The sequence below is a fragment of the Erinaceus europaeus genome, chromosome 2 (assembly GCF_950295315.1).
Source record: "Erinaceus europaeus chromosome 2, mEriEur2.1, whole genome shotgun sequence".
In the NCBI taxonomy this organism is placed as follows: Eukaryota; Metazoa; Chordata; class Mammalia; order Eulipotyphla; family Erinaceidae; genus Erinaceus; species Erinaceus europaeus.
In genome coordinates this window covers 140905349-141018025 of record NC_080163.1, presented here as the reverse complement: position 1 = coordinate 141018025, position 112677 = coordinate 140905349, and the positions used below count along the sequence as shown (strand labels likewise).

Genomic DNA, 112677 nt, shown 5'->3' with positions numbered 1-112677 from the left:
GAACCTGGGGATCTCAGAACCATGCTGTCTGTCTCTCCCCAAGCTCAGCTGCTGGAACATCTCTCTTTTCTCTCCAGGATCCTGTCCTTACCCTGAGATATGACCTCTAAAGGCATCCACCCAACTTCTGGGACAGTCTATAGATATGTTTCTTTTAAATTTTATTTTTAAATATTTATTTGTTTATTTATGAGATAGATTATCAGCATCAATCTAGCATATATGATGCTGGGATTTTAATTCTGTACCTCATATTTCACACCTGTGCTTTACCCATTCAGTCACTTCCCCAGCTCTTAAGACTGACTACTTGGGGAGTCAGGCGGTAGCATAGCAGGTTAAGCACACGTGGCTTGAAGCACAAGGACCGGCTCCCCACCTGCAGGGGAGTCGCTTCACAGGCAGTGAAGCAGGTCTGCAGGTATCTATCTTTCTCTCCCTCTCTCTGTCTTCCCCTCCTCTCTCCATTTCTCTCTGTCCTATCCAACAATGATGACATCAATAACAACAACAATAATAACTACAACAACAATAAAAAGACAACAAGGGCAACAAAAGGGAAAAATAAATAAATAAATAAATAAATAAATGACTACTTGATGGATGGACTGGTTAATTGGTTGATTGGTATGGGAGAGGACCAAAGCTTTACTGTTGCATATTTGATAGCAGGGATCAGACCTGGGACTTCAGGTTTCTATGTCCAACACTTCAAGCACTGTACCATGCCCTCGGCCACCAGTCTACACATTTCTTATGCCAAATAGTAGACCAAATGGATTCTTTTTAAAAAAATTTTTTTTTCAATTTATTTATTTTCCCATTTGTTGCCCTTGTTTTTTATTGTTGTTGTAGTTAGTATTGCTGTTGTTATTAATGTCGTTGTTGTTACATAGGACAGAGAGAAATGGAGAGAGGAGGGGAAGACAGAGAGGGGGAGAAAAAGAGAGACACCTGCAGACCTGCTTCACCACCTGTGAATCGACTCCCCTGCAGGTGGGGAGCCGGGTGCTTGAATCGGGATCCTTACACCAGTCCTTGCACTTTGCTTCACCTGTGCTTACTCGCTGCACTACTACCCGACTCCCACCAAATGGATTCTTAATGGCCTCCTCCTTACCACCACTACCTCCTAGGGAAAAATAATAATTACAATAATGATTCAGCAGAGAAGAAACTACACATCAGAATCTCAGATTCTCCAGCCTAAGAAAATACGACAAAACAGCCACCAAACTAGCCCAGTTACTTAATATCTCCTGTGGCCCATGTGAGCACTCTTGGGGCATACATGAGTCCTAGGCACCTCACTGAGAGCTGGTCTGACACAACTGCTTTCACAGGAACCAGGTGAAGGGTTCTTTCTTTCCTGGGGAGAGATGACAGGAGTGGAGACAGCTGTTGGCCGACCATTCCTTAAGGCCCACGCAGACCTGCCTAAGTGGCTGCACAGAGTGAGTCTACATGTGACCAGTTAACTGGAGGTGGACTCAGTGCTGTCTGCCTTCTCCACCCCCTTCCCTTGTTTTCCACCTAACACTCTGCTTGTCCCTTGCATCAGTGACACATGTTTAATTCATACAGCTAAACCAATGTAGTCAGAACATGGGCAACAAAAACTGGCAACTCTGTCATCTCCTCCAGTCTGGGCTTCTGCTAATATAGTCACACACAGCTCACAGGGGAGACCAGCAGAGTGAGATAAGGGGCATCAGAATATGTTCCAGAGAGAGGAATGTTTTCCATGCCAGATGGTAGACAGCCTCTACTTCCCTGATCCTGCCTACCCTGTTATACCCATGCCTGTTCCCTCATAAGCCCCACAAAGATAGTGAATTCTCTACTAATGTCCATTAAAGAAAATATGGAAATACATAAAATACAGAAAAGATAAAGTAGATAGAAACAAAAAATCAATGCCACTGATGACATTGAACTAGAGCCAACCACAGATACCGTTTTTGGCATGAATCCTTCCTGTCTACTATTTAGCAACTTTGCGGTTATTTGGTATATACTTTCCATGATTCATCTTTGTTATAGTATATATAGATGATCAATAATATGTAATTTCAATTCTGTCTTTTACAAGTTATTCAACCACATCAGACTTTTCTCAAGTATTTGTAAAAATAGTTGACACAATGGGCCCTTCCTTTCTGTAAGGGCTTCACCAGCTTGTTTCATCCTTACTGCACCCCTAGGAAATAAATACACATTCATGCTGGTTTTAAAGAGGGTGAGACTGAGGTTTAGAGAAACTAAGTTATTTTCTCAAGGTTCTGAGTTCTCAAAAGAGACAGGACTAGGATTCCAAACCAGCAACCTAGCTCAGAACACTCACACTAAGCAATCTGCTTCTCTGGAGAATTTCAAAATGTGATCATCAGTTATGTATATTCTATAGACAGAGGGCACCTTCTTTACCCACCCAGTCTGCTAGTGTTGGGGTAAGACTGTTGTTGTTAAGAAGAATATATAGGTCACTCATTGTGTAAGGTGTGTGTGTGTGTATGTTTAATGTAGAGCTGGGAATAAAGCCAGGACCTCATGCATGCGCAGTGCCACTGTTGAGCAGCCTCCCTGGTCAAGCTATACTCTATTTCCTTCATTTTCTTCTAAAAATTTATTTTATTTATTAAATAGAGTATTTTTACTCATGTTCATTTTTATTTTTACTCTAGAGTCAGAGTATTTCACATGTGACTGAAAGAGATTAGAGCACCACTCTAATATATGTAGTGCTGGGGATCAAATAGGGAACCTCATGCATGTATGTTTGAAGTTCAATCAGTTGAGATATTTCCCCTGCTGCAAAAACTCAATTTTTTTAAAGCCAGAGTACTGCTCAGCTCTGGCTTTGGTGGTGTCAGGGGTTAAACCTGTGACTTCCAAGTTTCAGGCATACAAGTCTTGTTTAAACTGTTTTGTTTTCTCCCCAGCCCCTCTAATCTATTTCTGAAAGAGTGGGGCTGGGAGTAAGAAAAGAGAGACACCCCATTCCTGACCACTGCTTAGCTCTGAACTCTCTCAAGTGCCCTTCTAGACCCCCACATCATGGTTATTTTAAGGTTTGGCTGCTACAAGAGAAACAGAAGTCTTTGAATGTAATGACCATGTAGCTATCTACTGCTTTCCTCCAATTCCTTATACCTGCTATAGGATCTGCCTCTCCATGGTGAATCTAGATGTATGAGAAAAAGGAAAAGAATTTCTATAAAAGAGACAGGACATCCCCCCCAAAACACAAACATACCTATGGTCAACCAAGTTTTGACAAGGGAGTCCAAAACATCAGATGGTAAAAAGACAGCCTATTCAACAAATGGTGTTGGGAAAATTGGGTTGAAAATGCAGAAGAATGAAACCACATTTCATTACACAAAAACAAAAGTTAACTCTAAGTGGATCAAAGATTTAGAAGTTAGGCTAGAAACTATCAAATACTTATAGGAAAACATAGGCAGAACTCTTTTCCAAAAAAATTTTTGCAATATCTTCACCAATTCAAATCTAATTGCAAGGAAAACAAAAGCAAAAATAGAACAATGGGCCTACATCAAACTGCAAAACTTCTGCACAGCAAAGGGAATCACCACCATACCAAGGAGACCCCCATAGAGCGGGAGAACATCTTCACATGTCATACACTGAACAGAGGACTGATAACCAAAATGCACAAAGAACTCACCAAACTCAAAAAAAAAAAAAAAAAAGACAAACAACCCCACTGGAAAAAAATGAAGATATGACCAGAATCTCAAAAGAAGAGATCCAAAGGGCAACAGACAAGTGAAAAAAAATGCTCAGTCACTGGTGATCAGGGAAATGCAAATAAAAATGGTGAAATACCACTTTACACCTGTGAGAATATCATATATTAGAAAAGACAGAGCTCTCTCTTTGGCTGATGCTGCTTCTCCTGGGAACTGAACACGTGTGACTTGCTAGCCGGTAGACTTTTAGACCCCTCTATAGCCATGAACAACCTTTACCAGAGCTGGAAATTGCTTATCTTTATTTTTTTTATATTTTTAAATTTTTATGTTTATTTATTTTCCCTTTTGTTGTCCTTGTTCTTTTTCATTGTTGTTGTAGTTATTATTGATGTCATCATTGTTAGATAGGACAGAGAGAAATGGAAAGAGGCAGGGAAGACAGAGAGGGGGAGAGAAAGAGAAACACCTGCAGAGGTGTTTCACCACTTGTGAAGCAACTCCCCTGCAGGTGAGGAGCCAGGGGCTCGAACTGGGATTCTTATGCAGGTCCTTGTGCTTCGCACCATGTGCGCTTAGCCAGCTGCGCTACCGCCTGACTCCCGATAATTGTTTATCTTATGGGACTAAGCTTTTGATAACTAAATTCAGACTTTATGGACCTAGCATACTCTTAACCCTTGATGATTAATGCTTATTTTGCCTTTTACCTGTTTCACCCTAATAAGCCCCCCCGCCAAAAAAAAAAAGAAAAGAGAAAAGAAAACACAAGTTGAACCTGAAATGGAATTGGAGTACTGCACCAAAGTAAAAGACTCTGGGGTGGGTGGGGAGAATACAGGTCCATGAAAAATGATGAATGAAATAGTGGGGGTTGTATTGTTAAATGGGAATCTGGGGAATGTTATGCATGTACAAACTATTGTATTTACTATTGAATGTAAAACATTAATTCCAAAATAAAGAAATAAATTATTAAAAAAATTAAAAAAATTAAAAAAAAGAAAAGAAAAGACAGAAACACCATCTGCTGAAGAGGCTTTGGGGGAAAAGGGACTCTCCTACATTGCTGGTGGAAATGTAAATGGTCCAACCCCTATGAAAAACAGTCTGGATATTTGTCAGAACTAAGTGAACTTATCTTATGATCCAGCAACCCCTCTCCTATTTGAAATACCCATCAAAAATATCTATGTGCATTAATGTAATAGCCCAAACTTTGAAGCAATCCAGATGCCCAGCAACAGATGAATGACTAAGAAAACTGTGATACATTTACACAATGGGTTACTATGCAGCTATTAAAAATATCAGGATTGGGATTCAGGTGGTAGCACAGGTGACACAAAATGCAAGGACCATCGTTAGGAGCACTGTTCGAGCCCCTAGCTCCCCACCTGCAAGGGAATTGCTTCACAGGTGGTGAAGCAAGTCTGCAGGTGTCTCTCTTTCTCTCCCCTGTCTGTCTTCCCCTCCTCTCTCCATTTCTCTCTGTCCTATCCAACAACGACATCAATAACAACAACAATAAAAAACAACAAGGGCAACAAAAGGGAAAATAAATATGTAAATAAATTAAAAAATTGAAAATATATATCAAGGTCTTCAGAGGGAAGATAGCATAATGGTTATGCAAAGAGACTCTCATGCCTGGGCTCCATACTCCTAGGTTCAGTCCCCTGCACCACACCACCATAAGCCAGAGTTGAACAGTGCTCTGGTTAATATATATCAAGGTCATCTCCTTTGCAATATCAGAATCAGAACATGAAGGCATCATGCTGAGTAAGACAAACCAGATAGAGAAAGACCAATATCTAATGATCTCACTTATAAGTGGAATTGTAAAATAAAAATCAGTAAGGAAAAACAAATGGGAAAACTTTGACTGCACTAAAGCAAAGGGCTCTGAAGAAGAAGGAGAAGGGCCAGAATGAAGGGACATTAGAGTCCTATTGTGTCCCCTCAATAACAACCAAAGGGAGGCTGTGTCTATGTGTTAAAGACTAAACTGTAAACCATTAAAGTCCTACAATAAAATAGAGAGAGAGAGAGAGAACAGAACAGGGGGAGAATGGATACCTGGGGTACTTAAATCCACAGGAAGGAAACCTGATAGTTGATGGTTCAAGTACCTAAGGATTCTTAGCACCTAAGTACTTCAATCTTGGCACATACTATGTGCTCAGAGATGGACTCGCTGATTCAACTTTGAGTGAGTGCACAGATGAACAAACTGGCTAGGGACTGCTGGCTGGTCAGTCTTTGAAGAAGCAAGCCCATCTAGTGTGACCTGTCACCTCAAAGCATAGACAAGGCTGTGGGCTGGTCATGATTTCTCCCGCCCCAAACATCTGCTGATAATGATTGAGGGAAGATAAAAGTAGGACTGTCCCATGCTCACAAGCTTGTGAAGCTGCTACCACCTGATATCCATAGTGTGGACATCACTACAGCCTGTGACAGGAGCTGGCCTGTTGGAACATGAGTTGGAGTCTATGCCTGAGCTTCACCCTCTGCCTGCTGGTGCAGACATCCCTGGGTAAGTCCCCACTCCCTGCAAAGGTATCAAGCAAGATGAACAGAAGAACAGAAAGGACTCAGTATGGGCCCTGTCCTCCTGGGATCAGCAGGGCAGGGGCATTTATATGAGGTCTGAGTCGATTTGGGGGGAGGGGAGACTATTTCTGGGCTTGAATTCACACAGCAGTTAGGTATCTGAACAATTATATTTTCTTTTTTTTTAAATTTTTTGTATTATCTTTATTTATTTATTGGCTAGAGGACAGTCAGAAATCAAGAGAGAAGGGGGTAATCAAGAGGGAGAGAGACAGAGAGACACCTGCAATACTACTTCACCACTTGCAAAGCTTTCCCCCTGCAGGTGGGAACTGGGGGCTCAGACCCAGGTCCTTGTGTATTATAACATGTGCACTCAACCAGGTACACCACCACCAGGCCCCAACAGTTATATTTTCTTATAAAATACATTCTAAGGAATCAAGAGATAGCTCATCTGGCAGAGTGCACACTTTACTATGCTTAAGGACCCAGTTTCAAGTCCAGGCTCAAGGGAGCACAGTGTATGACAAGGGCTGTGGTGTCTCTCTTTCCTCTCTGTCTCTATGTTAAATGTAAGAACAAGAAATAAAGAATCCACATAGGTATGAAGTTCCAGAACACCAACATATATTTAAATATACATGCCTATTTTATTTATATTATTTATTATAAAATATTACATTGAATTATCCTTATATGTCTACAGCCATACCACCCTGAACACTCCCAATCTCGTCTGAATTATCATATACACATATATGTATCTGTATATTAATCTAGAACATTTCTAACTCCCCAAATAACCTCTTGCAGTTAATATTCTCAAAGTAACACTATTGTGACCTATACCATAAATTAGTTTTTTAAAATATTTTTTAATATTTATTTATTCCCTTTTGTTGCCCTTGTTGTTTTATTATTGTAGTTATTATTGTTGTTGTTATTGATGTCATTGTTGTTAGATAGGACAGAGAGAAATAGAGAGAGGAGGGGAAGACAGAGAGGAGGAGAGAAAGATAGACACCTGTAGACCTGCTTCACTGCTTGTGAAGCGACTCCCCTGCAGGTGGGGAGCCAGGGGCTCGAACTGGAATCCTTAATCCGGTCCTTGCGCTTTGTGCCACATGTGCTTAACCCGATGTGCTACAGCCCGACTCCCCATAAATTAGTTTTGTATACATGAAAAATTTTGATGATTTGAGTGAAATGTTGCTAAAATTATTCACAATATATTGGTACATTTCCTTAGTTTTTCTTAAGCATAGGCAAAACACACACACACACACACACAAAAAAAACATATGAACAATTGTGATATTAGCTTATGTACATTTTATTTATTTATTTTATTTTATTATTATTATTATTATTTTAATATTTTATTTATTTTTATTTTTATTTATTCCCTTTTGCTGCCCTTGTTGTTTTATTGTTGTAGTTATTATTGTTGTTGTTGTTGTTGGATAGGACAGAGAGAAACGGAGAGAGGAGGGGAAGACAGAGAGGGGGAGATAAAGATAGACACCTGCAGACCTGCTTCACCGCCTGTGAAGCGACTCCCCTGCAGGTGGGGAGCCGGGGTTTGAACCGGGATCCTTATGCCGGTCCTTGTGCTTTGGGCCACCTGCGCTTAACCCGCTGCGCTACAGCCCGACTCCCTATTATTATTTTTTAACCAGAGCACTGCTCAGTTCTGGCTTGCAGTGGTGCAGGGGATTGAACCTGGGACTTTGGAGCCTCAGGCATGAGAGCCTGTTTGCATAACTATTATGCTATCTACCCCTGCCTTCTTATGTACAATTTTATGCTCTTTTTTTTCCACTTAAAATTTCACCACTTGTGTTTATAGTGATACCTACTTTGCAAGGTTCCTGGGTATAAATTGTAATCCTAGTACTCATGCTACATAAAACCGGTTCATGAAGGCCTTATTTATTTTTTTTAATGTATTCCCGACTCTTATAAGTGTTGGCTTTGAATTTTCGGGGCCGGGTGGTGGCGCATCTAGTTGAGCACACATATTACAGTGCTCAAGGACCCGGGTTTGAGCCCCTGGTCCCCAACTGCAGGGGGAAAGCTTTGCGAGTGGTGAAGCAGGGCTGCAGTTGTCTCTCTGTCTTTCTCCTCTATCACCCTCTTGATTTCTGGCTGTCTCTATCCAATAAATAAAGATAATTTTAAAAAGTTAAAAAATGAAAGTGAAATTTCTTTTAAAAATATTTTTATTATCTTTATTTATTAGATAGAGACAGCCAGAAATCAAGAGGGAAGGGTGTGTGTGTGTGTGTGTGTGTGAGAGAGAGAGAGAGAGAGAGAGAGAGAGAGAGGTTGAGAGACAGAGAGACCTGCAACACTGCTTCAACTCTTGTGAAGCTTTCCCCTGCAGGTGGGGACCAGGGGCTCAAACCTGGTTCTTTGTGCACTGTAACATGTGCATTCAACCAGGTGCATCACCACCCCACCCTGGAAGTGAAATTTCTAAGTCGAAGCATGTAATATGACTCACACATCCTAACAAACTATTTTCCCAAGATGTATCAGTCCTGGTTTTAATGATCACTTTAGGACTACTAAAAAGGTAGAATATCATTTCTATAAGAACTTACATATTGGGAGTTGGCCGGTAGCGCAGTGGGTTAAGTGCAGGTGGTGCCAAGCACAAGAACTGACCTAAGGATCCCGGTTCAAACCCTCAGCTCCTCACCTGCAGGGGAGTCACTTCACAAGCCGTGAAGCAGGTCTGCAGGTGTCTATCTTTCTCTCCCCCTCTCTGTCTTCCCCTCTTCTCTCCATTTCTCTTTGTCCTACCCAACGACAATGACAACAATAATAACTACAACAATAAAACAGGGCAACAAAAAGGGAATAAATGAAATAAATATTGAAAAAAAAAAGAAAAAATTTTTAAAAAAACACCTTACATATTGCCTTTGAGTAGCAGAGTTGGGATTGAGTCCACTCCACAGCAACTCTTGTTCAGGAGTATAGAGCACTCTGCCACATGGTTAAGTGTCCCCCACCAACCCAGTCTGGGTAAGGGCGATAAAATTGCATGGTTGAGAGCAGAGTTCTGATGTCATGCTATGCCTGGGTGAGACTGAGGAAGTTACATGACCCCTTCCTCTGATATATATATATATATATATATATATATATATATATATATATTCATACCATCTACCTTCTATGGCTTTCAAGAGAATGAGGTGAGAGAACACATATAAAGTGTTTAATAGGGGGTCAGGCGGTAGCACAATGGGTTAAGCCATGTGGTGTGAAGCGCAAGGACTGGTGTAAGGATTCCAGTTCAGCCCTGGCTCCCTGCAGGGAGTTGCTTCACAAGCGGTGAAGCAAGTCTGCAGGTGTTTATCTTTCTCTTCCCCTCTCTGTCTTCCCCTCCTCTCTCCATTTCTCTCTGTCCTATCCAACAACAATGACATCAACATCAATAATAACTACAACAATAAAAAAAAAAAAGGTTGTGTCCCGGAAGGTGGCGCAGTGGATAAAGCATCAGACTCTCAAGCATGAGGTCCTGAGTTCAATCCCCAGCAGCACATGTGCCAGAGTGATGTCTGGCTCTTTCTCTCTCCTCCTATGTTTATCATTAATAAATAAATAAAATCTTTAAAAAAAAACAAGGTTAACAAAAGGGAAAATAAATAATAAAAAATAAATAAAGTGTTTAACACATGACAAGCTATAAAAAAGTAAATCAAGGTTGTTGTCAAATCGAAGTCTTGTGATGGCCCTTTGCCTTCTTGCTCTGTTGCATAAGACCTCAATCTGATCACTGGTCCTCTCTGGGTCTCTAGGCCTCCCTCAGAACCCATAAGGACCAATGAGAAATCCTTGTGGGACAGTGAGAAAGGGTTTTGTAAACTGCAAAGGACCGAACACAGAGCTAAGGTTTGAGGTGACTTCTTGCCGCTACTGGCCTGCCTCCATGCCTGCAGGGCCACTATTACAGTCATTCCTCTGTCCCCAGAGATTACTAAAGTAAAATCTAACAGACCTGGAAATGTGGGCAGAAAGTTATTCTTGGCACCTACAGCTGAAGGTGTGAGGATGTGCACTATTACACTGATTCCAAAGGCTATACCCCAAACCAATTGCATCAAAATTTCTGAAGGAGGTATGCAAATCTGATGTCCTGATGCAACCTTGAGACTCTTATTCAAAGGTTGTGGAATGTACCTACAAGTCTGTATTTTCTCACACACACACACACACACACACACACACACACACTGATTCTGATGCACAATCTGGTTCAATAATAACTTGAATCAGATTTGCAAAGTGAGTGCCATGAGACTAGGACACAAAGCAATTCAGATTTCATAAAGGAGGAAGAGAAGAAACGACATAGTTACTTCAAGAAGGAGGAAGAGTTATGAGGCCTAAGCAACAATTGACAACTGTAGTGGGACAGGATAAGAAGTGTCCATAGAGGGGTCAGGCAGTAGTGCAGTGGGTTAAGTGCACATGGCACCAAGTGCAAGAACCAGTGTAAGGATCCCAGTTCAAGCCCCCAGCTCCCCACCTGCAGGGGAGGTGGTGAAGCAGGTCTGCAGATACCTATCTTTCTCTCCCCCTCTCTGTCTTCTCCTTCTCTCTCCATTTCTCTCTGTCCTATCCAACAATGATGATATCAATAACAACAACAATAATAACTACAACAACAATAAAACAACAAAGGCAACAATAGGCAAAAAAAGCAACAAAAAAAAGTGTCTATAGGCATAAATTAAAACTCAGCCTACAACAAAAATACGGGGTTGGTTTGTTTCTTACATATGACTTGTCTCAGGTCATTCTGAATGACATAACTCTTTAAAATCAATTTCACCTATAAAATAAAATTAAAGGGTCAGAGAGATAGTTTGCCAGGTAGGGTGCATATGCATTCATGTGCATTGCTCAAATTTGAGCCTACTGTGTCTCTTTCCCTATTTGAATGAAAACAGGATCCCAGTAGTGGTGAAATTGAATATGTGTGAGGTCCCAGTTCCATAAATAAATGAACTATCAAACGTTAAAAAGTAAATTCAATTTGGTCTAGCTCGTATCTATTCCAAGAACTGATTATGGTCTATTTGTAGTGTGTGTGTGTGTGTGTGTGTGTGTGTATACAGTGTGTAAAAATATGCTATACATGGATGCATTATAACCCACCTATAACTGTAGTTCTATGAATTATGCACATAACATGAATTTGACTTCTTGCATGTTTATTTTAAATGAGTTATACTCATATTAGCTATATTCTCATAAATTCACATGCTAATGTGTGTGAACAATTGAAGAAGCAAACAACTGAGGAAGTAAACAATTTAGGAAGAAGTATATATGCAGATGGTTTCTTCCCAGAAATATGCCAGACAAATTTTAGCATCAAGGAAGAGGCATAGTCATATTAATACCTGACAAGTAAAATAAAGAGCACATTTGTAGACATAAAGTGATACATTAAATACTTGTCTACACATAGGTAAGTAACTCAAATGATTGATTAAAATAAAATCTTGTATGTACATACTAACACAGCTTTAAAAATCCATTTTCCCTCTTGTGGTGTCAGGGCCTCCTGTATGCACAATTTTATCACTCCCAGGCCTACTTTTTCACTCTGAGAGAGAGAGAGAGAGAGAGAGAGAGACACCATGGAACCAGAGCTTCCTATGTGGTGCTAAGGCTTGAACCCTGGTTGAGCACATGGCAAAGCACACACTATTACCAGGTGAGCTGTCTTCTAGCCCCACAGCTTTGAAATCTTACATCAAATGAGAAAGGACTAAGCAAAGAGCATCACAGGAAAAGTAAGCAAAGCCGCAATTGCTGTGAAGGACTTCACACTGCTACTGACAAGCCCAAGACAGATGAAGCAGGGTCATTTCAGTGGCCAGGGTGACCTTTCTCCTCTCTTTCCAGGTAACCTGCACACCAAAAAGCCTTTAGTGGTTACCACACATGGGATCCTCCAAGGAAAACAGATGCATGTGGGGAAGGTATCCATCAATGTCTTCCTAGGAATCCCCTATTCCAAGCCTCCTGTTGGTGCCCGCAGGTTTGCTGCTCCCGAGCCCCCAGAGCCCTGGAAAGGAATCAGAACTGCTACCACTCACCCCTCTGCGTAAGAGCCCAAGGGACTATCAGCAAAAAGTGGGCAGACCCTGAGAAGGGTGGTAGATGAGTACTTGCATTTCAACAACTCAGTGGAAAAATCACATTGTGTGACCACAGGCAGCCCTGAAGCCCATTCTAGGCCTCAGTTGTCAAAGCTTTACAATGAAGTGGTTGGTTCAGATGATGTTTAAGGCACTGATAATGCTATTCTTGGCTCTCTTAAGGGAGAGCTCCAGGCAAGGGGGAGGTAAACATTGACTGAGTCCCCAAGATTTGCTAAGGAGTTGAGTTTTCCCTAAAAGTGTGTGAGAGGCAGTGTTTGTACCTGCATGGAGAGAGAGAGAGAGAGAGAGAGAGAGACCTCTTCCCTCTCCTTAGTTCTTGAGAACAAAAATGAACCCAAAGGGTACTACCAATTCTTCCCAGTAGGAAGAGCTTCAAGATGAGTTGGGACTGAATTTCCATTTTAATGTCCCAAGATCTTAATGCAATCAATCTCTAGCCAGGTCCAAGTTCTAAGTCACATAAACATGTTAGGACAATAATGCCCTTTGAAATCACTGGGCTTGGCAGATTATACAGAGCAAGTGAATTTACAGTTTACTCACACTACTGAGTAGCTTACTATCCAGAACATTCTGTAATAGTTAATAACAATTACATAAAGCACTAGGTTAAAAAAAAAACCTACTGTGAGATCTTGAGCGTCAATTAAAAAACTATAACCACCACCATGGTATTATTATTATTATTATTATTATTTATTCCAGTGTTATTGCTGAGGCTCAGTACCTGAACTAGGAATCTACCATTCCTGGCAATCATTTTCCCTTTATTTTCTTTCTTTTTTTTTTCTATTTTATTCGATAGGACAGAAATTAAGAGGAGAGGGGGAGATAGAGAGGGAGAGAGAAAGAAGACAACTAAAGACTTGCTTCACTGCTTGTGTAATAACCTTGCTCCAAGTGGGGAGTGGGGGCTTGAACCCAGGCTCTTGAATGGGTCCTTGAACATAGTATTATATGTGTTTAACCAGGTAGGCCATGGATCTTATGAATAAAGCATCTGCCATTAGAACATGAATAATTGGGAGTCGGTCTGTAGCGCAGCGGGTTAAGCGCAGGTGGCGCAAAGCACAAGGACTGGCATAAGGATCCCGGTTCGAGCCCCGGCTCCCCACCTGCAGGGGAGTCACTTCACAGGCGGTGAAGCAGGTCTGCAGGTGTCTGTCTTTCTCTCCTCCTCTCTGTCTTCCCCTCCTCTCTCCATGTCTCTCTGTCCTATCCAACAATGACGACAACAACAATAATAGTAACTACAACAATAAAACAACAAGGGCAACAAAAGGGAATAAATAAAATTAAATTAAATTTAAATTTAAAAAAAGAACATGAATAATTGCTACTGGAATACCATAGTGTTACCCATTGGTACACTGTTCATCACTGAGAGAAGCCCAGGCATTCTGAGTATTGTCATTTTTATTTAGAGTTCATAAATCAAGTGTGCTTAACTTGGGATTATCATTGTTAGAGCCTCAGAGATCATAGATTTAGATACTGAGAAGTCCACTAATAGAAATCCAGGTGTTAGTTGTTGGAAGACTGGCCACAAGCTGTAAGACAGTAACTGTGCCAAGTGTTAAGAACCATGGATGACTTAGACCAGACTGTTTGGGTGGTGGTTAAGGGGAAAGCAGAGTGAGAGGAAGCTGTTGCAGAGATGGTGGCTTCCACCAAGGTAATTGTAGTGGTGGTAGTGGGAGTGTTCAGACTCCAGACTTATTTTGACCGTACACTGGACAGGATTGGCTGGAGAATTAAATCTAATCCAAAAGGAAAGAGGAGTAATCAAGAGTAATGACTAGTTTGGGGCCAGAGCAGGAAGGAGACTAGGGGAACCCTTTACCAAATGGAGAAGACTGGGGCAAGAACAGGTTTGGACAGAACAAGAACTCATTTTAAGGCGTGCTAAGTTTTCATGTCTAACAGATATTCTTGTGGAAATGTGGATAGGTAGTTTAAATAAAGAATGAGGCTTAAGGTGGGCTGATCATCAGCGTATCAAAGATGTGAAGCCTAGACCTGGAGGAGAATAAGTTGGGGGAGAGGATAATCAAAATGGAAACAGAAACAAGGCTTGAGATCTGGGCACACTCACGCTTGGACTTGGGAGCAGAAGAGAACTCACCAATGGGATGGCAGGGAAATCAGGAGAGTGAGGTGTCACAGGAGCCCAGAGGAAAAAATAGATGTTCAAGAAAGGAAGTGTGATTAGTCATTCAGAGGGTTGTCTGAAAGAGTAAGACAAAAATAGGGAGATATAGCAAAACAGAGGCCATGGTAATCTTGGTGGGAATAGTTTTGGTGATGAGTTGGTGACAATGCTTCAGATATTACTGATCTCAGTTCTTTGCTTTTTTTCAAAGTATTTATTTATTTATTTATTTCCTTTTGTTGCCCTTGTTTTTATTGTTGTAGTTATTATTGTTATTGATGCCATTGTTGTTGGATAGGACAGAGAGAAATGAAGAGAGGGGGAGAGAAAGATAGATACCTGCAGACCTGCTTCACGGCTTGTGAAGCGACTCCCCTGCAAATGGGGAGCCGGGGGCTCGAACTGAGATCCTAACGCCAGTTCTTGTGCTTTGCACCATGTGCACTTAACCCACTGCGCTACCACCCGACTCCCAGTTCTTTGCTTTTAGGACTCATAGCTTTCCTGGCAGGGATACTGGATATGGTTCATTAGACAACAACCTAACACCAATATTAGCTGCTATGGAGAATCCAAGCAAAGAAGACCAAAACGATCAGTAGAAATTAAGACGAATTCCCTCCTGGTGACCTTGGCGAGGTTAGTGGGTATAGAAGGAAAGGCAACCTTTTGAAATGTTTAACCTTGAAGGGAAGAAGAAACAGTATCGTTTGGGCTGGCAAAATAGTTCACTTGGAGAGTATGCTGCTTTGTCATGTACATGACTCAGATTTGAACCTGGTCCCTACCTTTTTTTTTTTGGCCTCTGGAGTTACCACTGCACTATAAATCCACTACTCTTGGAGTCCATTTTCCCCATTTTTGTTGCCCTTGTTATTGCTATTATTGGATAGGACAGTGAGAAATAGAAAGAGGAGGGGAGACAGAGAGGGGGAGAGAAAGACATCTGCAGGCCTACTTCACCACTTATGAATCGACCTCCCTGCAGATGGGGAGCTGGGGACTCGAACCAGATCCTTGAACCAGTCCTTCCGCTTTGTGCCATGTGCACTTAACCTGGAGTGCTACCACTGGCCCACTGGTTTCTAAAAGTAAGCTTTGGTGCTATAATTTTTTTAAAGATTTATTTTTTCTGGTATTCCCCCCAACTTTTTAAAAAATTCTTTATTGGGGAATTAATGTTTTACATTCAACAGTAGATACAATAGTTTGCACATGCATAACATTTCTCAGTTTTCCATATTACAATGCAACACCCACTAGGTCCTCTGTCATCCTTTTTGGACCTGTATTCTCCCCGCCCCCCCACAACCCAGAATCTTTTACTTTGGTACAACATGCCAATTCCAGTTCAGGTTCTTGTGTTTGCTCGATTTGTTTATTTATTAACTAATATAAAAGAGGGAAAGAAAGGAAGAAAGAGATAGAGAGAACCAGAGCATCACTCTGAAACATACAATGCCAGGAATCAAACTCAAGACCTCATGCTTGAAACTCAAGTGCTTTATACAATGCATTACCTCAGGGCCACAGTGCTGTGATTTCTTTCCCTCTCTCTGTCTCTATCTCTCTCTTAATCTATCCAAACAAGTCACCTGGAGTGATGAAGTTCCAGGGGTGATCAGAGAGAGGGGTAGAGAATGAGGGAGGAAGAGAAAGAGGTTTCCAGAAAGGGTGGGTGGTAGAGGATAGGTTTGGACAAATATATGTAAAAACACTGTTGGGAAGGACTAAAAGAAAGCCAGTAATGCTCTAGGGCTCACACACTATAGACAGGTTGGCAAAAGAGAAAAAGGGAACAGGGACCGAGTGGTGGCACACCCAGTTGAGTGTATATATTACAGTGCTCAAGGACCCAGGTTTGAGCCCCAGGTCCCCACCTTCAGTGGTGAAGCAGTGCTACAGGTGTTTCTGGTTCTCTCACTATCTCCCCTACCCTCTTGATTTTTGGTTGTTTCTATCCAATGAATAAAGATAATAATGATAATAGGAACAGAGAATTAGACAGACAGGGTTTCCTGCATCCAGTCAGAAGAGCCCAGGCCCAATCATCAGGAGAGCGGCCACCCTGGGGATGGATCAGTAGTAAGAAAAGACAAGGCAGTCTGAGAACCGAAGCTCCAGAAGTGTACCACATATACACACAGTCAAAGGCACTAAACAGGATGTCAGGACCTAAGTAAGTCCACCTCTATCTATGCTTTTGGGGAGTACAAGGTCTCTTGAGGAACAAAACAACCAATCAAAATAACTCCAACCAGTACTACATAGTTAAGATGGCTAGAGCTTTAAAGACTGCAAAGGAGGATGTTCCCAGCAGAGGAGGCACCACTTGAGCTGAGACTTTAATATAAGCAGGAGTTAGCCAGGTAGAGGTAAAAGCATTTGGCAGAAAAGATTGAGACACAGGGGTATGCAGGCAAAATTCACAGAGGTTTGAAGATGGGAGGCATCGGGCCATGGAGATCTGGAGCAAAGGGAAGGAGAGCACTGCGTGGAAAGAAAGACCTGCCTCAGTGTGGGTGAATCTGGTCTTTATCTTCAGGATAGGGGATCCCCAGGGAAGATTTTAAACAAGGGAGTGACATGGCCAGATTTGACTTAATGTTTTCTATTAGAATGTGAAGACTGTGTTGGAAGGGATTTCAAGTGACTAGGCAGTGTCCTGGCTAGAGGTGGCAACTGTCTTCAGAGGGTGGCAGTGGCTTTCAAGAGCTATTCAAGGCAGATCAGAGAAAGAGGAGAAGGCAAAACATGAAAAACAGAGATGAGCATGGCATTCAGGTTTCTGGCCTGACAACATCAACAGGTGTTCCCATGGGAGTAGGAAACCTCTCTCGGGCAAGGCATAAGGAGATGGGGGTGGGGGCCTGGAAGAAGCCAACCTACTTTCCGTCCCTGCACCATAACAGGAGTGGAGGACACAGACATAGGCACGCACGCACACGCACACAGGTTGCCTAGATGTTGCTCTCTGTAGAACCTGAATTAAAAACCATTATTTCAATCACAACAATGTTAAACAACAAGGGCAACAAAGGGAAAATAAATAAAATAAAAAAACAACAACATTATTTCGGGGGTGGAGCAGTAGCGCAGCCGGTTAAGCACAGGTGGTGCCAAACGCAAGGACCCTGGTTCAAGTCCCCCGCTCCCCACCTGCAGGGGAATCGCTTCACAGACGGTGAAGCAGGTCTGCAGGTGTCTTTCTCTCCCCCTCTCTGTCGTCCCCTCTTCTCTCCATTTCTCTCTCCTATCTAACAACGACAGCATCAATAACAACAACAATAATAACTACAACAATAAAACAACTAGGGCAACAAAAGGATAAATAAGTAAATAAATAATAAATAAGTAAGTAAATAAATAAATAAGTAAGCATCAAAAATTTTTTAAAAATAATTTTAAAAACACATTATTTCGGGGCCAGGTGGTAGCGCACTGGGTTAAGTGTACATAGTGCGAAGCGCAATGACTGGTGCAAGGATCCCGGTTCCAGCCCCCGGGTCTGCAGGTGTCTTTCTCTCCCCTTCTCTGTCTTTCCCTCCTCTCTGTCCTATTCGACAACAACAATAGAACAATGGAAAAGAGACAGCCACAGGAGCAGTGGATTCGCAGGCACCGAGCACCAACGATAACACTGGATGCAAAAAAAAAAAAAAAAAAAAACTTGGGGGTGGGAGCAGATAGCATAATGGTTAGGCAAAGAGACTCTTATGCCTGAGGCTTCGAAGTCCCAGGTTCAATCCCTCACACCACCATAAACCAGAGTTGAGCAGTGCTCTGGTAAAAAGGGAGAGAGAAAGAAAAGAAAAAGAAAGAAAAGGAAAGGAAAGGAAAGGAAAGGAAAGGGGAAAAAGATAGAAATACTGGGGGCTGGGCTGTAGCACACAAGGTTATGCGTACATAGTACAAAGTGCAAGGATCCCAGTTCAAGGCCCCAGCTCCCCACCAGCATGGGGGTCGCTTCACAAGTGGTGAAGCATGTCTGCAGGTATTTATCTTTCCTATCCAAAAACAGCAGCAACAATAAAATAACAGCAATAAGAATAATGGGGGAGATAAAAGGTGGCCGTCAGGATTAATGGATTCTTAGTGCAGGCACCAAGCCCCAGCAATAACCCTGGAGGCAGAAAGAAAGAAAGAAAGGGGGGAGTCTGGGCGGTAGCGCAGCAGGTTAAGCGCAAGTGGCACAAAGTGCAAGGACCAAGCGCAAGGACCCGCATAAGGATCCCGGTTCTAGCCCCCAGCTATCCACCTAGAGGAGAGTCGTTTCACAAGCGGTGAAGCAGGTCTGTGGGTGTCTTATCTTTCTCTCCCCCTCTCCGTCTTCCCCTCGTCTCTCCATTTCTCTCTGCCCTATCCAACAACGACAACAATAATAACTATAACAATAAAACAACAAAGGCAACAAAAGGGAATAAATAAATAAATATTTTTTAAAAGGAAGAGAGAGAAAGAAAGAAAGAAAGAGAGAGAGAGAGAGGAAGGAAGGAAGCCTAAAAACCATTCTTCCCACTATCATTCTCGAGCTGGCATGCCCACAGGTGCCTTCAAGAATCCTGGGGACAGATCACCTCCATGTACTTTAACACGTGGAAGACATACAGTTGGCTGCGCTTCAGTGAGGACTGTCTGTACTTGAACGTGTACACACCACTGCGTGTCCATGAGGATCCCCTGCTGCCGGTGGGTACTCCATCTTCCACCTGGCCATCCCAGTAAGCCCGCCTATGGCCAAGCTCAGACCTCAGCCTCCCCTGTCCAGGTGATGGTCTGGTTCCCAGGAGGAGCCTTCCTCGTGGGCTCCGCTTCCACCTACGACGGCTCGCAGCTGGCGGCCCGGGAGAAAGTGGTAATTGTGGTTTTGCAGCATAGACTTGGCATCCTGGGATTGCTGAGGTGAGTGTGCCTTCTCGGACCCGGGCTGAGGAAGGAGGAGTCAAGGATTGGGTGGAAGGAGAACGGGGTGTGTGTTGGGGGGGGGGGGGAGGTGACAGAGGGGCGGGGGAGTCTCTGGGCGTGGTTACGATGGGGGCGGGGACTCTCTTTAAAGTGGGAAATGCAGTGGGAAGACCCGGGTCTCTGACCCTGACAAGGCGGGGCAAAGCCAAACCCTGCTGAGCACCCAGGCTTTCGGGCTCTGAAGCCTGATCTTTAGCCCCGCGCGCCCAGCACGGGCGACGGCCAGGCCCGTGGAAACTGGGCACTGCTGGACCAGGTTTTGGCTCTGCACTGGGTTCAGAAGAACATCAGAGCCTTTGGCGGAGACCCAGACTGCGTGACGCTGTTCGGCCAGTCAGCAGGGGCCATGTGCATCTCGGGACTGGTGAGTGAGTGCCCAGGCAGGCCCAGTACAGACTTAAGGCCTTCGTGTTCCCACCAGTGCATCCGCCACTGCGTGGATACAAATGTAGAGTTGTAATGACCAGAGTACAAGGAACAGGTGGTGCAAAGACCTGCGCTCACCCCTATGGTGATAACTGTCCCTCACAGCCAAGGGTATCAGATTCATTCTTGAGTACCACTGATGAGAAATCCAAGCTAGCCCCAGGAAGGGTAGTGCTAAGAGTAAGGATACTCAGACAGTCAGTGATGGGCCAGAAAAGTCACCCAGCACACCCTACATCCCTATCTTCCCTCTCACTCCATCCCGCACACCCCCAACTCTAGTCCCTGAATAGAGCCCCACCTTCTGACTTCTAGGCAGGACTGGAGCTACAAGGCAGGACTTGGAGTCGTGAATTAGAGACTGGGTTTTGTCCCCAACTCCTGCAGAACCATTGAACTGAAGATGTCCTGTGAGGGACATGACTGGAAAGTAAGCAAGGACATTACACAAGGCTTCTGGGAAACGGTAATAATACTCAATGAGTATTTTCCGTGCACTAGAGACTGTTCTAGGTACCTTATGTGCATTCATTTGATTCCCTGAAGAAAAAAAAAGTGTACTCTTTCTACTACACTCTATGAAAAGCCTGAGACTTAGAAAACTTCAACAACTTTATTCAAGATGCACTGGAAGCACTGGAAAGTGGAGGTGGGGGAATTTTTTTAATATTTATTTTTTTTATTCCCTTTTGTTGCCCTTGTTGTTTTTGGGAATTTTAAAAAGGAAAATGACATGACACAATCATGTCATTCATTAGAGGGAGATAGCTCAGCCAGCTGGAACTGAAATTATAAAGAAGCAGGATCTAAAATATGCCTACTTAGCTATCTACAAAATGAAGGACACCCCCCCCCCAACACTTCATCTGCACTATTCCAGCCTTTATGTCCATGATTGTTCAACAATTTGTTTGGCTTTGTATGTTAACTCTCTTTTCAGCCACCAGGTTCCAGATGCTAGCAGGATGCGACTAGACTTCCCTGGACAGACAACCCCACCAATGTGCCTTGTAGCTCTGCTTCCACAGAGCTCCTCCCCACTACAGAAAGAGAGAGACAGGCTGGGAGTATGGAACCTGTCAACACCCGTGTTCAGCGGGGAAGCAATTACACAAGCCAGACCTTCCACCTTCTGCATCCCACAATGATCTTGGGTCCATATCCCAGAGGGTTAAAGAATAGAACTATCAGGGGAGGGAATGGGATACAGAGTTCTGGTGGTGGGAACTGTGTGAAGTTGTACCCCTATTATCCTATGGTTTTGTCAATGTTTCCTTTTTATAAATAAAAAATTTTTAAAAAATAAAGAAGCAAGAATAGAGTCTTGGAAAGCAGCGAGGGGAGAGAATGTATATCCCAGAGGAAATAGTGGGAACTGGTTTGTTTGTTCATTGTTTTTTTGAGATTACAACTCTAGAAATATCTTCATTATTTTCGTCTTGTGTATGTGTGGAGTCAGGCCCTTGTACAAATACAGTTTCATCACCCTGGGCCAATTTTTCCACTCAGAGAAAGAAAGAGAGTATGAGAAAACATAGCACCTCCTGTGAGGCGCCAGGGTTGGAACCTGCCTGGCAAGGCATGTACCCTACCAGTCAGCTGGCTCTCTCATCCTATTTTCACTTTTTTTTTTAGTTTTTTTTATTAATTGATAGATTTAATAATGATTGACAAGACCATAGGATAAGAGGGGTACAATTCCATACAATTCCCACCACCTGAGTTCCATATCCCATTCTCTCCATTGAAAGCTTTCCTATTCTTTATCCCTCTGGGAGCATGGATCCAGGATTATTATGGGGTGCATAAGGTGGAAGGCCTGGCTTCTATAATTGCTTCTCCATTGTACATGGGCATTAGCAGGTCAATCCATACTCCCAGATGTCCCTATCTTTCCCTAGTGGGGCAGGGCTCAGGAGAGGGGGGGGTTCCAAGTCACATTGATGAGGTCAGGTCATTTGCCCAGGGAAGTAAGGTTGGCCTCATGGTAGCATCTCCAACTTGGTCGCTGGAAAGCATTAAGATATAAAGTAGAACAAATTGTTTAATAGAACAAATTGTTTAATAATCAGGAACCTAAAGGCAAAAATATAGCAGATGAGATTTGGGGTCTTCATTATGGTAAAAGCTAGTAGGTCTATTTTAGGTATATTCCAAGGATCCCATGACTTAGTGTTTGCCTGAGCCTGACAGCTCAGGTGGACCAAAGGTATTGTCTGGGGAGACGGTGTCAGAGTTGGAAATGGGACTAGAAAGATGGATAAGAGGGAGTCAGGCGGTAGCATAGCGGGTTAAGCACAGGTGGCGCAAAGTGCAAGGACCAGTGTAAGGATCCCAGTTCGAGCCCCCAGCTCTCCACCTGCAAGGGAGTCGCTTCACAAGTGGTGAAGCAAGTCTGCAGGTGTCTATCTTTCTCTCCTCCTCTCTGTCTTCCCCTCCTCTTTCCATTTCTCTCTGTCCTATCCAACAATGACAATAATAGCTACAACAACAACAACAAAAAAGATGGATAAGAGAAGACAGTAGCTCCCAAATAAGGTAAAAGAATATAAATATTGTTGGGAGTCAAGCAGTAGCGCAGAGGGTTAAGTGCATGTGGCACAAAACGCAAGGACTGGCCTAAAGACCGAGGTTTGAACCCCCGGCTCCCCCTGCAGGGGAGTTGCTTCACAAGCGGTGAAGCAGGTCTGCAGGTGTCTATCTTTCTCTCCCCCTGTCTTCCCCTCCTCTTTCCATTTCTCTCTGTCCTATCCAACACAACGACATCAATAACAAAAAATAATAATAATAAAATAAATAAAACAAGGGCAACAAAGGGGAATAAATAAATAAATATTTAAAAATAATATAAATATTGTTAACTGTAAACCCTATTGATTTGATCTGGGGCCCGTATTCAGCATAGTAGCCTGTGTAATCTCTGCATCCCTGTAGGTCTCAACTTGCATTCTGTGTTCATAGCTAGGAATATTATAGGCTACACTCGTTGCAGGACCTGTCTTCCTCAAGAGGCAGAGTATGTTGACCCAACCTCCCTAGGAGAATGGAACAGTCCCTACTATTGTCGATCCACATTGAAGGCAAAGTCCTGTAGAGGCCCACAAGAGGGTCCACTATGTTGTTCCTGATGGAGATGATCAGTGATAGTGAAGAGAGAAATCTATTAGAGTTCTAGGACCAACATGTTTGTGTGGGAATCCCAGGATTCCCTGACTAGAGCCCCAGATGATGGAGTGGCCTAGTAGTGACCAAAAGAGCCATCTTTAAAGTATGCTGGTCTCTTGCCCTTATCCAGTGGGGACTGGTTCTAACACAGAGATAGGAAGACTAGGGAGTAGATGATGCAAGAGATCAATATGATGGGGGGGAGGGGCTGTTGGGGTGTGGGAATGAACAGAAGAGATAAGAAAGGTCCCTGGGACTGGGTGGATGGTTCAGCTAAGGAACACATCCAGGTGGTGACTAGCTGGAATGAGTATGGCAGTACTTGAAGCCTTAGGTACTCAAGAGACAGGATAGAATGTAGGGCTTAGACTTAGAGAAAGGCTGTCAACACAAGTAACTTTTAGGCCAGGAACAGAAGAAGGCCTTTTCCTAAACCAGCAAAAAAATCCTGCTACAACCTCACATCCTGAAACCCTATCGTACAGAACAAGATGTAAAGGCCCAGAGGTAGAAAAGCACTGCTCTAGGTCTAGTACTCCAGTCCAGACTCCTCAGATACCTGCTTTCTCAAAATCCCTTCAAACTGACACAGCCATGGCCAGACAGGCACCCCAGACTGCCCAAGTAGCCCCCTCTGGTATACCTACTTCACTGATGTCATACTCCCACCTTTGCAGATGTTATCACCCCTAGCTCAAGGTCTCTTCCATCGAGCCATTTCCCAGAGTGGCACTGTAGCCATCAATAGCTTCATCACTCCTGAGCCACTGAAGTTGGCCAAAGTAGGTATCTCATTTCCCCCAGGAGTCAGAAAAGTGGGCCAAATGAGGGGGCACCACTGAGTACCTCTTCTCTTTGCAGAAGATTGCCAGCCTAGCAGGCTGTGACCACAACAGCACACAGGTTCTGGTAGACTGCCTGAGGAACCAATCCATCCAGAATTTAATGCATGTGTCTAAGAAGATGGTAGGGAGAACTCCTTTCCAGCTCCCTGACTTGGCTGCTAACCTAACCAGGGGCCCTGTCTCAGATGCACACTGGGGAGACTTCCTTTAACATGAGCCCCTTCATCTCCTCCACAGAATTTCTTCCATCTCAAATCCCAAGAAAAATCTCAGGACGTAAGTCATCCCATTCTGTAATTCTAGCACTTGTTAAATACCACAATGTGCCAGACACTGAAGGTAACAGATAAACTGTGTAGACCAAAATCTCTTCCTTAGTGGGGCCAATGTTCCTGAGAGAAGAAGAGATAATAAATGCTATAAATAAATAACCTTTTTAAAAGGTAATAAGGAGAGGGTCAGACGGTGGCATACTCAACTGTGTGCACATTTCACCATGTTCAAGAACCTGCAGGGGACAAAAGCATCACTAAGCAGTATAGCAGTGCAGCAGGTGTCTCTCTTCTCTCCCTCTTCCTTCTCAATCATTCTATCCTAGCAAATAAAAAGAATAAAGAAGGGGTAAAGGTAATTGGCAGCTGGAAGTGGTAGATTTGTTGTGCAGGTACCAACTCCCAGAGATAACCCTGGCAATAAAATATGTAAATAAGGTAATAAGGAAATCACAACAAATAAAGCAAATTGAAGAGGTCAGACATTGTTGGGAATGGTGGGTCTTTAAATAGAAGAGATAGAGGTTTCCTGGAGAGGATGACATTTGACAAAGATTTTTAAGGGGGAATGGGCTAGGTGGACAGGTGAAGGGGAGCATCTGAGTTACCTGATCCTACTTCTTGTTGCTCCTTACACACTTGTTGTCCCAAGTTTTTCCAGCCAAAGGGTTTATGACTAAAGCAGTCTGTGGAAGGCTGGGTACCTGAGTACCCTTGGCTGCAGGAACCCTGGAAGTATATTAGGTGGTCTGGCTAGAAACACCTCTTGTCTTACAGGCTTTGTGGTTCATAAGTCCTGTGGTGGATGGAGTGGTGTTCCCAAAGAATCCTGTGGTGCTCTTGGCACAGGGGCAGATTGCCCCTGTCCCATACCTTTTGGGGGTCAACAATCTGGAATTCAATTGGCTTTTGCCTTATGTAAGTGAATAGGAGGGGTGTCCACCACATTGGGGCAGAAAGGGTGCCTCTTTGGCACCAGGTCAGGTCCCTGTGATTCCCCAGGATACTCATATGTTTGGGAACATCTTCGAGTTCCTATGCAATGACAGCTGGCCTATGATGATGGGGTAGAGATGGGAGTAGGGGAGGATCAGGACCTCAGCTCATTCAGTCATCTTGCCTGCTCCCTAGCTTTCAGGCAGCTGCAGTGCTGGTGCCCCCTGGGTCAGTGTAGAGACCATCTAAGAGGGACCTTTCCAGACCTTGCTTCAGCTCCCACCCTGGAGCTACCCAAGGAGGCAGTGATGAACAGGTTGGGAGCAGGAAAGCAGGAAAGGGTCATGGGCCCTTCCTGGGTTATGTGCTGTGTCTGAAAACTCACTATTTAGATAGTAAAGAGCCTTTAGTTCTGCTGTAACTCTAGCTGGAGCCCCTGATATTTGGACCTGGTCTGCATCTGGGTCCTTGTCTTGTGGGCAGATCTTGAAGTTGCCATTAAACCAGATCTCACTGAATAAAGAAGCCATCACCAAGATGATCTTCAAGACCAGGAACATATTGGTAAGAGATGGTACTGCCAGCAGTGCTCACTTTGGTTGAGCAAAGCTGCCTCTTTTTTTATTTTCCCCACCAAAGCACTGCTCAGCTCCTGGGTCATAGTCATCCAAGCCTCAGGCATGGAAGTCTTTTTACATAACCACTATGCTATCTCCTCAGGCCTAAGACCCACCCCCATCTGAACACTGTTCAGCTCTGGCTTATGGTGGTGCTAAGAACTGAACCTGGGAGCTTGCATAAGTTGTTTGCATAATCATTATGCTATCTCCCCAGTCCGGGGGGCTTGGGGTTTGGCATGGGAACAGGTGACTCTGGTGGTCAAAGACACATGGGGATCCTCAGGGAGATGGCAAGAAGTTCTTATGCAGCACACACAGGGGTAAAAAGCTGCAAAGAGGAAGATCTTCCCAGGAAGTTCTTTCTTTCCTCTGCCCCAAACTGATACCTTCTAGGGGTGCTTGTTGAGTTTGAGTCCACCTTACTGTGTACTCACTTCTGGCCCAGCTGGCACACAGACCTTAGGATGGATATGGCCTCCCCACCCAGAATGTCACCAAGGAGCAGATACCCCTGGTGATAGAAGAGTACCTGGGTGAGATTGATGACCACAACTGGAAGATGTTACAAAACAGGATGTTGGAGCTAGCTGCAGATGCTGTCTTTGTGTACTCCACACTTCAGGCTGCCCGCTACCACCGCAGTACATAGGGTCGCCAAAAGTGGCCACACCCCTCATGCTGTTTACTAACAGCCCACCCAACCCCTCTGTACATCTGAACTGGCGTAGCATTTCAGGATGCCACAAGTGTGCTGCCAGCTATGAAGGAACCCTTAGGGATAAAGGCAGCCAGGTAGAGGAGACATCTTAGGGTAGATGGGAAAGCTTCCTGGCTGAGAGGACAGACTAAGAGGTACCTTGGAGACCCTTCCCAGGTCTACTGCAACTTGAGAAGCACGTGGATGGGAGATCAAAGGTGGAATTGAAAAGGTGGACTCCAAAGAACCTTAAATGTCAAACTGAGAGAGGGAAAGTTCAGAGAGGGGGAAGAGGAATGCTTTCACAGTCTTTATCACAATCCCATAAAGTATATTGTAGTTTGCAGATGTGGCACTGCCACTCAAACAGAGAGAGAAGTCAAGTGACTAAGGATTTACATATGTTCCCCTGATTTTCAAGCCCCGCTCAATACAGCTGGGATAAATGCATGGGATGGATGAGAAGCCCAAGCAAGACTTTTCCTGCAGCCTGTCTCAGTTTCCCTATTTATAGATGCTGGATTACCTGTCTACCTGTATGAATTTGAATGCCATGCTCCTGCTCCCTTCATTATCAAACCCCGAACTGATGGGGCAGACCATGGAGATGAGATCCACTTCATCTTTGGGAGACCCTTTTTCAAAGGTGCTCAAGCCTTCCCAACCCTACCCCTGCTTTTGATGTCTTATCACCCCACTTTGGCCTTCATTGGCTAACCACAGGAATCTAGCCCCTTCCTAATGTGGAATGTTCTCCCAACTGCAAGCCTCACAGCATGGAAACAGTGGTGGCAGGAGCAAGGTGGGGATGGCAACCCCATCCAAAAACCATATCCCATTCTGCCCCCAGCCCTTTCCACAGCTGAAGAGAAGTTGTTGAGCCACCAGATGATGAAATATTGGGCCAACTTTGCTCGCACAGGGTGAGTCTGGTCTCAAGACATATCTGGACATTTTCCTGTTGAATACTAAGTTTAATGTCAAAATGTCCCATCTCAGGGGGATAAGCAGTAGCACAGCAGGTTAAATACACATAGTGAAAAGCACAAAGACTGGGGCAAAGATCCCAGTTTGAGCCCCTGGCTCCCCACCTGCAGGGGGTCACAAGTGATGAAGCCGGTCTGCAAGTATCTATCTTTCTGTCCCCCTCTCTATCTTCCCCTCCTCTCTCAATTTTTCTCTGTCCTATCAAACAGTAATAACAACAACAAGGGCAATAAAACTGGGGGAAATGGCCTCCAGGAGCAGTGGATTCGTAGTGCAGGCACTGAGTCCCAGTGATAAGCTTGGAAGCAAAAAAAAAAAAAAAAAGTCCCATTTCCCTCACCTTTCCCCAATCAGTCACCAGACTCGTAAATGTCCCTAAAATGTGTCCTTCTTTGCCCTCATGGCCATGCTATCCCTTCATTCAAACATCCAGTAGTCATGCTAGTGCTTTCTTTTGTACCTAGTCCCAACCAAGGATATCAGACATGACCCCATCCTCCAGCAGCTCATTCATGTTTAACAAAAACATTGAACAGGGGTCAGGCAGTAGCGCAGAGGGTTACATGCATGTGGCACAAAGCGCAAGTATCTCAGTTTGAGCTCCCGCTCCCCACCTGCAGGGGAGTTGCTTCACAGGCGATGAAGCAGGTCTGCAGGTGTCTATCTTTCTCTACCCCTCTCTGTCTTCCCCTCCTCTCTCCATTTCTCTCTGTCCTATCCAACAAAGAATGAAATCAACAATAACAATAATAACCACAACAAGGTTACAACAACAAGGGCAACAAAGGGGGAGATGGCCTCCAGGAGCAGTGGATTCATGGTGCAGGCACTTCTTCTAGCGTTTGCCCTTCTTCCGTAGCCAGTCAACAGCGTCAGGTTGAGCCTGATGTAAAGTTTCGAGACCTCCTTTGAATCTGGAGAGGTGGCAGTCGTTGACTATGTGGGTCATAGTCTGTCTGTAGCCGCAGGGGTAGTTCGGGTCGTCTCTGGCTCCCCAGTGATGGAACATAGCGGCGCACCGGCCATGGCCTGTTCGATAGCGATTGAGGAGGGCCCAATCATAACAAGCTAGGTCAAAGCCAAGTTGACGCTTGCAGGGTCACTGAGCCCCAGCAATAATCCTGGAGGCAAAAAAAAAAAAACATTGAACAACAGCCTGGCCCAATTAAAGCACTTTGAGAGCATAGAGGAGGTGTCCAACCAAGCTAAGGTGGCAGATGTGACATCTGAGCTGTGTTTTAGCCTTGTGACTAATTTCCCATTTCCATTCACTCTTATTTGCCCATCCTCCTAAGGGCATTCAAAGGGTCTTTCTGAAATGTCATTTGACTGAGTCACTCAGTTGCCTAAAATGCATGGTTTCTCTCTTTTAACAGGATAAAGTCTCAAGCCCTTAGCCTGGCACAAAAACCTTCAGAATCTTTCCGTTGTGAAGATTATATCACCCTCTTCATACAGTCTGTGTTTTTTTTATGAAACCCTACTGCTTCCTCCCAAAACCCTGGTTTTTCATACCTCTAATCCTTTGTACATATGTTACTTCTGCCTGGTCCCTCTGCCTAGAAGTTCCTCTCTATCATATTTTCCCACTCTTCCTTAAACAACTGTTTAAATGGCATCTCTGCAAAGCTTAGTGACCTCCAATTCACAAAGGGAAGGTAAATGAGGGAAGGATAAGAGAAGGAGACATGATAAAGACATGCATGACTAATCCTCCTCTCTCCTTCCTCCCCTGGGCAGAAACCCCAATGGTGAGAAACTGCCCTCCTGGCCACGATACAACAAGGATGAGAAATACCTGCAACTGGATATTACCATGAGAGTGGGTGTGAAGCTCAAGGAGAAGAAAATGGCCTTTTGGATGAGACTGCATAAACACTGAGGACCTGAGAGACAGAGGCAGTACTGAAGGTGGCTATTCAGGAGAAGGCTAAGAGATTGTCTCACTACCCAGGGTTTGAGAAGATTCCCCCTGGACATGTCTAGGTCAGGTCCCAAGTTTAGGACCTAGAGTGGTTCCCTCCCTATTGTCCTAAGTCAGAAACAGAGCTGTAACCTGTTGTTTGGGGTCCTGCACCATCCTATTTAGCTTGCCATCCCAAAATGCCCACCTATCTCATTGACTTTGTGAGGTTAAGCCTGGCCCTTTCACTATCATTATGTCCACAGCCTCAAAAAGGACAACCCCCTTCTCCCCCTTCTCCAAACCCTCCTACCCTTCAAGGTCTACTTGAAGCTACTTGTAGGAAATCCACCCTGACTGCTTCTGACCCTATCATGGCATATAGCTCCTCAGTTACCAATCATCTTCCTCAACCTTATGACAGTTCACATTTGGCTAAGACCTTGGACAGGTTATTTGTTACATGGGGTGAAGCTTTGACTGTTTGGGATCTCCTCCTAAACTTGTCTCTTCAGGGTCCCTTCAAAGCTTGGAGACAGAGTTGGTTCTCAATAAAAACATGTTGGCTGAACCCTGGATTTCTGTGGAATGGCTGTGCCAATGTCTTGATCTGAGCTTCTGGGGAAAGGAAGGAAAGAAGAAAGGGAGGAAAGGAGGGAGTGGTATTTCTTGCTTTTTGTTTGGATTGGAGGAGATGGGAGTGGGGGGACTTCTCTAAACACATACCCACCCAAGAGGTGGTGCCCCTCTTCCAAATCAGAAGGGGTGCAGCTGAACAGAGGCCAGACTTGATAGGGCCTAGGTAAACCTCTGCAGAAGTGAGTCTCAGAAAGGACTCTTAGGGAAACAAAAGGTCCTTCTTTAGGAGTGCAAGCCTTCTAGAACCCCAGTGGAGAGCCCTGCTGCCCATAACTTCTGTCCCATACCTTCCCCAGGTGTACTTGGCACCTAACAGCCATCCCCAGTGTACTTATTTAGGTCTTTCCTAAATACTCTGATAGGCCCCAATCTTCAGGAAGCAATTCTCAGAACTCACTGGCCTTTGGTAAAGGCCCAGGCAGGACACTTCTGCTGCTTTTCCCAGAGTTTACCGGGGTTCTCCATGCCCCCTCCGCAGGACTAAGGTTCAGGGATGCTAATGTGGTGTGGGAACAGCGAGCACATGCATCTGCCTCACCTCTCCAGTGGCCTGGGTGTGAGCCTGCTCTGCCTGCTCCCGAAGCGGAGCCCCTTCCTCTGCTGCTGCACCCCGACCCCAGCCCCCAGTCCTCCGAAGTAGTCATTACCAGCCCAGGCAGCGGGGGGAAGGGCAAATTAGTGCGGGAGATGTGGCCCCTCAGCGGAGCCCTGCGCTGACCGCCGCCCGCAGCGCCTGGCCGCAGCCCTCCCTCCGCTCCCCGCTGACAGCCCAGCCGCAGCTGCCTGGGGCCTGGGGGACGCGTCTGGGTCCGGCCTCCAGCCAACTGCAGTGATGGATCCCGCCGCCTGGCGTGGGGCCAGGCCTGGGCGGACTAGAGGGCGCCGGGAGCTGCAGTTCACAACCACTGGGTAGTGGAGAGCAAAGGGATGGGTGGGGTGGGGGTCCCTCTCTGTGGAGTCTCCTGCACTGATCCCCTCTCATGGCCTCTATCCAGGCGCCGCTATCAGTCGCCTGGCTGGCGCTGGGAGCAAGCAGTTGATGTAGTGGGAGCAGGGATGGGGACCCCAGTCTCAGGCTGCACACTGAGGGATGCATTCCAAACATGAACAGGCTCTGCCCAAGCCTTCTAGGAGTTTTGAGATATTCCCCACTTCAAGAGTGGTCCAGGGCTGGCCCGGTGAAGGCCAGGCAAGTTTTTCACTGCAGCCATAAAAATGCCTGCCAATACGAACCCTCGGTGGCAGGGGGGGGGGTGTAAAGATTAAAGAAAAAGAAAAAGAAGCCCTTCGCAGTGTGGGCTGTAGTATCCCAGGGCAGGGAGTGAACGGTAGGGTGGGGTGGGCCGTGCATGGTGATTTGGCTTCTCCAGCTCAGGCTTCTCCCACAGGGTAGATTCAGGACCCCAGTCCATAAGGCTGGTAACCTCACCACAAAAGTTGGTGACTTAAGTGGATCTCCTACTGTGAAGGTGGAAGAAAAGCCTTTCAGGAAGCCTACTGGAAGGAAAATTTATCAAAAGTCTGCAGGCTTCAAGAGGGCTGCAGGTAGCCCAGTGGGTTAAGTGCAGGTGGTGAACAGCGCAAGGACCGGCGTAAGGATCCCTGTTCCAGCCACCGGCTCCCCACCTGAGGGGGAGTCGCTTCACAGGCGGTGAAGCAGGTCTGCAGATGTCTCTCTTTCTCTTCCCCCTCTGTCTTCCCCTCCTCTCTCCATTTCTCTCTGTCCTATCTAACAATGACAACATCAATAACAACACAATAATAACTATAACAACAAAAAACAACAAGGGTAAGAAAAGGGGAAAATATATATATATATATATATATATATATATATATATATATATGCTACAAAGACTGTCCAGTATAGATGCTTTGGGCTAGAGGATGATCAAGAAATTGTCCCATCAGTTTACTGTGAGCTATGTGTGATCTGAGTGTGTGGGTGTCCAGAAGAGGTAGGGCATGGAGCTCAGGTTACTGCTCAAGTTTACACAGTAAACCAGTGTGGGCTGGACAAGTCACCAAGAGTTTAAGAAGTGCCTTCAAGAAGATTGGGTTCAGTTTCCAGGGCAGTCATTGATGGAAGGATGCTGTAGATAGCCATTCTGCTCAGCACAACTGAGAATGAATTTAAGAAGTCTCTGAATGCATGCTTAATACAAGAGCATGGATAATATCTGACTGAGAAATGGGAGAGATGCAGCTAGATTGAGGGAGTTAATCAGTGTTGGAGCCATCTGAAGCTAAATTCCTTGCTAATTCATGCAGCAGTGTCATGTAGAAGCAGAGAACTATTCAGTCTGATTACTGATTTTCCCTCTTCTATTCCTAGAGGGAAGGGAGGCCTGGTAGGCAGCTGTGGGCTAATGATTCCTCCTTTCTACTTACAAAGGCCTATTGCAGTATGATGGGAAGCTCTGCCTGCCAGCATGGCTTAAAGCTTGGGGAGTTTGGGGAAGAATCCAAGAACAGGGCATGTGTCGAGGTATCGCCAGCAGGGAGACAAAAGGAGAGAAGGTAAAATAGGATGCATTTGGATTCAAGAGTCGATAAATGAGCCAGGAGTGTTGAATTATTCAACCACCTTTATTGATCCATTGATCTCTATCTGCAAGCCTTGGTTTATTCTTGGCTGGCATTTCCTGTGTCCAAGACACTGAGAAGAGAAATAGGGGAAAGAGAAAACAGACTTGTAAGATTCAAAGAGAGAAGAGAGACAAGGCCAAGGGAAAATTTGGCAACCAGTATCAGGAACCTTAAAATGCCCATGCCTTTTGACATAGTGGTTCTACTTCTGGAAATTGATCCTAAAAACATTATGCTGAACTTTTCAGAAAAAAAACCTTAAGGATTATGGTGTTCACAAAAGCCTTATTTTAGAAAAAGCAAATGATGTGAAGCAATCTATATAAATGTCTAACAGAAGCCAGAGAGATGGCTCATCAGGTAGGGCTTGTGTCTTGCCATGTGCATGGCCCGGGTTTGCACCCTAGAACCACGTGGGAGACATTATGGCACCGAGGAAGCTAAAATGCTGTTATCTTTCCCTCTATCTCTCTATCTGAATGAAAGAGCAGCCCATAGTGGTGAAATTGTGCATGTGTGAGGCCCCAGCTCCACATAATAAATAGAAATAAGTAAATGTTCATGGTTGGCAAAATAGCTCACTTGGATAGTGTGCTGCTTTGTCATGTGAGCAACCAGGTCCAAACCCAGTCCCCACCTCATTGAAGGAAGCTTCCACGCTATAGTATCTTTCATTCTCTCTGTATCTCTCTGTCTCTGTCTCTCTATCTCTCTCTCAATTATCTTTTATTTATTTAGTGGATAGAGACAGCCAGACATTAAGAGAGAAGCGAGAGTGTGGTCTAGGAGGTGGTTAAGTGCTGAACTCTCCTGAGTTCAATCCCTGGCAGCAAATGTACCAGAGTAATATCTGGTTCTTTCTCTCTCCTCTTACCCCTCTCATTAGTAAATAAATAAAAAAATCTTTTAAAAATAAAAAATATGTAAAAAGAGGGGAGGGGTGATAGAGAGAGAAAGAGACACCTGCAGTCCTGCTTCATCACTTGCAAAGACCAGGGGGGGAGTCGGGCGGTAGCACAGTGGGTTAAGCGCATGTAGCACAAAGCACAAGGACCAGAGTAAGGATCTCGGTTCAAGCTCCCAGCTCCCCACCTATAGGGGAGTCACTTCACAAGCTGTGAAGCAAGTCTGCAGGTGTCTATAGAGTCTTCCCCTCTTCTCTCTATTTCTCTCTGTGCTATCTAACAACAATGATATCAATAACAACAATAATAGCTACAACAATAAAACAAGGGCAACAAAAGGGAATAAAAAAAAAAGTATGAGTTTTCCCAGCAGACAAAAAGGAAGAAGATGGGGGGCCAGGTGGTAGCACAATGGGTTAAGTGCACATGGCACAAGGCACAAGCACTGGCGTAAGAATCTAGGTTCGAGCCCCTGGCTCCCCACCTGAAGAGGGATTACTTCACAAGTGGTGAAGCTGGTCTGCAGGTGTCTCTCTCTCCCCCTCTCTCTGTCTTCCCCTCCTCGATTTCTCTGTGTCCTATCCAAGAACAATGACAGCAATAACAACAACAACAACAACGATAAACAACAAGGGCAATAAAAAGGAAAAAAACAGCCTTCAGGAGCAGTGGACTCATAGTGCAGGCACTGAGCCTCAGTGATAACCCTGGAGGGGAAAAAAAAAAAAAAAGAAGAAGACGGGCTCAGTGAGGAGAACGACAAGAACTCTTAAGACACATGGAAAATGCAGAGCAGGGCTGCAGGGTGATACAGGTGATACAGGAAATAACAGGAGGTGGGAGTCGGGCGGTAGCACAGCGGGTTAAGCGCACGCAGCGCAAAGTGCAAGGACCCGCAAAGTGCAAGGACCAGCGTAAGAATCCTGGTTCAAGCCCCCGGCTCCCCACCTGCAGGGGAGTCGCTTCACAGGCAGTGAAGCAGGTCTGTAGGTGTCTGTCTTTCTCTCCCCGTCTTCCCCTTCTCTCTCCATTTCTCTCTGTCCTATCCAACAATGATGAGATCAATAATAACTACAACAATAATAAAACAACAAGGACAACAAAAGGGAATAAATAAATAAATATAAAATTTTTTTAAAAAGGGAAAAAATACGTTTTAAAAAAAAAGAAATAACAGGAGGCAAGATTGGAAAGGAAAGTAATATTTATCAGGGTGTCATGAGTGCTGGGCTGTGGGTCTTTGCCTGGCTGAAAATGGGAAACATGGGGAAGGGGGCTAACCGGGAGGACCTGTGGTTTGAACTCCTTCTATTATTCTCTAGTCTTGTAGTCTGAGCTGTTTCCCATCACCCTACAGAAACTTGGAGAGCTGGGAAGGGGAGCGGCTCTGCAGTCCTTGCAGCCGGTCCTTCTGACCCCAGTTTGGCCCTCATCCCACCACATCAGACTCAGTCCCCATACCCGGGCACCCAGACAAACCCCTCTGCCTTCCATAACAAAGAGGCTCATTTTGGAGCCTGGGCAAGATTTGCAAACGTCAAACTTATAATTATGAGGATGAAATCATCTGGTTCCTTTTAAGCAAACGGGTTTATTGATCCCAACACTGAAGAATTGCTATTCTGGGGAAAACTTGCTCCTCTCTGCTTTCTTCTCCCTCTGGGATAACTGAATTGGTGGGGTTGTTGGCAAAGGAGCCTAGAAGGGGGAGAAAATCTTGAGAGGAAAAAAATCTTCAGGGCCTAAAATTATATATTTAATGTATATAATATTGTTTTAAAAATAAGGCTAGGGAAACTGTTTCATTTAGACAGATACCACCCTTACCCTGGTCCATCTCCATCCCCAGAGTAGAAGCTGTGTGAAGCTGGGATGCCAGGCACTGTGCCAGCCACTAATTTCCCTTCTCTTCTACTCCCCTCAAGTCTCATTTGTGGATTCGGTTTCTATTTCAACTTCAGGATGGTACAGTATTTCCTCAGTAACTGAAAAGAAGACGATTCCTAAGGGGGAAAATGCACTAGTGGCCCAAGTTGCTGGGAGAAGAGGACCTTGTGCCTGTTTGAAGAAAGACAGACATGGGTGACTATTGGCACCAGACCTGAAGAAAACTGTCCTTTCTGCTGGACCTGAAAAAACATTTTTAGTGTTGACTGTCTAAGATTAGGAAGGATAATAGTTGGCAGGGCTTGGGGGTGAGCAGTATTTCAAGCCCTGCATCCTGTCCACAAGCCCACAATAGGACTCTTTCATTCAACCTGTAGGGGCCTCTTTAGAATCATGGTAGGGTGATCCAGTCAGTTTTCTACAAGCTAACTTCTTGCAGCTCTACCCACAGAGAGACCTAAAAGTGGAATGATGTGTCTACAAGTGTCTACAAGTGGGAGTTGTCTATGTCAAGGTCAGAGAACTAGGATCTAACTGGGCAGTCAGCACTGTCTGGGGTCTCGGGCTATATCTAACATTTGGGGTAAGACTTGAAGATAATGTGTGCAGCTGAAGATAATATGGTTCACACACTTTGGTCTGGACACTAGCAAGCTTGGCTTTATTCAGAGATTCAACAAGAATATCTGAATGGTTGCCTGGATAAATAATTTAGCTGGCAGAGTATGAGGTACTTAATCTCTGGGCTGAGGATTAGAAATAGAGTTGGAAGGGGGAGTGAGGAAGAAGACTAAGCTTTTAGGGGCCAGGCAGTGGCACATCAGATAGAGCGCAAATTATCACTATGTACAAGGACCCGGGTTCAGGACTCTAGGAGGGAAGCAGTGCTGCAGGTATCTCTCTTTCTTTCCTCTTCCCTCAATTTCTTTGTTTCTAAAATAAATAAATAAATAAATAAATAAATAAATGGCCTCAGCACTATCCCATGATCACTTATTTACCTTTTTTAGAGTCTATTTCTTCATCTGTCAGATGGAAATAAGACCTGTCTTAAAAGGATGACAGAGTGGTCCAGGAGGTGGCACAGTGGATAAAGCATTGAACTCGCAAGAATGAGGTCCTGAGTTCAATCCCAGGCAGTACATGTACCAGAGTGATGTCTGGCTCTTTCTGTCTCCTCCTGTGTTTTTCATTAATAAATAAATAAAATCTTTTTTTTTTTTTAAAAAAAGGATGACAGAGGACCTAGTGGGGGTTGTATTGTTATATGGAAAATTGAGAAATGTTATGCATGTACAAACTATTGTATTTGCTGTCATCTGTAAAACATTAATCTCCTGATAAAGAAATTACTATATATATATATGTATATATATATATATATATATATATATATATATATATATATATATATACACACACACAGAAAAAAGAAGAAGGAGAAGAAGAAGTAGACCTTAGATGACAATTGTGTGAAATGAGTAAGTTATGGGGCACAGAAGCATCCAACTTCATAATTTGGCCCCATCACTGAAGGTTCTAGGTCCCTGTTCAGTGTCACTACATTATCTGCCCACTTGGAAAGATAAGAAGAGGGACCAGGTGGTGGCACACCTGGTTGAGTGCACATATTACAGTGCACAAGGACCGAGGCTCGAGCCCCCAGTCCCCACCTGCAGAAGGAAAGCTTTACGACTGGTAAAGCATGGCTGCAGGTTTCTCTCTGTCTCTCCCACTCTATCTCCGCCTCCCCTCTCAATTTCTGGCTGTCTCTAGCCAATGAAAATAAAGATAATAAAATTTTTTAAAAATTTTAAAAAGATAAGAGACCTCGAGCTGGCCAAATCCTTATGAAAGAAGGTCTTCAAGCAGCAAGGTTTGACAGCGTTCATCCAGATTTTGAGGATGAGGAGCAGTGTCTCAGGTTTCCATCTGTGGACCCTACTAAAGCCATCTCTTAATAAACCCCTTTGAGTAGTGGTATCTGGACCACTCCATACCCAGATGGACAGAAGCAGAAAGTGAAATATACCTGATATGGCATAATCTTTATTCATTTCCTTTAATTCATTTTTTTTTCCCCACTGCTTCCAAGGTTATCGCTGGGGCTCAGTGCCTGCACTACGAATCCACTGCTCCTAGAGGCTATCCCCCTCCATTTTCTTGTTTCCCTTGTTGTTTATCATTGTTGCTATGATTGTTATTGTTGTTGTTGTTGTTGGATAGGACAGAGAGAAATGGAGAGAGGAGGGGAAGACAGAGAGGGGGAGAGAAAGATAGACACCTGCAGACCTGCTTCACCGCCTGTAAAGCAACTCCCCTGCAGGTGGGAAGCTGGGGGCTCGAACTGGAATCCTTACACTGGTCCTTGCACTTTGTGCCATGTGTGCTTAACCCACTGGGTTACCGCCCAACACCCGTTTAATTCATTTTTTAAATGTTATTTATTTTTTATTTATTTAATTTTATTTATAAAATGGAAATATTGAAAAGACTGTAGGATAAGAGGGTTACATTTCCACACAATGCCCACCACCAGCACTCCATATCCAATCCCTCCCCTTGATAGTTTCCCTATTCTTTATCCCTCTGGGAGTATGGACCCAGGATCATTATGGGATGAAGAAGGTGGAAGGTCTGGCTTCTGTAATTGCTTCCCTGCTAGACATGGGCATTGGCAGGTCGATCCATACTCCCAGCCTGTCTTTCTTTCCCTAGTGGGGCGGGGCTCTGGGGAGGTGGGCCTCCAGGACACATGGTGGGGTCATCTACCCAGGGAAGTCAGGTTGGCATCATGGTATCAACTGGAACCTGGTGGCTGGGCATACAGAGGTCAGCCTAGGAAATGCTCTCCCACAGCCTTCCCTTTCCTGGTAGCCCTAGCCCAGTGACCACCAAACAGTGTGAATGTGGCTTACCCTGTAGCCTGCAGCTGCCAAAGGCAATCTGTGGTCCTGCTGATCTGGGTCTTTCTGGCAGCCTTTCCCATCCCTTTCTCTCAGGACATCATTTCTCACTCCCAGAAGAGACAATTAGAATACTCTGCCCTGCTCTGTACTTCCACCCCTTACCAGCCAACTCCATTGAACCTAAAAAGGGATTTGTCTAGACCCTGACCTTTTCTAACCTTGACTAAGCTCTTGATGTCTGGATGAGTATCCCATTCTACTGATATTTAAACTTTTATTTATTTCCCATTTCTCATTGCAGTAATAATTATTGTTAGAGTTCAAAGACCAGCCTGGTGAAATAGTTCACTTGGATAGTGCATTGTTTTGCCATGTGCATGACCCAGGTTTGAGCCTGGCCCCCACTGCACTGAAGGATACTCTGATGCTGTGGTATCACTCTATGCTTCACTGTCTCTGTCTTTATCTGAAAAGGTCATCCAAGAGTAGTGAAACTCTGGGGATGATAGATAAACAGAAATTTCAAAGACCAACATAAGCTGCAGCTAACTTTCCTGGACCCATTATAGAGTAGGTGTTTCCTGGTAGAACTTTTTGTTGTTGTGAACATATTTCTGAACTGACTTTTTCATGTGGAAAGAGATTGAGATAGACAGAGAGGGAGAGAAACCAGAGCACAGAAATGTCCTCCAGTGCTATTCCAATAGTAACCCCCCCACTCACCCCATGTAGTATACTGGGGGGATCAAATCTGGGTTGTTTACAAAGCAGGCATGTTTCCAGGTGAGTTATCTTACTGGCCTGCCTTATGGATAATTTTTTTAGAGGCAAAAGTGGGAAGTTTTATACAAATACTGACCTAAATAGAACAGGGTGGTGCTGAATGTTATCACATAGAATATCCTTTATCCTATATAGAGGCCAACAGCAGAAACTCTCCCTTGACCGTTGACTGTTAAACCCTTCTTGTGGGCTCATAGCAAAGCCATCATCTTCTGCTCATTTCAACAATGATTGTGTTGTTCTGTTGGCCAAAGATGATACTTCTTAACTGGACTGTAAAGATTTAATGGATGGCAGCATTAAAAAGAAAGAAAGAAAGAAAGAAAGAATGGAAGAAAGGAAGAAAGGAAGATTTGAGGGAGAGGCAACAGATGCATGAAAGATGCTATTCTCTCTGGTACATGTGCTGCCAGGAGTTGAACTCAGGACCTCATGCTTGAGAGTCCAACCCTTTACCCACTGCACCACTTCCCTGACCACAGATTCTATTCCTTTTGAGTGACTTAGTTCTGGGTTAGTTCAATTTAAGTTTCAGAGGTCTTAAGGCTGGTTCTGTCTGCACTTTTGTGCTGATGTATTTTCCCCTTCCACTTTCACCAGAACCTTTAGACAATCAAAATAAAAATGACATTTCTGCTTGATGTAACTGATACAGATTGTGCAGTGGACCCTCCATGCACTTTCCTTCCTTTTCATTTTCTCCCTCCCCCCTCCACCAAAGCATTGCTTAACTCTGGCTTGCACGGTGCTGGGGATTGAACCTGGGGCTTTGGAGCCTCAAGCATCAGTCTTGTGCTATCTCCATGTCCCCTGTCACTCCTAGCTTTTTTTTTTTCTTCTTCTTTTTTGTTTTTTCACTCCTAGCTTTTGGGAAAACTGTTCTTCGCATATTTCAACCATCAGGTTCTTTATTATTATTATTATTTGTTATTGGATAGAGACAGAGAGAAATTGAGAGAGAAGGGGGAGATAGAGAGGAAGAGAGACAGAGAGACACCTGTAGACCTGCTTCACCGCCTGTGGAGTGACTCCCCTACAAGTGGGGAGCTGGGGGCTCGAACTGGGATCCTAACGGGTCCTTGTACTTTGCGCCACGTGCGCTTAACCCGCTGCTACCACCCGACTCCCCCATCAGGTTCTTTCTAAGGCTACCAAGCCTAGCTCCCCAAGCCCTAATGGGAAAGCATGTGACAATAAGCTGATTATTGTCTTCATATTTACCTGTGCATTTGACAGATGATTTGACAGATTTGATTGGGTCAATCAAAATCCTTCTGAGGAATTTTATGACTTGCAGAAATGGTTGCTACCATCCTTTGCCAGGAAATGAATGCCACCAAAGAGAGGCTGGAAGAATCAGGCAGTGTAAAGAAATGGAGGTAGGAGAGAGAGAGAGAGAGATGGGGGGGGAGAGCACTCTGTGGTTTGCTTAGCCTAAAACAGGATGCCTTTATTAGTTTTAACTTTGTTTGAATTGAATTTCTGTTACTTGCAATTGAAAGACACCTGCAGGGAAGATTCAGAGAGAGTTGAAGACTCTGTAAGTGCTAGAACTGCAATAAAGGCTCTCACACTATCACCTCGAGCTTGTGAGTGTCTGCACTTCAGAAATAAGCAAATTGAGGCTTAGCGGTCCAATGCTTGCATGAGTCCCCAGTCAGCAGAAGGGGCGGGCAGCGCTGCGCGAGATCCCATTTAAAGCCGGGACCCAACAGACTCCAGCTGCTCCAATCTTTCCACCATGATGTGAATTTGGTTGGATTCCTTGGTCTTTTTCACACATTTAACCGTTTTAGTGCTCACTGCATACACCCACTCCTTCCAGTCGGTTTTGCAACGCAAAATCCTCAAGGACTTGAGTTTCCTCGAGTTCAGGTGGCAATCTGAGGTTACTCCGTAGAGGAAGGGAGCAAAAGTTCCAAACTGTCGGGGAAAAAAAAAAAAAAAAGACCCGTGCGGATCGCACTGCAGGTCTTCGAGGCTCAGGCAAATCCCTGAACGCGGTTCTGCAGCGAGCAGCCCGCTGGCTGCACTGGGGGAGGCGCTCTCGCTCCCCGGAGCCCCGGGACCCCGCCAGCCAACCGATGGCGCATGCGCGGCGCGGGTCGCAGAGTTGTGAATGGTGCGTTTTGTTTGCCGGAGTTTGGGGCGGGCGGGCGCGCGAGGCGGAGGGTGGGGCCGACGGGGGCGGAGCGGGCGGGCAAGCGAGGTGGGCGGCGAGAGGAAGTGGCGACGGCGGCGGCAGCGGAGGCCGCGGGGGGGGGGGGGGCGGCGAGTACTGGGTCCGCGCGGGCGGTAGGCAACGGCCGAGGCGGCGGCGGCGGCGGCGACACCACCGTGGGCTGGCTCGAGCGGGCGGGGCGCCTCAGACTCCCGGGAGCCGGAGCCCACGCGGGCGGGCGCCTGAAACAAAGAGAGGCGAGAGTCGGCGCCGCGGGTGGGCGGCCAGCGGGTGCCCGCGCGAGCCCGGAGAGGGGCCGGCCGGCGCGGCCTCAGGGCGGGAAGATGCCGCGCGTCGTCCCCGACCAGAGGAGCAAGTTCGAGAACGAGGAGTTCTTCAGGAAGCTGAGCCGCGAATGTGAGGTGAGGCGGGCGGGCGGCGCGGAGGCCGCGGCGCGCCCCGAGTGGGCCCCGGGGCGGAGAAAAGTTTGGGCGGCGCGGCCCCCGGGGCTCCCGGGCCCCCTTCCCGACGCGCCGGCCGAGGGCCAATCTGGCGGTGCCCGCGGGCTCTGACTGCCCCTTATCGGCGCGGGGCGGGCGGCGCCGCGGATTTAGCTCCTGATTTCGGGCCGTCTCCGCCTTGCAGATTAAGTACACGGGCTTCAGGGACCGGCCCCACGAGGAGCGCCAGGCTCGCTTCCAGAATGCCTGCCGCGACGGCCGCTCGGAAATCGTAAGTCGGTGGTGGCTGGGCGCGCGGGGCACTTGTTGCGCGGGGGCTGCGGCGGCCCAGGCCGGTTCCGGACGGCGCGGCGGCTCCCGGAACTGAGCGGCGCCGTCTCACTTCCTACTCGGGATTCAAACTGCGAAACCCGGGGCGGGCGGGACACACACACGCTGGGCTGAGCGCCACACACACCATCACACACAAACGCCGCAGCCGCGCGGAGAGAAGCGGCTGGGAGGCTCGGACCCGGACCATCGTGGCGGAGACGCTGAATTTTCAGTCTTGACTGCAGCGCTGACTGCCAGTGCAGCTGAGAAGAAATCCCGTTTGGAGGAGTGGGGGGAAAGGACTTAAAAAAATAAATAAACAAACTGGGCCATCTTTTCTTAGAACTTGAAGCCTCAAGAGAATCAGTGACTTGTGGTTTTTTGTTTTTTTTTTTGCTTATTCCCATCCTAAGAAGTGAACTCTGTCTACTGCTGCTGCTGTAGGTCTCAGAAAGGATTGCATGGATTTTGCAAAACCCACCGTTGATCTATCTCGAGGTGGTTTGTTTGTTTGCTGATGGGGGGGCGATTAGATCTTAGGTTTACTGCTTTCTTTGCCTCCCTCCACCCAACTCTTCTCCCCCCCCCACCCCCGCGTTGAAGAAAACAAATTCAAGTGTCCCACTTCCCCTCATCTCCTTTTATTTTGTCCTGTTGGAGTGTTTAGGAAAAGGAAATCATGAGGCCAAAAAGTGGATAGGAAGAAACTGAAGAGGCTGATTATTTTTAGAACCCTAAAGCACTGTATAACGGCATTCTAGATATCTAGTCTACAGCATTGCACTTGCAGAGACTTGAAGTAAAGGTGAAGTTTGAGTTTGAGTTATAAAAAAGGAAGACTTGGAACATTTATTTCTCCCACCCACTTATAGAGAAAGGGAATGGTTATTGAGATAAGGCTTTATCCATATCACAAGAGTTCCCCGTTTTAATCACCTAAGTCAGTTTTGTCTAAAGAATATTTTGACATATACATTGAAGACTTGTAACAATGCTATTGCGGGTGAGAACTGACTAAAATCTGTGGACTTGCATGTTATAAAAGGAAATCTCCAGCTTTTAGTGCACTTCCAAGTTTGTTTAGTAGTTATACTGTGTGATTCAAATGTATATGGTAAATACTTTTAGTTTTGCACTGAGTACTAAAAGAATCATTTATTATTGGTCCAGTGATTATATCACCCTTTGATTGCGTTGCATTTTTCAAAAAGTGGTTAGTGGTATACTTGATGAATTTCCCGGAGGTAATTGATCTAAATTAAAAGATAAGAGAGATAAAGTACTGTCACAATATTTTATAATGGAGATTTTTTTAAATATTTATTTTATTTATTCCCTTTTGTTGCCCTTGCTGTTTTTTTCTTTATTGTTGTAGTTATTATTGTTGTCGTCGTTATTGGATAGGACAGAGAGAAATGGAGAGAGGAGGGGAAGACAGAGAGGAGGAGAGAAAGATAGACACCTGCAGACCTGCTTCACCGCCTGTGAAGCGACTCCCCTGCAGGTGGGGAACCGGGGCCCGAACCGGGATCCTTATGCCGGGGTCCTTGTGCTTTGCGCCACCTGCGCTTAACCCGCTGCGCTACAGCCCGACTCCCTATAATGGGGATTTTAAAAATTTTATTTATTTATGAGAATGATAAGAGGAGAGAGAAAGAACCAGACATCATTCTGGCACATGTGCTGCTGAAGATCGAACTTAGGACCTCGTGCTTGAGAGTCCAAAGCTTTACCACTGCGCTACCTCCCCGGCCACAAGTGATTTTTAAATTTAACCTAGTGTGAAGCATGTTCTTAGATTGTTTATGTCATAACAGATTTTGCTACGTTTATTTAAGAACTGGGACTAATTTAACCCATGGTATAGATGTGTTACTGTATTACTGCATTATTACTGTCATGTAGCAATTTTATAGAATGCTTGTATTTGTCATAAATTTCTCTACAGGTGGTGGCGCACCCGGTTAAGCGCACACATTACAGTGCACAGGGACACAGGTTCAAGCCCCTGGTCTCCACCTGTAACAGGAAAGCTTCACAAGTGGTGAAGCAGGGCTGTAGGTGCCTCTCTGTTTCTCTCCCTCTCTCCTTCCCCCTCCCCTCTCAATTTCTCTGTCTCTATCCAATAATAAATAAAATAAAAAGATTTTTTAAAAATTTAAAATAATTTAAAATAATTTCTCTACAGGGATAAATCAGACATTGAGCCCTCCCTTTCTTGCAGACATCAGATCCTACAGTTGTTGTATAATTGTTTCTGAGAAGGAATTTCATATTTCCCTCTCATTCTGATTTCTGCCCTTTAATTCAGTATTAACCACATTTAAATTTGTAGGAGTTTAATTCCAAGAAGGAAAGCACTATATTCTACATACTCCATCCTTTGCAGATTTTATACAATGCCTTTTCCATACCAAGTACTTGATTATTAGAATTTACTTGTCAGATTTTATAATTTGAAAGTTGGCTGCAGGTTTTATGTATCTTGCTGTGGGAAAAGGTATGGAAGGAATATTATTTTTGCCTCTGTCTTGAGGTAAAAATGTATGTGTGCCAGTAAAAAATACAGTGAAAATATATGTACACTTCTTTCTTTTTTTTTTAATTTGTTCATTTTTGCCTCCAGGGTTATTGCTGGGGCTCACTGTTGGCACTATGAATCCACTGCTGGTTTCAGTTTTTTTCCATTTTATTGGATAGGACAGAGAAGTTGAGAGAGAAGGGGAAGATAAAGGAAGGAGAGAAATATAGACACACCTGCAGGCTGCTTCACTTGTAAAGCAAGCCCCGCCCCCACGAAGGTGGGGAGCTGGGGGCTTGAACCACCATCCTTGCCTGGGTCCTTGTGCTTAATACTGCTAATGGTGCACTACCGTCCAGTCCCTATTCATTTTTTTTTTTTTAACATAATAGACATCTTAAAATTTTCAACATTTTTATTTTTAACATATTAGCATATGGATGAGATCAATTAATATATTTGTATCTAGTTATGAAGCAGTGTAAAGGCTATGGTAATCTTCTCTTCTAAGCTATAAAATTACCCATGCTCTTATTGTAGCATGAAATAAAAACTACGGGTAAAGGGTAGAATCTATTTGTTTAAATTTAACATTTTTTCTTTTTAAGATTTTATTTATTTATTAATGAGAAAGAACCAGATATCACTCTGGCACATTTGCTGCTGGGGATCGAACTCAGGACCTCCTGCTTGAGAGTTCAAAGCTTTACCACTGCACCACATCCCGGACCACAAATTTAACATTTCTTATTTAAGCTCTTACTAAGAGTGTTAGAGATGTCTTCAACACTAATTGATTGATTTAAAAAGTGATTATGAGAAGTATTGTAACTACTATGGGAACAGCAAAACCTAGATATTTATGCTCAAAGAGGGAAGGATAAAAAATGTTTTATTGACACAAATTTTAGTTTATGAAACTGACAACTTATAGTCTGGACATTAGGAAGTCTTGCTTATAGACAGTTATCCTAGTGTAGCATTTTAATGCTTTGAAAAAGTTTTCCTGACTTTCATCTTATTATGTAGGTAGTACCCCATTTAAAAAAAGCAAAAAGAATTCTATGGTGAAATAAATTTGGGAAATACTGTTCTAGAATGACCCTGTTCTTGCCACTTTCTTGGAGAAAGGGTTTTTATTTATTTATATTTATTTTCCCTCTTGTTGCCCTGGTTTTTCATGGTTGTTGTAGTTATTGTTGTTATTGATGTCATTCTTAGGTAGGACAGAGAGAAATGGAGAGAGATGGGGAAGACAGAGAGGAGGAGAGAAAGACAGACACCTGCAGACCTGCTTCACCGCCTATGAAGTGACCTCCTTGCAGGTGGGGAGCTGGGGGCTCTAACCGGGATTCTTTCGCTGGTCCTTGCGCTTTGCGCCATGTGCACTTAACCTGCTGCACAACCGCCTGACTCCTGGAGAAAGGGTTTTTTCTTTCTGAATGATGTCAATATTAATCTTAATAATAATTCCCTATTATTAGTATGAGTTTAGAGAACAAGTGAACCAAGAATAGATAAATTGGAGAAGCAGACTTCTAATGGCTTAGACTCTTTATGCCCCTCATCGCACTGAAAAGTGCGATGAGGGGCATAAAGAAATGAAGCAGGAAATCTCTTCCAAGGTTGGCCTTTGGATAGGAGGAGGTAAGATAGTCAAATTTTAGCACAGAGTTGATTTGGGGTATATTATTAGTGGAAGGATTTGTTGCTAGTTGAATACTGAAGAAATGGGTGTGAGATACTGACCCTGGTTTCATTCATGGACGTACTGGGTCTGTTATCTGCCACCATTGTGCTTTTGAGAGTTTCGTTATCTGAAATTGAAAAGGTTGACTGTCTTATCCAGCTCAAAAGCATCTTTCCCATTTTGTTACATATACATAGTGGGTTTACTTGGTACTGTACTAAGCACAGGTATTGGAAACTGACAAAGGGTAAAGTTATTTGCTTCAGGTCATGCAGTCTAAGCCATTAGAAGTCTGCTTCTCCAATTTATCTATTCTTGGTTCACTTGTTCTCTAAACTCATACTAATAATAGGGAATTATTATTAAGATTAATATTGACATCATTCAGTTTTCCACAAGAAAGGATAGCACTATTTGAGTAAGGAGTTAGCAGTAAGGTTGGCAGTTACAATTCTGGCACCAATAATAGAAATAGGAAGCTTAATTTTTACTTCTAAAGAATATAAGTGGGAGTCGGGCTGTAGCGCAGCGGGTTAAGCGCAGGTGGCGCAAAGCACAAGGACCGGCATAAGGATCCCGGTTCCAACCCTGGCTCCCCACCTGCAGGGGAGTCGTTTCACAGGCGGTGAAGCAGGTCTGCAGGTGTCTATCTTTCTCTCCTCCTCTCTGTCTTCCCCTCCTCTCTCCATTCTCTCTGTCCTATCCAACAACGACAACAACAATAACTACAACAATAAAACAACAAGGGCAACAAAAGGGAATAAATAAATAAATATTTTTTTAAAAAAAGAATATAAGTGAAACAGTCAGTGTTTCGACAAATTGCTCAGAATATAAACTTCTTGCTTTTAGATGAAGACTCAGTGCTTGGTAATGAATTATTCTTTAGAGCTTTACTTAGTGGGGTCAGCCAGGTGTTGGCACACCTGGTTAAACATACACCACGCTTAAGTACTCAGGTTCAAGCCTTCAGTCCCCACCTACAGAGAGGAAGCTTGATGGGTGGTGAAGTAGTATTGCAGGTCCCATCTCCATCTTCTGCTCCCTATCCCTGTCTGTCACTCCTTCCCTCTCAATTTCTCTTGTCTCTATCCACAATAATTTAAAAAAATTTAAGTTACTAAAACATAACACATTCTAGATTTTGACAGTTTGGTTAGATAATATATGTTGGTTTTCAAAATGTGTTTTACTTTGTGAATTTCCTAGGATTGGAGACAGTGTTCTTTCAGTTTTTTGCTTGGGGGAAATAATAGTTAAATTGCTCAGGGGCTACACAGAATACCACTTTGTTGAAATGATGTTAGACTGTTTTATCTGTTGACTTATGGCATCCAAGTCTTTTATAAATATTAGATGAATAAGCTTTGTTATAGTTAGACCCAGTCCTCCTAAAGTCATATTTTAGAAAACATTTTCTAAATCATCAAAGATTTTAGAGATGTCACATAACTTGCTGATGTATTGCATAGCAGAGAAAAGTCCCAGGTGCATTTTTAACATGGGCTCTAAAGTGTACTTTCCTTGAACACAGAAAAATGAAATGAAAATGTCTTATACAGCTTTAAATTGTGGCATGCTTTAAAATTCAAGATGTTTCGGTCTTAAGTGATTTTCACATTTTAAAATACACATTTTTAAATTCAAGGATGGTGGCTTCTGGTTAGACATTAGTGATGCACAGTACTAACGTCAGCAAAAAAATAACCTGAAAGAAAATATTGATTCCACGTCAGATTTTATATTTAAGCAGCCAATGGCAAATGCTCTCAAAATGGAATCAGATGTTTGTAACATAATACTAAAGAAAAATGATGAGTGCATGTTTTTTACTTTTAAGTATTCTCGGTGCTGCCTGGCTTAAGACAGAAACTGATGTAAAAATAAATGACTGCCTGCATAATTTATGTAATGTCCTGCTCCTGATCCTGTTTGTATTGATTTTTCTAAAAGGCTTTTGTGGCCACAGGAACCAATCTGTCTCTGCAGTTTTTTCCGGCCAGCTGGCAGGGAGAACAACGACAAACACCTAGCCGGGAGTATGTGGACTTAGAAAGAGAAGCAGGCAAGGTAGGAAATCTTCTTTTGCAATTTGAAATACTGTGAGCTGTTTAATTATTAGAGATTATCTGATGGTTTACACAAGGAGGTATGATTATACTGGTTTGTGATTGAATTTGTTTTCATTCCATGTTATAAAGGTGCTATACATTTTTTAATTACTGTTAAATTTTATTTCATTTTACTGTGTATATAACATGTATAATGTAGATAACATTCACTGTAGAAAGTTCTATCCCTTAAAGTGAGTAATGTTCTTTCCTATGCTCAAAACTTAGTTCCTTTAAAAGTGTTGACAAAAAACTTTTTGTTTAAAAAAATTTTTTTTTTGGCTTTACTGAAGTGTAGGTGACTACAATGTTAAGTAGAAATTGGGCCAGCAAAATAGCTCACATGGATAGTGCACTGCTTTGCCTTGTGCATAACTCAAGTATGAGCTTGGCTCCCGCCACGTTTAAGGGACTTTTGGTGATGTGTATTCTTTCCCTCTCTCTTCCTCTCTGCCTTGCTCTTTCTTTCTGAAGAAAGACAGCCTGGGGCTATGAAGCCCCAGAGACTACCCAGAAAAACAAGAAATTGAGAGAAAAATGGGAAAAGTCTCTGTAGGCTTAAATTTAATAATGTTTAGAAATAATTCATTGGTAACAACTTACTTACGTTAATATAGCAAATTTAATTTTGAGGGGAAACAATGTGGGAACTTCAGCTTGAAAATACTCTTTTTGTTTGTTTGTTTTTGTCTTGAGGAAAAACTTCTGAAAAAGCAAATGCCTTAACCTTTTCGTGTTGGAAGTTTAGGCTGAAGAGATAAAAAATGTTGGCAGGAATATATAAACTAAAAGCCTTATTACAATCTTTGTTGAGTGTACTTTGTGAAATTTTGGTGAAATTTTGATGAACATATCTATGATTGGCTCATTTCTTATTTATTTAATGTCATTGTTTTTGGTGGACAGACTGAGAGAGATACAGAGGGGGGGTTCCACACTGAACCTCGTTGCCATAGCTCCTCCTGTGTGGTATCAGGGTTTTCACCATGGTCAGGTGCCCAGCAGTGTGGGGATTCTGCCTGGTGAGCTGTCTCTAGTTCTGGTTCATTTTTGCTTCTTTTTCTTTTTTAAGGTTTCTTTATTTATTTGTAAGAGAGAGGAGAGAGAGAACCAGAACATCACTCTTGGCACATGTGATGCTGGGAATTGAACCAGGGACCTCATGCCTGAGTCCCAACACTTTACCTACTGTGCCACCTGTTAGGCCACCTGATTCATCTTCTAATAAGCTAACTTCTACTAGAAATAAAATATTTCAAGAAAAAATAATTTGACTTGATGTTACTCAATATCCTATTTTACTTGCCTGTTGATTTTATTACCTGTTTCTCAGTCGGCTTACTAAATTAATTTCTTTGGTGTTATAATGAATAGTATAACTGACTATTTGCAGAATATAGAAACATCTAACTTTCCCACAGCGTGAAACATTTAACTTTCCCACAGCATAACAAAGGTTTTTGTTTCAGACTGCATTAAGTATAGGATTTGTCTTTTTTTTTTTTTTTCTGCCTCCAGGGTTACGGCTGGAGCTTGGTGCCTGCACTACAAATCCAGTGCTCCTGTGACCATTTTTTTGATAGGACAAAGAGAAATTGAAAGGGGGAGGGGAAGATAGAGAGGGGAGAGAAAGACACCTTCAGACCTGCTTCACCACTTGTGAAGCGACCCCCCTGCAGGTGGGGAGCCGGGGGCTTGAACCAGGATCCTTGTGCTTGAACTGTCGGCACTTGACCTGGTGCACCTCTCCCTGGCACCCATAGGATTTATCTTTTTTATATACAGTTAAGTTTTTTGTTTTCTTTGATTTTTGTGAAATATGGTTTAGTGTTTTACGGGTAATGAATCACCTAACCTTTGTATTGGGAGAGGAAAGATAGATTACAAAATTTTAAAAATGAGTAATAAGTATTTTTGCTTTCTGTATATTGGTTGCTTGAAAATTATAAGCTGATGTTCTTTTATTTTTATTTTTTATTTATAAAAAGGAAACATTTGACTAAACCATAGGATAAGAGGGGTATAACTCCACACAATTCCCACCATCAGAACTCTGTATCCCATCCCCTCCCCTGATTGCTTTCCTATTCTTTTTTTTTTTTAAGATTTCATTTATTTATGATAAAGATAGGAGAGAGAAAGAACCAGACATCACTCTGGCACATGTACTGCTGGGGATTGAACTCAGGACCTCATGCTTGAGAGCCCAAAGCCTTACCACTGTGCCACCTCCCGGACCATAGCTTTCCTATTCTTTAACCCTCTGGGAGTAGGGACCCAAGGTCATTGTGGGATGCAGAAGGTGGAAGGTCTGGCTTCTGTAATTGCTTCCCCGATGAACATGGGTGTTGACAGGTCAATCCACACTCCCAGCTTGTCTCTCTCTCTCTTTCCCTAGTGGGGAAGGGATTGGGGAAGCGGAGCACCAGGACACATTGGTGGGGTTGTCTGTCCAGGGAAGGCTGGTTGGCATCATGCTAGCATCTGGAACCTCGTGGTTGAAAAGAGAGTTAACATACAAAGCCAAACAAATTGTTGACCAATCATGGACCTAAAGGCTGGAATAGTGCAGATGAAGAGTTGGGGGATGGTCTCCGTTTTTTAGATAGCTAGTAGGCATATTTTAGTTATATTCCAAAGGGCCTGTGGCTATAGTTTTTTTGTTTGTTTGTTTGTTTATTTGTTTTTGCCTGAGCCTGAAATCTGATATGCCGGTGGATCCTAATTATTGTCCGGGGAGATGATGTCATGGCTGGCAGAAGGATCAAAAAGCTGAATCAGGGAAGAGTAGCTCCCAAATATGGGAAAGGTGTATAAATACTGTTGATTGTAAACCCCATCAATTTGATGTGATCTGGGGCCCATATTCAGCTTGGGAGCCTATGTGACCTCTGCATCCCTGTAGATCTGAGCTCACATTCTGTGGTCATGAGTAGGAATATTACAAGCTGCCCCAATATCAGGTCCCATCTTCCTCAGGTGTAGCATAGAGTATATTGTCCAGCCTCCCTTTGGAGGATGGAACATTCTCTACCATTGTTGATCCAAGTTGAGGGCAAGGTCCTATGGGGGCCCACAGAGGGGTCTATTGTGTTGTTCCTAATAGAAATGACCAGTAACAATAGAAAGAGGGTCTAGGCCCATCATGTCTGTTTGGGAATCTTAGGACTCCCCGATTATGGCCCCAGCTGATAGGGTGGCCTGATAGTGAGTAAAGAGTCATCCTTAAAGTATGCCAGTCTCTTGCCCTTATTCAGCTTTTGCAGGCCTTGCTTTGATGAGGTTAGCTTTGGAGTGAGTGAGAGAACTGGAATAGGAAGTAGGTGAGGAGGATATCTAAGTCTAATTAGACACTATTTCATTATGAACTTTATACTGACTCACTACAGACTATTATGTATTTTTGCTTTGTATATATATTTTGCCCTAGTTTATGGATACATGTGAACATATACTCTGTCTTATGGGACCTGGTCTATATCTAGGTTTTGGGACTTTGTTAGGAAATGAACTGCCGGGAATGGAATTAGAGAATCCTATGAAAGCAAAGGTCTCACCCAAGTAATGACGATGAAGGGTTGACATCCCATGCCTGACATCTCTGGACACAGTCTGAAGTGAAGCATGCTGAGGTGGTACTCATTGTATTGATTAGGTTGGGATCAGCGGATGCAATGTCATTTGGTATGAATTGAGAGAAGCATGCAGGAAAGTGAGCCCCACCCTAGAGGTTCCAGGACTGGGGCAAATAATAGGCTCTATAGAGGAAATAGGAAATTCCTGCTGTCTTAGGGTTTAAGAAGACAATAGATAGTTATTGCTGTAATCACATTATTTGGTAATTGGGTTAACTTTGAAATATCCCTTTGTTAGGATTTGCTGTATCACACACAACATCACCATAATTTATGTCCTTTGACATTATTTGTTTATAGCTGTGCCACTGGTTGCTTCTGTTCTCCCTGGTCTAGGCTTTTAAGAGAGTCAAAATATCCAAGACTCAGCCTATGTATTAAAAAGACTCAGTCGGTGCTTTAAAAAGTTTGAGACATTCAATCAATTTTTCCCTTCTCATATTAATTAGTGATTTATATGACTACAGATTGATAGGAGTATACATAAACACCATTCCCACCACCAAAAGACTGTGTCCCATCCCACCCACCTCCCCAACCCCAGAGTTTTTACTTTGGTGCCCTACTCCAAATTCAGTCAAAGCCTGTATTGAGTTTTCTTTTCTGTTCTTCTTTCTCAACTTCTGTTTATAAGTGGGACCATCCCATACTTATCTTTCTGACTTAGCTCACTTAACATAATTCCTTCTAGCTCCATCCAAGATGGGTCAGAGAAGGTGGGTTCATTGTTCTTAATAGCTGTGTAGTATTCCATTGTGTATATATACCACAACTTTCTCAGCCACTCATCTGTTGTTGGGCACTTGGATTGCTTCCAGGTTTTAGCTATTACGAATTGTGCTACTATGAACATAGGTGTACACATTTCTTTTTGGTTGGGTGTTATGGAGTCCTTGGGGTATATTCCTCAGAGAGGGATTACTGGGTCATATGGGAAGTCCATGTCTAGCCTTGTGAGAGTTCTGCAGACTGCTCTCCACAGAAGCTGGACCAATTTACATTCCCACCAGCAGTGCAGAAGCGTTCCTCTGTCCCCACAGCCTCTCCAACATTTGTTGCTGCTGTCCTTTTAGATGTATGTGATTCTCACAGGGGTGAGGTGATATCTCAATGTTGTCTTTATTTGCATTTCTCTGACAATCAGCTGCTACCTGGAGCAGTTTTTCACATGTGTTTGTTAGCTGCTTGGATCTCTTCTCTAGTGAATGTTCTGTTTATATCCTCTGCCCATTTTTGGATGGGGTCATTTGCTTTTTTGTTGCTAAGTTTGCTGAGCTCTTTGTATATTTTTGTTATTAGTCTCTTGTCTGATGTCTGGCCTGTGAAGATCTTCTCCCATTCTTTGTTTGTGTGATAGTTTCTTTGGCTGTGCAGAAGCTTTTCAATTTGATGTAGTCCTATTGGTTTGTTTCTGCTTTAGTCTTCCTTGCAATTGGGTTTGTTTCATCAAAGATGTCCTTGAGGTTTAGGTGGGAAGGTGTTCCGCCAATGTTTTCCTCTAAGTATTTGATAGTTTCTGGTCTAATATCCATGTCCTTGATCCATTTGGGGTTGATTTTGTTTCTGGTGGGATAAGTTGGTTCAGTTTCATTCTTCTGCATGTTTCAACCCAGTTTTCCCATAAACTGATGAACTAGATACTACACCTTAGTAGAAAGAATTGGGAAGTCATTATGGGCAGCTCAGATACTAAAGACATAAAGCAAAAACAAATTTTATTTTATTTACTTTCAAATTCAATGCTAAACTATATTACAACTTTAAGATTACATGTCATATGCTACTCGAGTCTTACAGTATTTAATAACTATTAAATGGATGTTATTTTTATTTTAAAAGTACGTTTTTTGAATAAATTTAATGACATGTTTGCTAGATTGAAAATCACATTGTCCTTGAATTTAAGCCATCAAGATTTTTTTTGGTTGTATGATCTGCAATAACAGAAATGTTGTGTAGCCTAGAAGTTAAAGGATATGTTGTCAGTTTCTCAGGAAAAATGGTAGAATTGATGCAACCTAGCTACCAAGAAATTTATATCTTGTTACTATTTGTTTAATAATTGTTTTCTGCAAAGGCTATATAGTAAATATTTAGGTTTTTTGTGCCAGTGGTGTGTTGCAAGTGCACAGCTCTGCTGTTACAATATGAAGGGGGGCAATGGACAGTATGCGCCTGACTGTGGTCTAAGAATAATACTGGCAGAAATCAGTATATTTCCCTCAGATTTAAATCTATAAATGTTTATGGGAGCCAGGCGGTAGCGCAGCGGGTTAAGTGCGCATGGCGTGAAGTACGAGGACCGGTGTGGGGATTCGGGTTTGAGCCACCAGCTCCCTACCTGCAGGGGAGTCGCTTCACAAGGGGGGAAGCAGGTCTGCAGGTGTCTATCTTTCTCCCGCCCCCCATCTTCCCCTCCTCTCTCCATTTCTCTCTGTCCTGTCCTACAACGATGACATCAATAACAACAACAATAATAATAAAAAACAAGGGCAACAAAAGGAAAAATAAATATAAAATAAATAATGAATCTATAAATGTTTATATAGAAGGGCTGGGCAGTGGCACACCTGGTTGAGCACACACATTACAGTGCACAAGGGCCCATATTCAAGCCCCTAGTCCCTACCTGCAGGGGTGGAGCTTCATGAGTGGTGAAATAGTGCTGTAGGTCTGTCTGTCTCTTTCTCCCTATTTCCCCCTTCCCTCTTAATTTCTGTCTCTATCCAAAATAAACAAACCAAAAAAAGTTTATGTAGATAGACCATGTATTTCTGAAATACAGTGTTATCAATAATTGCAATACAAATAGGAGCTAGAAAGAAACACAAAAGTACTTTAAGGCAAAAACGAGGAAACCCAGCTAGTATATTGCTTTATACCACTAGGATGAAAGTATGCCAGTGAATTTAGACAATAAATAGTGACTCAAGCTTTTTTATCCTTAGAGCTTAGGCTATAAAGTCAGTCTCCCACCCCCACTCCACCCTTTTCCTCCTTTTTTTTTTTTTTTTTTTTGACCATAGCACTGTTCAGCTCTGGCTTTTGGTGGTGGTATTGGTAATGGGGGGAATTGAACCTGGGACTTAGGAACCTCAGGCATAAGAGTCTGTTTGCATAACCATTATGCTATCTATCCTTTGCCCTTTCCTCTCCTTTTGTATGTTTTCTGATAACCATTTGTTTTCCTGTCCCCATAGGATTAGAGCTAAAAGCAATGAAAATTGGAGTCCCCAGTCCCCCCTACCCCATATTAACTTTGCCTTTACTCCTTTTATTGGATTCCTAGTCAATGTTTCTTCTGTATATACTGAACTTCATTCCCTCTTGAAGCAGTTTCTCTTCCCATTTACACTCAGATTTGGAAATATATATATAGAAAAGGTCATACTTGAACAGATGCCTGAAGGAGGTTAGGAAGTGATAAGTCATGATGGTATCTGGGGAAAGGAGGTGCTAAATAGAGTAGACATGGGTTTTTTTTTATTCTGAGTGAAACGGAATAGTTGTTTTTTTTTTTTAACATTTCTTTTAAACATAGTAGTTAGAAAGTCTGCCTTGGGTTTTGAAAAAAATCACTGTAGTTACTGGATTAACAGGTTTAGAGGATAACACCCAGTAGCAGAGAGAACACTAAGGGTATTACCATATCTTCACAGTACTTCAGTGTAGTGGTAGTGGATAGAGATGGTGAGAAATGGCCATATTTGAATGTATTTTGAAATAGAGTTAGCTGGCATTGTTTATATATTGGATGGGGAGGGTATAAGACTTAAGAGAACCTTCAAATTTTTTTAGTATATGTGCTGCCGAAGCGAGCACGCACCTTCAAATTTTTTGACAAAAGAACTGAGAGTATGAGATTGCTGTCATAAAGAGATGAGATAGCATGTAGGTAGAACAATTTTGAGGAACAGTTTTTTTTTTTAATTTCTTTATTGGGGAATTAATGTTTCACATTCAACAGTAAATACAGTAGTTTGTACATGCATAACAAACCCAGTTTCCCATATAACAATCCAACCCCCACTAGGTCCTCTGTCATCCTTCTTGGACCTGTGTTCTTCCCACCCATCCACCCCAGAGTCTTTTACTTTGGTGTGATATGCCAATTCCGTTTCAGGTTCTTCTTGTGTTTTTTTTTTTTTTTCTGATCTTGTTTTTCAACTTCTGCCTGAGAGTGAGATCATCCCATATTCATCCTTCTGTTTCTGACTTATTGCACTTAACATGAATTTTTCAAGGTCCATCCAAGATTGGCTGAAAATGGCGAAGTCACCATTTTTTACAGCTGAGTAGTATTCCATTGTGTATATAGACCACAACTTGCTCAGCCACTCATCTGTTGTTGGACACCTGGGTTGCTTCCAGGTTTTGGCTATTACAAATTGTGCTGCCAAGAACATATGTGTACACAGATCTTTTTGGATGGATATGTTGGGTTCCTTAGGCTATATCCCCAGGAGAGGAATTGCAGGATCATAGGGTAGGTCCATTTCTAGCCTTCTGAGAGTTCTCCAGACTGTTCTCCACAGAGGTTGGACCAATTTACAATCCCACCAGCAGTGTAGGAGGGTTCCTTTGACCCCACACCCTCTCCAGCATTTGTTGCTGTTACCTTTTCTGATGTATGACATTCTCACAGGAGTGAAGTGATATCTCATTGTTGTCTTTATTTGCATTTCTCTGACAATCAGATACTTGGAGCATTTTTTTCATGTGTTTCTCGGCCTTTTGGATCTCTTCTGTGGTGAATATTCTGTCCATGTCCTCCCCCCATTTTTGGATGGGGTTATTTGTTGTCTTGTTGAATTTGGCAAGCTCTTTATATATGTTGGTTATTAAACTCTTGTCTGATGTATGGCATGTAAAGATCTTCTCCCATTCTGTGAGGGGTCTCTTGGTTTGGGTAGTGGTTTCTTTTGCTGTATAGAAGCTTTTTAATTTGATGTAGTCCCATAGGTTTATATTTGCCTTAGTCTTCTTTGTAATTGGATTCGTTTCATTGAAGATGTCTTTAAAATTTATGCGGAAAAGAGCTCTGCCAATATTTTCCTCTAAGTATCTGATAGTTTGTGGTCTAACATCCAATTCCTTGATCCACTTGGAATTTACTTTTGTATTTGGTGAAATACAGTGGTCCAGTTTCATTCTTCTGCATGTTTCAACCCATTGTTTCCAACATCATTTGTTGAAGAGACTCTGCTTTCCCCATTTAATAGTCTGGGCCCCTTTGTCAAAGATTAGATGTCCATAGGTGTGGGGGGAGGAACAGTTTGATATGAGCTTGTGGTGATGGCTTACTACTGCAGCTTCTTCTGTTTTTCTCATTTCATTTAATTTTTTTTTCACTGCAGTGTTGGAAAATAAAGCCAAGGTCTATTACCTCTAAGATACTGCTAAGTGCCCCCCCAGCCCAATTTTTTATCCTTTGCTTTTATAGGAGGAGAGGAGATACCACAGCAGCACCACTCCACCATCCATGAAGAGGCCCCCTGCCCCTGCTGAGTGCTCCCATGTGGTACTGCAGCTTGAACTCAGGGCCTAATGTTGAATAGAGTAAAATATCTTGGTTCATTGGTGGATTTTTTTTTAAGATTTTTAAAAATATTCCTTTTTTTCTTTTGCCCTTGTTTTTATTGTTGTAGTTATTGTTTTTGTTGATGTTGTTGTTGTTGGATAGGACAGAGAGAAATGGAGAGAGATGTGGAAGACAGAGAGGGGGAGAGAAAGATAGACACCTGCAGACCTGCTTCACCACTTGTGAACGACTTCCCTGCAGGTGGAGAGCCGAGCCGGGATCCTTGTGCCGGTCCTTGCATTTTGCGCCACATGCACTTAACCTGCTGCGCTACCACCCAGCTCCCACAATTTAAGTTTTAACAAATATGTACATGCTCATGTAAATACCACCTACCATCCAAATAATGTTTTAGTCACTGCCAAAAGTTTCTTTGCACTCTGACGGCACAAGAATGGCTTGGCTAGTTGGCTATGAGATAACAATGATGCTGTTGTTAACTGAATCTGTGTAGTCTAAAGATTAGATTGGAGCTGAAAGGTCCACTTCCAAACTCACTCATAATAGATGACTTCAGTTCCATAGAGAGAAAGAGTGACGTCACCATGCTTTTTATGACTTACTCTAATCATTTGTGTCTTACTCTGCTTATTAGAAAACAGTAGCTAAGTCTAACCCACACTCGATGGGGGAAGGGGTTGTTATTCACTAACATTTGTGTGAATACCAGGAGACTGGCATTATTGGGACCATTTTGGAGACTGACTGCTATAGTAATCACTTAAATTTAATGCATTGGGGAGGGGGAGCTAGAATGTTAACGGGAAACAGAAGATCCATAATTCTCTTTGATTTGAAAGATGCCTTCTTGATTTATGAAAATGTGCTCAATGAAATCAGTTATATTATTCTTTCGGTGTTTGTGAAGATATTTTCAAACAAAGGGTCTTCAAATAATCAGTAACTGGGTATAAATGGATACTTTATGTATGTTTAAGCCAGAGCACAAAATTGTATAAACTTTTTTTTATTTCTTTATTGGGGAATTAATGTTTTACATTCAACAGTAAATACAATAGTTTGTACATGCATAACATTCCCCAGTTTCCCATATAACAATCCAACCCCCACTAGGTCCTCTGTCATTTTTCTTGGACCTGTATTCTCTCCACCCACCCACCCCAGAGTCTTTTACTTTGGTGTAATACACCAATTCCATTTCAGGTTCTACTTGTGTTTTCTTTTCTGATCTTGTTTTTCAACTTCTGCCTGAGAGTGAGATCATCCCATACTCATCCTTCTGTTTCTGACTTATTTCACTTAACATGAATTTTTCAAGGTGCATCCAAGATTGGCTGAAAAGGGTGACGTCACCATTTTTTACAGCTGAGTAATATTCATATATACCACAACTTGCTCAGCCACTCATCTGTTGTTGGACACCTGGGTTGCTTCCAGGTTTTGGCTTTTACAAATTATGCTGCCAAGAACATATGTGTACGCAGATCTTTTTGGATGGGTGTGTTGGTTTCCTTAGGATATATCCCCAGGAGAGGAATTGCAGGGTCATAGGGTAGGTCCATTTCTAGCCTTCTGAGAGTTCTCCAGACTGTTCTCCACAGAGTTTGGACCAATTTATAATCCCACCAGCAGTGTAGGAGGGTTCCTTTGACCCCACACCCTCTCCAGCATTTGTTGCTGTTACCTTTTCTGATGTATGACATTCTCACAGGAGTGAAGTGGTATCTCATTGTTGTCTTTATTTGCATTTCTCTGACAATCAGAGACTTGGAGCATTTTTTTCATGTGTTTCTCGGCCTTTTGGATCTCTTCTGTGGTGAATATTCTGTCCATGTCCTCCCCCCATTTTTGGATGGGGTTATTTGTTGTCTTGTTGAATTTGGCAAGCTCTTTATATATGTTGGTTATTAAACTCTTGTCTGATGTATGGCATGTAAAGATCTTCTCCCATTCTGTGAGGGGTCTCTTGGTTTAGGTAGTAGTTTCTTTAGCTGTGCATGTATAAACTTTTTAAAACTTGCACCTAGGTTTTTAGTGAGTTGTTTATATTGACTTAAGTCTTTCTCAAATAAAGCTTAACGTACAGCATTGTAATGGGAAGAACTCTAGATTAATTCAAAAGACAAGTCTAGACATGTAAATAGGAATTAGGATGTCTGCCCTATTTATGAATTTTATGTGAGAACTAAGTGAGGTAAAGCCCTATCTGAAGTTAGACTATGATTTTTTTTAGGGTGAGAGTATAGATTGGGTCCAGTGTTGGAATACTACATCCTCCCAGGTGGTTCATCTTAGTATATCTTAGTATTTTATAAATCCTGACACATCTTATTTTTCCCTAGTTTAAACTGCTTTTCTCTAAGCCAGCTGTCAAAAAAAAAAAAAAAAAAAAAAAACAAGGAAAGGAGCAGATAAGAATTTGAAGCAATCTTAACTTAAAATTCTTCTTTGTGTTTGTTTTTAAAATTTTTTTATTATTTATTTTCCCTTGTTTCCCTTGTTATAGTCATTGTTGTTGATGATGATGTCGTCGTTGTTGGATAGGACAGAGAGAAATAGAGAGACGGGGATAGAAGGACACCTGCAGACCTGCTTCACTGCTTGTGAAGTGACTTCCCTGCAAGTGGGGAGCTGGGGGCTCGAACTGAACTGGGATCCTTACGCTGGTCCTTAACCTGCTGCACTACCACCTGACTCCCTATTTGTTTTTAAGCTGTATTTATTAACGAAAGAGACTCAGCATCATCTGGCACATGCAGTGTAGGGGAACTTTGGAATCTTAATACTTTATCCACTGCACCATCTCCTGGGCCTCCTTAAGCCAACTTTTTGTAAATCTGCAATTCTATTTATTTCCTTCTTTTTTTGTTTGTGTTGTATTGTTTTTGTTTTATCACCAGGATTGTTGCTGGGGGTTAGTGTAGGTACTATGACTCCACTGCTCCTGGTGACCATTTTCTTTCCTTTTCTCTTTTTCTTTCTTCCTATTTTATTTGATAGAACAGAGAAAAATTGAGAGAGAGACACCTACAGACCTTTTTCACTTCTCATGGAGTATCCCCTCTGCAGGTGGGGAGCAGGGGTTCCTTAAACCTGCGTCCTTTCACATGGTGTCGTCTATTTCCTTACATCATTCTTAAGACCAGTTTCCAGGGGTGGGGGAGATAGTATAATAGTTATGCAAAGAGACTCTCATGCCTGAGGCTCTAAAGTCCCAGGTTCAATCCCCCACACCACCATAAGCCAGAGCTGAGCAGTGCTCTGTGGTGTTTCTTTCTCTCTCTCTCTCTCTCTCTCTCTCTCTCTGCCCCTCTCCATCTTGCTCAAAGATTAAAAAAGCAGTTTCCAGTTACTTTTTATTTCAAATACAAATTCCTATGGTTGACCATAAATTATTAGTCTTGCATGATCACATTGATGTTTTTTATATGTATTCTGTTTCATAAAGCCTCATTAGAATTTTTATTTTATTTTTACTAGTAGAATTTTGAGTTGATGATTGCATACACTTACTACATGATCGTATCTTGTATAAATAGTATGAAGATTCAAAGTATAAACAATGATTTACAAACTGAAAAACAGACTTCTATATTACTACTGTTTGCAGTTTTTCCTATAGAAGTCTAATATACTACCTGGTTTTACAACATCTTCTGGAGCATTTTGCTTACTACTTACTTCCAAAAATTAGAGATTAAACTTTTGTTTACACTTGTTGCATTCCTGGTCATAATGTATGTTTTTATTGGTAGTCTAATACTAATAGTGAACATTGAGAAGTAGCTATAAAGTATATATCCTTAGCACTTATATTTTAGATAAATTACATATATTTTTTCTTTCTGAACTTTTATCTTTAAAGCAAACGCTTTAAATTTTTATTTTATTTATTTTTACCAGAGCACAACTCAGCTCTGGCTTATGGTTTGGTACAGAGTATTGAACCTGGGACTGTGGAGCCTTAGATATTTAAGTCTGTTTGTATAGATGTTGTGCTATTTCTTCTGCCTTGTCATTCATTTCACAAGCAGAATAGTAAAGCAAAATCTAACAGCTTTTGACTTGTTTTATACCAGAGCACTGCTCAGTATGGTGGTACAAGGATTGAACCTGGGACCTAGGAGTCTGAGGCATGCATAACCATTAGGCTATCTCTCCACACCTTTAGCAACATTTGGTTTTAGTGAATGAAGAAAAACTCTTGTTTTTAAATTAGTTCTTAAAAGGTTTATGACTCTGCATCTTCTGGAGCATTTTGCTTATTACTTACTTGGAGCTTAGTCCCAAAATAAATATAGTGTCTGTTTATATACCATCCACAATTTGGCAGAGTTTAGAGGATTCCTTGATGTTAGCATTGAGAAATTCCTATTCAAGCTCAACAAGTTCTTTCTCCATAGACAGTTCAGTCACTCCAAATAAAAGATATCTGTTGTAAAATTTTGGAATGTGATTTTCCCCCCAGAGAAATTGGGACAACTTAAACTAGCTTTTCAGATCTAGACTTAAGTATTTTCATTTCAGCTAAACTATAAAATTTATTTTCTAGTATTTATTTATAAAGCTCAGCACACTGATATAACAAATCTGTTTTTATAAGTATTTTAAGTATGTAATATTTTAATAGCAGAATCATAATGTTTAGAACTAAAACCTTTATATTTTGAAAGTAAAAGTTTTATTTCAACTTCATTTATTTTACCATAGAACTGCTCAGCTGAGGGGATTGAGCCTGGGACCTCAGATTTCTCAGGCAGTTGCACTATTGATGATCTTCCCCAGCCTTCGATTAGTTTAAATTCCCAGGAGAGCTAATTGACTATGCATCAGTAAATATTTAGGACTTGGGAGGTAGCATTGCCAGTTGTGTGACACTTTTTTAATTGAGGGGACTAATGCTTTACAAGTGTAGTCATTGACATGTGGGTACAATTTGATTATGACCAGGACCCCAAATTTCTCTTCTACCCCTCCCTTGTTCTTCTTCTCTAGAGTCCTTTGTTTTGATGCAATATACCATGCCCAGGCCATGCTTCACTTCATATTCTCCCTCTCTGTCTCTCTTTATCAAGTTCTGCTTATAAATGAGATCATTTGGTATGTATCCTTTGTCTTATCTCACTTAAAATGATGTCTTCAAGTTTCATCCAAGATGCTGTAAAGGAGATGGCTTCATCTTTTTATTATTATTATTTATTATTATTATTATTGCCACCAGGTTTATCACTGGGGCTCAGTGCCAGCACAAGTTTACTGCTTCCAGTGACCATTTTTTTCTTTTTTTCTTTTGCCTCCAGGGTTATCTCTGAAGCTCAGTGCCTGAATTACAAATCCACTACTCCTAGTGGCCATTTTTTCAGATTTTTTTGGAAAGGGCAGAGAGAAATTGAGAGGGAAGGGAAAAGTAGAGAGGGAGAGAGAAGGATAAGATAGACCTGAGAACCTGCTTCACAACATGTGAAATGACCCCTCTGTAGGTGGGGAGCCAAGGGCTTGAACCAGGATCCTTGCACAGGTCCTTGAGCTTTGTACTATGTGTGCTTAAGCTGGTATGCCACCGCCTGGCCCCTGCTATTTTTTCCTTTTTTATTTTTTCTTTTCCTTTCTATTTGTATTAGGACAGATAGAAATTGAGAGGGGGAAAAAAAAAGAAATTGAGAGGGGAGATGTAGCAGGGCTACATCTGTAGATTGCTTCACTGCTCATGATATGCCTCCCCCCCACCGTAGGTGGGGAGCTGGAAAAAAACTCAAGTTTTTGTGCATGCTAATGCATGCATTTAACCAGGTATGCCAACACTCGGACCCCTGCTTCATCTATGAAAAAAGAAAATGCTATTAAAGGAACATCCATGTTACACTACTTAAGTTCAGGTGTATTGTTATAATTTCTCCTGTTTTAGTTTCATAAATTTGACTGCTAGAGAATTTACCCTTGTGACTTGCATTTGTGGTTTGCATTATATATAGTGATGTCTAAGAAATCTCCACAGTCCTGTGGCCAGAGAGGTTTCAGTGTTAAGAGCACAGGATTTGCATTGTCTAAGACCCTGGGTACAGTCCTTATACCACAAACCCAAGAACTACACAGTGCTCTGGTTTCTTACTCTTTTCTTATTAAATTAGTCTATTTGTTTTTAATTCCACAGTCCATCCAATTCCTCCACACACATAAAACCACTATCCAAATTGAATTAGCTCCTTGCTTTTCTTTTTATATTGTATCTCCTATGCACTGTTTTGTTTTGAAGAAATTATATATGGAGGAGTCGGGCAGTAGTGCGGTGGGTTAAGCACACGTGGTGCAAAGCGCAAGGACCAGCACAAGTATCCCGGTTCAAGCCTCTGGTTTCCCACCTACAGGGGATTTGCTTCATGTGTGGTGAAGCAGACTACAGGTGTTTGTCTGTCTTCCCCATCTCTCTTGATTTTCCTCTGTCCTATCTAAAAGGAAAAAAAAGAAGAAATTACATATAGCAAGCACTAACTTTATGACAGTGTAAATAAATGAAATAACTGCCAGGAAATAAACTAAACTGAATCTCAGAGTCAAGTTGGTTCAGACACCCTAAAATATTTTAAGAACCCATTTGGGAAATTTTGTGATTGAGCCATTAGTGGATGTGGAAAACCAAAGGCTCATACTGGGGTTGGGGTACCTGGCACATTTTGAACCAATGTTGATAGTACACTGCAGATCTGGAGGAAAATGATGATATGGGGGAGTAGGTGCCTCTATCTAGACTTGCCATAATCTACCTCCTTTTAACTAGCTGCTCAAGGGTCTTACACATGTGCAAATCCACTCTTCCAGGCCAATTTTTTTTTTTTTAATTTTACTTCAAAGAGAGACAGATGGGTAAAGATACCATAGCACTACTCTATCGTCTGTAGAGCTTCCGTCAGTGTTGTGGTCCTCTTGTATGGTGTCAGGGTTCAAACCCAGGGCCTCCATCATAGCTAACCTATCTTCTTACCTCTGACCTACCTCTTTTTTCACAGGAGTTCCCAAACCCTCTCTCTCTTTAAAGTTATCTTTATTTTATTTACTGGATAAAAACAGCCAGATCAAGAGGAAAGGGGATGATAGAGAGACACCTGCAACACTGATTCACCCCTCACAAAATTTTCCCCCTGTAGGTGGGGACTGGGGGCTCAAACCTGGGTCCTTGCGCATTGTGACATGTGCACTCAACCAGGTGAACCACCACTTTCCCTCTATCCTACCCCCCTATGCAACTACCATTCTACTTTCTATACTTACTACTGTACCTCATATTTATAAATGCAGTTAGTGTGACCAGCTTATTTCACTTAGCACAATGTCCTCAAGATTTACCTATACAGCAACATATTACAGTGTTTCCTTCCTTAAAAAGGTAAAAAGGGGGAGTCGGGCTGTAGCGCAGCGGGTTAAGCCCATGTGGCGCAAAGCACAAGGACTCGCTTAAGGATCCTGGTTCGAGCCCTGGCTCCCCACCTGCAGGGGAGTCGCTTCACAAGTGATGAAGCAGGTCTACAGGTGTCTATCTTTCTCTTCCTGTCTTCCCCCTCCTTTCTCCATTTCTCTCTGTTCTGTCCAACAACGATGACAGCAATAGACTACAACAATAAAACAAGGGCAAAAAAAGGGAATAAATAAATAATAATAAAATAAATATTTTTTTAAAAAAGGTAAAAAGGAGGAGCCGTGCAGTAGTGCATCGGGTTAAGCGCACCTGGCGCAAAGCGCAAGGTCCAGTGTAAGGATCCCGGTTCAAGCCCAGACAGTGAAGCAGGTCTGCAGGTGTCTGTCTTTCTCTCCCCCTCTCTGTCTTCCCCTCCTCTCTCCATTTCTCTCTATCCTATCTAACAATGACGGCATCAGTAACAACAATAAAAAAACAATGGGAATAAAAGGGAAAATAAATGAATATTAAATTTTTTTTAAAAAGGTAATAATGTTGTGTGTGTGTACCACATTTTCCCTGTCTGTTCAAAGTAACACTATGATGAACATGATGTACAAATATATCTTCAAAACTCTGCTTGCAGTTCCTTTGGGTATAAAGTGGAATTGGAATTGTTAAATTGACCATGTCGTGGGGGTCGGGCAGTGGCGCAGTGGTTTAAGCGCATGTGGTGCAAAACGCAAGGACCGGCTGGTGTAAGGATCCCGGTTCGAGCCCCCGGCTCCCCACCTGCCGGGGAGTCGATTCACAGGCGGTGAAGCAGGTCTGCAGGTGTCTTATCTTTCTCTCCCCCTCTGTCTTCCCCTCCTCTCTCCATTTCTCTCTGTCCTATCCAACAATGAACAGCGTCAACAATGACAATAATAGTAACCACAACGGGGCTACAACAACAAGGGCAACAAAAGGGGGAAAAAAATGGCCTCCAGGAGTGGTGGATTCATGGTGCAGACACCGAGCCCAGCAATAACCCTGGAGGGAAAAAAAAAATTTTTTTTAAAAACTGACCATATCGTAACAGTCTTTTATTTATTTATTTTGGGTTTAGGAAAGAATTGCCATATTATTTTTCCACAGTACTGTCTTATATTCTTATATTATTTTGCACAGTAGTGCAAAAGTGTTCCAATTATCTGTTTTTATATATAATTTTTATAAAGTGGAAATATTGACAAGACTATAGGATAAGAGGAATACATTTCCACACAGTGCCCACCTGTTGGGTAGTATGCCAGCTCCCCCTGGCTTCTGCTTAACCATATGCCTATATAGGGATTGATTTGTTCCCATTCAAAGCTTTGGTCTATTTACATAAATCACTTTTACATTTACATAAAACACCACACTCCCTCCAGGGCATTGGTGGTTTAGTGGTAGAATTCTCACCTGCTCCACCCCCTCTTGTCACACCCTGATCCTCTCCTTGTCACACCCTGATCTTCCACCAGTCACTTTTTGCTCCACCCTCTCTATGTCACATCCTGTTTCCACCCTACTTGGAGAGTATAAAAACAGCTGCTCAGGGGTCGGGCGGTGGCGCAGTGGGTTAAGCGCATGTGGCGCAAAGTGCAGGGACCGGAGTAAGGATCCTGGTTCGAGCCCACGGCTCCCCACCTGCAGGGGAGTTGCTTCACAGGCGGTGAAGCAGGTCTGCAGGTGTCTATCTTTCTCTCCCCTTCTCTGTCTTCCCCTCCTCTCTCCATTTCTCTCTGTCCTATCCAACAACGAATTGTGTCAACAAGGGCAATAAGAATAACCACAACGAAGCTACAACAAGGGCAACAAAAGGTGGAAAAAAAAAAGGCCTCCAGGAGCGGTGGATTCATGGTGCAGGCACCGAGCCCAGCAATAACCCTGGAGGAGGGGAAAAAAAAAAAAAAAAAACAGCTGCTCTTCTGATTAGAGACACTTGGAAATTGCTTTCCGGCTCCGAGAGTTCCTGATCCTTCTCCCACGCAGCAGCCTAGATCAGCTCCAGTTGAGTTCTCTCCAACCCAGAGAGCACTAGCTCAGGAAGAAGCACCCTCAGGCTATCCCAGCACCCACCACCAGAACTCTGTATCCCATCCCCTCCCTTGAAAGCTTTCCTATTCTTTATCCCTCTAGGAGTATGGACCCAGGATCATTATGGGGTCCAGATGGTGGAAGGTCTGGCTTCTGTAATTGCTTCCCCGCTGAATATGTTTTTTTTTTTTCTAATAGTAACTAGCTTACTGGATATGAGTTACATCATTATTGTTTCGGTTCGCATTTCTTTTTTTATTTATTCCCTTTTTGTTGCTCTTGTTTTATTGTTGTAGTTTTTATTGATGTTGTCATTGTTGGATAGGACAGAGAGAAAAACGAAGAGAAGGGGAGAGAAAGATACCTGTAGACCTGCTTCACCACTTGTGAAGCGACTCCCCTGCAGGTGGGGAGCCAGGGGGCTCAAACTGGGATTCTTACACCGGTTTTTGTGCTTTGCGCCACATGCGCTTAACCTGCTGCACTACCGCCCGACTCCCTTGGTTTGCATTTCTAATGGTTGTTGAAATTGAGCATCTTCACATGCTTGCTTGCCATTTATGTATCTTTGGAGAAATGTCTAATCAAATCTTCTGCCTAATTAAGTTTTTTATTCATATCGAGTTAATTTTGGTAGATAGTACTAGATAAGGATTCAACTTCATTCTTGCATGTGTGGATGTTCATTTTTCTTTCACCATTTGTTGCCCTTTCTACATTGAATGGTCCTGGCATGTTGGGTAGTATGCCAGCTCCCCCTGGCTTCTGCTTAACCATATGCCTATATAGGGATTGAATTGATCTCATTCAAAGCTTTGGTCTATTTACATAAATCACTTTTACATTTACATAAAGCACCACACACTCTCCAGGGCATTGGTGGTTTAGTGGTAGAATTCTCACCTGCTCCACCCCCTCTCTTTGTCACACCCTGATCCTCTCTTTGTCACACCCTGATCTTCTACCAGTCACTTTTTGCTCCACCCTCTCTATGTCACATCTTGTTTCCACCCTACTTGGAGAGTATAAAAACAGCTGCTCTTCTGATTAAAGACACTTGGAAATTGCTTTCCATCTCTGAGAGTTCCAGAGTGTATCTCCTGCGAAGTTAGTGCGGCACGAGTTCCTGATCCCTCTCCCATGCAGCAGCCTAGATCAGCTCCAGTTGAGTTCTCTCCAACCCAGAGAGCACTAGCTCGGGAAGAAGCACCCTCAGGCTATCCCGGCACTGGCATAATTGTCAGATCATTTGGCCATATTAGTAAGAGTTTACTTCTAGGCTTTCTGTTAGTATTACGCTGTTTGGATTCATGTAGCTTTGTAGTACGTGCGCTTTTTTTTTTTTTAATCTTTATTTATTGGATAGAGACAGCCAGAAATCAAGAGGGAAGGGGCTGAGAGAGAGACACCTGCAGCACTGCTTCACCACTCGCAAAGCTTTCCCCTGCAGGTGGGGACCAGGGGCTCAAACCTGGGTCATTGCACATTGTAATACGTGCGCTCAAGCAGGTGTGCCACCACCCGGCCCCTTCATGTAGCTTTGTAATAAGTTTTGCAACTTGGAAATAGAATCCTCAAGCTTCTTCTTTTTTAAGACTGTTTTGACTATCCAGGGTTCTTTGAGGTTATGAATTTTAGGATTTTTTTAACACCCATTTAATAATGACGTGTGCATTTACATTCATCACCTATTGCATGTTAGTCACATCATTAATTCATGTTATGATTTCTTTTGAACTATAAAAGTTGATAAATTGCTATAAAATCACTATGGAAGTTATTTACTTTTTAAAAATTTTATTTATAAACGAAAAAGTATCGGAGAGTAGGGCAGTAGCACAGTGGGTTAAGTACAGGTGGTGCAAAGTGCAAGGACCTGCGGAAGAATCCTGGTTCAAGCCCCTGGCTCCCTACCTGCAGGGAGGTTGCTTCACAGGCAGTGAAGCAGGTCTGCAGGTGTCTCTCATTCTCTCCCTCTCTCTTGTCTTCCCCTCCTCTCTCCATTTCTCCCTGTCCTATCCAACAACAACGCCATCAATAACAACAATAACTACAACAGTATAATAACAAGGGTAACAAAAGGGAATAAATACATATAAAAATTAAATAAATAAAAAATATCAGCAAGACCATAGGATAAGAGGGGTACAATTCCACACAATCCCAATTACCAGAGTTCCGTATCCCATCCCCTCCCTTGAAAGCTTTCCTATTCTTTATCCCTCTGGGAGCACAGACCCAGGATCGGTATGGGGTGCAGAAGGTGGAAGGTCTGGAGCTTCTGTAATTGGGAAGCTATTTACTTTTTAGTTGTCACCAGGGTTATCTCTGGGCATTGGTACTAGCACAATATACCCACTACTCCTGGTGGCCGTTTCCCCTCTCCCCTTGATAGGACAGATAAATTGAGAGAGGGCAGGGAGATACAGAGACACCTGCAGCCCTGCTTTACCAGCTCATGAAGCTCTCTACCTGCAGGTGGGGACTTTAGACGTACACCTAGATTCTTGCTCACGGTAATTTGTAACCTCAACTGGGTGTAACACCACTCGGCCACTAAAACTCATTAATGAACCAGGGAATAAATGTAGGGTCTCACATGTGCACAGTAGTACTCAGCAACCTTCTGGCCCAATCTTTAAAATACATGTTACTGATTATTAAAGTGTCTGTTATATTTACATGCAACCCAGTTATGATTGAAATGTAAATATGACTGAATGTGTGGTCCGGGAGGTGGCTCAGTGATAAAGCTTTGGACTCAAGCATGAAGTCCCAAGTTTGATTCCCGGCAGCACATGTGCCAGAGTGATGGCTGGTTCTTTGTCTCTCCTCCTATCTTTCTCATAAATAAATAAATAAAATCTTTAAAAATATATATATATATGACTGAATGACTAGCGATTATCCAACAGGCAAGCAACTGATTATGCATTCATGAACAAGTAGGAGTATTTGGCAAAAGTGTGTGAGTCATCTAAAATCAGTTTTTATTATATTTTAATATTTATTTACTTATTTGACAGAATAGAGAAATTGAGTGGGGAGGGTGAAGTAGAGGGGGAGAGACAGACAAACACCTGCAGGCCTGCTTTCACTTGTGAAGCTTCTCCCTGCAGGTGAGGATCAACTAAGATCTTATAAAGGAATCTGTTAAATAGAATGTGGAAAGGATGACAACTAAGGCAGAATACACACTTCTTTAGTGCAATCTTAGGTTTCCTGGGTGCCTACTGCCATCTTGTTATCACTGCTTTTCTACTGATTCTTTGGGGGAAACAGCTGTTCACTGTCATTTAAAAAAAAAAAAAGGGAGTCGGGCTGTAGCGCAGCGGGTTAAGCGCAGGTGGAGCAAAGCACAAGGACCGGCATAAGGATCCCGGTTCGAACCCCGGCTCCCCACCTGCAGGGGAGTTGCTTCACAAGCGGTGAAGCAGGTCTGCAGGTGTCTATCTTTCTCTCCTCCTCTCTGTCTTCCCCTCCTCTCTCCATTTCTCTCTGTCCTATCCAACAACGACAACAACAATAATAACTACAACAATAAAACAACAAGGGCAACAAAAGGGAATAAATAAAATAAATATAAAAAAAAAAGACTTACTTTCCTTGGAAAGTAAATATTATGTGAAATATTGGTAGATATTAACTACTCTAAATACCCTATATTTATAATTGCAGTTAGTGTGACCAGCTTATTTCCCTTAGCATAATGTCCTTTAATATGTTTTTTTTGTATTGTCTTAACTAACAGTTACTCTCACCTATAAAAGATATTATTTAGCCCTGATTTTATATGTGAGGATTCTGTGACATCTTAGCAAACTTAAAAACTTGTTTCAGATTCATATAGCTAGAATTTCAACCTAGATTTATTTGATTCCAAAGCACTTTTTTTTTTTACTGTTTTGTTTTTCACATTTGTTTTTCCATGCTGTTTTGGGCCAAATGTAATGATTTTGTTTGTTTGTTTGTTACCAGAACACTGACTGGCTCTGGTAAAATGCTCTGGTTGAGGGCAATGAACCTGGGACTTTGGAGCCTAAGGCATGAGAGTCTCTTTGAATTAACCATTAGGTTATCTACCCTTGCCCACGATAGTATCTTTTTATTTTGAAACAGTTATAATTGATTCTCATTATTTGTTGTTTTTTGGTTTTGGTGTTTGGTTTTTTGTTTGTTTGTTGTTGTTGTTTTTGCCTCCAGGGTTATTGCTGGTGCTCGGTGCCTGCATGTAGTTTTATTATTATTATTATTTATTTTCCTTTTTGTTGCCCTTGTTTTATTGTTGTTATAGTTACTGTTGTTGATGTCATCATTGTTAGATAGGACAGAGAGAAATGGAGGTAGGAGGGTAGACAGGGGTGAGGGGGAGAAAGATAGACACCTGCAGACCTGCTTCACCGCCTGTGAAGCCAACCCCCTTTTCAGGTAAGGAGCTGAGGCCTCAAACCCAGTCCTTGCGCTTCGCGCCATGTGCGGTTGACTCTGTGCTGCCACCTGACCCCCAGTTAGTTTTTTTTTAAGTTGCTGCAGGTGCTGAATTACCAAAAACAGGACAAATTCTCCTCCCCCCCCTTTTTGTTATTTTTTTTTATTATTTATTTATTTATTTATTTATTTGATAAAAGCAGAGAAATTGAGAAGGGAGGGGGAGATAGGGAAAAAGACAGAGAGACACCCACAGCCCTGCTTCACCACTCGTGAAGTTTCCCCCGCAGATGGGGATCAGGGGCTTGAACCCGAGTCTTTGTGCACTGTAATGTGTGCACTTAACCAGATGTGCTACCACCTGGCCCCAGAACAAGTTTTCTTATTATGGAGACGTTGATTCATTAACATTGAATAACCATAAGGTATTGAGTATCCAGGTTACTTCTAATTCTTTGTCATTTTAAAAAAACCTTTGGGCCTGCAAAATTGTTCACTTGGATAGTGTGTTGCTTTGCCATGTGTGTGACCCAGGTTCAAGCGAAATCCCCACAGCACTGAAAGAAGCTTCAGTACTGTGGTTTCATTTGTCTGTCTGTCCATTTGGAAAAAAAAATTCCATCCTAGGGGGGTCGGGCGGTAGTGCAGTGGGTTAAGCGCATGTGGCGTAAAGCTCAAGGACAGGTAGAAAGATCCCAGTTCGAGCCCCCGGCTCCCCACCTGCAGGTGAGTCACTTCACAAGCAGTGAATCTGGTCTGCAGGTGTCTTTCTGTCCTCTCTCTGTCTCCCCCTCCTCTCTCCATTTCTCTCTGTCCTTTCAATAACCTATCCAACAATGACGTTATCTATATCAGCAGCAATAATAACTACAACAATAAAACAAGGGAAACAAAAGTGAATAAATAAATTTTTTTTTTTAAACTCTAAAAAAATTCCATCCTGGAGTGGTGAAACCCTAATGATCCCCCCCCAAAAAAAGTTAAATAGTAGGAGGATTAGAACTTGGGTGGTATGTGTGGTGAGAATGTATACCCCTGAAATCCTATAATTTTGCAAACCAGATTCATATCACTAGTAAAAAGATGAAAGCATACAAAAAATTCATAAAGTTAAAGTAGGCATCTTTTTTTTTTTTTTTTTTTTTGCCTATGGGGTTATCACTGGGGCTCAGTGCCTGCACCACGGATCCACTGCTCCTGGAGACTTTTTTGTTGTTGTTGTTGCCCTTGTTTTTTTATCATTGTGTGGTTATTATTATTGTTGTTGTTTAATAGGACAGAAAGAAATGAGAGGAGAGGGGAAGAGAAAGATAGACACCTGCAGATGTGATTCACTGCTTGTGAAGCAACCCCCCTGCAGGTGGGGAGCCAAGTGCTCAAACCAGGATCCTTATGCTGGTCCTTGCACTTTGCTCCATGTGCACTTAACCCGCTGCGCTATCGGCTGATTCCTGGCATCCTTATAATCAAATATATTTCAGACCACTTATCAGTTTATACTTCCATTGGCAATGTAATAAAGCTTGATTTCCTTCCTCATAGATATTATTTAAATGTTTCAATTTAACTCATATTTTTTTAGAAAAGTTAACCTCTCAGATATATTTGTTGTTGGGGATCATTATTTTGAACATTTATACTTACTTTCTAATTTTTTATTTTTCCAAGTGGTTAGCCAGTTTTTCCTATCTTTACTAGTTATTCTTTTACCATTAGTTTGATGTATTTTCATTTATTAATGATGACAACATCTCAAGCATGCAGCTTTACCACACCCAGGCAAATGTTTTCATTCTTTTTATTTCACATGGAGATTTGGAGGGGGCTGGGTGATGGCGCACTGGGTTAAGCACACATAATATGAAGCTCAAGGACTCACACAAGGATCCTGGTTTGAGCCCTTGGCTCCCCACCTGCAGGGGAGAGGGTCACTTCACAACAGGTGAAGCAGGGCTGCAGGTGTTTTTCTCTCTCCCTACCTTCCTACCCCCACTCATTTCTCTCTGTGTCCTATAGAAAAAATGGCCACAGGAGCAGTGGATTCATAGTGCAGGCACCAAGCCCCAGCAATAACCCTGAAGGGAGGGAGAGGAAGAGGCACACTTGGAAAGACACAGAGAGGAAGAGACACCACCTTATGGGAGCTTCCCCTGGTGCTATGGCACTTCCATAAAGTACTGAGGCCTAAGCTCAGTCTGTGCACATGGTAAAGCAAGTACCCTAATAGATGATCTGTCTTCTGATCCTGCCATTTTCATTTTTAATAATCTGGTATACTTGTTTCATTTTTAGAATTCATTAAGTTTTTCTGATTGCCACAGCATTGTTACGTACATGTGTACTTGTACATTGGTACATGTTTTATTATCTCAAGGGGCATAAAACTACTCTTTTTCTTATACATATTTGAAATAACCCAATTCTTCATTATGAGCTGTAGAGTTTTTTTTATCAAATTCCAGAAAAAATTGATATTATTTTATTTTGCCACCAGGATTATCACTTGTGCTTGGTTGCCTGAATGACAAATCTACCCCTCCTGGCAGCCTTTTTTCTTTTTTTTTTTTTTAAGTTGTTTTTTTTTTTTTTAATTTTGTAGTTAGACCAGAGAGTACTGCTCAGCTCTGGCTTATGTTGGTGCTGGGGATTGAACCTGGGACCTTTGGTGCCTCACGCATGAAAGTCTTTTTGCAGAACCATTATTCTGTCTTCCCAGGCCAGCAGCCTTTTTTCATAGAAACTTTTTATTTTATTTTATTTTATTTTATTGCCAAAGCACTGTTCAGCTCTGGCTAATAGTGGTGCAGTGAATTATTATGCTGTCTCCCCCACTATAACAGCCTTTTTAAAAAAATTATTTATTTAAGAAAGGAAACATTAACAAAAGCATAGGATGGGGGGTACAACTCCACACAATTCCCGCCACCCAATCTCCATATCTCATCCCCTCCCCAATAGCTTTCCCATTCTCTATCCCTCTGGGAGCATGGACCCAGGGTGGTTGTGGGTTGCAGAAGGTGGGAGGTCTGGCTTCTGTAATTGCTTCCCCACTGAACATGGATGTTGACTGGTCGGTCCATACCTTTCTCTTTCCATAGTAGGGTGAGTCTCTGGGAAAGCGGAGCTCCAGGACGCATTGGTGGGGTCTTCAGTCCAGGGAAGCCTGGCCGGTATCCTGATGGCATCTGGAACCTGGTGGCCGAAAAGAGAGTTAACATACAAAGCCAAACAAATTGTTGAAGAATCATGGACCTAAAGGTTGGAATAGTGGAGAGGAAGTGTTGGGGGGTACTCACTGCAAACTCTGGTGTACTACTGCTTTCAGGTATATATTTGCCCTAGTTTATGGATACGTGTGAACATAAGCTCTATCTCCTGGAACCTGGTCTATATCTAGGTTTTGGGACTTTGTTAGGAAGAGAACCACCTGGAATGGAATTAGAGAATACTATGAAAGGAAAGGTCTCACCTGAGTGATGAAGCTGAAGGGTTGTCTTTCCACACCGGAAGTCTCTGGACAGTCTGAAGTGAAGCATGCTGGGGTGGCACTCGTTGCGTTGATTAGGTTGCAATCAGCAGATGCAATATTATTTGATAAGATTTGGGAGAAGCATACAGGAAAGTGGGCCCTACCCTAGGGTTCCAGGACTGGGGGAAGTTTAGGCTCTATAGTGGAGATGTGAGGTTCCTGCTGTCTTAGGGTTCAAGAAGACAATGGATAGTTACTGTTATCATCACATTATTTGGTAATTGGGTTAACTTTGAAAAGTCCCTTTGTTAGACATACAATCAATTTTCCCCTCTCATATTAATTAGTGATTTATATTACTACAGTTTAATAGGTGTGTACATAAACACCATTCCCATCACCAAAAGATTGTGTCCCATTCCACCCACCCACCCCCACCTCCACCCCACCTCCGCCGGCCCAGGAAGCCACATGTCCACCCTCCCGCTCACCACAGGGTTTTTACTTTGGTGCCCTACTTTCAATTTAGTCAGCTCCTGCCTTTAGTTTCCCTTTCTGATCTTCTTTCTCAACTTCTGTTGATGAGTGGGATCATCCCATACTCATCTTTATCTTAGCTCACTTAACTTAATTCCTTCTAGCTCTGACCAAGATGGGTCAGAGAAGTTGAGTTCATTGTTCTTAGTAGCTGCATAGTATTCCATTGTGTATATATACCACAGCTTTCTCAGCCACTCATCTGTTGTTGGGCACCTGGGTTGCTTCCAGGTTTTAGCTATTATGAAGAAAAAAAAAAAAAAGACCCTTTTTTTTCTTTTTCTTTCTTTGTTGCTTGTTTACATTTGGATAGAGACAAAAATGGGGGTGGAGGGGAGACACCTACAGCACAGCCCATGAAGTTTCCTCAACCCTTCAAGTAGGCACCTAGATGCTCTGTTGTCTGACCCTTAGAAACCATTATCTTGAGGTTTCATTGGATTTTTTTTTTTTTTTATCTCCAGGATTATTGCTGGGGCTCAGTGCCTGCACCATGAATCCACTGCTCCTGGAATCCATTTCCCACCCCCTTTTTTTTTGTTGTTGCCCTTGTTGTGGTTATTATTGTTGTTGATGTCGTTGTTGTTTGATAGGACAGAGAGAAATGGAGAGAGGAGGGGAAGACAGAGTAGGGGAGAGAAAGATAGACACCTGTAGGCCTACTTCATCACCTGTGAAGTGACTCCCCTGTAGGTGGGGAGCTGGGGGCTCAAACCGGGATCCTTACGCCAGTCCTTCCGCTTTGTGCCACGTGTGCTTAACCTGCTGCTCTACTGCCCAACCCCCTGGATTTTTTTTAATACTTTATTTTTTTTATTTATGAGAAAGATAGGAGAGAAAGAACCAGACATCACTCTGGTACATGTGCTGCCAGGGATTGAACTCAGGACCTCATGCTTGAGAGTCTAATGCTTTATCTACAGCACCGCGTCCTGGACCATGAGTTTTCACTGGATTTTTAAAATATATTTTATTTATTAATGAGAAAGATAGAGAAAAAGAACCAGACATCACTTGGGTACATGTGCTGCTGGGGATTGAACTCAGGAACTCCTGCTTAAGAGTCTAATGCTTTATCCACTGCACCACCTCCCAGACGACTTTTCATTGGATTTTTTAGTTTAATATATATTGGAAATATATATATATATATTCCCCCCCCCCCCAAGGTTAACACAGAGGCTAGGTGCCTGCACTACGAATCCACTACTCCTGGAAGCTATTTTTTCCCCTTCTTGTTGCCCTTGTTTATTGTCATCATTGCTATTATTGTTCTTATTGCCTTTTTTATATTTTAAAATTTTATTTGATAGGACAGAGAGAAATTGAGAGGGGAAGTCAGAGAGATGCCAGCAGCACTGCTTCACTCATAAAGCTTTCCTCCTGCAGGTGGGGGCTGGAGACTTGAACCCCTGCACATAGTAGTGTATGCACTCAGCAAGGTGCATCACCTCCCAGCCCCTTTCATTGTTTGTTTGGTTGGTTTTTATAGAGTACTTATGTTGGTGCTAGATTTATGGTAGTGCTAGGGATTGAACCTGGTACCGTGGAGCCTCTAACATGAAGATCTTTTGAATGACCGTTACGCCGGTCCTTGCACTTTTGCTACCTGTGCTTAACCTGCTGCACTACCTCCCGACTCCCTGCAAATAATTTTTATAGTAGCTTTATTAAGAAAAAATTCACATGTGGTCCAGGAGGTGATGCAATGGATAAAGCATCGGAATCTCAAGCATGAGGTCCAGAGTTCAGTCCCCGGCAGCACATGTACCAGAGTGATGTCTGGTTCTTTCTCTCTCTCCTCCTATCTTTCTCATTAATAAAATAAATAAAATCTTTTAAAAAAATTCACCTACCATAAAGTTTATCCCAGTAGAGTATACAATTCAAAGATTTTATAATATAGTCACTGAATTTTGCTACCATAAACCATCCATACTCTCAAATTACAAAATATTTTATCACTTAACTTTCTATAACATCTCAAGCACATTCTCTACTACTTTATTTTTGAAAAGATAAACAAGTTATTTTGTTGTTCTTATGTGTATGTGATTAATGTTTATCCATTTAAAAAGATTTGTAGATTCCATTTTATTTTAAATATTTAATTGTTCTGAGACAATGAATTTAGTCCCATGGTTATATTATAGTAAGTTTTGTTTTCACAGTTTGAAATAAAGCATCATTATTTTCAGTGAAAAATGTCTTCATGTTTAAATGACATTATTGAATTACATTACAAAATGTCAAACTATTAAGAGACAGATTTTATTTTCTTCATACTTTGAGGTTTGGTATTCATAAATATATGAAAGTGCCAAAAATTTACTTTGAAGATCTACACATAAAACTACTCATTTGAATGAGAGCATATAAATAAATCACCCTCACCATTTAAATATTTTTTCAAATTATTATTCCAGGCACTATCCTTCATTACGAATTTTAATCAGTTTTTGAACTCACTTAGGAATTTCCCAAAGGAAATCAGTGGTTTTCTTTGTGAAGAGAGAACTTTTATTAAAAAATAATAAAATGGGGAGTTGAGCAGTAGCGCAGCGGGTTAAGCCCATATGGAACAAAGCACAAGGACCGGCATAAGGATCCCAGTTTGAGCCCTGGCTCCCCACCTGCAGGGGAGTCACTTCACAGGCGGTGAAGCAGGTCTGCAAGTGTCTATCTTTCTTTCCCCTTCTCTGTCTGCCTCATCTCTCTCCGTTTCTCTCTGTCCTATCTAACAACAACGATATCAATAATAACTACAACAACAATAAAAAACAAGGGCAACAAAAGGAAAAATAAATAAATATAAAAATAATAATAATAGGGAGTTGGGCGGTAGCGCAGCAGGTTAAACACAGGTGGTGCAAAGCGCAAGGACCGGCGTAAGGATCCCGGTTTGAGCCCCTGGCTCCCCACCTGCAGGGGAGTCACTTCGCAAGCGGTGAAGCAGGTCTGCAGGTGTCTATCTTTCTCTCCCCTCTCTGTCTTCCCCAACTCTCTCCATTTCTTTCTGTCCTATCCAACAACAAAGACATCAATAACAACAACAATAATAACTACAACAATAAAACAGCAAGGGCAACAAAAAGTAATAAATAAATAAATATATTAAAATAATAATAATAAATGAACTTTAAACTTAATGTATTAAGTTCATAAGGAACATATCTTTGGTAATAAGTTAATATGAATAGACTAGGCTTAGGATCTTTGATTCTAGTTTATATAAACCATTAGTGAAGAATAGAATCTGGTTATGAAATTGACCTCTCTGTTATTAGATGAAGATTGTCATTATGATTAGTTTAAGAATTTAAAATAATGAGTTGCTTTAGCAGGCAAATGTTATACTCTCCACCATGTGTCATCCCTCCCCGTTAGAAAGAGTAGGTGGAAATTAAAAGATGTGGTTGGTTAAGTTATATTGGTAGGCAGTATAGAAGGAATGCTGCTTTTAGGTTTTGTGATTTGTTGAATATGAGGCTGCCATAGTCACTTATTTGAGAAGGTGTACATGTGTGGAGTTTTTAATTCATAATGTGGAATGAGCAGTTATCAAAACAGAAGGAAATGTGTGGTTAAACGGTTTCAGCTATAACTGTAGGCTATTTCCCTTGGTCCAAGTGGGAGGGGAAATGGAACCTTTTGTTTTTGGTTTCTTTTTAATATAAGTAGAAGTTAATACCATGTAGGGGGCCAGTTGGTGGCACACCTGGTTGAGCACATATGTCTCAATGTGCAAAGACTCAGGTTCAAGAGTTATAGGTGTCTGTCTCTATCATCCCCCCTTCCCTCTCAATTTCTGAACATCTCTCTTAAATAAATAAAATATATTTTAAATTTAGAGGGACCAGGCAATGGCATACCTGGTTAAGTGCACATGTTACAATGCACAAAAACCCAGGTTCAAGCCCCTAAGTTCTCACCTGCATGGGGCAAACTTCACAAGCAGTAGAGCAGTGCTGCAGGTCTCTCTTTCTCTTTCATTCTCAATTCATCTCTATCTTATCAAATAAAAATTAAGAATAAAAAAGGCTAAATTACATTATAAAAATAATAATAATTTAGTACAGTGTGGTGTATTAGAATCCTTAATAGGAAAATTGGTTATACTTATTAGTAGAGGGAGTGCCATAGATGTGCACTAAGAAGGCATAAGTCTTTTTTTTTTTAATTATCTTTATTTATTGGATAGAAACAGCCAGAAATCGAGAGGGAAGGAGGAGATAGACAGAGAGACACCTGCAGCCCTGCTTCACCACTCCCAAAGCTTTCCCCCTGCAGGTGGGGGCCAAGGTCTCAAACCTGGGTCCTTTCACACTGTAACATGTTGCTCAACCAGGTGCGCCACCACCTGGCCCTGAAGGCGTAAGTCTTTTTTTTTTTTTTTTTAATTTTTTTTTATTAAAGAAAGGATTAATTAACAAAACCATAGGGTAGGAGGGGTACAACTCCACACAATTCCCACCGCCCAATCTCCATATCCCACCCCCTCCCCCGATAGCTTTCCCATTCTCTATCCCTCTGGGAGCATGGACCCAGGGTCATTGAGGGTTGCAGAAGGTAGAAGGTCTGGCTTCTGTAATTGCTTCCTCGCTGAACATGGGCGTTGACTGGTCGGTCCATACTCCCAGTCTTGAAGGCGTAAGTCTTAAAGGCTTTATTTTAGAGGCATCTCAGAAGTAACTTTTCTCATGATTTTTTAAAATTATTATTATTTTTACCAGAGCACTGCTCAGCTCTGGCTTATGGTGGGGCAGGAGATTGAACCTGGGACTTCAGAGCCTTAGGCATGAGAGTCTGTTCACATAACCATTATGCTACCCCAGCCTGGGAATTTTTTTTATTTGTTTATTTTTTTAACCAAAGCACTGTTCAGCTCTGGTATATGGTGGTGCAGGGGGAACCTAAGGCTTGAGAGTCTCACTCAGGCATGGTAAGCACATGGTCTTAACTCACTCGTGGCCTTGGAGTAGAATGGTGCCTCTCTTGCACTCAGAATATACAGGGAGAAAAAAAATAGTGGCCTTCACATAGAGTTCCAACACCACATTTTATTTGTTTATTTGTTTGTTTTTAAATGTTAATGTATACGAGAGAAAGAACCAGAATCACTTTTGTATATGTGATGCCAGGAATAGAACTCAGGACGTCCTGCTTAAGAATCCAAAATTTTATCCACTGCACCCTCCCCTGGGCTGCTACAACACTACGTTTTTTAAAAGTACTGAAAGATGTGTGAAGAGCCTGATCTTGTGTGGCTCTTGGGATCAAAATAAAGGGAATAAATGTGTAGTTTCTTCAGGGACTAGTACATTTCAGTTTTCTGTCTTTCATCCCAAGATTCAGAAGTCAAGACAAAGTATAGTCCTAATATCAGCTAGAAAAGCAGTGGTATGCTCTTACCAAGTATAACCATGCCACAGTTTTGTGGGTTTTTTTTTCTTTATTTCTTTATTCCCTTTTGTTGCCCTTGTTTTATTGTTTTTGTTGTTGATGCCTTCACTATTGGATAGGACAGAGAGAAATGGAGAGAGGAGGGGAAGAAAGAGGGGGAGAGGAAGATAGACACCTGCAGACTTGCTTCACCGCTTGTGAAGTGACACCCCTGCAGGTGGGGAGCCGGGGGGCTTAAACCAGGATCCTTAGGCCAATCCTTGTGCTTAACCTGTTGCACTACCTCCCAACACCTGGGGACTAATGCTTTACAGTCAACAGTGAATAATACAATAGTTTGTACATGAATAACATTTCTCAGTTTTCCATACAATATAACCCCCACTATATCCTTTACCATACTGTTCCAGTACCTGAACTAGCCCCCCTCCCCACCCCAGAGTCTTTTACTTTGGTGCAATGCACCAACTCTGATCTAAGTTCTGCTTAGTGTTTTCTGATCTTGTTTTTCAACTTCTGTCTGAGTGATATCATCCCATATTCATCTTTCTGTTTCTTTTTTTAATTTTTTTTATTACCTTTATTCATTGGATAGAGACAGCCATAAATCAAGAGGGAAGGGGGGATAGAGAGGAAGAGAGACAGAGACACCTGCAGCACTACTTCACCACTTATAAAGCTTCCCCCTGCAGGTGGGGACCAGGGACTTGAACCTTGGTCATTGCGCACTGTAATGTGTACGCTCAATCAGGTGCACCACCACCCTGCTGGGCTAGCTTCGCAGGCGGGAGATGACCAGGGACTCATGGCTGAGTGGGACGCAGTTCAATCTTTATTGATGAGGAATGCAGTGCAAGCTGTATCTATCTAAAGACTCTCTTCATTAGAAAGCCCTGTCCTTTATATCTCCTGAGGCGGAAGTGTCGGGTCAGAAGAGGATGTACGTAGGCTAGGGGTGGGGAGAAGGAAAAAGCGCGTGAACCAGTGGGGATTAAACCAGTGTGAACAAAACAGTGATTATGTAAGTAGACCACAGCGTCAAGCAATGCAACAGAAGAGGTCTTAGAAGCAGAATTTAGAAGCAGACCAACACCACCTGGCCCCCATCTTTCTGTTTTTGACTTATTTCACTTAACATGGTTTCTTCAAGCTCTATCCAAGATGGGCTGAAAATGGTGAAATCAGTATTTTTAATAGCTAAGTAGTATTCCATTGTGTATATACACCACAACTTGCTCAGCCACTCATCTGTTGTTGGACACCTGGGTTGCTTCCAGGTTTTGGCTATTACAAATTGTGCTGCCAAGAACATATAGGTATGCACAAATATTTTTGGATGGGTGTGTTTGGTTCTTTGGGATATATCCCCAGGAGGGGAATTGCAGAGTCATAGGGTAGGTCTATTTCTAGCCTTCTGAGAGTTCTCCAGACTGTTCTCCACAGAGGTTGGACCAATTGACATTCCCACCAGCAGTGTAGGAGGGTTCCTTTGACCCCACACCCTCTCCAGCATTTGTTGCTGTTACCTTTTCTGATGTATGATATTCTCACAGGAGTGAAGTGTTATCTCTTTGTTGTCTTTATTTGCATTTCTCTGACAATCAGAGACTTGGAGCATTTTTTCATGTGTTTCTCAGCCTTTTGGATCTCTTCTGTGGTGAATATTCTGTCCATGTCCTCCCCCCATTTTTGGATGGGGTTATTTGTTGTCTTGTTGAGTTTGGCAAACTCTTTATATATTTTGGTTATTAGCCTCTTGTCTGATGTATGGCATGTAAAGATCTCCCATTCTGTAAGGGGTCTCTTTGTTTGGATAGTGGTTTCTTTTGCTTTGCAGAAGCTTTTTAATTTGATGTAGACCCACTGGTTTGTTTTTGTTTTAGTCTTCTTCTTTTTTAAAAAATATTTATTTATTCCCTTTTGTTGCCCTTGGTTTATTGTTACAGTTATTATTATTGATGTTGTTGTTGTTGTTGTATAGAACAGAGAGAAATGGAGAGAGAAGGGGAGAGAAAGACACCTGCAGACCTGCTTCACTGCCTATGAAGTGACTCCACTGCAGGTGGGGAGCAGGGGGCTAGAACTGGGATCCCTACGCCAGTCTTTTTGCTTTGTGCCACCTGTGTTTAATCCACTGCGCCACTGCCTGACTCCCATTGTTTTAGTCTTCTTTGTAATTGGATTCAGTTCATTAAAGATGAACTTTAAAATTTATACAGAAAAGAGTTCTGCCAATATATTCCTCTAAGTATCTGATAGTTTCCGAGTCCTTGATCCACTTGGAATTTTACTTTTGTGTTTGGTTGAAATATAGTGGTTCAATTTTATTTTTCTCCATGTTTCAACCCATCTTTTCCAACACTATTTGTTGAAGAGACTCCCCGCTCCCCATTTAATAGTGTGGGCACCTTTGTCAAAGATTAAATGGCCCTGGGGTGGGTGGGGAGAATACAGGTCCATGAAAAATGATGAATGAAATAGTGGGGGTTGTATTGTTAAATGGGAATCTGGGGAATGTTATGCATGTAAAAAAAAAAAAAAAAAAGAAGTAGAAACGCAAAACAGAAATTGACTGAGTTTGGAGTATGGCACCAAAGTAAGAAAGCAGAAGTACACTAGAGTTTGCAGTGAGTATCTCCCTAACACTTCCTCTCCAGTAGTCCAAGCTTTGGGTCCATGATTGCTCAACAATTTGTTTGGCTTTGCATGTTAACTCTCTTTTCAGTCACCAGGTTCCAGGTGTCATCAGGATGCCGGCCAGGCTTCTCTGGATTGAAGACCCCACCAATGTGTCCTGGAGCTCAGCTTCCCCAGAGACCCACCCTACTAGGGAAAGAGAGAGGCAGACTGGGAGTATGGACCGACCAGTCAACGCCCATGTTCAGCGGGGAAGCAATTACAGAAGCCAGACCTTCTACCTTCTGCAACCCACAATGACCCTGGGTCCATGCTCCCAGAGGGATAGAGAATGGGAAAGCTACTGGGGAGGGGGTGGGATATGGAGATTGGGCGGTGGGAATTGTGTGGAGTTGTACCCCTCCTACCCTATGGTTTTGTTAATTAATCCTTTCTTAAATAAAAAAAATTATAAAAAAAAAAAAAAAGATTAAATGGCCATAGATGTGGGGGCTCTCAGTTCTATTCCACTGGTCAGTGTGTCTATTCATGTTCCAGTACCAAGCAGTTTTGATTACAGTGACTGTAATATAATTTGAGGTCTGGGAGTGTGATACCTCCAGTTCTGTTCCTTCTCAAGATTGTTTTGGCAATTCTAGATCTTTTCTGGTTCCAGATAAACATTTGTAGCTTTTGTTCTATTCTTCTAAAAAATGTGGTTGGGATCTTTATGGGGGTTGCATTAAATCTGCATATAGCTTTGGGTAGAATATTCATTTTAATGATGTTAATTCTTCCAACCCATGAACATGGAATATCTTTCAACTTTTTTGTGTCTTTTTCTATTTCCTTGAACAGTAACTCAAAATTTTCAGTATACAAGTCTTTAACTTCTTTCACTTCTTTGGTTAGGTTTATTTCTAGATATTTTATTTTTGTTGTTGTTGTTGTTGCTGTAGGAAAAGGAATTGATTTCTGGATTTCTTCTCCCAACTTAGTGTTTAAGAATGCCACTTTTATATGTTAATTTTTTATATATTTTTTCCCTTTTGTTGCCCTTGTTGTTTTTCATTGTTGTTGTTGTAGTTACTGTTGTTGATGTTGTCCTTGTTAGATAGGACAGAGAGAAATGGAGAGAGGAGGGGAAGACAGGGGGAGAGAAAGATAGATACCTGCAGACCTGCTTCACTGCTTGTGAAGCAACTCCCCTGCAGGTGGGGAGCCAGGGGCTCTAACCGGGATCCTTACACCGGTCCTTGAACTTTGCGCCACTTGTGCTTAACCCGCTGCTTAACATATTAAACATGTTAATTTTATCTGACGCCTTACTATATTGCCTAATAATTTCCAAAATCTTCCTTGTGAAATCTTTAGGTTTTCTATGTATACGATCATATCATCTGTAAGTAGGGAGAGTTTGACTCCTTTTCTTCCAATCTATATCCCTTTAATTCCTTTCTCCTGCCTGATTGCTATGGCAAGAACTTCCAACACTATGTTGAATAGTAATGGTGATAGTGGGTAGCCCTGTCTAGTACCTGATCTGAGTGGAAATGCTGCCAGTTTTTCACCATTGAGTATGATGTTGGCTGTACTTTTGCTATATATAGACTCCACTATCTTCGGGAATTTTCCGTCTATTCCCATTTTTTTGTAGTGTTTTGATCATAAAGGGATGTTGAATTTTGTCAAAGGCTTTCTCTGCATCTATTGATATGACCATGTGGTTTTTGGTCTTGCTTTTATTGATGTGATGGATCACACTGATTGATTTATGTATATTAAACCAGCCTTGCATCCCTGGGATAAACCCCACTTGGTCATGATGAACAGTCTTTTTAATATACTACTCTATCCGGTTGGCTAGGATAGTTTCCTTTTTCTTTCTTTCTTTCTTTCTTTCTTTTTTTTTTTTTTTGGGGGGGTTGTTGTTGTATCCCTGTCTGCTTTTGGTATCAGAGTGATGTTGGCTTCATAGAAGCTGGAAGGAAGGGAGTGTTCCTGTGTCTTTAATCTTCTGGAAGAGTTTTAAAAGTAGAGGTATTAACTCTTCATTGAAGGTTTTGTAGAATTTGTTTGTAAAACCATCTGCACTCATAAACACCCTTGATCCATACTCCCAGCAGGGGAGAAGTAATAGACTGAAGATAAGAAGACTCTGAACTCCAGCTCCATTAGCAGCAGAGAAAGAAAAGGAAAATGAGAGGGACATATGGAAGTATCTATGATGTCATGAGTGGCTTAGAGGGAAAGCGAGGATTGAATCAGAAATAGAAGGGGCAACTATGTATAAAAGTGGATGGTTGTAGAGAAGATAGATGGTTGGCCCATGTCTACTACCTTAGGGAAACTGGTGGATTGCATTAAGGAGACTGAAGAGTAAGAATTCTGATGGTGGGAATGGTGTGGATTCAAACCCCTGTCGACATGTAATTCTGTAATATAAAAAAAAATAATTTTTTTAAAAAGCTTCTCATCCAGGACTTCTATTTTTGAGAAGGTTTTTAATAACTTTCAATTTCTTTGGCTGTGATTGGCCTGTTCATATCTTCTAGTTCCTGTTTATTTAATTTTGGAAGTTTGTCATCTAGGAACTCATCCATTTCTTCCCGGTTCTCTAGCTTGGTGGCATATAGTTGTTCAGTACCACAGTTTTTCACCCCCAAGAATTATATTTTGGGACTAGGGAGGTGTCTCAGTAGTAAAACATCTAGGTTACAAATATGAGACTCTTAGAATTGATCCCTAGTATTGTTGTATGCTTTATATTGGTCTGGTCTAGCTCTCCCCCTGCCAAGAAAATTGGTTCAGTCCTGCTAGTTTTCGCGGGCCCACTTGCCCCCGCCCCAAGGTATGCCGACAGAGTTCGAGAGTGACAGAGTTCGAGAGTTCTTGGCGCCGCTGCGGGGGAAAGAGGCAACAGAGTTCTGTTTGGTGATTAGTTTGTCTTAGTTTATAAATCGTTGTTCCTGAATAAAGAAATACAGCTTCCCTGCCCAGCCGTGTGTCCTCGAGTCTCTGTCTACCGCTGCGACGCTAGCCCGGCCTGCTGGAGCCTCCGAATTTTAACAACATAGTATCACTTGAGAGCACTGGGGAAAAACAAGGATGGTGGAACAGTACTTTTTACTCACAAAAAAAATTAAACATTTTCCTTCTGGGTCTTTCTAGAACTTAGTGCCTACTTGATTCTTTTTTTTTTTAATTTTTAAAAATATTTATCTATCCCTTTTGTTTTATTGTTTTTGTTATTGATGTCGTTGTTATTGGATAGGACAGAGAGAAATGGAGAGGGGAGGGGAAGACAGAGGGGGAGAGAAAGACAGACACCTGCAGACCTGCTTCACCGCTTGTGAAGCAACTCCCCTGCAGGTGGGGAGCCGGGGGCTCAAACCAGGATCCATACGTTGGTCCTTGTGCTTCATGCCACGTGCGCTTAACCTGCTGCACTACCACCTGGCTCCCAATCCAACTCTTTTCTTTCTTAGAACTGCTCCTCTTCTTTTTTTTTTTTTTCCTCTTCCCTTTCAGTTTCAGAAAGAAACAGATTACGAGAGAGAGAGAGAGAGAGAGAGAGAGAGAGGAGAACTACCACAGTACCACTTAGACCATTTATGAAGCTTCTCTTGGTGCCATACATGATGTTCCCATGTGGTGCTGAAAGCTCAAAACTGGGTCTTGTGCATAATAAAATATATGCTGTATTGGATAAGCTATCTCCTGCCCACCTCACCAAAAAAAAAATAAATAAATAATTCAATTGGACTGGCTAAGTGGGTCTGTAGAAAACTTCATGCCTGAGATGCTGGGTTTGATCTCTGGTTCTGCATTTAACAAAAAATTCTTCTAAAAATAATATAGGGGAGTTGGGCATTAGTGCAGTGGGTTAAGTACACATGGTACAGAACGCAAGGACTGGCAGAAGGATCCCAGTTCAAGCCCCTGGCTCCCCACCTGCAGGGCAGTCGCTTCACAGACGGTGGAGCAGGTCTGCAGGTGTCTATCTTTCTCTCCTCCTTTCTTTTTTTTTTTAATTTTTAATTTTATTTTATATTTATGTATTCCCTTTTGTTGCCCTTGTTGTTTTATTGTTGTAATTATTGATGTCGTCGTTGTTGGATAGGACAGAGAGAAATGGAGAGAGGAGGGGAAGACAGAGGGAGAGAAAGATAGACACCTGCAGACCTGCTTCACCACCTGTGAAGCGACTCCCCTGCAGGTGGGGAGCCAGGGCTCGAACTGGGATCCTTATGCCGGTCCTTGTGCTTTGTGCCACCTGCACTTAACCTGCTGAGCTACAGCCCGACTCCCCTCTCCTCCTTTCTGTCTTTCCCTCCTCTCTTCATTTCTCTCTGTCCTATCTAACAATGACAACATCACTAACAACAACAATAACTACAACAATAATAAAAAACAAGGGCAACAAAAAGGAAAAAATATATAAATAAATAACATAGAAGCACTGTGACTAGATATATGATTCTGGGAGGTCTGGGTGGTGGCTCAGTGGATAAAGCATTGGACCTTCAAGCATAAGGTTCTGAGTTTGATCCCTGGAAGGACATGTACCAGAGTGTTTTCATCGGGTTCTTTCTCTCCTCTATCTTTATCATTAGTAAACAAACAAAATCTTTAAAAAGAGAGAGAAAGAAAGAAAATTCTAGTAAGCCAGATTAGCTAATTTATAGAATATAACCAGACTATGGTATACTTTGCTATAATTCTTTATTTTTAATATTTTATTTATCTGATAGAGAAATTGAGACAGGAGAGGGAGATAAATAGAGACACGCCTACAGCACTGCTTCACTGCTTATGAAGCTTCCTCCCCTCAGGTTTTGGAAACCAAGGGTGCAGTTCCTTTCACATGGTAATGTGTGTGCTCCACCAGGTATACTACCAGCTGGCCTGTATTCTTTTTTTTTTCTTCCTGTTATTCGGTGCCTGCACTACAAATCCACTGCTCCTGGAGGCTATTTTTTCCCTTTTGTTGCCCTGGTTGTTTTATCATTGTTGTGGTTATTATTGTTGTTGTTATTGATGTTGTTGGATAGGACAGAGAGAAATGGAGAGAAGGGGAGAGAAAAATAAGACAACTGCAAACCTGCTTCATCGCTTATGAAGTGACCCTTCCCAGCAGGTGGAGAGCCAGGGGCTCGAACAGGGATCCTTAAATCGGTCCTTGTGCTTTGCGCCATGTGCATTTAACCCACTGCGCTACCACCCAACCCGCTGCGCTACCACCCGACCCCCTTTTTCATCTGTTTTTTATCTAGAAGGAGAAAGGAAGAGGCAGCGCATTATGCCCCCACCATCTGTGGCACTTCCTCTGGGGTCATGGTGCTCCCATGTGATGGTAGAAATCACACTGGGTTTCTGCACAAAGTGAGGCACTTGCTCTACTGGGTGAGTTATTTCCCAGCCTACATAAGCCACAGCTTTTGTAAGTTAGTTTATCTTTTGTTGCTCATGTGTTTAATGGTTTATCATTGATTTTCATGGTTTTTTCTTTCTTTCTTCCTTTCTTTCCTTCTTTCTTTTTTTATGTTTTAGGTATATTTGAAGGCTCCCATGATTCTGAATGGTGTCTGTGTTATTTGGAAAGGCTGGATTGATCTCCAGAGACTGGATGGTATGGGCTGCCTGGAGTTTGATGAGGAGCGAGCCCAGGTAGGGTGACATCAGACTTTGCTGAGTGTTGTAAGTATAGGAAGTAGTCATGATCAAGAAATGTGAATAATCTTGAAGATACTAAGTCTCAAGTTCTGCTTCTGTTTATTCAGTAATTGTAACATTTTTGTTGGGTTACTCCTATCTAGTCAGTGTGAGAAGACCTCTTCAGAATCCATTCAAATGTTTAATACTTGGCTTTGATCATTATACCACTAAGGGAAAATTTTGTTTCAGAATAAAATGTAGGAGCAGCACTTCTGGAATGCTTGAGTGAGGGTTAGGCATATTGTCCCCCCTCAAAAAGCAGTAATTAAATTGGACTTTTTTTTTCCCCCTCACAAGAGATAAGTTGAGAGAGAGAAAGACAGAGATGTGAAAGAAGAGAGACTGGCTAGAGCAGCATTCTGGCTTATGTGGTGCCAGGACTGAACTGAGGACCTCACACTTGTGAGTCTAGAGTTTACTGCTGTGCCACTTCCTGGGTTGCTGGACAAATCATTTAAAAAATACTCATTAATTTTTCTAGGGCATTATTCAGCTCTGGTTTACAGTGGTGCTGGGGTTGAACCTGGGACCTTTGATGCCTCAAGTATGGAAGACTTTTTGCATAATTATTATGCTATCTCCCCAGCCGCCAAAGGATGTAAAAGAGAGATATTTATTTAAACAATGCTGTGGAATTTTAATAAGAAAAGTAATAGTCTATAACATTTTAGTCATAAACTTCCACTGTCCTGTCCCCTTACTCTCTGGTCCCTTAAACTCTAGCCTAGATAGGCAAACCAAGCCATGAGAACTGGCAATTCTGCTGTCTTTTTTTTTTTTTCTTCAAATATTTATTTATTCCCTTTTGTTGCCCTTTTTTAAATTTTTGTTATTGCTGTCGTTGTTGTTGGATATGACAGAGAGAAATTGAGAGAGGAGGGGAAGACAGAGAAGGGGAGAGAAAGACACCTGCAGACCTGCTTCACCACCTGTGAAGCGATTGCCCTGCAGGTGGGGAGCCGGGACTCGAACCGGGATCCTTATGCCAGTCCTTGTGCTTTGTGCCACGTACGCTTAACCCTCTGCGCTACTGCCCAACTCCCTCTGCTGTCCTTTTATAGAAAACTGATTTAAGAATCCATGCCTGGGCATGGTATGGGAAACAATAGAGGTTACTGCTCCAAATAATCTGGGAAAGGTGGTGTTGCAGGAAGCAAAAAAAAAAAAAAAAAAAGGTCGAGTAGTGAGTAACAAGAAATGTAATAGAGATCCAGGGAAAGAAATGGCTAAATTCGACCCTACTGAGAACCCACTTACCTTTTTTATTTCTTTATTGGAGAATCAATATTTTACATTCAACAGTAGATACAATAGTTTGTACATGCATAACATTTCCCAGTTTTCCATATAACAATACAACCCCCACTAGGTCCTCTGTCATTTTTTTTTGGACCTGTATTCTCCCCCCCCAACCCCCCCATTGCCACCCACCAATTCCAGTTCAGGTTCTACTTGTGTTTTCTCTTCTGATCTTGTTTTTCAACTTCTGCCTGAGAGTGAGAGAATCCCATATTCATCCTCTGTTTCTGACTTATTTCACAGCATTTTTTCGAGCTCCATCCAAGATGGGCTGAAAATGGTGAAATTACCATTTTTAATAGCTGAATAGTATTCCATCGTGTATATATACCACAACTTGCTCAGCTACTCATCTGTTGTTGGACACCTGGGTTGCTTCCAGGCTTTGGCTATTACAAATTGTGCTGCTAAGAACATACGTGTACACAGATCTTTTTAGATGGATGTGATGGGTTCCTTAGGATATATCCCCAGGAGAGGAATTGCAGGATCATAGGTTAGGTCCATTTCTAGCCTTCTGAGAGGAGAACCCACTTACCTTTCTGTCGGGCTGAGCTTCATTGATGGGAGACAGACGACCAGGGACTCATGGTTGAGCTGTACGCAGTATCTCTTTATTCATTCAGGATGCAGCGCAGTCTATACCAAGCTAGACTAAACTAACAACTAACTAAAACGAACAATGTTGTCTTTATATATACTTCCCAAGTAGGGTGTGAACAGGATGTGACGCAGAGAGGGTGGAGAGAAAAGTGACTGGTGAAAATCAGGGTGTGACAAGGAGAGGATCAGGGTGTGACAAGGAGAGGGGGTGGAGCAGGTGAGAATTCTACCACTAAACCACCAGTGCCCTGGAGGGAAGGTGGTGCTTTATGTAAATGCAAAAGTTATTTATGTAAATAGACGGCAGTGGTTATGTAAATAGAATACAGTGGTTATGTAAATAGAATGCAGTGTTAAGCAGGGGGGATTTAAACCAAATGAAACAGAAGGGGTTTTTAAAAGCAGAATTAGAAGATACCAACAATTCCCCCTTTCTTTTTAACTAATGGCCATAGTATCGGGATTGCGGGGCACTTTGTGAGGCAGGGAGACTGATAAGAGGCACACCTTTTTGGGGTTCTACTGTCCCTCCTTGCTCAACCTCTCCGTGGAGAGAGAGACTAACAGGATTGACACACCCCTCAAGCTCAAGCCCTTCCAAGCTCAACCACATCTTCACAATTCCCCAACATCTATCTCTTACTTTATGGCCATATATAACTGGGTCAATGTCTGTAAAAGGCTTCATCTCTGTCAGGGGAATAGCAGTGTAGGGGTGAACAGAAACCTATATCATACAGGCATTTTCAAAAGAACTGGCATAAGACATGGAAAACAAAATAGGCGAGCAGCAATAACCAGTGTGATGCCAAGGGGAATGTTTCTTGCCTCTGGGAGCGCTTCATGCCTCTGGGGACATCTCTTGCCTCTTGGGGCGCTTCATGCCTCTGTGGGCATAACCTAATAAGGAGGGGGAGTTTTCCGCCTCTGGGGACAGAGCCTGCAGGCGAGGGGACATGGTCTATAAAGTCTCAAGGCAATTGGCTGAAGTTAGTCTTTGCGAAACACAGCAGCGTGTACCAGTAAGTCCGATGGAGGTGTCAGTCCAAAGTAGATGACCATGGAAGAAAATGCCAAGGGATGAAACGCTGCATGTCTGTCTCGATGGGGAATGTCGGCCACCAGAATTCTGCTTTTCTGTAGAGAGTGAGCTTTGGAGTCTGTGAATCTGTTTCTTCAGGTCGTGCCAGGTCACATCATTGGTTTTCGGGGGTGTGTTGTAGTCATTACATCTTGTGGGTGATGTCAGAGAACAGGATCCAAATGGATTTCTGGGAATTCTATTTGAGTAGATGCTTTTTCAGGTGAAGACTTGACAACTGAAATTCACTTACTTGTCAAACAAAACTTGTAGCAGATTAAAAGTTTACTATAATTGATAACTCCATTATAATTGGAAGTCCTTTCTAGTATGAATTCAAAGTTGTTGAAACAGTTTAAACTCAATAAAATGTGGAAAGGTAAACAGAAGAATCATGGTAGAAGCCTCAGGCATGAGAATAATTAACATAATCATTCCACTATCTGCCCCACCCATAACTCATACAGTTTTCAGGATTAAACGTTTTAGATTTATGCCGAGACGTAAAAAAATAAATCAAAGGAGGAAAAAACAATTTTTTGGATTGTTTCTGGATGTTTCTAGAAATCATGGCTGCGTCCAGCATTTTTTTTTTAAGTCAATGTCAAGCAAAAATTCAGTCATTCAAATCACTCTCTTACGAAATGCAACTAGAACCAGATTATGCAGATCTCACCATGTAGTATGAGTCCCTGGAGGGCATCCTAGTCCAAAAAGCTCCTCGAAATTCCATTTAGGGTGCTTCTGACTGTTCCTACTGGATTGCTTCAGGCACCCATTTTTAAAAGTGTCTTCCCATTGAAGATAGAATCCAATCAGGAGAGTAGAACTAACCACGTGTCTCCATTCTTGGGGACTGCCAGGGTACTGGAGAACACTCCTCAAATTAGAGTAGTCCTTCTCCATGGGAAACATGTGAGAAGAAGTCCAGAAAGTCCCAGTGGAAATCTCCGTGCATATCCCAAGGTCTATGATCACTGTCATAAAGAACCAAATTGTGGCCTGGAGCAAAATGTAGTCCTTTTCCTCGGGAAACATGAGAGAGGGAATCCAGAAAGTCCAAGGAGAAATCACCGTGCATCTCCCAAGCTCTATGATCCCGGTCATAAGAAACCAAAGTTCCCGGTCAGGGAACCGAAGTATGGCTCAGAGTAAAATGTTCCAGAGACAGAGAAACGGTCTCATAATGAAACAGTAAAGGCTTTGGCAAACCTCTTCATAAGTAGAAAGGCAACCCATGGTGGATGGGTAGCCAAGTTTACTTATCTGGGTGACTGGGTGATGAGCGGGTTAGGTCCCACTTCGGCGGCGGTCTCTGTTTCAGGGCTTATGTCAGTCCCTTGTGCGGGCGCCATATGTTGTTTTCGCCGGGCTGGCTTCACAGGCGGGTAACAGACGACCAGGGACTCATAGTTGAGCTATACACAGTATCTCTTTATTCATTCAGGACGCAGCGCAGTCTATACCAAGCTAGACTAAACTAACAACTAACTAAAACGAACAATGTTGTCTTTATATATACTTCCCAAGTAGGGTGTGAACAGGATGTGACGCAGAGAGGGTGGAGAGAAAAGTGACTGGTGAAAATCAGGGTGTGACAAGGAGAGGATCAGGGTGTGACAAGGAGAGGGGGTGGAGCAGGTGAGAATTCTACCACTAAACCACCAGTGCCCTGGAGGGAAGGTGGTGCTTTATGTAAATGTAAAAGTGATTTATATAAATAGATGGCAGTGGTTATGTAAATAGAATACAGTGGTTATGTAAATAGAATGCAGTGTTAAGCAGGGGGGATTTAAACCAAATGAAACAGAAGGGGTTTTTAAAAGCAGAATTAGAAGATACCAACACCTTTCAGTGTTCCAGAAGACTATGTATATCAAGGCCATTTACTGGGGGGAGTACATGTGGGTTTGTTTACCACATGGTTAAAGATTTGTCACACATAAACTCAACAAAGAATTGATAAAAGTGATTTTCAGGAGTTTAAACTTTACTTGGAAAAGTTGAGAACACTCACATATTGGAGTACACACATGGGCAGTGAAAGAGAAAAAGAGTAAAGTAGCAAGAGAGCCATTTACTCAAATACTCAAATGTTGATGCCCCACCTGGGCAGAGAGAGAGAGAAACACCAATTTCTTATAAACTCCTAAGCCTCACCTTCACTTCCTTTCTAAACCATACCCACACCTGTTACCATTCCTATTTCCCCAGGCAATGTTTATTTTCTTCCCCCAATAGTATCCCAATAGTATAGGAGACATTTGTGGCAGGGGAACATGTTTTGGTGTGGTGCAGTAGTGTCTCTGTCCCCTGGGTACTTCCTGTTAACTCCCTGACCTCAGCAGCCATGCCTGTTCAGGTGAGAACTGAAAGAAACCATGCAAACTATTAAGTCTGTGATTGAACACAGTATAGACTGAAAAAAACTTCCACACTTTAAAAGTATTCCCCAATCTGTTTACAGATCCCAGTGGCAAAGAACAGAAGCATACTAAGTCGAAGTGTGTAAGCAAAACCTCTGACCAGTCATTGGCTAACCACTAAGTTATACTGACCTAGAGACAACACCCTATAAAGCAAGACTAGCCTTAAAAAACCATGGTATCAGAATCTGCACACTGTTGAGGGGGGTTATACAGAATTAGTCCAGGAAGGTCATTAGACAGTTTTTGTCAGCAACAAGCTGGAATCAGGGATCCAAATTCAGAGTTGTTATAGTGTGTTATCTAAGATGTCTTGAGTTTCAACACAAATTTATGAGACAAGAAAATAGACACATAGGTGTAACTCATACTTAGGAAGGAAAGTTAAGTAAAAGAAACAGGGTAAAGGGAGTCAGGCGGTAAAAAAGGACAGCAAAAGAGAATAAGTAAATAAATATTTTTTTTAAGATTTTATTTATTTATGAGAAAGATAGGAGAGAGAAAGAACCAGACATCACTCTGGCACATATGATGCTGGGGATCGAACTCGGGACCTCATGCTTGAGAGTCCAAAGCTTTACCACTGTGCCACCTCCTGGACCACGTAAATAAATATTTATAAAAATATTTAAAAAAAAAACACAGGGTAAACAGAGATATTGGTTCTTAGTGATAAAGACTGTAAAGCAAGTATGTTCAGATAACTAAAAGAAAGTTAAAGGTAAATCACAACAATGACTTTATTAAATAAAAATATTTTTATTTGGTACAACTAGTTGAGTGCGCACATAACAGTGCACAAGGACCCGGATTCAAGTCCAGTCCCCAACTGTAGGGGGGGAGCTTCACAAATGTTGGAAAGTGATGCAGGTGTCTCTCTGTCTCAATGCAAAATAAATAAACATAATTTAAAAAAGAAATTTGCAAATTTTAAATACACTACTGATAAGATATATTGTTCTTAAGCTGTTTGCAAGAGTTTTTTTTTTGTCAATGAAGCCAACATACATAAACGCCTTTGCTTTTTGTCTGTGCGTGAGAATATGAGTGAAATTAATTTAGAACAGTTAAATGAAAATTTATATTCTACAGATTGATAGAATGTATCATTTGCAGCAGCAAATGTTAAATTGTCGTCTTTGAAGTATATGTTGATGCTTTTTCAGCAGATCTATTTCCTCTGTAGTTTTTTGTGATCAGTGACTTCATTCTGGTCTCCACAGAGAATATTGACTAGTCAATGTGCAAATTACATATTCATCAACAACTTTTTTGGAAATGAATTTGATTATTCATTTTCCATTAAATATCCACTTCCATTTTTTTTTAATTCATTGCTGCAGAAAGGTAAGTATTACCAGACTATAAACTGAAGTGTGGTAGATTTAGGCAACAGTGACAAAACCACTATAGCAAGAATGATCAGAATATGTGTGTTTTATATGAGCTCACCTACTTTGTGCAGTTTGTGGTATAGACCATGGAATAACAGACTAGTATAAGAAATAGCTGGAGGATACTGGACTGTTGAAAGCCTCTCTTACTATGACCTGAGACAAGACAGAACTGTCTGTCAGTATCTATTTAGTATATTTTGTGGATGGTCTGTATAGTTTTTATCAGCAGGTACCCTGGAAAGGGAGGTTGAAACAGGAGTCAGGCAGTTGTATTCTACTCCCCCTTCCCTCCATCTCTTCTTTCACCCTCTATATCAAAAATAAATAAAGCCACAGGAAGGGTGGAGCTGTGTAGGCACCAAGCCTAAGCAATAATCCTAGTTGCAAAAAAAAAAAAAAAAAAAAGTTCTTATATTGATTTGTATTTGATTTTTGATATTTTGAGAAGTTTCTGCTGTTCATTACTTTGAAAAAAATATATCCCCAAATTTAATATTTTATTCTAAATTAAAATGAAAATATTTCATGTAATCTTTGACAGCAGGAGGATGCATTAGCACAACAAGCCTTTGAAGAGGCTCGGAGAAGAACTCGTGAATTTGAAGACAGAGACAGGTCTCATCGGGAGGAAATGGAGGTGAGAGTTTCACAGCTGCTGGCAGTAACTGGTTAGTACTTTCCCCCAAACTCTCAGGCTCTGTTTGTGATGTTTGTGTGAAATGTTTTAAAATAGTTTGATTTTTTTAAGTAATTTTAAAATCATTTCTTACAAGTTACACTCTGTTAAGTGTGGTTGATATGAAAAAAAAACTGCCATTAACTTTACAATTTTGTGTCCTTGTTGATTAGTTCTCATAAGGTTATTTACTATAACAAGTAATATTTTCTTTTAATTAAGCTGTCTAAATACCATGCCTCTTTTATCGTTAATTATTTTAGAATACCTATTTTTTAAGACACCTTGGAAATAATACTGCTTTCTGGTTTTCTGTAACTATTTGTGTTGATTTTATATAGTGTATTTATTTATTAGTCGTCTATTTTCTCTTTTTTCATGGGTGTTTGTGGGGTTTTTTGTTTTGTTTTGTTTTTAAAGATCTTACTTACTTGACAGAGACAGCCAGAAATCAAGAGGAAGGGGGTGATAGGGAGAGGTAATGGTCCGGGAGGTGGTGCAGTGGATAAAGCGTTGGACTCTCAAGTGTGAGGTCCTGAGTTCAGTCCCTGGCAGCACATGTACCAGAATCTGATTCTTTCTCTCCTCCTACTTTCTCATTAATAAATAAAATCTTTTAAAAATAAGAGAGGGGGGTGGGGAGGGAGAGAGACAGACATCTGCAGCATTGCTTTACCACTCGCAAAGCATTCCCCCTGCAAGTGGGGATCAGGGGCATGAACCCTGCTCCTTGCACTTTTGTAGTGTGCGCGCCCAACCAGGTGTGCCACCACCCAACGCCAGCACTAAAGTCTTTTTGCATTACCATTATGTTGTTCCTCAGGCCCTTGATACGACTTTTAATTGACATGGATTTTAAGGGTTTTTTCCTACATAAAATTGTACCTCATTTGGAGCAGACTTAAGTTTAAAAAAATTATTATTTAAAGGCCAGGCAGTAGCACACCTGGTTAAGCACATATTACAGTGAAAAAGGATCCAGGGTCAAGCCCCCTGGTCCCTACCTGCAAGGGAAAATTTGATGAGTGGTGAAGGAGGGCTGCAGGTGTCTCTGTCTCTTCCCCCCCCCTTTTTTTTTCCTCCAGGGTTATCACTGAGGCTCAGTGTCTCCACTATGAATCCACTGCTCCTGGAGTCCTTTTTCCATTTTGTTGCCCTTGTTATTATTGTCATTGCTGTTGTTGCTGTATAGGCACCGAGAAATTGAGAGAGGAGGGGGAGAAAAAGACAGACAGATAACCTGCAGACCTGCTTCACTACTTGTGAAGCAACCACCCTGCAGGCGGGGAGCCAAGGGCTTGAACCAGGATCCTTATGCCAGTCCTTGCACTTCGGGCCACTGGTGTGCACTTAACCCAGTGCACTACTGCCCAGCCCCCTCTTTCCCTCTCTCTATCTTCCCCTCCCCTCTCAGTTTCTCTCTGTCTCTATCTAATAAGTAAATAAATTTTTTAAAAAATAATATTTAAAATACATAAATTGTTTAGAAAGCTAAATTATGTAGTATACTCTAACATAGAAACAGTTAGCATGCATTCATATTTGATAAAGTAAATGGAATTAAAATGTATCAGTTAAATAGAATAATTCAAGACATTAAAAGAGTGCTGGAAATTGCTTGTACAACAGTGTGAATGTGCTTAATGCCACTGAACTGTGCACTTAAAGATAGTTAAGGTGGTTTTATTATGTGTTATTTTGTCACTAAAGGTTTATTTGATATAAACAAGAGTGGGTTAGAACTAGACAGCAAGATCTGAATTATATTGTTTATGTAATTGATGAGATTTCAACTGAATTAGTGATTTTAATTATACATATATGCATATACTAATTCCTTACATTAAGTAATTCAGTAAATTGTTAAGTAATATTTAAGCCCCATATTTAATGTGCTGGATTCTGCATTAGGAACTGGGAATATAGGTGAAATTGTGTGCTTTCTATCCTTTAGCAATCTCAGTCTTGAGGAAAAATTGAGAGATTATGCTTGTCACAGTGACTGATCAGTCTGGAGCAAGCTAATATAACTTTGAATGGAAAAATTATTTTAGAGAAGGTATACAACTTATGGTTCGGGAAGTGGCACAGTGGCTGAAGTGTTAGATTCTAAAACATGAAGTCCTGAGTTCAGTCCCTAGCAGTGTGTGTGTACCAGAGTGATAATCTGGTTCCCTTTATCTGTTTCCCCTGTCTCTCTAATTAATAAATAGAATATTTTTAAAAGAAAAAAAGAGTGGGGCTACTGGTGATACACCTAGTTGAATTCACATGTTACCATGTGTAAGGACCCAGGCTCAACCTCCTCCTGGTCCCCACCTGCAGAGGGAAAGCTTCATGAATGGTGAAGCAAAGCTGCAAGGGTCTCTCTTTCTCTTTCCCTGCCTCCTCTTCCCCTCTCAATTTTTCTCTGTCCTCTCAAAAGACAAAAAAAAAAAAGACTACATATCTTTGGCCATATTATTTTTGTTTGTTTGTTTTTAAATATATATTTTTCCCTTTTGTTGCCCTTGCTGTTTTATTGTTGTTTTTGATGTTGTTGTTGTTGGATAGGACAGAGAGAAATGGAGAGAGGAGGGGAAGACAGAGAGGGAGAGAAAGACACCTGCAGACCTGCTTCACCACTTGTGAAGCGACGCCCCTGTAGGTGGGGAGCCGGGGAGCTCAAACTGGGATCCTTACGCTGGTTCTTGTGCTTTGCACCACGTGCACTTAACCCACTGTGCTACCACCCGACTCCCCTGGCCATATTATTTTAAGAATAGCTATTTGGCAGCAAACAATTACTCATGAAGTTCTTATAAATAAAGTTCTAAGATAATTTCTAAAAGTTTGAAATTTTCAGTTTGTGGGCTCAGGCAACAGTGATGTGCCAGGTAGAATACACACTTTACACAAGGATCTGGGTTCAAGCCACTGGTCGATCCCCACCTAGAGTGGGAGATTTCATGAGCAGTGTTGCAAATGTCTCCTCTTCTTTCTCTTCATCTTTCTTTCTCTTTCTTTCACATTTTATCCAAAGAAAAAGGGACTGAACAAAGGGACTCTCATGCCTGAGGCTCCAAAGTCCCAGGCTCAATCCCCTGCACCACCATAAGCCAGAGCTGAACAGTGCTCTGATAAAAATAAAATAATTAAAAAGCAGTGTTGGTTTATACTTATGTTTAAATTTGAAGACAAGCAAAAATATAATCTATTGATAGACTTTCTAATATTGATCATTTGTTGGCCTAGGTGGATAATTTCCAGTCAGTTTTATGATTTGAGAGTATAGACTTTCTTTCAGCCGTAGCTGAGATTCTTGCTCCATCAGTTGTTAGTCTTTCTTCATCCTGTTTCTCATAGAAATTGTTGTGAGAATTAAATGGGGAAATGGTTATAAGCACTTAGTGTGGTGCTCGGTGTGTGTATGCCTACAATAAATAATAGCTCTAAAGTACTTCTTTAGCACTAAAAGCTCTACCATTGTGCTGATTCCAGTTAATTGAATTAGATGACTAACAAGAACATCCTTTTAGTTCTCTAAAGTATGTCAAGGCACTTTCCCTACATTCTGACCTAGGGCATAGAGAAAATGGTTAGATTTTCATCAATGATTCAAGATTCTTTAGTCCCTTATGGCAGTAATCTAAAACATCAGGTCTTGTACAGAAATTTCATCTTAAAATTGGGTTAGAATCTGACTTCAGAGCTTGTACTACCAGTCACTTATAGGAGTTTTGGGTATGCATATCTATTCTCTGCTTTTTGGGGGGGGGGCCTCCTGGGTTATCACTGCACTACGAATCCACTGCTCCTGGAGTCTTTCTTTTCCTTTTGTTTCCCTTGTTGTTTACTATTGTTATTATTGCTGTTGCTGTCGTTGGATAGGATGGAGAGAAATCAAGAGAGATGGGGAAGACGGGGAGAGAAAGACACCTGCAGACCTGCTTCACCACTTGTGAAGCAACCCTCCTGCAGGTGGGGATCAGGTACTTCAAATGGGATTATTTTTTTTTAATTCCCTTTTGTTGCCCTTGATGTTTCATTGTTGTAGTTATTATTGTTATTGATGTTGTCATTGTTGGATAGGACAGAGAAATGGAGAGAGGAGGGGAAGACAGAGAGGGGAGAGAAAGATAGACACCTACAGACCTGCTTCACCGCTTGTGAAGCGGCCCCTGCAGGTGGGGAGCCGGGGGCTCAAACCAGGAACCTTACACTGGTCCTTGCACTTTGCGCCATGTGTACTTAACCCACTGCGCTACTGCCTGACTCCCAAAATGGGATTCTTAGACCAGCTGTTGTACTTGGCACCATATGCGCTTAACCCGCTGCATCACCGCCGGCTCCTTCTGCTTTCCTTTAAACATAACAAATTTCTAAAGTCATCTTATTTTCTTAGAGTTTGCCTCCTTTTTTCTAAAGATATATATATAGTGTGTGTGTGTATGTGTGTGTGTGTGTGTGGTTTCTCCTATAATTCAAGCATATACAAGAGGCTTTACATGTTATATTCCAACATTCTTATTATAGTTGAGGAAACAAAGTCTGAGAAAAAACTGATTGACTCACTCAACCTCCTGGACTGCTGCCTAGCTATCTTTGACACCTAGAATAGAACTTACTTTCTTCACCTCCATTTCTTGTTGAGTGGGGAGATGTCACCAAGGTTTCCCAGGAACTTCATGCCTACATGATTCCACTACTCCTAGGTGACATTTTTCAATTAGAGGGTGAAGGAGAGACACCATTTATGAAGCTTCCCTTTGGGTATGGTGCTCCCATGTGGTGGCTAGGAACTCAAGCCCATATCCTTAAATATGATAACTGTACAGTCTACTAAATGAGCCATCTCCTGGTTCCATCCCATTTCTATGTATCTTGCCTCACAGTGCTTCTGGAGTGGTAATAAATAAGTAAAGACAGGGCAGGGCGATAGCGCAACGGATTAAGTGCACATGGTGCAAAGTGCAAGGACCAGCTTAAGGATCCTGGTTCGAGCCCTGGCTCCCCACCTGCGGGGGTCGGGGGATTGCTTCTTAAGCGATGAAGCAGGTCTTCAGGTATCTTTCTCTTCCCCCTCTCTGTCTTCCCCTCCTCTCTCAATTTCTGTCTCATCCAACAATAGCAATGACAAAAATAACAATAAATACAACAAGTGCAACAAAATGGGGGGGGGGGGAATGGCCTCCAGGAGCAATGGATTTGTAGTGCAGACTCTGAGCCCCAGCAATAACCCTGGAGGCAAAAAATAAAATAATAACTAAAGACAAGCATGTCTTCAGGATAAACTGTGAAAGTCAAAAATAGGGAGTCGGGGGGTAGCACAGTACACATGGTGCAAAGCGCAAGGACCAGCGTAAGGATCCCGGTTCAAGCCCCCGGCTCCCCACCTGCAGGGGAGTTGCTTCACAGTTAGTAAAGTAGGTCTGCAGGTGTCTTTCTCTTCCCCTCTCTATCTCCCCTTCTCTCTCCATTTCTCTCTGTCCTATCCAACAACGATGACATCAAGAACAACAGTAATAACTACAACAATAAAACAAAAGGCAACAAAGGGGGAAATAAATATTTTTTTAAAAGGTCAAAAATAGTATTTTGTTACACATACCAGGTTCTGGTGTTGTTTGTCTGTCAGCAATAAAGGAGGTTGAGATAGCAGCTACCTAGGAGTAGTGATTGAAATAGGACACAAGAATATTCCAAGATTTGGTAATATTACATTTCTTGACCTGGGTAATTATTACATGCTGAATTCACTTAGTGAAAGTTTGTTGTTATTTATCTACGTTTTTTGCACTCTTCTATAATCAGTAGTACAAGATAGAAAGGCCAGCAAAATAGCTCACTTAGTGCACTGTATTGCCTTATGTGACCCAGGTTCAAGCCCGGCACCCCACCACATTGAAGGAAGCTTCTATTCTGTGATATGTATCTTTGTCTCTCTCTCTTTAAAAAAAAGCCAAGTAGTCTGGGATGTGGCACAGTGGATAAAGCCTTGGTCTCTCAAGCATGAGGTCCTGAGTTCAATCCCCAGCAGCACATGTACCAAAGAGATGTCTGCTATCCTGTTCTTCTCTCCCCCCCCTCCACCTCTATATCCCGTTCATTAAAAAGTAAATATTTGGGTGGTCCGGGAGGTGGCGCAGTGGATAAAGCATTGGACTCTCAAGCATGAGGTCCTGAGTTCAGTCCCCGGCAACACATGTACCAGAGTGATGTCTGGTTCTTTCTCTCTCTCCTCCTATCTTTTTCATTAATAAACAAATAAAATATTTTTTTTAATATTTGGGAGTCGGGCGGTGGCACAGCGGGCTAAGCGCATGTGGCGCAAAGCACAAGGACCGGCGTAAGGATCCCAGTTCGAGCCCCCGGATCCCCACCTGCAGGGGAGTCTTCACTAGCGGTGAAGCAGGTCTGTAGGTGTCTCTTTTTCTCCCCTCTCTGTCTTTCCCTCCTCTCTCCATTTCTCTCTGTCCTATCCAACAGCAATGACATCAAGAACAACAATAACTACAACAATAAAAAACAAGGGCAACAAAAAGGAAAATAAATAAATATTTTTAAAAACTTAAAAAATAAATATAAATAAATATTTAGTGAGTCGGGCGGTAGCGCAGCTGGTTAAGCGCAGGTGGCGCAAAGTGCAAGGACCAATGGAAGGCTCCTGATTCGAGCTCGAGCTATCACCTCCCCACCTGCAGGGGAGTCGCTTCACAGGCGGTGAAACAGATCTGCAGGTGTCTTTCTCTCCCCCACTCTGTCTTCCCCTCCTCTCTCCATTTCTCTGTCGTATCCAACAACAACAACAATAATAGTAACTACAACAGTAAAACAACAAGGGCAACAAAAGGAAATAAATAAATTTTTTTTAAATAAGTATTTAAAAAAAAACAAAAAGTCAGGGGCAGGATGGTGACACACCTGGTTAAGCACGTGCTACAATGCACAAGAACCTGGGTTCGGGAGTCAGGCGGTAGCGCAGTGGGTTAAGTGCACATGGCGCAAAACACAAGGACCAACGTAAGGATCCCGGTTTGAGCCCCCGGCTCCCCACCTGCAGGGGAGTGGTGAAGCAACTGGTCTGCAGGTGTCTATCTTTCTCTCCCCCTCTCTTTTTTCCCCTCCTCTCTCCATTTCTCTCTGTTCAGTCCAACAAAGACATCAATCACAACAACAATAAAAAACAACAAGGGCAACAAAAGGGAAAATTAATTAATTAAAATAAAATAAAGTACCTGGGTTCAAGCCCCTGGTCCCCACCTGCAGGGGGAAAGCTTTATGAGTGGTGAAGCAGTACTGCAGGTATCTCTCTATCTCCCCTTTCCCTCCCAATTTCTGGCTGTTTCCAATAAATAAAAAAAAGATGATTTAAAAAATCCAAAAGGTATTTCTGACATTTTTTTTCATTTTTAGTACTGCTCAGCTCTGGCTTTGTTATTGTTAATATGTTGCAAGATTACAGTTTGGGAGTCGGGCGGTAGCACAGCAGGTTAAGCGCACGTGGCACAAAGCGCAAGGACTGGAGTAAGGATCCCAATTTGAGCCCCCTGGCTCCCCACCTGTAGGGAAGTCACTTCACAGGTGGTAAAGCACGTCTACAGGTGTCTGTCTTTCTCTCGCCCTCTCTGTCTTCCCCTCCTCTCTCCATTTCATTCTGTCCTATCCAACAACAATGACATCAATAGTAATTACAACAATAAAACAAGGGCAACAATATAAATTTATTAAAAAAACAAAAAAAACGGGGGGTCGTGAGGTTGCGCAGTGGGTTAATTACACGGCGCAAAGTACAAGGACCTACGTAAGGATCCCAGTTTGAGCCCCCGGCTCCCCACCTGTAGGGGAGTTGCTTCACAGGCAGTGAAGCAGGTCTGCAGGTGTCTATCTTTCTCTCCCCCTCTGTCTTCCCTTCCTCTCTCCATTTCTCTCTGTCCTACCCAACAACGAAGACATCAATAACAACAACTACAATAATAAAACAAGGACAACAAAAAGGGAAAATGAATAAATATTAAAATAATAATTCAAATGCTTTAACTTGTGATTTTAGTGACAGTATAAGTTTGTAAGGAACAGACCTAATACTGACCATAGATAAATTGGAAAGGTCTTTTTTAACTTGATTTTTTGGGGGGATTGGGGTTCACCAGGGTTATCACTGACACTCAGTGCCAACACTGCAAATCCACCATTTTTATTTTATAGAACAAAGAAAAATTGAGAGGGGAGGGGAGGGGAGAGATAGAGAAAAAGAGAGTCCTCTGCAGACCTGCTTCACAGCTCCTGAGGCGTCCCCCTCCTCACCCCTCCCCTGCTGCAGGTGGGGAACAGGGCCTTGAACCTAGGTCCTTGTGCCTGCTAACGTGTACACGCAACCAGGTGTGCCACCAATGACCCCCTTGATTGACCCCTTAAGCTAAAAGCTGTATTATGGCATTTTATTTTATTTTATTTTATTTTTTTACTTTTGATGCTGCAAGGTGACAAGTTGGAAAATATTTTTTCTGTCATTATCTAAAAAAGTATTTTCATATTTGTTCAGCTATAAAGCACTAATAAATTGTCTTTAGTGTTAGGGGATGCATAGTTAGTGCTTATACTACTATAGGCAGTTTTAATACAGTTCAGCAGATCATAGGATAGTTTTATGTGGAAACTATTTGGAAATAAAAGCAGGCAAAAGGCTTTATGTGGTTTTTGTATTTGTGTTTGTATGTTTTTGGAGCCTTCAATTCTGTGTGGTCTAAGGGTGGGAAACCAAACTCTATTTTAAATTCCCAGACTTCAGTTTTCAAGTCACTTAACTTTACCAATACTCATATAAAAAAAGAACATTTTACTAATGTAAATTTTTTAATGTAAAATTTTTAACCTTGTTTTAGTTTGTAAAAACTTATCTTCAGGATGTGTATATTTTAACATTTGAAAAGTCTTTTTAATAATTTGTTCTTTTTGGGAGTCAGGCGGTAGCACAGCGGGTTAAGTGCAGGTGGCGCAAAGCACAAGGACTGGTGTAAGGATCCCGGTTCAATCCCCCAGCTCCCCACCTGCAGGGGAGTCACTTCACAAGCGGTGGAGCAGGTCTGCAGGTGTTTATCTTTCTCTCCCCCTCTCTGTCTTCCCCTCCTCTCTCCATTTCTCTCTGTCCTATCTAATAACGACATCAATAACAACAGCAATAACTACAACAATTAAATAAAAGGGGCAACAAAAAGGAAAATAAATTTTAAAAAATTTTTTAAGTCAGAGCCAGGTGGTGGTGCACCTAGTTAAGTGCACACATTACAGTGTACAAGGACCCAGGTTTAAGTCCCTGGTCCCCATCTGCAGGGGGAAAGCTTCACACATGGTGAAGCAGGGCTCCAGGTGTCTCTTGACTCTCTCCCTCTGCCCTCTCAACTTCTCTGTGTCTCTATTCTATAATAATAATAATAATAATAAAATTAAAAAGGGGAGCAGCCATTGGCTTTACCCAGTAGAATGGTACACATTACTATCTGCAAGGACCCTGGTTCAGGCCCCAAGCTACTACATAGGAACGCCTGTGAGGGAAAGCTTCATAAGTGGTGCTGCAGTGTCTGTCCTCTCTGTTACTATCGCCCTCTCTGTGTGTCCGTGTAGAGGGAGGAGGGGAAAAAAGGTCCCCTAGAACAGTGTAGTCATGCAGACATCAAATCCAGTAATAATCCTGGTTGCAAAAGTAAGTAAATGAAAATAATAGGAGGCCGGCAAAATAGCTCATTTGGTTAATGTGTACAGCCTTGTTATTTGTGTAGCCCAGGTTTGAAGCAAGCCCCTGTTGTATTTAAGGATGCTTTAGTGCTGTGTTCTCTTTCATCCTCTCTCTGCCTCTCTGTCAGCAGAATAAAAATACTAGACTTTCCTGCCTGAGGCTCTGATCCCCCAGGTTCACTATAAATGAAATGCCCTGTAAAATAAATTTTAAAAATTAAATAATTAAAGGGGCCAGATGGTGGCACACCTGGTTGAGTGCCTGATTTGAGGCCCCAGTCCCCACCTGCTGGGGGAAAGCTTTATGAGTAGTGAAGCAGGGCTGCAGGTATCTCTCTGTCTCCCTGTCTACCTCCCCCACCCCTCTAGATTTCTGGCTGTGTCTATCCAATAAATAAAGATGACAAAAAATAATAATAATAATTAAATAATAAAGTAGGGGACCAGGCAGTACCATGTACCATGTGGGCTACACGCACATGGCGCAAAGTGCAAGGACCGGCATAAGGATCCCGGTTCAAGCCCCAAACTCCCCACCAGCAGGGGAGTCGCTTCACAGTTGGTGAAGCAGGTCTACAGGTGTCTTTCTCTACCCATGCCTTCCCCTCCTCTCTTGATTTCTCTCTGTCCTATCCAACAACAACAACAAGCAGTAACAACAATAGTAATAACAACAACAATGATGAACAACAGAAAAAATAGCCTCTTGGTAGGAGTAAAGGATTCGTAGTGCAGGCACCAAGCCCCAGCAATAACCCTGGAGGCAAAAAACAAAAAGACACATGCCCACTAAAGAAAGTATAATAGGGAGTCAGGCGGTAGTGCAGTGGGTTAAGCGCACATGACACAAAGCCCAAGGAGCAGCGTAAGGATCCTGGGTTGAGCCCCCAGGTCCCCACCTGCAGGGGAGTCACTTCACAGGCGGTGAAGCAGGTCTATAGGTGTCTGTCTTTCTCTCCTCCTCTCTGTCTTCCCCTCCTCTCTCCATTTCTCTCTGTCCTATTCAACAACGACGACATCAGTAACAACAGCAAAGACAACAAAAGGGAATAAATAAATATTTTTTAAAAAGAAAAGTTTTTTAAAAAGTAGTAATAATAAAAATAAAACCTTCAAGTCCTTCATATTTATAATTGTCAAGCCTCACAGTTATTAATGTTGTTAATAAAGATACCTAAGGAGTGTGGGACAGATAGCATAAAGATTATGCAGAATCTCATGCCTGAAGTTACAAAGACCCAAGTTCAATCTCCCATAATACTACAAGCCTGAATTGAGCAGTGCTCTGGTTAAAAAAAAGAAAAGAAAAAAAACTAGGGTTGTATACGTCAATAAGGACTCAAATTTTACATCTCTATGTTTTTGAAGCAATACTTCATTCATATGCATTCTGAATTTTTATTTGTAAAATATATAAGCCTGTGTAGATAAGCCTGTGTTGTAGGGTAGTACAGCAAATTATTTTGTACCTGAAAATTGTACTTAGAATAGTACCCAACAAATACTTGTGCTCAGTGTTACGTGTTAATATTTGCTTTACCATTAATGTGTTTAAGCTAAACCCTCTTGTCTCACTGCTATAAGCTAGAACTATATACTTCTTTTATATATGTGATACATATTTTGATAATGTTCTTTTGAATGTGGTGAAATTTTAACTCAGCTTTTAAGGAATATATTTTTTAAATTATAAGATTTTAATTGCTATTTTTTTCTTACATGTAGAGCTTAGTTTTCACTTGAAATTTTTTTTACTGTGTCTTGTTTTATTTATCTAGCACTTTTGATTTTCAAAACACATTTTGACTTGCAGTTGCGATTTTTGTCATTGCAGGCAAGAAGACAACAAGACCCTAGTCCTGGTTCCAATTTAGGTGGTGGTGATGACCTCAAACTTCGTTAACTAGCACAGTAGACGTGCCACACATCTTTACGTTGAACATCCATGTTTCTAGTCAGCAGAAATAATTGATGAAAAAGACCAGAAACTGTGATAACTGGAGGTACTTTGGTCTAATTCTCAACCTAAGGCAGTAACAAGACATCACAGACTGCCATGGTTTTGCACTAAATTATAATACCTGCATTTCTAATTCTGTCTGCATGTAGCCAGTAATAATTTGATTTTTTTTTTCTATGCAAGCTTATCTTGTTGGCATTATTTTAGTGAGTTAAAACAATCTACTTGTAAAGTTCTTTACTCCATTTTAATTTAAAAGTTCACAACATTTAAAAACAAAATTTTCATCAGGTTTTTTTCCCAATCAGTTGCTTCTTTTTTTTTTTTTTTAATTTTAGGTGTGTTGATTATATAGCTTCGTTATAGATTGTTTTGTTTTGTCTCTGCCATTTCCTTTGTGTTTTTATAATCTATGGCATTTTAAAGCTGCTGATATGTTTGCATTATTTACAAGTTAAAAACCTAGTAGCATAAAACTGTCTGCAACAGCCTTTTAAGTCAAAGTTTACAGTTCAAGTTGCAGTATCCTTTAAATGTTGATAATCAGCTTTTTTTTCCTTTCCCTTTTAAAGATAAAAAATTTAATTGGTATTAACTCTAATCTGCCCCAAATTCATTTCATATTCTGTTCTATAATCATTAGTTTGTATGGAGATATTCTTCATAGATAATAATATTCTACTGAAATGCCTAAAGAAGTCACAGGCTGGCTTCTGTTTTATTCAGGGATTTTTTTTTTTTTTTAAAGTCAGTCAGAAAAGGGATACTGGAGCTTCTTCGTATATGTAACAGCATGTTAAACTGGAGACAGTGATGAATCAGCTACAAAGGTAATATTGTATTAAAATCACGTTTAAGATAGCTGCTTTTATGTGTATTTTATAAGGCATGCTTTTTTGTAAAAATTAATGCTGGGTGATGAAAGATCATTTTAGGGAAAATGTTCATCTGCAGAGGATACATTTTCTTTCATTAATTATTCTGGAGAAAAATTACAGTTATATATATGGTATTTTCCAAAAAGACAATTAATAGAATCTGTTATGAACTAGTATAAGAATATTTTTAAATAGACTTACTGTCACATTAAATGCATCTTTTTTTTTTTTTTTTCAATAATAGAATACTGGAAAAAAGTGCTTTAGGTCACTTGGCATCTCCTTACAAATATTTTTTATGGTCATGTTCATTAAATGTTACTACATTTCTGAATTTTTGCAAAAAATGTATTTTATCATAATAGAATGGCATTATTTTAAAGAATTTGAAAACTGACATGGTTAATTCAGAAAATGAACTGAAGTCTAAATAAGGTCATTGTATTTAAAACACACATATATATACTTGATTAATGAGGGAAGTATGATTCATTGTATATAGATCTTCATAAACATCATGTATCAGAATAAAAATATGCTATATATTTGAAGTTATGCATGGTAAGGAGTGTGTTTAAATTGTTATAAACAATAATACATCATAAAAGATCATGCTGGTCTTATGTAACTAAGTACTATGAATGAATTTGGTTGGTATTTGGTGTTGTGCAGCTCACATGTTTACACACTCAGTGCCCTAATTCCCCCTGAGGGAATAGCCTTTTAAGTGGTCCTTACAGTGGTGTTTTAAGGTTACTTTATTACAGAGCTCCTTGGTTTTTCCTTCTGCACTTAAATGTTTTTAATAACATAGTGATGGTACATTTTTCTCTTTTGCTTCTAGCTAAGGGCATCCAGTCCATCAGTAACTAAGATCAAATGTTATTAAATGTTCATGTCGTCATCCTCTGTAAATACTGGATTTTTTCCCCCCTTCATCACTGTTGCTTTAGTCTTAATGCTGGCATTAAGATCATGAGCCCTTTTTTTCTCTAGGATTTGAAAATTATTTTCATTAAGTTATTGATGCAATTTGGTATTTTCTCATAATTTCTATTTAAACAAAACTACATCACTGCATCATCTTTTCTAAATTCATCTCCATTAAAACTTGCCTTAAGCTACTAGATTGCTTTTGCCACCATTAGCCATATTGTGTGTTTATTTACTTTCACAATAAACTTCTGTGTAGTAAATAGGGTCTTGGCTCGTTATTAGCGTAATCCAACAATTTTTGTTCTGACATTTTCTGTGATATGAAAATTTTGTTTCTAAGCACAACCCTCCCCCAGCCTTAAAAAAGCAAAAAATGGGGAGTCGGGCGGTGGCGCAGCAGGTTAAGCGCACGTGGCACAAAGCGCAAGAACCGGCTTAAGGGTCCTGGTTCGAGCCCCCGGCTCCCCACCTGCAGGGGAGTCGCTTCACAGGCGGTGAAGCAGGTCTGCAGGTGTCTTTCTCTCCCCCTCTGTCTTCCCTTCCTCTCTCCATTTCTCTCTGTGCTGTCCAACAACGACATCAATAACCACAACAATGTTAAACAAGGACAACAAAAGGTAAAATAAATAAATTAAAATTATTTTTTAAAAATGTGGATGAGGGCAATAACAAAGGTTATGTGAAAAGGCCTTCATGCCTAAGTCTCCAAAGTCCCATGTTAAATCTCCAGTACCACAGTAAACCAGAGCTGAGCAGTGCTCTCTGATGGAGAGTAGAGGGAGAAACACCAACAGTGGCATCTAGTGGTCACCCCTGTTCATTAACCCCTTTACTTTAGGTGCGACTTCAAGCTTGACCAACACATTCACCAACAGCTACTAACAGATATTTTTTAAATTGGTCCCAGGAGGTGAATCTACCATATGACACCTATCTTGCAAATTTGAGGCCCTGGGTTTGATCCCCAGAACCATATAAGAGCAACAGAGAACCCATGGGTGGTGCATTGCTCTCTCTGTGTCTTTTTTTTTTTTTTTTTTTTTTGCCGTCAGGGTTATTGCTGGGACTCGGTGCCTGCACCACGAATCCACTGCTCCTGGTGGTTTTACCATTTTTGTGGTTATTATTATTGTTATTGATGTCGTTGTTGTGGGACAGGACAGAGAAATGGAGAGGAGGAGGGAAAGATAGACACCTGCAGACCTGCTTCACCGCCTGTGAAGCGACAACCCTTTTTTCCCTTTTGTTGCCCTGCTTTTTTTTTAATTGTTGTAGTTATCATTGTTGTTACTGATGTCATCATTGTTAGGACAGAGAGAAATGGAGAGAGGAGGGGAAGACAGAGCCGGGGAGATAAAAATAGACACCAGCAGACCTATTTCACTGCCTGTGAAGCGACTCCCGAACCGGGATCCTTCTTCCGGTCCTTACGCTTCTTTGCACCACGTGCACTTAACCCACTGCACTACCTCCCAACCCCCTCTCTGTCTCTTATTTCTCACTATGTTAAAAATAAAACGGGGAGGGAGCTGGGCAGTAGCACAGCAGATTAAGTGCAGGGTGCCAAGGATCTATCGGCTAAGGATGCCAGTTTGAGCCCCCAGCTCCCCACCTGCAGGGGAGTCGCTTCACAAGTAGTGAAGCAGGTCTGCAGGAGTCTTTCTCTCCCCCTTTCTGTCTTCCCCTCCTCTCTCCATTTCTCCCTGTCCTACCCAACAATGACATCAATAACAACAACAATAATAAATACAACAATTAAAAAAAGAGGGCAACAAAAGGGAATAAATATTTAAAAAAAAAAAACTGAGTCAGGCGGTAGTACAGCTGGTTAAGTGCAGGTGGCACAAAACACATGGTCCAGTATAAGGATCCTGGTTCGAGCCCTGGCTCCCCACCTCTAGGGGAGTCACTTCACAGGCAGTGAAATAGGTCTGCTGGTGTCTGTCTATATCTCTCCGCCTCTGTCTTCCCCTCCTCTCTCCATTTCTCTCTGTCCTAACAATGATGACATCAGTAACAACAATGATAACTACAACAACAATTTTTTTAAAAAGCAGGGCAACAAAAGGGAAAATGAGAAATACAAATAAAACAGGGTCCAGGGAAGTGGCTCGTCAGTAGGGAACATAGCTGAGACTGCATAAAAATTAATGTGGGGGGCGGGACGGTAGCTCAGTGTGTTAAGCGCATGTGGTGCAAAGCGCAAGGATCCTGGTTCGAGCTCCCAGCTCCCCACCTTCAGGGGAGTCGCTTCACAAGCAGTGAAGCAGATATGTAGGTGTCTTTCTCTCCCCCTCTATCTTCCCCATCTCTCTATTTCTCTCTGTCCTGTCCAACAGTGACGAAATTAGTAACAACAACAACTACAACAAAACAACCAGGGCAACAAAAGGGAATAAACATTTTTTAAAAATATGAGTTGGACGGTAGTGCAGCATATTTAAGTGCTGAACTGGCATCATTAAGCAAAATTCCAACGAATAAGATTCATATGCTG

The 112677-nt window shown here is 42.1% G+C and overlaps 2 protein-coding genes across 3 annotated transcripts; both read left to right on the top strand.

Annotated features, from left to right (window-relative positions):
- The first annotated feature begins 19183 nt into the window (after positions 1–19183).
- CES4A (carboxylesterase 4A) lies at positions 19184–30018 on the top strand. The gene is made up of 12 exons (XM_060185390.1): positions 19184–19313; positions 19393–19526; positions 19800–19953; positions 23858–23962; positions 24042–24146; positions 24263–24301; positions 25075–25215; positions 25717–25797; positions 26341–26494; positions 27065–27196; positions 27401–27473; positions 29278–30018. The coding sequence occupies exons 1-12, from the start codon at positions 19206–19208 to the stop codon at positions 29417–29419; spliced, it is 1368 nt and encodes a 455-aa protein (XP_060041373.1). The 5' UTR covers positions 19184–19205; the 3' UTR covers positions 29420–30018.
- An 11350-nt stretch (positions 30019–41368) lies between these two features.
- Positions 41369–110440, top strand: CBFB (core-binding factor subunit beta). 2 transcript variants are annotated; one of them, XM_007517751.3, is made up of 6 exons: positions 41369–41735; positions 41959–42045; positions 48251–48367; positions 89046–89162; positions 96558–96653; positions 108241–110440. In XM_007517751.3, the coding sequence occupies exons 1-6, from the start codon at positions 41658–41660 to the stop codon at positions 108307–108309; spliced, it is 564 nt and encodes a 187-aa protein (XP_007517813.1). In that variant the 5' UTR covers positions 41369–41657; the 3' UTR covers positions 108310–110440. The 2 variants fall into 2 exon arrangements, with proteins under 2 accessions (XP_007517813.1, XP_007517814.1); XM_007517752.3 differs by having other exon boundaries at positions 96558–96684.
- Positions 110441–112677: the final 2237 nt, after the last annotated feature.

Bases quoted from the DNA above. Each gene is read 5' to 3' on its own strand.
- CBFB (XM_007517751.3), top strand. From the start codon at position 41,658: ATGCCGCGCGTCGTCCCCGACCAGAGGAGCAAGTTCGAGAACGAGGAG. The intron at 41,736-41,958 runs GTGAGGCGGGCG...TCCGCCTTGCAG, and splicing joins AGCTGAGCCGCGAATGTGAG to ATTAAGTACACGGGCTTCAG. The intron at 89,163-96,557 runs GTAGGGTGACAT...AATCTTTGACAG, and splicing joins TTGATGAGGAGCGAGCCCAG to CAGGAGGATGCATTAGCACA.
- CES4A (XM_060185390.1), top strand. From the start codon at position 19,206: ATGTACTTTAACACGTGGAAGACATACAGTTGGCTGCGCTTCAGTGAG. The intron at 19,527-19,799 runs GTGAGTGTGCCT...CCGCGCGCCCAG, and splicing joins GGCATCCTGGGATTGCTGAG to CACGGGCGACGGCCAGGCCC. The intron at 25,798-26,340 runs GTAAGAGATGGT...CTCCCCACCCAG, and splicing joins TCAAGACCAGGAACATATTG to AATGTCACCAAGGAGCAGAT.